The sequence below is a fragment of the Coccinella septempunctata genome, chromosome 8 (genome assembly GCF_907165205.1).
Source record: "Coccinella septempunctata chromosome 8, icCocSept1.1, whole genome shotgun sequence".
NCBI classification, from domain to species: domain Eukaryota; kingdom Metazoa; phylum Arthropoda; class Insecta; order Coleoptera; family Coccinellidae; genus Coccinella; species Coccinella septempunctata.
The window spans coordinates 25,307,160-25,428,710 of record NC_058196.1 but is presented as its reverse complement, the minus strand read 5'-3'; the positions used below and the strand labels follow the sequence as shown (position 1 = coordinate 25,428,710).

The 121,551-nt window shown below is 35.8% G+C and overlaps 12 protein-coding genes and 1 non-coding gene across 17 annotated transcripts; 10 read left to right on the top strand and 3 right to left on the bottom strand.

Annotated features, from left to right (window-relative positions):
- Positions 1–29,457: 29,457 nt before the first annotated feature.
- Positions 29,458–33,028, top strand: LOC123319268 (facilitated trehalose transporter Tret1-like). The gene is made up of 2 exons (XM_044906139.1): positions 29,458–29,627; positions 31,259–33,028. Exons 1-2 carry the CDS (start codon positions 29,591–29,593, stop codon positions 32,563–32,565), a joined length of 1,344 nt encoding a protein of 447 aa, XP_044762074.1. The 5' UTR covers positions 29,458–29,590; the 3' UTR covers positions 32,566–33,028.
- A 2,264-nt stretch (positions 33,029–35,292) lies between these two features.
- LOC123318910 (facilitated trehalose transporter Tret1-like) lies at positions 35,293–36,596 on the top strand. The gene has a single exon (XM_044905689.1). It carries the CDS (start codon positions 35,303–35,305, stop codon positions 36,587–36,589), a length of 1,287 nt encoding a protein of 428 aa, XP_044761624.1. The 5' UTR covers positions 35,293–35,302; the 3' UTR covers positions 36,590–36,596.
- Positions 36,597–39,622: 3,026 nt separating this feature from the next.
- Positions 39,623–52,625, top strand: LOC123318382. The gene is made up of 4 exons (XM_044904991.1): positions 39,623–39,776; positions 42,795–44,093; positions 46,891–47,682; positions 51,104–52,625. Exons 1-4 carry the CDS (start codon positions 39,740–39,742, stop codon positions 52,408–52,410), a joined length of 3,435 nt encoding a protein of 1,144 aa, XP_044760926.1. The 5' UTR covers positions 39,623–39,739; the 3' UTR covers positions 52,411–52,625.
- Positions 45,671–48,820, top strand: LOC123318883 (facilitated trehalose transporter Tret1-like). The gene is made up of 2 exons (XM_044905653.1): positions 45,671–45,776; positions 46,891–48,820. The coding sequence occupies exons 1-2, from the start codon at positions 45,740–45,742 to the stop codon at positions 48,195–48,197; spliced, it is 1,344 nt and encodes a 447-aa protein (XP_044761588.1). The 5' UTR covers positions 45,671–45,739; the 3' UTR covers positions 48,198–48,820.
- Positions 52,626–53,609: 984 nt separating the features above from the next.
- LOC123318738 (facilitated trehalose transporter Tret1-like) lies at positions 53,610–56,413 on the top strand. The gene is made up of 2 exons (XM_044905467.1): positions 53,610–53,707; positions 54,618–56,413. The coding sequence occupies exons 1-2, from the start codon at positions 53,671–53,673 to the stop codon at positions 55,931–55,933; spliced, it is 1,353 nt and encodes a 450-aa protein (XP_044761402.1). The 5' UTR covers positions 53,610–53,670; the 3' UTR covers positions 55,934–56,413.
- Positions 56,414–56,999: 586 nt separating this feature from the next.
- Positions 57,000–58,693, top strand: LOC123319081. Of its 3 annotated transcripts, none has more exons than XM_044905929.1 (5): positions 57,000–57,194; positions 57,247–57,519; positions 57,760–57,879; positions 58,119–58,228; positions 58,485–58,693. In XM_044905929.1, the coding sequence occupies exons 1-5, from the start codon at positions 57,170–57,172 to the stop codon at positions 58,629–58,631; spliced, it is 675 nt and encodes a 224-aa protein (XP_044761864.1). In that variant the 5' UTR covers positions 57,000–57,169; the 3' UTR covers positions 58,632–58,693. The 3 variants fall into 3 exon arrangements, with proteins under 3 accessions (XP_044761864.1, XP_044761862.1, XP_044761865.1); XM_044905927.1 differs by having other exon boundaries at positions 57,006–57,194; positions 57,247–57,546; XM_044905930.1 differs by lacking the exon at positions 57,000–57,194 and having other exon boundaries at positions 57,247–57,348; positions 57,410–57,546.
- Positions 58,694–60,020: 1,327 nt separating this feature from the next.
- LOC123319184 (2-oxoisovalerate dehydrogenase subunit beta, mitochondrial) lies at positions 60,021–66,632 on the bottom strand. The gene is made up of 7 exons (XM_044906047.1): positions 66,429–66,632; positions 61,529–61,809; positions 61,313–61,468; positions 60,853–61,024; positions 60,651–60,796; positions 60,386–60,472; positions 60,021–60,179 (listed from the first exon to the last, which is right to left on the bottom strand). The coding sequence occupies exons 1-7, from the start codon at positions 66,556–66,558 to the stop codon at positions 60,039–60,041; spliced, it is 1,113 nt and encodes a 370-aa protein (XP_044761982.1). The 5' UTR covers positions 66,559–66,632; the 3' UTR covers positions 60,021–60,038.
- Positions 66,633–68,846: 2,214 nt separating this feature from the next.
- On the bottom strand, positions 68,847–93,286 carry LOC123318381 (centrosomal protein of 290 kDa). The gene is made up of 27 exons (XM_044904990.1): positions 92,914–93,286; positions 92,588–92,673; positions 92,021–92,203; positions 91,822–91,957; positions 91,620–91,756; positions 91,043–91,423; positions 90,800–90,984; positions 90,523–90,748; positions 90,214–90,439; positions 89,990–90,155; positions 89,772–89,931; positions 89,121–89,713; positions 89,016–89,031; positions 88,286–88,741; positions 87,932–88,233; positions 85,766–86,057; positions 84,900–85,454; positions 84,671–84,843; positions 84,400–84,609; positions 82,429–82,627; positions 82,190–82,365; positions 80,165–80,449; positions 79,833–80,103; positions 72,012–72,178; positions 70,053–70,257; positions 69,717–69,992; positions 68,847–68,997 (listed from the first exon to the last, which is right to left on the bottom strand). The coding sequence occupies exons 1-27, from the start codon at positions 93,221–93,223 to the stop codon at positions 68,923–68,925; spliced, it is 6,447 nt and encodes a 2,148-aa protein (XP_044760925.1). The 5' UTR covers positions 93,224–93,286; the 3' UTR covers positions 68,847–68,922.
- LOC123318924 (probable cytochrome P450 6a14) lies at positions 73,899–79,597 on the top strand. Of its 2 annotated transcripts, none has more exons than XM_044905710.1 (5): positions 73,899–74,266; positions 75,715–76,234; positions 76,486–77,082; positions 77,719–77,973; positions 79,339–79,597. In XM_044905710.1, exons 1-5 carry the CDS (start codon positions 74,240–74,242, stop codon positions 79,503–79,505), a joined length of 1,566 nt encoding a protein of 521 aa, XP_044761645.1. In that variant the 5' UTR covers positions 73,899–74,239; the 3' UTR covers positions 79,506–79,597. The 2 variants fall into 2 exon arrangements, with proteins under 2 accessions (XP_044761645.1, XP_044761644.1); XM_044905709.1 differs by having other exon boundaries at positions 73,902–74,266; positions 75,715–76,240.
- On the top strand, positions 86,665–86,783 carry LOC123319644. Its single transcript, XR_006538597.1, has one exon. It is a non-coding gene; the product is annotated as a U4atac minor spliceosomal RNA (small nuclear RNA).
- Positions 93,287–94,005: 719 nt separating the features above from the next.
- LOC123318884 lies at positions 94,006–103,128 on the bottom strand. 2 transcript variants are annotated; one of them, XM_044905654.1, is made up of 4 exons: positions 102,976–103,128; positions 99,904–100,236; positions 96,801–96,970; positions 94,006–94,965 (listed from the first exon to the last, which is right to left on the bottom strand). In XM_044905654.1, the coding sequence occupies exons 2-4, from the start codon at positions 99,975–99,977 to the stop codon at positions 94,421–94,423; spliced, it is 789 nt and encodes a 262-aa protein (XP_044761589.1). In that variant the 5' UTR covers positions 99,978–100,236; positions 102,976–103,128; the 3' UTR covers positions 94,006–94,420. The 2 variants fall into 2 exon arrangements, with proteins under 2 accessions (XP_044761589.1, XP_044761590.1); XM_044905655.1 differs by lacking the exons at positions 99,904–100,236; positions 102,976–103,128 and adding an exon at positions 98,291–98,500.
- Positions 103,129–103,713: 585 nt separating this feature from the next.
- LOC123318603 (F-box only protein 28) lies at positions 103,714–109,493 on the top strand. Its single transcript, XM_044905266.1, has 6 exons — positions 103,714–103,947; positions 105,341–105,644; positions 105,800–106,244; positions 106,347–106,585; positions 106,645–106,912; positions 106,971–109,493. The coding sequence occupies exons 2-6, from the start codon at positions 105,369–105,371 to the stop codon at positions 107,285–107,287; spliced, it is 1,545 nt and encodes a 514-aa protein (XP_044761201.1). The 5' UTR covers positions 103,714–103,947; positions 105,341–105,368; the 3' UTR covers positions 107,288–109,493.
- A 409-nt stretch (positions 109,494–109,902) lies between these two features.
- LOC123318604 (max-like protein X) lies at positions 109,903–111,016 on the top strand. Its single transcript, XM_044905267.1, has 5 exons — positions 109,903–110,059; positions 110,125–110,216; positions 110,280–110,438; positions 110,493–110,713; positions 110,771–111,016. The coding sequence occupies exons 2-5, from the start codon at positions 110,132–110,134 to the stop codon at positions 110,957–110,959; spliced, it is 654 nt and encodes a 217-aa protein (XP_044761202.1). The 5' UTR covers positions 109,903–110,059; positions 110,125–110,131; the 3' UTR covers positions 110,960–111,016.
- Positions 111,017–121,551: the final 10,535 nt, after the last annotated feature.

The window sequence follows — 121,551 nt, the reverse complement described above, 5'->3', positions numbered from 1 at the left end:
TACATTTATTCACTCTACTTGAGAACGTATTTATGGAGAAGATTATGTCATTCGATTGGATCGACTCACTCTTCAGTAGCCTCTTTGCAATAAGTGGACTTCCTGATCGTCAACCTAGTTGGTTTTACTTGGGAATGCTCTTAAATGATGCAGCTAGACTCTACAAATGCAAATCTATCAGAAGCATTTACATAAATGGACTAGATCTAGATCCTTCTCGAGGAGTTGTCGAGAGTAATAGCTTGAAGTTCTGTTTTCTCAAAGAATGTTGTTGAATAATCGTAACCCAGTCTTTTGAACTCGTGGAAGTTATATTTTTCACTTCGGAACCTAACGATTTATATACAGTGCTTTCTGAAACTGACAGTTCTTCCTAAAACTGCTCTGACACTTCGATATTGTTTTAAAGAAGGCGCTTTTTTTACAACAAAATCAGCAATAATGAATTTATTCGTTACTTTTCGGAAGCACTGTAATGTAATTTCCCTGTGAAGGTAAGATATTTCCTTTAAACTCTGCAATGGATTTCTCTGAAGCACACTTACTTTCAGTTGCATTTCAATTTACTGTTTTCTTTTTTATTTTATTCTATTTTATTTTATTTTATTTATGTATTTTATTTTTTCATTTCACTGTTCATTTTATTTTATTTACTCTTTTTAATATATTTATCTGATTCTTTTTATGTTTGGATTAGAAAAAGTGTTAAGTATTCTTTCCCCATCAAAGTCATAACCTGAAAATGTATTTCAAAAATTACGAAAAGTTCCACCAAGCTCACTCTCGGCTTCTGAAACAATATCACTGAAAAATGATTCCAATCAACATTGAGATTGTTTATTGCGACATTGTTACTCTTCCATCTTCCTCGTTGATGGCGAAGATGAAATGCATAAATCTTCGTTGGCTATGTTTCGTAATTTAATGTCTTTCACGCGTCGTTCTTTCAGCGCCTGCTGCACGATTAATTCAATTGTGAGCCTCACGTTCACCAGGATGAATAGGGGATTTGGCAGATCAAACATTCATTTTCCGTTACAGAACCATAATTTATCCTTCAGCATGAGCCTTCTACGTGAATCAATCAATATTGCTCACAAGGCGTTATAACCATATTCATTCTATACTGGAGCTTCTTGAAAATGTGACAAGAGAGATAGATCTACGCAACAAAAAGTAAATGGAGGATGTAGTTTTCAGCCAAATTCAACTGAGCAATAAGAAGGAACCAATAGAAACGGTCTCCTTTGAAGTATACAGGGTGAGTCTTTGACTCGTTCAAATAATTTAACAGTAAATTCTTGAGGTCAAAAGAAGCACTTTTTTTCTTTACCATTTTTTCCGAATCGGCTCGGTTTGAAAGATACAGGCTGTTGAAAAATCATAAAAAATGTTATTTTTAGTTTTATCTCATGAACGGTTTTATCGAATGAGATGAATTTGGGAATATAGTTTTTCATTTATTTGATGAATCTTTTTCGAACACAAGATGTCACCCACGTCTTCCAGTTTTCTCATTATGACCATTAGGTACCATAAAAATACCAAAAATTCATAAAAACCAACTCTTGAAACTAAGTTGGACGTTATCTAATGAATATTTGAACGTTTTGTAAAATAAAAGTATTCTTTATATTTTCTCGTATAATGCGCCGTTTTCGAGCAGTTTGATGTTCAAAAATAAAAAATATCTGGGAAATTTGAAAAATTGGGTACTTTAGCTGAATACAACTCTGTTTTAAAGATCCACAGATGTGAAGTGTCACAGATTTAGCTAGTTATTCTGAAGGTAATCTTGTTTTTCCAGGGGTGTCATAGCTATATCTTTTCATCAGGGCCAAATCGGGAAAATGGTATAGGAAAAAAGTGTTTATTTCCACCTCAAGAATCTACTGTTGAAATATTTGTACGAGTCAAAGACTCACCCTGTATATTCCAATAAAAGTTTCAATTTTTCTAAAAATCGCATTTTTCCGTTCCTTTAATAGGACCAACTGAGGAAGGCTAAGAAAAAAGGTTTTATGTTGGCTATCTAATGGTGAGTTTATACAGCCAATCAAAATCTAGGGATGTTATTGAAACACCCTCTAAATCCATAACCTTCTCACTTGATCATTCAAAGTCAAAATTCAATTTATCCTATAATTATGAATTTAAGCAATTTTCTTTATTTCGATGAGGATTTAATGCTAACGTTTTCTGTCAAAAAGGTTATCATTCCGCAAAAGCATACTTATGGGCTGACCAGATACATTCGTTATAAAAATTGCTGAGTTCTATCGTTTTTCTATAATTATTCAACATTGATAACTATTCAATCCTTCGTCTATCTTATAAAAACGGATTCTACGAAAATATCGAATTTAATGATGATTTTTTTCTGGGAATCATGATGAATACGGAATAATAGAAAAGCTGAAGCAATTTCTGAATCCATCTATTTCATGGAGTTTGTTTTTCTTATTCAATCAACTTGTTCATTATTATCGAAATTTTTTTTGTCATGTTTATATTTTCCGTATTATACTTTCTTTGTTAGGCCAGATGAAGATTATTTTACAGGGCAAACAAATATCCTCAGTTATTTTTCAAAATTCGCATTAAAAATAGAGGATTTATGTATCCTCTTTCTGTTATGAATTCCTGAATTATTGATGATTTTACCGAAAAACGAAAGAAGAGCCATAAACGAACAAAAAGATGATTATAATTATAGTATCGATAGATTCGAATCAGAATTAAACCCATACCTATGCAACGTTGATTCTGTAAAAAGTGAAAGGATCAAACACGTCCTTTTCTCGGTTTGCAGAACTGTCGGTATGTTGGGTCAGTTATTCTATACGGTTTCAGCAATAGTTATTAAAAAAATGATTTATTGATCGGTATTATTCAATACTGTAAGGTTTTCTTCATGTATTTCGAACTGAATAGTTGGATGGAAGGACAAACTTATAATCTGAATGAGTGATCCATTAGAAAGTACGTTTATAAATAGCTTTTATACGGATTAACAGTGTCAACGGAGGATTTGAAGGTGATTATCTTTGAAAATTTCGAAGACGATCGTCATTATCGATATCGAAAGTGGTCGTACACTTATGATCCAAGGATTCTTTTGACTTGAAACGTTTGGATTATTATTATGACCCTTTTTTCACGAAATTAAGCAGCTGGCACAGAAAAAAACTGCCTGATTTTGATAAGTTATGTTTTATCCCCAGAAATGCAAAATAACAATAAACAGTGTGCCACTTTACATGAAGGGTGTATAGGTAACACAAGAGGATATTTTGAAAAATTCTGAGACTTCTATAGAACCAAACAAAATGTCAATGTCAAAATATTTTATTACTCAACATATTCTCCTCTTAATTGTATACATTTATTACAGCGAACCTGCAACGTCTCTAGACCGTTCAAAAAAAATTTTTCCTCTTGCTCTGCAAACCAGACCTCTACAGCTTTTATTACCTCCTTGTTGAAAGAAAATTTACGACCTTTTAAACTTTTTTTCAGTTGAGGAAAGAGATGATAGTCGGATGGAGGCAAATCTAGTGAATAAAGGGGGGGAGGTTCTAGTAATGCAAACCCCAAATCACGAATTTTTTGCATGGCAACATGAGATTTGTGTGCAGGGGCGTTGTCCTGCAAAAACAAAACATCTTTGGATAGCTGTCCGCGTCTTTTCTCTTTAATTTTTTCCTGTAGAGTGATCAGTAATGTCTAATAGTAATCTCCGGTTATTGTTCTATCCTTATCTAAAAAATCAATCATGATTACCACATGGCAATCCCAAAAAACTGAAGCGAGAACTTTTCCAGCAGATTTTTGGACACGAAACTTCTTAGGTCTTGGAGAACCAGAGTGTCGCCATTCCGTCGATTGTTGCTTTGTTTCTGAATCGTAGAAATGTACCCAAGTCTCATCCATAGTAACAATTGGGTTTAAGAAGTCTACATCGTTTTCAAATCGAGCACAGATCGAACGCGATGCTTCTACCCTTGCACGCTTTTGGTCAACATTCAAACATTTGTTGATCCATTTTGCAGAAATTTTTCTCATGTCATCGGTCATCATCTTCAATGGGAAATTTACCTCTTTTGAAGATTGCAATCCAATTTTTCACGGTCGCATACGAAGGACATTGATCACCAAGGGTATTGAGCATATCTTCGTAAATCTGCTTACCTCTTAACCCTTTTAAATACAGGTACTTGATGATGGCTCAATACTCCAATTTTTCGATTTTCACAATTTCTATGGACATCTTCTTTCTTTTAATTTATTGCGTAACTCTGGTTTACTTTTTTGACCTCAAACTTCACACTAACAATTAAAATGAGTAACGCAATATTTTTTTTAGCATGGAACTGCTCTAGGCTAACTAGATATCAAATATCCTCGTGTATGCCCTTATTCCCTAAACGGGCAAACTTAAAATAAAGATATTTATACATACAAAGAGAATGTAAATTGATTTCCGGTAAAATTTCCTTCAATTATATGTACAATGGAATAAATCCTTACTGAGAGTGAATCTACTTTGCCGTTGCTTTCTATTATAAACAAATGTTTCATATCAAATCCGTAATTGTTCCATTGCTTCCATTGGATATCTTAGATAATCTTCACTGTAACGGATTCCTTTCACTGTTATAAACCATTCCTGATCAGGAAGTGAAACTCTTCATCGCGCCTGTTCTTAAAAATTTAAAGGAGGAAGCTGGACTAGGCGGTGATTGTTATTGAGCCTTGAGAGGGTATTGATTCCTATTTCCTCGAAAAGATCGAAACATATTCGTAAACGAACTGATCAAACTACTTTCATTCGACTTATCAACTATCGCGTTCATACTGTCAGTTCAAGATGTGATTTTTTCTATTCTATTTGTGTTAAGGCATCTAATTTGTACGCATTTCTTCTCCTGTTGAAATTGTGGATGATTACTCATAAACTGTCGGTTCAGAGGACTTTAGGAGGCCCAATCGAGGTAAGGTGGACCAAATTTTTACACTGCGACAGCTGTAATAGAAGGCCCGTGAACAACAATTAAGGATCTACACAGCCTATATCTATTTAAGCAAGGCCTTCGACTCGGTGAATCGGTGAGCGCTATGGAAAATCATGGGACGCCTTGGAGTACCCGAAAAATTCTTGGTGTGTAAAAGCCTCCATACCAACAACACCGCTAGAATACAGCATAATGGCTCTACAACCGACCATTTCTTAACGAACTCTGGAATAAAACAAGGCTGCAGGTGTTAGCGCCTTTACTCTTCAATATTTTCGCCATAGCTGTCTCGATAATTGCTGACATGAGTATGCCTGTAAGGGGTGTTGGAATGAGATTCAGATTTGATGGAGGCTTGTTTAACCTGAAGCGCCTCAGAGCAAAAACAAGTACAAAGTTTAATACTTCAATATGTAGACGACTGCGCACTTATCGCTAGCAGCTCAGAGGATCTACAGATAATGTTTGCTTAAGGCCTTAGACTCAATAATCACAAAACCAAAATCCTGGTAAGTCCGCCAGAAAGCCTTCAATCAGATATCAGCTTGGCGGATGAAGCTCTAGATCAGGAGCAGTTCAAATACTTGGGAAGCTTCATGAACACTAGGGCTAACCTGAACACGGAAATGCACAACCGTATCAATGCGGGCATTCTGGAAGCTAAAGGACAGAGTGTTTCAAAATCACGACCTCAATCTGAACACCCAGACAGCTGTTTACAAAGCAGTCGTCCTCCCAACGCTTCTTTACGGAAGCGAAAGCTTGACGCCCTACAGGCGACATATTAAACAGCTTGAACAAACGCAAGAACGTAATCTAAGACAAACAATGCATATCAGATGGTTCCACAAAATTTCAAATGCGAAATTCTCTTTCAGTACTAAATCCCGAAATTTAAAGAGCCCAGCCAACTTCAGAAGCTGGTAGTCTTGATTGTTGGCCACCAGTTTGATTCTTCACACCCCTTACTTTTTCCAGCAGCAATAATTTTTCCCCAATTTCATTTATGGCTCCTAAGAAATTTCTAAGATCAAGAACTGTTTCAATTGAATTTTTTGTAGTGAATTTTAACAATTTCAATACGTTGTTGGAGGAAACACAAAATGACAGCTCCCAACATGACAGCTGACAAAACAGTGAATGGGAGCTTCTAATGGGAAAACCCGTTACTTCGGAATTTGAGAAAATCGCATACTCATTTGGTACACAGTTCCTATACCGTTTTGTTGCTCCTTTTTACTTTCAGAACTCATATTACGTTGTAATGTAACAAAAGAAGGTCGAAAGGAAGGTCGGCGTCGATGGAAAGGTGGATAATAAGAATTACATATGCGTATCCATCGGCCTAGTGCATAGAATCGGGCATATTTTCACACTTGCCATTATCCGAGTTTACGAAACTAGTGCAATTAATAAAAGTATTTCTTTGTTTTTACTGTTATTTAATGGGTAGCCGTTAATGTTACGTCCACAGCTAGGTAATTGAAATATTTAATGTTGAGATATAAGTATGGTATTTCATTGCTATTTTAATTGATGTTCAGCAGTAAACTTTAGAAAATGACGACGATGAGTTGAAATTTCATGTAGATGAGGGGGTTGAGAGACTTGAAACTGAGTGGAAATAATTACACGCTAGAGACAAAATGTGGTCCCAACTACCACAATTTAAATTTCATTTGGGATTTGATGACATTGATTTTGCTACATAGATAAAGGTCGAGAAAATAAAAGCTTTTCGAGAAAGCTTCTCTGAAAGAGCGCTTTCACAGATCCATAGAACTTTTGCAGTGATGTAGTCTGACAATGGTCAAAATCAGAGGGTAGTACACTTAGTACGCAGAGGTCGCAGTGAAAATGTCTGCTTGAAGTCGTAACTATTTCCTTAGTGTGAGAACAAAAATATAATATAATTTCAGATATTAATGTGTATACAACGACCACCGTAAGACCATACTTTGTTCAAGTTCCAAAGGGCCGCTTCTGCATGAAGATTAAAATCTCATTACCTATCCTGTTCACTACATCAGTATGAAGTCGTGGAAAATCAGGTTATAAGCAGGCAGACGTTGATTAAACCATAATTAGTGATCTCTGGTTGCTTTATCATCATCCCTGAAGTTGATGAATGATCATGTTCCAGGCTGCTCGGCTTGTGTTTTCCATGTAATGGTTTACCCACCAAATCGATTCGAATATTCGCTCGTGACATGCAAGGGTCACGTTATAATGAATTCCTTGTTAACCCCATCGTTATCGGTGTTTCTACCCAATAGGACCACCAGTCCACAAACAAACCCTAAATTCTGTGTGAAAATGCGGTTTTCTAGTATACAAAAAGGATATATATTTCGTGGAAATAATTCAATGTCAACGAAACTTAGTAATATACAGGGTTGGCCATGAGTCTTGAATGGAATTACTTATATTTCTCCAACCAATAACCAAAAAAAAAACATAACTGTTATTCAGTTACCAGTTTCAAATTCTTTAGTTGAAACGTATCTCGTTCAAAGATATAATCCTTGCGGAAGATTACTGAAGATACTGGTAACTGAATAGCAGTTACCAGTTTCAAACTAGCTGAAACGTACCTCGTATATTCCTCGAAGAAAATCACTTCAGATACTGATATGAGCATTGAGCTTAAAATCATGTGTTTCGTTCTTATAGCAGCATCTTCAGGTGCGTGAAGTTCAACCTAGATAACATTGAGTCAGCGAAAGGCGTTTAGTGTTTTATGAAACTCGTCGGAGCAGAACTCTAAAAGTGGAGTTCTTCCTCGTTCATTTTCATCTCCCAGAAGGGTATTACAATTTAATCACTACGCGAATAAAACTTTTCTCCGTGAAACACCGACTTAGGAAGGATGAAACGGTTGCTAGAAATCTCCGAAGCGCAATGAAGTAATTCTGGATCTCTCCTTCAGCGGGAATTTTCATCACGTCGACCTATATTTCAGAGACAATCCATATTTCACACTCTAGTAACCGCCAACGTTTCTATCGACAAAAACGTCCATGGGGTAATGAAACTTAAGTAGGGCGCCAGGGACGTAAAATGTTCCCTCTGTCTACATAACTGGCAACTTGTTGCTAGCTTAAAGATCCACCTATCTCTCTTGTGTTATAAGTTGAACGAGGAAATGAAATTTTTCACATTTTTACTGGATGTTCTTCTGACTGGGGTAGAAATGCGGGATAACATTCATGAGTTGAAGTTGGTGTTGAGGATCTTCAGTCAAATGAAACAAGGAATTCTTTCGATAAAAGTTCACATTGTCTTTATTCATCCTGTATTGGGTTTCCACATCATTATGTGTGCTTAGAAAAGAAATAACAGTATGAGTTGTGCAACAAGGCAATACGTGGAATTTTTGCTGTAGAATTGAAGAAACATCCTTTGCCACCTGATGAGGTTACTATAATAACGAAACACGTGACTGGATTATTTTCATCAACGAATCCACTCGCTCATACCGACACTATAACAATTTTATATCACAACTAAATCTGCATCAACTCTGCTTCCACTGCTTAATTACAGAATTCTCGATGTTCCTCATAAATGGGTGCAGCAACCCCGAGTTCTGTGTCGCCTAGCTCTGCGCGTTTCAAGCATAATGAGTATGCTGTATTAAATTGAATCGACGCCATTAAGTTGAACCCTTAGATAAAAAGGTGAGCAGTTGAGGTAATAGAGTCAGATGCAAGTAGGAAATTATGTCTGAGTATAAGGATGTCGTCGCAAAGTCTTATTAGTTTCTAAAGTTGGAGATTCCATCTTCATCCCAACACAAATATAAATCTAAGAAGTGCCTGTTTTATTAATACAAATGAATATACGGATATGCGAAGTCGAGAGAAAAAGTGTGATTTTGTCTAGCAAATAATAAGAAAAAACTTGAATGAAATGAGAAACAACATAAAGTGAAGTATCACTTCATTCACATTCAAACCACGTACCTAATTCACTCGTAAAATCTAGCAGATTTCGTAAAGAGTTAATTTGACAACAGCAAATGATAGTTATTGTCACGGGCACTTAAGTTTCTATCGAAGTCTGTATGTCCAAAATAGATTCAATCGCTCTCTATCTAGTATTGGTATCATAGTGTCGAACAGCCAGAGGAAAAGAGTTTGCGGACAAAAAGTGAATGCGGACGAAAAGTGTATGAGGACGAAAAGTACTGGCCTTCGTAAATGGTCGATTGTTCGTTCAGAAATTGGTACGTAAAATAACATTTTTGTCTAGGTAGACGAAAAAAATATTATTCATGCATCATGATACAGTTTCATCAGTGGACAAAAAGTGATGGAGCTAAAATTTACCAAAAATTATCGCTCAAGGATGGTAAAGAACGTCAGGAAGTTGACGAAGATTTGTAACATCTCGTATCAGATTTCCTGGGTCATTTTTTTAGATCCTGAAACATGGGGAACTTTGATGCAATGGAATTCCGCAACACTTTTTTAATATTCGATGCGAAACTATTACTTTAGGAGGAAAGCTGCAGAATTCATATTTCGAATGTATTTCCGAAACATTTTTTGTTCCATTCTATAGAACTCTCTTCCAGTGCGGATTCAGCAGCGTTCGCTGCAAGCCCATTGTCTTCATTTCCGTGCATTCCTTCTACGTCGAACTCAAAGTGGCGGTCGGAAGTCCTGGATCAATACTCCCTCCTAGATTAACATCACTCGTGACTTCACTACGTAGATGCGTAGCTCCACTTGTTGAGTAGAGAAACCGTATTGTACTAATACCATACCAATTCCTCATTTTCAGCGATTTTTATTCCTATTTTACTTCGTCTTCTCCTGTTTTTCGTCCTTTTCACTTCATGTGTTTCCTATTCTTTCCTCTTGTTCCCTTAATCCTTTTCCACCTGATTGTCTTTCCATAGTCAATGTCCTATCCCTGTCGCCAAAGATGAAATATTCGTGATGAACCAGATAAATTTGAATATTTATCAAAAACCGATCAATCTGCTCCATACTATGACAAAAGAATATATAAGCAGTTACGCATTCGTTTGCGTTCAGCTTCACTGTAAATCTATAGATTAATTGGGTTTCAGCGAAGCTGCCACCATTAGATAATGGAACCAAAATTAATTGTTTACTATTTCGAGGGAGATTCAGTAGCTAGACAACAAATCAATAGCTCCTATTTAAATTATGTTGATCCAATCCAGTGTTCAGTTTACATTTCTGGGACAAACAATCACAAATTGATGCCGAAAATTTCGAGGGAAAATATGGTTGGAGAATAGTCACCATTATTAATATTTTTCATATTGAGGGTCTTCTCATCTCAAGATTTGAATATAGAAATTATTGGAGGAGACTGATTCATGGTTCTTCTTTTACACTCCCTTTTATGTTCATTTTATGAATGGCCTAACAACGATTACAGAACTATATTTATAAAATATCAATGTCGCTATAAACGTTCTGGCAACGTTCACACAACGCCTATAAACCCAAAAAGGGCGCATTCTTGTGCATTTTGTTCTTGAATTTGTTTTATTATGGCTTCCAAAGCTTTCACCGGATAATTGTGTTAACGTTTACAAACTAATTATAAAACATTGCCTTTGCAACAATTATAAAACAGTTTCGAGGAAAACAGTTATAGGACGAAATATTATTTTATCGGACGCTTTTGTATTCGGGTTAGGATTTCGTGAAAATTTTTGATTTTGGAATTTGAACAATCAGTAGAAAATAGCATTACGAATCAAGCTGAAAAAATGGTTCAATAATATCGTATTCTTTCTAGAATATTCCGCAATTTCCACAAATCATCCCGAGACACGTAATTCGTTGTTTAATCATCCGATGATTCAACCTATTAGTCATTCTATCGCGTGGTGTAAGTTGCGGTCCAGTGTTTGTAGCGATCAGACGATTTTATGTTCGTGATTTCGTGGAAGTTTTGGATTTTCGAATTTGAACACTCTGTAGAAAATAGTATTAGGTATCAATTTAAACAAATTGTTCAACGATATCGTATTTTTTCTGAAATATACCGAAATTTCCACAAATCATCCCGAGATACGTCATTCGTCGTTTCGTCATCCGTTTATATAACTTATTAGTCATTCTATTGCGTGATTTAAGTTGCGGTCCATTGTTCGTAGCGATCGGACGCTTTTATATTCGTGTTAAGATTTCGTTGAAATTTTGGATTTTTGAATTTGAACACTCTGTAGAAAATAGTATTAGGTATCAATTTAAAAAAATTGTTAAACAATATCGTATTTTTTCTAGAATATACCGAAATTCCCACAAATCTACCCGAGATACGTCATTCGTCGATTCGTCATCTGATTATACAGGGTGTTTCCAAATTAGACGTGAATCTTGGAGGAGGTGTGAGTATCACTTATTTGCTGTCCTATTTTTCGATCGAATAAATGGTGTAGTCTTCCACCATTCCGAAGTTGTGAGTTTTGAACTCCAACTCGGGACGCAATTCGGTTCGGGAAAATTAATCGGTAAATACGCGAATTCGGGAAACGAGACTAACAATAGAAACATGTTAAAGGGTGGGCTTGATGCACTGTTGCATCATCGATCGAAAAACTGGTGTAGTATTCCACAATCGAAAGATAATCATTCCGAAATTTGGGGAAGTTGAGAGTTTTGAACTCCAACTCGGTTAACGGGAAAATTAATCGGTTAATACGCGAATTCGGGAATCGAGACAGAAAATAGAAACATGTTGAAGGGTGGGCTTGATGCATTGTTGCATCATCGATCGAAAAACTGGTGTAGTATTCCACCATCGATCGATAATCATTCCGAAATTTGGGTAAGTTGTGAGTTTTGAACTCCAACTCGGGACGCAATTCGGTTCGGGAAAATTAATCGGTAAATACACGAATTCGGGAAACGAGACTAACAATAGAAACATGTTAAAGGGTGGGCTTGATGCATTGTTGCATCATCGATCGAAAAACTGGTGTAGTATTCCACCATCGAACGATAATCATTCCGAAATTTGGGGAAGTTGAGAGTTTTGAACTCCAACTCGGTTAACGGGAAAATTAATCGGTTAATACGCGAATTCGGGAAACGAGTCAGACAATAGAAAGACGTCAGAGGGTGGGCTTGATGTATTGTTGCATCACCGATCGAATAAATGGTGTAGTCTTCCACCATTCTGAAATGTGGGGAAGTTGTGAGTTTTGAACTCCAATTCGGTTAACGGTTCGGTTCGGGAAAATTAATCGGTTAATACGCGAATTCGGGAAAGGAGTCAGACAATAGAAAGATGTCATAGGGTGGACTTGATGCATCGTTGCATCATCGATAGAATAAAAGTTTGATGTAGTCTTCCACCATCAATCGATAAACATTCCGAAATGTGAAAAAGTTGTGAGTTTTGAACTCCAACTCGGTTAACGATTTGGTTCGGGAAAATTAATCGGTTAATACACGAATTCGGGAAACGAGACTTACAATAGAAACATGTTAAAGGGTGGGCTTGATGCATTGTTGCATCATCGATCGAAAAACTGGTGTAGTATTTCACCATCGAACGATAATCATTCCGAAATTTGGGGAAGTTGTGAGTTTTGAACTCCAACTCGGGACGCAATTCGGTTCGGGAAAATTAATCGGTAAATACGCAAATTCGGGAAACGAGACAAACAATAGTAACATGTTGAAGGATGGGCTTGATGCATTATTGCAGCATCGATCGAAAAACTGGTGTAGTATTCCACCATCGAACGATAATCATTCCGAAATTTGGGGAAGTTGTGAGTTTTGAAATCCAACTCGGGACGCAATTCGGTTCGGGAAATTTAATCGGTAAATACGCGAATTCGGGAAACGAGACAAGCAATAAAAACATGTTAAAGGGTGGGCTTGATGCATTGTTGCATCATCGATCGAAAAACTGGTGTAGTCCACCATCGAACGATAATCATTCCGAAATTTGGGGAAGTTGAGAGTTTTGAACTCCAACTCGGTTAACGGGAAAATTAATCGGTTAATACGCGAATTCGGGAAACGAGTCAGACAATAGAAAGACGTCAGAGGGTGGGCTTGATGTATTGTTGCATCACCGATCGAATAAATGGTGTAGTCTTCCACCATTCTGAAATGTGGGGAAGTTGTGAGTTTTGAACTCCAATTCGGTTAACGGTTCGGTTCGGGAAAATTAATCGGTTAATACGCGAATTCGGGAAAGGAGTCAGACAATAGAAAGATGTCATAGGGTGGACTTGATGCATCGTTGCATCATCGATAGAATAAAAGTTTGATGTAGTCTTCCACCATCAATCGATAAACATTCCGAAATGTGAAAAAGTTGTGAGTTTTGAACTCCAACTCGGTTAACGATTTGGTTCGGGAAAATTAATCGGTTAATACACGAATTCGGGAAACGAGACTTACAATAGAAACATGTTAAAGGGTGGGCTTGATGCATTGTTGCATCATCGATCGAAAAACTGGTGTAGTATTTCACCATCGAACGATAATCATTCCGAAATTTGGGGAAGTTGTGAGTTTTGAACTCCAACTCGGGACGCAATTCGGTTCGGGAAAATTAATCGGTAAATACGCAAATTCGGGAAACGAGACAAACAATAGTAACATGTTGAAGGATGGGCTTGATGCATTATTGCAGCATCGATCGAAAAACTGGTGTAGTATTCCACCATCGAACGATAATCATTCCGAAATTTGGGGAAGTTGTGAGTTTTGAAATCCAACTCGGGACGCAATTCGGTTCGGGAAATTTAATCGGTAAATACGCGAATTCGGGAAACGAGACAAGCAATAAAAACATGTTAAAGGGTGGGCTTGATGCATTGTTGCATCATCGATCGAAAAACTGGTGTAGTCCACCATCGAACGATAATCATTCCGAAATTTGGGGAAGTTGAGAGTTTTGAACTCCAACTCGGTTAACGGGAAAATTAATCGGTTAATACGCGAATTCGGGAAACGAGTCAGACAATAGAAAGACGTCAGAGGGTGGGCTTGATGTATTGTTGCATCACCGATCGAATAAATGGTGTAGTCTTCCACCATTCTGAAATGTGGGGAAGTTGTGAGTTTTGAACTCCAACTCGGTTAACGGTTCGGTTCGGGAAAATTAATCGGTTAATACGCGAATTCGGGAAAGGAGTCAGACAATAGAAAGATGTCATAGGGTGGACTTGATGCATCGTTGCATCATCGATAGAATAAAAGTTTGATGTAGTCTTCCACCATCAATCGATAAACATTCCGAAATGTGAAAAAGTTGTGAGTTTTGAACTCCAACTCGGTTAAAGATTTGGTTCGGGAAAATTAATCGGTTAATACGCGAATTCGGGAAACGAGTCAGACAATAGAAAGATGTCAAAGGGTGGGCTTGTTGTATTGTTGCATCACCGATCGAATAAATGGTGTAGTCTTCCACCATTCCGAAATGTGGGGAAGTTGTGAGTTTTGAACTCCAACTCGGGTAATGATTCGGTTCGGGAAAATTAATCGGTTAATACGCGAATTCGGGAAACGAGTCAGACAATAGAAAGATGTCAAAGGGTGGGCTTGATGTATTGTTGGATCATCGATCGAATAAATGGTGTAGTCTTCCACCATTCCGAAATGTGGGGAAGTTGTGAGTTTTGAACTCCAACTCGGTTAACGATTCGGTTCGGGAAAATTAATCGGTTAATACGCGAATTCGGGAAACGAGTCAGACAACAGAAAGATGTCAAAGGGTGGGCTTGATGTATTGTTGCATCATCGATCGATTAAATGGTGTAGGCTTCCACCATTCCGAAATGTGGGGAAGTTGTGAGTTTTGAACTCCAACTCGGGTAATGATTCGGTTCGGGAAAATTAATCTGTTAATACGCGACAATAGAAACATGTCAAAGGGTGGGCTTGATGTATCGATCTCGGCGGTTATTCGATATCATAGAAGAGAATGGTGCTTTAAGAAGTACCTTCAAGTTTATTCCTTATTTCTTGGTTCTTATAGAAAGGTAAACTCCTGGAAACTCTTGTATGAGCGATTAAGAATGATGCATTCATGCAATTCTTTCCAAGCAGTAAATCCTAAAGCTGCATCCATACTATGCCTTTGTGTACCGAGCGATCTTGCCAATCAGCTCACAAAGGCATAATGTGGATGCAGCGTAAGAACCATGAAAATGAAGGTTTTATACAGCATTCCTAGAAACTCGGGCCAATGTAATGGAAGAAACAGAGATTCGCCAGACTGACAGATGGTGAATCCCGTTACTTCCAAATTTTCGGCCACAGTTCTAGAGAATTCCTCATAAACCCATCATTACTCTTACGAGTCACGAGTACCAGTATGAGGATGTCGGTTAGACCCACCACCTACTGATATTAGGTTCAGTGGATTGCCTGTCATTCCACACCTATTGAAAGTGGGCTCAGTGGGCTGTCATCCGGGGCTAGGTATATATGTATTAAAAGGAATTTTTGCATGCAATGCTTCCGAATAACAGTCTGGTGTAGTTTTCCACCATCGATCGATAAACATCCCGAAATGTGGGAAAGTTGTGAGTTTTGAACTCCCACTGGGTTAACTTTTCGGTTCGGGAAAATTAATCGGTTAATACGCGAATTCGGAGAACGCGACAGAAAATAGAAACATGTCATAGGGTGGGCTTGATGCATCGTTCATCAAGGATAGAATAAAAGATATGTGTAGTCTTCCACCATCAATCGATAAACATTCCGAAATTTGAAAAAGTTGTGAGTTTTGAACTCCAACTCGGTTAACGATTCGGTTCGGGAAAATTAATCGGTTAATACGCGAATTCGGGAAACGAGGCAGACAATAGAAACATGTCATAGGGTGGGCTTGATGCATCGTTGCATCATAGATAGAATAAAAGTTTGGTGTAGTCTTCCACCATCAATCGATAAACATTCCAAAATGTGAAAAAGTTGTGAGTTTTAAACTCCAACTCGGTTAACGATTCGGTTCGGGAAAATTAATCGGTTAATACGTCAAAGGGTGGGCCGCGCAACTCCGCCTCTGGTAATTCTGATGCGAGTAGCATTAATTTCCAGTGCCGGTCCCAAGCCCGGATAAAGGAGGAGGGTGCGGCTACGAAATTTAAAATTTCAGATACGAACGAAGAACGAATCTAGGATGGACCTGTCGTTTGGGATGTAAAAACGCCACTCGCTGAGACAATACACGATAGAGGTGAGTGAACAAGGAGTAAAACTCAATACATATGTGGAAATAAATTGAGTATTATGATTGTGTAGATATTTTAGTAAAGGTGCATTTTGGTAATGTAAATAAGTTAGTTAATTTTTTTTTGGTATAGCAGGGGGAAAATCTGCAAGTCAGACGAACCACCCTCTCCTGAGGGGGAACAAGTGTGAGGTTTCTCACTGTTCTGAGCTCGAGACCCACTAAAAACCCTTAACTGCTTCTTGAATGTTGTTTCCGGGCATTTGCCTATAAACCGTTCATCTCTTAGTCGGTGTTCTTGGCTTAACACTTTATTGAGTTTTCCAATAAGTTTCTGTTGTTATTTTAACTCTTTTTAATTGATCTCTTGGTCTCCTTCGGTAAATTCGCATTCTCTTTTTGTCTTCCTCTGGGTCGTAGTCCACTAGTCTCCTGAGTTCTTGATTCGGATGGTTTTTCGCTGTTTCGAATAATTTCTCTGTGTTCTGTGTAGGTTTTGTTACTGTCAGACCATATTCATTAATATACGAATATTTCCTGAATTTGTATGGCCATTTTATAGGTATATTCACCTTGTATAGGCTTTTACGTTATATTAAGATCATTATAAATGCTTTTGTATCGTTACAAGAATATATATATAAATATTATACATATATTGTTTTTATTATGACAGTGTTCATGATAATTATATAATAATTTTTTAAAGGTTACGTCCGAGTGCAATATTCTTAGACAGCAATAATATCGAAAATAAGACATTAATAAATGAATTTTATAAATGTTTCACATAGCGCTAATAAAACCGTTTTATAGATATTCGTTGAGAAACAAAGTAGTATAAGATAACGAGATAATAACATCTATTATATTATCAAACAATTTTGTTCGGTGATCTAAAATGTCGTATAAAATTGTTGCGTGAACGTTTATAAAACAATATTATTATTAATACTATTATTATAAAATAAAATAGCACAAACAGTTAGAAATTATAAAATATCCTTGCTAGTTGGGTTGTTATTGCCATAATTGTTTGATGTTTAACTAAGTACGAAGTAGCTTTACTTTTCTTAATTATTGGGATTCAGATTTACACATTGCATAGAAGAGAACGTTAGCCATGACAATACCTTTTGTCAGTGAATAACCCTGTTGAAGATGCAGTCCTCTATAATTATCTGTATAAGATGTAGAACAGTAGAACATGGAAAAAAATTCATATTTTAAGTGAAACAAAATAATTATGTGCTGTCCTGATAAACAAGAATGACACTTGTTGGAATGGTTTATTAGAGTTGAACTGAATATCAAGGTCTGTGTGCCTTGATGATTCCCTTATGATCTGTTGTTTTCTATCATTCATCATGGTACATTAAAAAAAATATGAAATAGCAAGCGTTAACCTTGAGTGCGGAGGTTTACAAGAATCACGAATTAGCACAGTCTACAAAAATTTCCGAAACAAATGTGAAGAAACAAAGAGAGGAAGAAAATTATTGGCTGGTTGACAAACAAGTTTTTCGAATATATTGTAATTTCTGTCATCCAGACGAGGTATTGTCAGCATATGTGTTTGTTCGCCGATTGAGTGGAAATGGAAAAATACTCTGAAATTAATGGAAAAGAAACAAGTTTTGTCATTGCATTTACTCGGTATCTGATTGAAGTCGCCTTATAATTATTAGTTGTATGATGGCGGAGAATGTTGGCCAAAGTAATCTCCAAAATATAAATTTCATTTTTTGAATATATAGTTATAGTTTCATTGATGTCGGTCTCCGATAATCATTCATATTAAAGATATATTTTTTTATGTTGAATCCCCAAATGGCAACCGAGCCTCCTTTCATAATGAAAGTAGTCCTGAGTTTGTTTTAGCTGGCGAATAAATCAGGATAACCTTGAAAATTATCTGGTCCCCTTTTATAGCCTGAAATTTTCATTAAATCTTGGAAGATATTTATGATCCTCAAAGTTTATCTCAAATTTCACTATTCGTTTATGTGTGCTTCGATTGAAACAAAGTTCTATCACAAATTCTTGAATGAGCTAGGAATTTTCATTAAAAAAAAGTACACCTCAAGTTAATCTGGAGTTGCTAGTAAAATTCCATCCAAAATGATGATATTGAACAAAAACCTCGAATATCATTTAGCATATCTCTCATAAAACGTCAGATTTGACTGTTAGAAACTATGTATTTCTGTAAATATTATTCGGTGAAAGAACATTGTCCAAATTTACATACTTAATTGGCACAGTACGCTGTGTTTGCTCTTCAAACTCATTCCAACATAGTGACCACAAACGCGGGACACTGTCGCGAATGGTGGAAAGAAACCCTTTCATTTGCAACCTGTTTGCTCTGAATTTATTGCTATACCTTCGTTTATGTCTCCCTGCAGAACCAGTTCATGAACTTCATTATAATATTTTTATGTGTGAAGTCGTTTTGTCGGGATAGTGATATAATTCACGTAATGTTTAAAACCCTCTATATCATGCGGAGATAATAATAATTAACAGAAATAACCGGATACAATGAAACCATTGTATGTTCTTAAGGGAATGATAATAATTGGTACTTGAAATTTTGATTTATATTCTATTTACACAATACTCACAGGTTAAAAACAAGATTTATATGAATAATGCTACCGATGACTTCATTCATATTTATATAAAAGTATTTTAGTAAGTCGATTGTTCGAAACCACAATAATGTGTTCATATTTCCGCATAGAAGGAATCTGTTATTTTCAGAAATGTCAATTATGTCAAGAAATTTTGCCTTGGATGATTGATCATTCAATTTGATTGATCAATTGAATTTCTCATGCATATCATTCGTTAGATGATATCGCTTCTAACGAAATCTCATTTTATTCTATTTCATTAACATTGTTTTATTTTATTTCATGTCATGTTATTTCATTCTATGTTCTTACATCTTATTCTACTTCATTCTATTTCAATTCCATTTTTTGCAATTTGTTTCATTTCATTCAATTCCATTTACCTAATTTAATTTTTTTACAACAATGCATGCAGAGCAATTTTGCTCGAGAGTGAATTGACAGGTCCATAGTAAGTTCGAGATAACTTGATCATGGCTTTTCTCTAACAGTGCTATTTCAGCCTTGAAATCTATGTATATTTAACGATCATATATATGTTTCATCGGCACGTTAAATGAAGAATATGGTTCATCAAATAAAATAATTACACTTCTTTATTTCTCTTTCCATTTTATTAATCTAGAACGGAAAATACAGCGAATTTGTCCAATTTAAATAGGAATGTGATAAACAAGATAAATCATGATTTTGCACTTCAATTAAATTAATTGATCCCCCTTATTAGAGTATATATTCTTCACAAATCTGAATCAGTTGTGTATGGAGACCTTTAACAGGCGGGCAGATATTTTCACTTTCACCGCAACTGGTCCGCAATTCTACAGGTTGATCCTACCAGCCTTGACATTTCGCTCTGCCAACGACAATCTCCTTGTATAAGGGCCGCAAAATCCGGGTAATATTGAACGATGAAACAATGCGTTTTCATTTATACAAAAATTGTTCACCACTCCTTTCATATTGGTCCGGACAACATATTTGTAGATTCATTCGAATTGTTGTAATTATGTATGGACATATGGAAAAGTATTGGCGAGGAGAAAACCTGTCCATCTTTCTATAAAACAATACTACTGCATCCTCGATGAACTGCACTATTCTGTGTACCAATTCCAATGCCTTTCTTTCTATTTTGAAAATTTCTATTTAATCCACACAGAAATTCCCCTATTCCAACAATATCCTAAAATCTGCAATGGCCTCGTCTAATCATTCTATCTCTCTGTCCCACTGTCTCTGGTTCTTAATGAAAATCAATTAGAATCAGAAGCCTCCTACAGAAACTTTCAAATATCCATATCCGATACACAACCTATTCCGAATGCATATCCAGATCCAATTTAGTTGTAGATACGTGGGGTTATTACTGAATACAGCTGGTAATTTTTTTCAATCCCACGATAATCATTAAATTTGTATATTATTTGAAATGCTCTATACGACAGTTTTTTTTTCATGAGAAGGAAATGAATGTATTATAGTTTTTATATATCATTCTATTGAATTATTATTATCTTCTATTTCTTTTAATATCTTTATACCTCAAGGCATGTTTCCACATTCATTTTCTTTGCTGACAGAAAACTGGATACTTTCCCATTAGAAATAAAAGCCAAATCTTAAGTTTGGGTCTTTCCTAAAATACATAATGATAGTAGGTAACCGAGGGTTCAAAAAGGTCAAAATTGGTACAAAAATTAGCAATGCAACGACATATTTCAAATACGTCCTTCCCTCCCTATCACTTTTTTCCAAGTGTATAGACATGACAAATTGATTCTCGGAATATCCATCCTCTTACACGCTCAACTGAAATCAATGAATAATTTTTGGAACCTCGTATAAGTCCGTATAGCATTGGGAAGGATAGACCTATCAATCATATTCATTCATTGCAAAGTTTCCAGTTTATAAAGTATCGAACTCAACACGTGGTCACCTTAAATATAGTAGAATCGAAATATCATCTGCAAGGCTCAGAAGAATCAATAGAATTTCGATAACTGGTTATTTGAATGCAGATATGGGTCGAACATTTTCTACATTTAGGTACTTATGAAGGAACCTAGCAAAAATTCCAGTTAAATATCTAAAACTGTGTTGAATCATTATGTTTTGTTTCATATTTTTTTCTTTATTCTTCATCGCATTATATTTTCCCTCATTTTCTGAACTCCTGTCGCATTCAAGAACCTCATGATTATGGATAACAAATGAATTTCAGTGAGTGCTTAGTTGAGAGCGACGGAGCACAAAATGAGTTCACACACTAATAAACTGAAATTGATCACGCAACGATCAAGTCGCTTTGATGAAAGACAAAACCTAACCGCCCATTTTCATAATTCAATTGTTGTGAAAATACGAAAATTGTCATAATAAGCCGATAGAGTGCATAATTAATAACTTGTGACCTTATCTCACCTTAATTAATCGTTAAAACTACTACGGCATTTACATTTCCATCGCATGTTCGAAGAAATCCTGCAATAATGTGCATGGAAAATTGGTCACATAAGAATTAGCCGCATTTTCGATGGTAGGATCTGATTGATTCATTTCTTATACCTGCAGTGCACCGGCTTATCTAATTTTTATCATTTCATTTGTTCTAAATTGATTATCAAAGAAGATGCCTTTATAAATCGTTCACTATATTACAGTGATTTTTTCGATTGGACATTTACTGCAAGTATATCTCTTCCTAATTCAAACTGAAAAGTTTTGATTTGAAGAATCAATAAATAAAACGACTCAATACCAATGCAAAATGGAAATTAAAAAATAATCTAAATTAATTCAGAAACATAACTTCCACTCATATAAAAATCAGCAAATTTTACGATCTAAATCGAGCTAGCTAGTTTAGACAACGAAAAGTCCTCTCCATTATCAGAGCAACAAAAATGTAACCCCCATAAAATCGGGACAACTCTTTATTTGATGTCAATAGTCGCTATGGTGTTTAAGTAAACACTAGCGCCACCTGACAATAAACAGGGATCCAACCTAATTATCCTTCTCGACGCTTTTGATAGCAGTGTTCATACATGTGCTATCATCCTGCACTCGGGAGTGAGTGTATAGTATATACAGAGTGAGTTTTTGACTAGTACAAATACTTCAACAGTAGGCTCTTGAGGTCAAAATAAACACTTTTTTCTCACACCATTTTTTTCTATTCGGCCCTAATAAAAAGATAAAGCCATTATAAGTTTTCATAATGAGCTTTACCACTACATGAAAAACAACTTCAGAATAACTATCCAAATCTGTGACACCCAATTTTTCAAATTTCACAGATACTTTTGAATTTTTAAACAACAAATTACATCCAAAACCACATAAGAGTTTTTAGACCAACCTCTGCATAAATCTGAAGTATGTTGGAAAAAGCAGACTTTCTGCATGTTCCGACAACACCACAGAGAAAGATGATTATAGATTTCGTGCGATAGTTGATATCCTTGACAAGGACGCCTATTGCGAGCGGAGACCAGTCAACCGACCACTCGACACGGGCGACTTGATCAGAACCAAAGAACCAACAAGCATATCCATTCAGCGTTTATTCAATTTCTATTCCTCTAAACTTTTCAGAACGGACATTCCACACTGTTGCGACATCTTCTGGCAGCAAGTGGCTGCGATAGCTGCGATATAATCATACCAGATATGTACTCTGCTGCAATTTTGTTGGTATTATAATGAAATCATACCCGCTGTAAAATTGTTATATTGCATGTTAAGCTGAGCCAGATATCGATGTTCACTTGTCTAGATGCAAGACCGGCGATTCCATTTATTGCAAATGCGTTTCTGGGTTTCGCAAACGCTGTGTTGAATCCAGGCAATAAATCACATTCTTCGTCAGAGTAGATTGGTATTCATGACCTCCATGAATATACAACTTCATATATTCGAATTCCTGCGGAATATCAATGTGTGTTTTGGAGTCGCTTATTAACGAAGGAAAATTCACTTCCCAAACTTGCCTATGCATTGAAATTTCTATACAATGTTAGCTGTGAAATATATAAACTAGGACTAGAGGCTCAAAAACTTTTGCCTACTCCACTCTTCCACACTGTATGATTCAAAATAGTTGTTGATTTATTCTTCAGAAATATTTATTTAGTTTCAATAACTATGAGAAAATTCAAAATGTACGCTGTAATTTCTTGTCTTCGTAAATTCAATATTGCGAGATCTCAGAAGTATCTAGACCTCAGCAAGAATATGCTACTCCTCCTCACAGAATATTGACGCCTCAGGAAGCATGTAATGAGAACGACAAGTGCTTATTCTGTAGGGAGTAGGAGGAAACCTCCAACCAACCCAAAAGATGCTTTGCACAAAGAAATTGTAGAAGTCAGGAAGTACCAAGTAACCTACTTGAAGCCATCCCAGAAACTGGAGCTCATTGGAACTCTTTAAGTGGAGAAAGAGCTTCAGAATATGTGACTGTGACAATTCTGATGGGTCACAGTAAACCATAGAGTCGCAGAGCAACTAATCCTCCCTCAAATCTACATCTGCATCTACAAGTACTTCAGTCCTTAGTTTGTCCTACCCCCACTCCTAGACAACGGAGTGATCGACTAGCTTGGTGCAGAGAATGGCTGAGTTGCAGCTGCAACCTCGAAACTGCAATGGAATAACATTCAGTGCGATTCTGTTTGCTCATAACAATATTGCTATCACAGCAAGATCCGAAATATTCTGTATTCTGATCGACGAATCTGTGGCAATATGATCTGTCAATTTTGCTATAACCTTGTTATTGATATTGCCAACTTAGCAACCTCAAAATAGGAGTTGCTGAGCTTAACAACAAGTTAGGAACAAAATACGTAATACCATAGCAATATTGTTATATATTAGGAAGATAGCAATATGACTATAACGACAAGATTCATAGCAATACGCAAACAGAATAGGCCCGATTGTCTTTAGTTATGAATCGTGATATAGTGTCACTGTCATGCTGGCAATGAGTACTTCTTATATCTGGACTAAAAAAGCTTTTATTGTTTAGGTTAGGTTAGGTTAATTGGTTAGGATAAAAGGATTACATGCATCACAAAGAAGATGTGAAAGATATCATCTTCGAAACGATTCAAACATAAAAACTGATGAGATGTAAGGTATCACTGGTTTCAACCAGCCAATAATAATGCAGAACTGAAATCTGGATGAATGGCAATTCAATGTGGAAGAGAAAATCATTTATCCGATAGCTGATGATACCTAATTCTACACTTTCAAAAACATATCCATTGGAACCTTCATCAGCATGATGTAATATTACTGAATTATGCAAATCCGTTGAAGAAATGCAGAGGCGATAGTATTTTAATTTTGGCGAAAAATCTTCGATCTTATCTGGTACCCCATGGCAATTTCAATCATTCTGATATCTTATTAAAGGCAATCATGCTTCAATTAATGATCTCATCTTCTAAGGCATTCGGGTTGCATCTTCGGTTTGCTTTATGTACAATGTCAGGTTACATCACTTGAACGGACAATCTCCATGCAGGTGCGGACTTTAATTATTCTTCATAGTGAAGAACTATCCTTCCATAAACGTTACAAGCACCAAACACCCTTCACAAAGCTTCAACGCAATTGGTTTTTTCATAAGTAAGTATAGGAAATGTGAATAGACTGGTACATGAAATTGAAGCCATTTGTTTTCACACTTTGGAAGTTAACACATGAAATTCTGTGTACACTCAAATTTTAGTTCATCAATTCACATATCACACTACGATAGTTTCTTGGATTCAATTTATTTTACAGCTCAAATTTCAATTACATAAATCAAAAAACGAGAGGAATATCCACATAAGGAATGAGTGAAGAGTAACTCAAAAAAATTCATATATTAAGCATTTACTATTTCGTGAAAACTTGTGAATCTTGCATGTATAATCTAAAGACCAAGACAGCTGTTTACAAAGCAGTGGTCCTCCCAACGCTTCTTTACGGAAGCGAAAGCTGGACACCCTACAGGCGACATATTAAACAGCTTGAACAAACGCAACAACGTCATCCAAGACAGATAATGCACATCAGATGGTTCCACAAAGTTTCGAATGCAGAAGTCTTGCAACGCGCGAGTTGTACAACAATTGAGACTCAAGTAACGAGGTCCCGACTCAGATGGAGCGGCCACATTCTGAGGATGCAAGACACAAGACTCCCCAAAATAGCTCTATGTGGCGAATTCACTGAGGGAGCCCGGATCTGGTTGGTGACTATCCATGCCCGGAATGTGATAGGATCTGTAGGTCACGGTTGGGTCTCTACAGTCACAGGAGAGCACACAGCCGCAATCAGCCCTGAGAAATTATAAGTCTGTTCACACATTTATTTTTCTTTTTTTCTTTTTCTTTTTTTTTTCTTTTTTTCTTTTTCCTTTTTTTCTTTTTTTTTTCTTATCCTTTTTTTTCCTTTTTTGGTCTTTCTGTAGATTCATTCTCGGCAACGGGATACAGCAATGAATTGAAGATCGTTTTTCACCAAAAGCTTCCAAGATAAGTTTGAAGAAGAATGTGGCACCTCCTAAAATATCCTTCATTCACTGTTTATTTCATATGAAGCTCAATTCACACTTCTGTACAAAGTTCTCGAGAAATTGATAATGTTCTTCCATGGGCGTCTGACACTGAGATCGTATAGAAATTAATACAGAAAATGTCGTGTTATTACTAGATCCAATCCTGTGTTCATCTATTCGACAGCTAACGTAATTATTGCGTTCACATTTCGAAACAACCAACTTTTTCGATTTTTGAATTCATTTCAAGACGTATTTAGCGCTATAAAATCCGAACAGATACTGACACATTCGAATATGATCAATGGCTTCGTTAATCTAAATGTCAATTCAGAAGGAAAACGTCCTCTTACTTTTCGAATTCCCCACAGACAATCATGAAAACGTAAAATGTTATAATAGCGAAGTAATGAGGAATTTCAATGAAACGATGCGATATTTTACGGAGTATTCGAGATATTTCGGAGTGCAAAAGAACGTTATATTGTCAGAAAATTGCCTATTGGCCTTCAGTTCAAGTATGGATTTTAGATTTATAGAAGCTAATGAACGTTACTCAGGTACTTTTACCCTTGTGAGTTGGGACATTTAGAATTACTATCTGTGGGTACTTTCAACTTCTCAATCACTCATTCCAGTGCTTCCTTTCATTTAGTTGTAGACTGGGGACCATATATCACCAGATCACAAAAATTTGATCGAATGGGAAAACAAATTATTCACATAAAAAATGAATATACATATAAGTCGAATAATAAGTCACATTGAGTATCAATAATTAATGGAATAAGAAATCACTCACAACATATTAACTACCATTTTACAATTCTAAATAAGAAAGTCATAGTCTTCATTCTCTCTGATTTCACATGAAAACGAACGCGTCCTACCTCTCTTCATATGTTGTCCGAGATATGCGTACTAAATTAGGAGAATATGGGCAAAAGTTATCAACTTACTGTTTGATATAGTCTTGTCTTCGTTTGGGGTTCAACCTGGAGAGAGAATTTAGTTAAATCTCGTTACCAACTAGATGGCGCTCGAGTAATTGATAATACTCACAAGCTCCTACTAGTATTTAATTAGGGTCCGTCCATTCTAACCGTTTTCCATCTGAGTGGGAGTTACCTTGCTTTGATGACGTCAAATATGACCGAAACCATACTCTTTTTTGATGGCACGTGGTATCCTTCTCAATTATTTTTCAACATAAAATTCAGGTGTTCAAATCCAGTTGTTAAGACCAAACATTGTGTCACACAGACAGGCAAGAATAGAACTTTAAGATAAATCACTAATCCTTAGTTATTTCACAAATATTCTGTTAAAACTATCTACTGTGAAAAGTAGGTACTCAAGTGAAAGTATTCACATGAAAAATAAGTTGAACGATCCATTGAGAACTGCAATTAAAATAAAAAAAAAGTATCTAGTAAAATTTCTGTTTTACATAGCGCCTGGATGTCAGTCATCGATAAAACGAAAGAAAAACCAATGGAATTGAAGAGGATGGGCCAATTTACGCCGACTTCCTTACTGAAGGTTGCCTTGAAAACATAATGCATAAGAAATGGATCAATAAATCCTCTTTTTTTAATGAGAATCATTGAAAAAAAAAAAAAAAGGTAATAACAAAAAATAATAAATTTCTGGCTTCCTTTCTTTTCGCCCTTTCATACCCCTATGAATGTTATGAAATTATTCCAATTTTCGCAAAAAATAACGAATATATGTATTCTTCGGAGAGTAAGATTTTCCTAGTGTGCTGTTCGAGAGAACCACCTACATATATTGGTATCAAATAAGAAAACCAATCAACCCGTATCAAATTCCGGTCATGGAAATCAACGCTCCTGTAACAATCCACCTGCAACAGTATACGGAATGCAAATCAGCCACGATATCATAAAATTATCGATTGCTCTGAATTTACATACCGAAAGGAATCGTTAGAACGAAAACAACGTTTGAAAAAACTTCAAATCAAGGACTTTGGAAGGAGTGGTCTTCCGTTGCAGAAATGTTCCTATTTTATATGCATATAGCGTATCGAAAAAGGGACCTTGTTTGGCGCAGTATCCAGACTGATCAGTCCATTTTTCATTTATGAAATTTGACACAAGCAGTATTCATCATATTCTTTATTAACATATAAGTTGGATCTGCAGGAATTAGGAGTTGTGTCTAAATGACAGGGGTTTGAATCTAGATAGGTTTCTGCACACATGAGTCAAAAAGCCTTGGCGTTTCGAAGTGTAAAGACCAAATGAAGAATAGGACTAATAAAAGTCATCTCAAGTGACATTATAGTTGTATAGTTAAATGGGCGCCTTTGAACTTGCCCCTCGTGGACACGGGGATGAGAAGATTCATTTAATCCGGTTTTATTTAGAATTTATCCAAATTTAAAGCTTGTGCACCCTGAAATTTCCAAGACATGCACCGCCACTGAAGGAAATCAACGGTTTTCTGTTATTCAGGCTTCGTCAAATCAGGGAGTGCGTTTTTTGGGTAAGTTTCATAAGGACAAAAATGTTGAACCCTATTGGTAGGTATTCTTTCGAAAACTATATTTGTCTTATAACTACCTATATGTTATAATTTTGAGATACTTTAAAGGAAACACAACGAATGGAAGGGAAAAGGAGAGTCCTTGGGAAGTAGATCGAATAGCCAAACTACTGTGTACCATTTCATCCATCTTATGCCAGATATGCAACTCAAAATACACAAAACGTAATTGAAAGTAAGGGACTCGATAATAATAATCATTGAGAATAGCACAGAGTGCGAAGAATTTATGATTTTATCGTTGTAAATAAAATCAGATTATAGTTTTCAAGTATGTCACTTATAACATAACATTTATATTTTGAATATTCAAAAAGGAATACCTATCTTTATATCTGGATAAAGAGTAATCCGTTATCGGAAAATCCAATATGACTATTTAACTTAAGGAAATTGAAAAAAAGTCATGAATTTTTTTGATAAAATTTTGAGCTACGTTGGAAAATTGCTTGCGAAACAGAATTTTGAAATCAGAAAAATATTTTTATTCTTCTGGTTTTATAAAGATAGCGAAAAATAACAGTCTCGTGAAAAATTCTAAAAATAATAGAAAGACATTGAAAAAGTATCAGTAGGAATAGGTACATAAAAACCCATAGACGTATTCCATACCATCGAATTCCTGAAGAAGAAATTACCTCAATATCCAGAATCGGACAATGTTACAGAAAACAGAAATGTATATTAGTCAACCGTAATGAAAAAAGGGTAAGATCATAAGGTCAATTGTAAGAGCAACATCCAAATACCTATCTATTGTGAAATATTATGTGAGTGAGTGATTTTCAAAAAAAATCCGCAGCAATAACAAAAATCTCGAAGATTACCTACGTATGAAATTGACACTTACTTATCTGAAACCGATGATAAGATTTTGAAAGGTAAAAATCTGAGTGCGATTTTTTATGCCTGTTCCTATGTCTGGAAATCTGAAAGCTACAAAACTTGGGTTCAATGTTGAGGGCTCGTATATTTTTTATATGTAGATACAACAGACAGAAATAATTTGTTTTTTGAAGCCCGCTCAGATATTAGAGTGGAAAGGTGACCCCTTTACCAAACTATAACTCTAAAAAAATTCAATCGCCAATGTCACTGCGCCAAGAATTTCACCGAAATTTGATGAAAAACCGACGAAAAGCAATTATATGGTTATGTTTTATGGACACTGACAAAGTGAATAGCATATTTTCTTCAATTGAGAAACAGTTGAATTAACAAAAGAAGGCGCAGTGACATCTAATCGTCCTTTGACTTAAATTTAAAAAAAAAATCAAGCCTCCACTTGAAAAATTACTAGGTGTTACTTCCTCTTGAATTCTCAGTGTGGTTGTATAAGCAACAGAAATTCTATTTGTCAAGACATGAGCTGCCCCTTGCTCAGATTTTTCTTAATAGCTGCCGATAAAACGAGTTATCTACGATAAAGGATAAACTTTTGGACAAGCTGATGGCAAATAATACTGGATAGTTGCAAGCGATTGTTCACTTATCTCAATTGTTGATTGATTTTGGCGATATTCGTGGACTTAGTTGAGGAATAGTATAAATAAATGGTTGGTTACATTTTCTCATAATTGGTCAGTTAAGCTTCTAGAAACAAAATGGGTGCTCTGTACATGTACATTTCCATATTCACAGGTGAGTATATTTGCAAAAAATAATTAATACTGAAAATAAGTAACTTCAAGAAATGAATGCCAAAGAGGGTTTGATATTACCTTGAAAAATAATTATGTTTATATAGAAAAATATCCATGTAGGTACCTGCTACATGATCATTTATATTTCACGAAATTTTCCTCTAGTCTCATTCAAGCATTCAATGAATCAATAAGCCCAAGCTTTCTGCAGAGTAACGCAAAGAATTCATTTTCTCGTTATATGCAATTTGTAGAAAAATGCTCGAAGGGGTAAATTTTTATTGAGTCATGCAACTTTTTTTTATAATTGAGGATGTTTTCCATACAACTTCCCTGATATTCTGTGGCAAAATTGGCCTTTTGTGACTTTTAGTTCCTATACCTATGTACGATGTCTTCGTAATTTGTATAGAAACTAAATGTCAGAAACTGGATCTTCTAGTAAGTTTGGAAATTAATAAATGTAGTAATTCAAGCTCTTCGAGCTTTTTCTTACAATATAATAAATATGGGGAGTCCGGAAGAGTTGAACCCCTTTTCATTCTGAAGCCACTTGAGTTGTATTTGTAAATGGTAGCAATTTTTTTCCGTGAAGATATCATGCCTAAATAGGTAACTTTAGATAATAGTAAAGTGATGGTGAGATGAACATTTTGAGTAGAGCAATTCTTTTGTTAGGAACCGAAAATTGGTTCACGTCTCCCTGACCAATTCGAGAGTTGAACAGGGGGCGAGAGAGACTTGACTATAAGTTTGTGTATCAGGAAAAACATTGAAAGAAAAAAATTTCAAATGACCAACGATTGTCTATGTCAAGGTTTTCATCATCAGATGCATCAGCATATGAAACACATATTTTCTATTTCAGAGTCACTCTCACTTATTTCCGAGATGTTTTTTCTTTCTTTAAACCTTTGTATATTTTTTTATACTTTTTTATATTATTTAATTTTTTTTTGAAGCAAACTATTATCTAAGCTCAGTGCGGGAAACTTGGACCACTGATTATGTCTCCTGACCATAGCATGGGTCAAATCTCCCGCATTCCCTTTTAGTTTATTCAACAGATGATTTCTTGAAATTTTCACAACTATTATTGAAAAGGCACATTGTTTGTAAAACAATATTAATCAATGAAAGCAATAAAACTGAATATCACCAAGCACCTATTGAACTTTTAAGACAGTGTAACAAACAAAAATTATTCAATTTCTTACTTCCTAACAACAAAATCACGTTCAACCTTCTCACTCCCGAACTGTTCTGATGGCGGCCAAAATGGAGCCACCACTAGTTGTGCCTTGTCACGAGTATGTCGCAAGCTATTTACGATACCGGTAGCGCGAAATTTGAATTGAAATATTTGAGGTGGTTCAAGTCTCCTACCTGAGCAAGTCTCCCGCACTCCAGCTACACAGGAAACGAAATTTGTGCATTACTTTTTGGTCACTCTGTATAAAGATTCCTTGGTGACTTGTTAAGTACAGAGATTTTCACAAAGAGTTCTGCCAATCACTTAAACTTTGCGATTGATGGCCTCCAGTCGCAAGACAAAAATTTTTTTTCGTTATTACCTCCTATTCGCAGTTCACCCAGTGTAGCCTTAATATATATTCATTTCTTTTACAGCTCAGTTGAGCTTCATGGTCGCCTCCTTCGCTGTGACTTGGTCTTCCCCAATGCTTGTAAAACTGAATGGAACTGACGACAATCCCTTGGGTTACGTGATATCAAAGACAGAAAACAGCTTCTTGGCTTCCACCAATATACTTGGGGCAGTGATTGGTTCCGTTGGTTTCGGCCTTCTGGATCACACGTTTGGAAGAAAGACCCTACTGCTTGTACTTGGTTTACCATCCCTTATATTTTACTCAGTGATGGCGTGGTGCAAGGTGATGTGGTTGCTCATGGTCAGTAGATTCGTGATCGGACTGAGTTTAGGGGGAATTTTCACCATCTTACCCATGTACTGTGGAGAAGTAGCAGATGCGAAGAATCGTGGAATTCTTAGTGCGTCTATGACAGTGTTCGTTAATATTGGTATGCTTGTTCCGTATGCAGTAGGACCCTTCATACCATATTTCTGGTTCCATATAGTTTTGGCAACGATCTCTGGGATCTACATAGTTTTATTTTACTTTTTTGCTCCAGAGAGTCCTTATCACCTCATCAAGACTGACGAAGATGCTGCAAGGAATGTATTGCTAAAGCTTAGAAATAAAGAGGACGTCCCACAGATTATAGAAGAAATGAGGCTAAGTTTAAAACAAACAACAGACGTTTCCATAATGGAAATACTCAGAAGTAGGGGACTGAGAAAAACCTTGATTATTGGTCTTGGTGGCTTCACATTCTCTCAACTCACAGGAACAGTTATAGTTGCTACATATAGCCAGACAATCTTCGAGGAGTCCGGAACTGGTATTTCATCAGATATCTGTCCAATCCTTGTTGCAGTCGCACAATTGATAATGACAGTCTTTGTATCGGCAATAGTAGACAGATACCCTAGAAAATTCTTATTAACCCTTTCGCATCTCTTAGTTTCATTAGTGCAAATACCATTTGGTGCATACTTCTTCCTGAAAAAACACGATTACGATGTCGACAGCATAAACTGGTTACCACTGGTATGCTTAATAGTCTACGTTTGTGTGTATAACATTGGGGTGGGACCAATCCTTATGACTTTCCTTGGAGAATTATTCCCACCCAAAGTAAAGGGACTAGCCATCGCTTGTATGACAAGCTATAATTGGACTGGTTCATTCTTGTTGACAACCTTCTTCAACACCTTGAATGATGCAATTGGTATAGGAATCCTCTTCTGGATATTTTCAGTTTCTGGATTCCTCGCTACAATATTCATCAAATTCTTCATGATAGAAACGAAAGGAAAAACTTTGGAAGAAATTCAGGAGGAAATAAATACGTAATTGAAGATGAATCTCAAGCATTTGATGCAGTACTATGAGGAGCAGTGATACCGTCAGAGATATGAATTCTCTGGGCGCCCAACATGGGTTTGATTCATAACTGAAGAAAATTGGAACTAGGCAATGAGTGCTAAAATATGTGAAAGTGTACTACGATTCGGAAAATGTGTGGATTGTGAAGGTTTTTGAGAATTTCGCATGAAAGATTAAACTGTATATTATTTGGAACGATTAAGAATATATCTAGCTTATTTTTTATCTTAATTATAATTAATAGGTATAAAAATCCCGAAAAGTGTTTGAATTTTGACTTCTCTCCATATATTTTAAGGTCAATGATATACAAACAATTCAGGAGTTTTTCAAGTTTATACCTAAAACTTCCTTTTTTGTATAGGGTAGTACTTGATGAATCATGTGAAATGAGAATGATAATTATGGAAATAAATGATATTAAAATTGATAAGTTAATTTTCATTTCAAATAACGCAATTTTTCAAAGAATGTTCTTATAATTGAAGAGTAATTAAGGTCTATTTGTGCCCACCATCAGATCTGTTCCCATAACTGCGCTCTCTACAGCTCTCTACAGGACTTCAAGGAGGCTAGGTCCTCATTCCTTCTATAATTTTCTAGTCCAAGGCATTTCTACGCAGGCTTGCAATGGCGGGGCATTCTGTAACCAGATGCGCAGGATCTCACCAGTCAGTTTCTGATAAGCCCATCATATATTATGCTCTTTAAGGTTTCTTCCTTCTCTATAAACTCTTTCTTGTAGGTGCATTTCCCTTCACCATAGAAAGGCTCTGGGCCAGTTAATAAAAGTTTGTCATGCAATCAAAACGTTTTGTGACAAAAAGGGAAGGAAAGGATCATTTATTGAAGATGATTTGGTCGTCGATCAGCTGGTAGATATTCTTGGCATTGGATACCTTTTACTTTTTCAACAACTTCATTATTAGGGGTTGAAAATAACAAACATGGAAACCTTAGGGTGTCTCTTTCTATATTGCATATTATATTCCGAGAAGTTATGATTTATTCGTAGTTCCTTACATATTACATAGTTGCTTCAAGTCGCCATACCCGTCAACACCTTCTGCTGTATCTTGGCCAAAGTCCATCTCATTATTTACAGACACTTCTAGAGTGCGCTGATACGGAAATATGTGCAATTTCTGTGTAAATTTCTAAATTGCAGACCTATCAGAAGTATCTTGAAGTACATAGGTGATCAATTAGTCTCTAATATCTGTGATAAGTGCTTTTTCATCAAAGGACAATAGGCACTTGCGAATTGCAATTCCTAATAATCTATATATAAGAGCTCGATTATGAATGAATATTTTGGAAGAAATGATCAATTATTGAAAGTATTGACATTAGTGCACGATAGTTTTTGAAGATGGCTGCTCTATATATGTTCAATTCAGTGTTTATAGGTCAGTATAACGCAAGAACAATTAATTTTACTGAGCAATATCTTTTCTGTTCCAATTCTCCTCCGAGCTTTTTCTTCCATTAAACTAATTGCAAGGGTTCAAAATTGAAGAGCCAATAATAAATGGATTTGGATTTCTGTAGCATAAACTATTAAAATTTCAAGAATTGTTTCATGTTGATTCCAAAAGTTCTTTGATGGAATATTTTTATTTGTTCAAATATCAATAAATGTAGGGAATGGTATGCAGGGTGTCTGTAAAAAAATGAGAAGGACTTAGGGAAATGATTCCTCGATGAAAATAAGGGGGGTAGTTCCTATAAATTTTTTTCGAAATCGACCTCCCTTCCAAGATACAGCCTTTGGAAGACGATGACTAGTTGACAGTTTTTAAATTTTTTTTATGGGTTCTAAAAAACACTGTGTCATAGAACTACACATTATATGAAACACTGAGTAGATGTCACTCACACAATTTTTTTAGATTTCATAACTTTATTATAACAGTTGAAAATAACAACCTCTTATGATTTTCCTTCAAAAATTGTTTTCGTGGGATTTTCGAAAAATAAAATTCTCTTATGGTTTCTCATTAAATTCTGCAGAAAAAAGTCTATTGCAAAATTTCCATACAGTCGATACTTTTCTCAGAATAAATAAAAACTTACAAGCAATGTCTATGAGGCAGAGAGTTGATGCATGTATTTTAGCGGGATGTAGTCATTCTGTGGAACGAATACGATGAAACGATGAAATGGAATGAACAGTGATCAGAATTGCTAGTAAGTTTTTATTCATTCCGAGATGATCGATTGTATGGAAATTTTGAAAGATTTTTTTTTCTCCAGAATTGAATGGGAAACCATAAGAGAATTTTATTTTTCGAAAATCTATCCCACGAAAATAATTCTTGAAGGAAAATCATATGAGGTTGTTATTTTTAACCACTACACTAATAAAGTTATTAGATCTAAAATAATTGTGTGAGTAACATCTATTAGTGCTTCATATTATGTATAAGTATTATGTTTTTAGAACCCGTAAAAAAAAAAATAAGAACTGTCAACTGGTCATCGCTTTCCAAAGACTGATATCTTGGAAGGGAGGTCGATTACGAAAAAAATTTATAGGAACTACCCCTGCTCATTTTCATCGAGGAATCATCTCCCTAAGTCCTTCGTATTCGTTTACGGACATCCTGTATATAGAATAAATGATTGAAAAATTTTCTTCATGTTCCCCGCAAAGAGTTTCGTACTAGTAAAATTCCTATCCTTTTCAGCTCAATTGAGTTTCATGATTGCATCAACTTCCGTCACATGGTCATCCCCAATTCTGGTGAAACTCAATGGAACAGATGATAATCCCTTGGGTTACATTATATCTAAAACAGAAAATAGCTTCCTGGCTTCGATAAATATACTTGGAGCAATAATTGGTTCCATTATCTTTGGACTCCTAGGCACGAAGTATGGCAGAAAGAGCTTGCTGCTATTTCTTGGTTTACCGTCCCTGATATTTTATCTAGTTATGGCATGGTCAGAAGTTATGTGGTTGCTCCTAGTCAGCAGATTCATAATCGGACTGAGCTTGGGAGGAATTTTCACCATCTTACCCATATACTGCGGTGAAATTTCAGAAGCAAAGAATCGTGGAATTCTTAGTGCATCTATGACAGTATTCGTGAATATTGGAATGCTTATCCCTTATGCACTAGGACCTTTCATGCCATATTTCTGGTTCCACATAGTCCTAGCAGCCATAAGTGCCATCTACATCCTGCTATTCTATTTTGTAGCTCCAGAAAGCCCCTATCACCTCATCAAGACTGACGAAGATGCCGCAAGGGATGTAATGATGAAGATCAGGAATAAAGATGATGTCCCATATCTTTTGAAGGAAATGAAGGACAATTTGAAACATAATAACTCCAACACAGATTCATTCAGAAGTAAGGCATTCAGAAGAACTCTCATTATAGGATTTGGTGGCTTCACTTTCCAGCAGCTGACAGGAACAGTCATAGTTGCTACTTATAGCCAGACAATCTTCGAGGATGCCGGAAGTAGTATTCCACCAGAACTTGGCCCCATTCTTGTTGCTGTTGCACAGTTGATAATGACAATATTCGTATCAGCTATAACAGACAGATACCCCAGGAAATATCTACTAACGCTATCCCATCTGCTGGTTTCCTTGGTACAAATACCATTCGGTGCCTACTTCTATATGAAACAGCATGATTGTGACGTCAGCAATATTGGATGGTTACCATTGGCATGCTTGATGGTTTACGTTTGCGTGTATAATATCGGAGTGGGGCCTGTACTTATAACTTTCCTAGGAGAGCTGTTTCCGCCGAAGGTGAAAGCACTGGCCATTTCCTCTATGGTGACTTATAATTGGACTGGTGCGTTCCTGTTAACAACCCTGTTCAACACCTTGAAAGACTCAGTTGGAATAGGAGTCCTCTTCTGGATTTTCTCCGCTTCTGGTTTCATCTCAGTAATTTTCATCAATTCATTCATGATTGAAACCAAGGGAAAGACTCTGGAGCAAATACAGATCGAATTAAACTCTTGAAAACGAATTGTAATTTATTTCTATCGAAAAGAGATACATACACTGTGAATCTTTCAGTTTACGCAGATATCGAGGAAAACGTGAAATTCATTGTACAGGGTGATTTAGCGAACTTTAAAGAACTGTCCAAATTTATGTGATACTGTCCTGCAAATCGAATGATTGCAGTTTTCTGGAACCTCATGGAAGCTATGTTCATTCCAAATTTTGGATAAATCACTCTTATACCAGGATATATTGAAAAATTCTCAGCCTACTATAGAACCAAAAAAAATTTCAATATCAAAATATTTTATTACTCAACATATTCTCCTCTCAATTGGATACATTTATCACAGCGAACCTGCTACGTCTCTAGACCTTTAAAAAAAATGTTTCTTTTGCTCTGCAAACCAGACCTCCACAGCTTTCATTACCTCCTCGTTGGAAGAAAATTTACTTTTACTTTAGATGAGGAAGCAGATGAAAGTCGGATAGAGCCAAATCTGGTAAATAAGGGAGGTGTTCTAGTAATTCGAACTTTAAATCACGAATTTTTTGCATCGCAACATGAGATTTGTGTGCAAGGGCGTTGTCCTGCAAAAACAGAACACCTTTGGATAGCTTTCTGCGTCTTTTCTCTTTAGTTTTTTTCCCGTAGAGTGGTCAGTAATGTCCAGTAGTGACCTCCGGTTATTATTCTACCCTTATCCAAAAAATCAATCATGATTACTCTATGGCAATCCCAAAAAAACTGAAGCAAGAACTTTTCCGGCAGATTTTTGGACACGAAAATTCTAAGGTCTTGGTGAACCAGAGTATCGCCATTCTATCGATTGTTGCTTTGTTTCTGGATCGTAGAAATGTACCCAAGTCTCGTCCATAATAACAATTCGGTTTAAGACGTCCACATCGTTTTCAAATCGAGTACAGATCGAACGCGATGCTTCTACCCTAGCACGCTTTTGGTCAACGTTCAAACATCCATTTTGCAGCAATTCAGTGCTTCAAATATCCGTTTTAGCCCAATTCGACGGTCAGATAAAATCATGTCATGAACTGCATCGATATTTTCGGGGACTGACACTGAAATTGGCCTTCCCGATCGGTCATCATCTTCAATGGAAAATTTATCTCTTTTGAGGCTTGCAGTCCAATTTTTCACGGTCGTATACGAAGAACATTGATCACCAAGGGTATTAAGCATATCTTCGTAAATCTGCTTACCTCTTAACCCTTTTGAATACAGGTATTGGATGATGGCTCGATACTCCAATTCTTCGATTTTCACAATTTCGGTGGACATATTCTTTCTTTCAATTTAATGCGTAACTCTGTTTTCCTTTTTTACCTCCAACTCCACACTGACACTTCTAATGAGTTATTATTCGTTGCTATGGTAACGCATTATCATTTTATGCATGGTCTAGGCTAACTAGATATTAATACATCCTCGTATACTACATATATATGGGTTAGGCGTTCTCTATCTCACATTAAAATATTTCCAACCTTATCCAGGACACCCTGTATATGGCTTTCTTGGGTCATATAATATTTTCTCGGCTCTTGTAAGCATTACACATTACATCAACTAAGGAATGCAGCACTCTATGCCTCATGAAGTAATAGCAAAATCTGACCAAGTATTGACTAAATTACAGGTTGGATTATTTATACTCATCACCTGGGTAAAATAACTATGATCAACAAATCAACTCTCTTGCTTGCAATTTCTGCGTCAGGGCTGCTTAGCCTTTTTGTTGCGCAACGTCTCGCAACGTTGCAAGCAGTTGTTGCAAGCAGTGCAACGAAGAGCCTGCAACATTTCGAAGCAAAATGTTGCATTTGGTCGGTTCCAACGTTCGACAGAGCACGTAATTACGAATTTTGATGCAAAACAAATGCGGAGCGAGCAATATCTCGCAACATCTCGCAATGTCTATAGCAACAAGATAATAATAATAATAATAATAGTGCCTTTATTTGAATGTTAAAAAAAATACATCCTTTCACAGAACAAGGGCGAAGTCTAGCATAAGCTACTCAACTTAACCCTTCCAAATACAAACAAAAAAAAAAAAAAAAAACAATTAATTTTTCTAATAAAGTACATGAAATAAAACATTTTTAACAGCTTTGTTCGGTCAACAACCGTCCCCTTAATGCCGACCTCAGCGAACTCACGGAGGTCAACTCATACATATGAGCATGCTCATTGTAGAGCTTCACAGCGTTGAACGTAAAAGAGCGCTGAAACGTGGCTGAACGAAAACTAGGCAACATAAGCCTCTGTCCATGCCTGATCGCGACCTCATGAACATCCCCTCTGAAAACAAGTTTCTCTCGCAAATATGGTGGAATGGATGTCTGTAATATGCGATGTACCGCGATAGCCATCTGCAACTTGAAGATATTCTCGACCCTGAGCCACTTAAGTCTATTTATCGCCTGACTCACCCCCCTGTCATACTTCCTCAAACCGAAAATGAATCTGCAGCATGAATTTTGAACCCGTTGCAATCTAGATTTTGCCACGGCATCAAGACAAGGATAAAAAAGAATCAGACCATATTTCAATATAGACAACACCAGGGCTTCACAAAGGTATTTACGCGAGGATATGTCAAGGAAATGTCTTTGTCTATACAAATATCTCAAAGCAAGGAATGATCTCTTCAGTATCAGTGATATATGTTCTCTGAATCTCAGCTGGCAATCAAATACAATTCCAAGATTTTTGCAGGAACTGGAGGAGGGAACCGATTCACCTCCCATCCGGATACTGCAACCGTTGCATTCTCAGCCTTATTTTTCAATACGAAAGGGAAGAACCTCCGAAATTAGGATTTAGAAATAACGAGTTAATGCTGAAATTTATATTTTCTTCGCGTTTATTTCGAAAATTTTCTATAAATAAACCAATCTCTTGTACCTACCTATAAATTTTTCTTGCTTGATTTCCCGATAAAACCAGTTATCTACGATAAAGGATAACCAATTCAACAAGCTCGTAGAAATTATGTACTCCTGTATAGCCGCATATATACATTTTTACTTATCTCGATTGTTGATTAATTTCGGAGATATTCATACACAGAGTTGAGGAATGGTATATAAATAGTTAAGTTCATTTTGTCGCCATTGGTCAGTTAAGCTTCACTAAACAAAATGGGTGTTCTGTATATGTACATTTCGGTATTCATAGGTGAGTTTTCAATGAGAAATAATTAATATACTGAAAATAAGCAACCCTAGCCGCATGTTTATATGCAAGAATCAAGAGAGAGTTATTATTTAGAAATAAGAATTAAATATCAGTATAGAAAATATCCTCTTTTCTCTATTTTCAGAAACTTTTCTCTCGTTTTATGTATGGATGTGTTCTTAACTGATCATCGAGTTATATTTTGATTTTTCATCCATACAGTTTCGAGAACAGGTTTTCCATGAAGAAATTCGTGAATATTTTTTAAAAATATCCATAGTATAAAAAAACAGATTAAAATCGAATAAAGTTGAATTTTTCTAAAAGCTACTACAGTGGCCTGTGTTGGCTTTTTTTCATATGTTTGAAGAACAAATTGTACGATAGTGACTTTTTCCAAAATTGAATTCATTTCCAAATCAAAATACTATCTGCTTTTATTCTCTGGGAGGCACCAATTTTCAGTGAAAATTTTGAAAAAGTTCATTATCGGGTAAAGCAATCGACCAAAGAATTGTATTACATCAAAAATCTTTTAAAATTACAAGAATTGTTGAAAATGGCCGCCTCTAGCTAGGATATAAGTGGTCAAATAGACGTCTCGAAAATATTGAGGAATTTATTTGGAAGAGATATAACGATCTGTACCTTGGAATTAAAGGCCAACAGGCCATTTTCGAGCCCAAATAACTCTTAGACCAATTTTCTGAATCTGTTGGCAAAACACCCTGTATATATTATTGTTTCCACAACTATTGTACATAACATAGCTTTTGGTTCAAGAGAAAAATAGTACGAGTATTTTATATTAAAGAGTTCTTATTTGCCAGAAATATAAAATGTCAATAATAATTAATGACCCAAAATTAGATACGTCTGTCCATTGACACAGAGAAATAGACTGAGCATTCTCTTTCCATCCGTACATGAAATACGGTCTGAAAAAGTGACAGGGATAAACTGAACATCAGGCCAATGAGTTGTCTTTTTCTAGAATTCTGATTGGTCACGTCACAACCTGCAGATCTACACAAAAGAGAGGTATTGGACTGGCGATAATTTCTCTCTTTCTATGAAATAGCGAATTTCATGCTAGTACTGCTCAGTCCATTTCTCTATGTCTATGTATTCTATATATTCCTTGTCCACTCAGTGTACTACACACCGATTAATGCATCATAATTTTTTTCTTTTTCCCGTGCTACCGGATGAGATCACATCAGCTATTACCAACTTAAAAAATAGTTGTGGCACCGGCCCTGACATTATTTCAACGAAAATACTTAAATCCATTGCTCCTTACATAGCTGAGCATATGGCTTATCTAATTAACGAATCGGTCTCCTTAGGACACTTTCCTTCTGTCTTAAAATTAGCAAGGGTTACACCCATTCATAAAAAGGATGATATTACTGATATTGCAAACTACCGGCCCATCTCCATTCTAAGTCCGTTATCCAAGATATTCGAGAGGATTATATTCAATAGAATGTATGACTACTTGGTAAAGTTTTCTATACTGACAAGCAAGCAGCATGGTTTTAGAATCGGGAAGTCCACTCAGACTGCCTGCTGCGAATTTGTGGAGTCTATTTACAAGTGCTTGGACAATGGAACCCACGTTGCTGGGATATTCTTCGATATTTCCCGTGCTTTCGATTGTCTCCAGCATCAATTCATAATTGATAAAATGTACCAAATGGGTTTTAGGGGTGTGTTCCTTGATTGGATAAGGTCCTACCTGTCGAAACGTAGGATTTTTGTACGAATAGATGATTGCGAGTCACAGGAATATGTCACTGATCTTGGCGTCCCTCAGGGCTCAGTCCTGGGACCGCTTCTTTTTTTACTATTCATAAATGATTTACCAGAATATATTGTTGCTTATATATTGATCTTATTCGCGGATGATATTTCCGTTGCAGTTAAGGCTTGCAGTGCTGACGAGCTTCGTGAAATCTGCGAGTACATTGTTCAAGCATTCACGAATTGGTGTCGTAAAAATACACTCATTCCCAACATGGCTAAGACTGAAATTATCAGATTCCAAATTCGCCATAATGAAGTACCACTCACCTTAAACTATCAAGGAGAGGAATTACAGTCTACAGACTGTGTTAAATTTCTGGGACTATTTCTTGATTGTAATTTGAGATGGGAACATCACATAGACCATCTTTGTAAAAAACTTAATAAGTCCTATTATGCAATATCCCGACTCAAGAACACTTTTCAGACAGATGCCCTGCTTCGAATCTACTATGGTATGGTTTATAGTCATCTTTGCTATAATGTGGTTTTGTGGGGGTCGTCAACGGTCAGCGGTCGTGTGTTTATCACCCAGAAAAAAATCCTTCGAATGATTTTTAAATTGAAACCTCAAGAATCCTGTAAGCCGATTTTCAAACAGTACAAGATTTTGACTTTGCCATCTATTTTCATTTTGAATACTTTGATTTATATCCGACAAAGTATCCACCTTTTGAACAGGTGTACTGATTTTCATGCATATAATACCAGAAATGATGATGTACTATGCATTCCAATGCACAGAACCACAAAGTTCACTTCATCACCAATGTTCATTGGCACCAAGCTCTATAATCACTTAAATAAAAAATTTAAGAGTATGACTGACAAGCAATTTAAAAGTCAGATTAAATTACTTTTGATCAACAAGTGCTATTATAGTGTTGAAGAATTTTTGGAAGATAAGTTATGTTAAGATCAAAAATTTCTTTTTCTTTTGTTTTTGTTCTGTACTATGTTAATTTTTTTTCAGAAATTGTCTTGACGTGTCTTATACATTTTTATTAATGTCTGGAAGGATCAATAAATCTATTCTATTCTATTCTATTCTATGAAGTAGGTACCAACTCTTAGAAATAAATTGCTATCGATGGTCAAATAACTTTGAGAAATTTTGGAAAGCTTTGGTTAACTACATAACCACCACCACCAGTTACTACATACCTACCTATTATTGATATATATTGATCTCTTTCATTTTTTTCACAGCTCAGTTGAGCATCATGATTGCCTCCTACGCTGTGACTTGGTCTTCCCCAATGCTTGTAAAACTGAATGGAACAGACGACAATCCCTTGGGTTACGTAATATCAAAGACAGAAAACAGCCTGTTGGCTTCCATCAATATCCTTGGAGCAATAACTGGTGCCCTCGTGTTTGGCCTGCTAGATACCAAGTTTGGAAGAAAAACCCTGCTGATTGTACTTGGTTTACCACCCCTCATATTTTACCTAGTGATGGCGTGGTGCAAAGTGATGTGGTTACTTATGTTCAGTAGATTCGTTATAGGGATGGGTTTAGGCGGGGTAGTCACCATCATACCCATGTACTGTGGTGAAATTGCAGACGCCAATAACCGTGGAATTCTTAGTGCGGCTATGACAGTGTTTGTGAATATCGGCATGCTCATTCCCTATTCAGTGGGACCCTTCATTCCGTATTTCTGGTTCCATATAGTTCTGGCAGCGATCCCTGCCATCTACATAGTAGTATTTTACATTTTTGCTCCAGAGAGCCCTTATCACCTCATCAAGACTGACGAAGATGCAGCAAGGGACGTATTGCTTAGGATTCGGGATAGAGACAGCGTCCCACAACTGTTGGAAGAGATGAAGGAAAGTTTGAAGCAAACAACAGACGCATCGTTCATGGACATACTCAGAAGCAAAGGGCTAAGAAAATCGTTTATCATGGCCTTAGGAGGCTTCACGTTCATGGAACTGACAGGAACTGTTATAGTTGCTACTTACAGCCAAACAATCTTCAAGGAAGCCGACAGTGGGATTTCCTCAGACCTCTGTCCAATTATCGTCGCTGTCGCACAATTGATAATGACAATATTTGTATCAGCCATAACAGATAGGTACCCTAGGAAATTTTTACTGGCACTTTCGCATTTCTTAGTTTCTTTAATCCAAATACCGTTTGGTGCGTACTTCTTCTTGAAAAAACACGATTACGACGTCGAAAGCTATAATTGGCTACCACTAGTATGCTTAATAATCTACGTTTGCGTGTACAACATCGGAGTGGGACCAATCCTGATGACTTTCCTGGGAGAATTATTCCCACCCAAAGTAAAGGGACTAGCGGTTTCTTGCATGATAAGCTACAAATGGATATTTTCATTTTTGTTGACAACCTTCTTCAACACCCTGAACGATGCAATCGGTATAGGAATGCTATTCTGGATATTTTCAGTTTGTGGATTTCTCGCCACGTTGTTCATCAAATTCTTCATGATAGAGACGAAAGGAAAAACTCTGGAAGAAATTCAGAAGGAAATTAATAATTGAAAAAGAATCTCGAAATGTTGACTTAGCGTAAGGACTTTTATACCATAAGTGTGTTGAAAAAATTGTAACTAAGGAATAAATGCAATAAAATTTAGTACTGAAACTTGTGGAATTTCATGAAAAAGTTAATTTGTAGAAGCGACCTTTTCTAGGTCGATTTGTGATAGTGCCATATGATGAATAATTAGAGCTAATAATATCAACCTCGATTCAACTAGAATAAAAAAGATTTAATAAAATAACTAACGATAATAATTAATCAACCAATATTGTTTCGGATATGTTATAAACTTCGTGAAGCACTGTAAATAATGGTGACAAAATCAGAAGACTGAAAATGTTTGCGATTTCCCTTAAAATACACGAAAAACGTGAGAATTCAAATACAATATTATAAGTTCAAAGTGTGGATGAAATCAACAAGGACTAAAAAAATCATCCTCAGCAACGAAAGGTCTCTCTGTTTCTAGTACAAAAATTTAGGTTTGCCAATAAAAACACTCACTACTTCCCAATGGGGAATTCTCCTCAATTTGGGTTATCACAGCATATACAAGTTTAAACTGAATTATTATGAGTTTCATTCATGAATTTTTTGAATGCACCGCGGGAACTATTCAAAATCATTCTTCAAATATGAGGTTTCAAATTCAAAATTTAAATCGCTTCTTTTCTAGTTTACTATTTGGTAACAGCGCCTACCAGAAAATAAACAGAACAATGGTTTGTTTATAAAATATCAGCTGTTGATTTACAGCCATCATAAGGCGCGTCCCTGGCGAGCCTCAACAGCAACCGGCCATAAAAATCCCATAAAATTTTACGACCTTCCTCGTTCGTCGCAGACTTCATAGACAGCCATCTTTGTATATCTCATCAAGATAGTTTATTTTTTGTCCTTTATTATCAACGCATATTTCAGTCGATTTTGCCAACTTGTGCAATAGAAACGAAACGCTTTAAATTTTAAATACCCATTTTTATTTTTCATTTTTAAGTACTTAAAATGATTTCACAAAAAATACAACATTTTCGTCAGAAGGAGCATTCCCTATTATACATGAAAAGTAGTTTATTCCAAATGAAAATTTGCCAATTCTAGCATCTTTCTACAAAATAGTGAATACTGAAAATATGGATTTTGTGCCTCAATTTTCACTCACTGTGAAAGGCCGCAGTGTACCACATCTCCTAATAATCAATAATAATCTTTCTTAATTTCTCTACCTGATATTTACTAGTAGCTAAACTGAATTTCAGAACCGATTTCGATAAAAGTAGCGAAAAAGTAAATTCAAATGTAGTTTATATGTAGCAATGTGTTCATCGAATAAAGGTCCAGTTGAATTTCTCATTATCCTTCTAAATAACCGCCAAACTAGGTTATATCAGGACTTCGTTTGAATTGAAATTAAAATCAAAGGCATTCCAAAGTAGATATTAGATCAATCAGATTATCTATGACAATTGATTACCCTAAAAATTCACTTATTGCCAGTGGACAGCTGCATCCAATTTTTTCTTTCTAATCTCGATTGCTTGATTACGAGTTCAGATACTTACAAAAAAAAGATTACATGATTTTATTCGTTAATTCTGTTCACATCGAAGCATTGGTCAACTCGCTTCTCCAACAAAATGGGTGCTCAATATATGTATATTTCAGTGTTCATAGGTAAGTTTAGTTCACGAGAATTAACCGTTTCAACGAAAATTTTCAGTAATTCTGATTTTTTTTCCTTTATTTTCACTAACCTAATTATGTTGAAGAATAAATTTGGTTATTATTCATTTTGACTCATTTAACCGTGTTCATAGAGTCGAGGCATTGTCTGATCAATAAATAAAATTCAACATTCCATTATTTAGACATTTTTCATTTTGAAATAAAAAACAATCATTATTTAAAGAAGGCTTCCAAAAATTGTGGGTTTTCATCCTTTTGTTGAAATATTGTTCAATCATGTTCTATCATTCGCTTCATAGTTTTTTTTTCCTTCATCGTTTGAATATAAGAATTCTGCCCTGCTAAAACAGCAAGTTGTATCTGCTTGAACGAAGTTCAGGAATTGAGTAATTTGTGGATATGATATGTCATCTGCGTATCTTCTCCATTGCTCTTTTTTTCGGTGTATATTTGGAATTCATTATTCTAAAAAATACGACTCAAAGACATTGCCTACTTGTTGGATCATGCCTTCAAATACCAAAATCTAGTTCAACCTGCGAAACGATTTTTTCCGCAGATACGACTTAGTGTCTTAGCAGGGCAAAATTTTGCAATTTTTCTGACCTAACATTCAATGTTCAGAACTAGGTGAAAACATGACACTCACACCAAAGATTTATAGATAATATCTATATCTATAATCTTTGACTCACACTACTTAAACTTAAAATTAGTTGATTCATTTAAATGGAGCCAAACAATGACGTTCTTAGAATTCAAGGCAATTTAAAAATCGGTTTTTTAAACCCTATACAAATTTACATCAACAAGAAGCATGAGACACTCAAATGTATATTTGATTTGTGCATAGTGTAGGTAGTTGAATAGCTAAACATTCCTTCTTCAGTCAAGTCTGCCAAGTGTTTCGATGGCTTGGAGTAATCCAGTATCTTCAATTTTAATGACATCATATACTGATATTTCTGACCAATAATATAACAGTGTGGTTTGGACGTCACATTACATCTACACCTAGTGGAAACATATTAATGGAGATTTTCTTGATAATGGAATACAGTTGATCCGCCTATGTTTGTTGATACACATTTATCTTTTTCAGCGGAGTTGATCTTTCTGATTGCCAGCACTTCTGCGACATGGTCCTCACCAATGCTCGTGAAACTGAATGGAACAGATGATAACCCCTTGGGTTACGTGATATCAAAAACGGAAAACAGCCTTCTGGCTTCACTTAACATAATCGGGTCATTGATTGGTTCCATTATTTTTGGAATGTTAGGCCAAAAGTTTGGAAGGAAATCGCTCCTGACATTTCTTGGGCTTCCCTTACTGGTTTTTTGCTTGGTGATGGCATGGTGTAAAGTCTATTGGTTACTCTTGTCCTGCAGATTCATTATAGGAATTGCTTGTGGAGGTGTTTTCACAATACTACCAATGTACTGTGGAGAAATTGCAGACGCGAACAATCGTGGAATTCTTGGTGCATCTTTGACAGTTTTTATGAACGTCGGTATGTTGATTCCCTATTGTCTGGGTCCCTTCATTCCATATTTCTGGTTCCACATCATCCTAGCTGTTCTTCCCGCCATTTACATGGTTTTATTTTACGTTTTTGCCCCTGAAAGTCCCTATCACCTCATCAAGACAGACGAAGATGCTGCACGGAAAGTATTGCTGAAGATTCGAAGTAAAGAGAAAGTCCCACAAATTATAGAAGAAATGAAACTGAGTATGAAACAAACAACAGACGTTTCCATCATGGACATACTCAGGAGTAGGGGTTTGCGAAAAGCATTCATTATGGGGCTTGGTGGATTCACATTCCAGCAGCTAACAGGGACCATCATAGTTGCTACTTACACCCAGACAATCTTTGAGGAAGCTGGAAGTGGTATTTCATCAGATCTCTGTCCAATCATCGTTGCTATCGCCCAATTGATAATGACAATTTTTGTTTCCGCAATATCGGATAGGTACCCTAGGAAATTTCTACTGTCACTTTCCCATTTTCTGGTCGCCTTGGTGCAAATACCATTTGGGGCATATTTCTTCTTGAAGAAACACGATTACGACGTTGAAAGCGTAAGTTGGTTACCACTGGTATGCTTAATCATTTACGTTTGCGTGTATAACATCGGAGTAGGTCCCGTTCTTGTAACTTTTCTTGGAGAATTATTCCCTCCCAGAGTAAAAGGAGTAGCAATCTCGTGTATGTTGAGCGTCAACTGGATCGGTTCATTCTTCCTAACCTCCTACTTTAACACCATGAATGACGCTCTTGGTATCGGAGTTCTTTTCTGGCTGTTTTCATTGTGTAGTTTCTTAGCAGTGATTTTCATTAAGTTCTTCATGATCGAAACGAAAGGAAAAACTTTGGAAGAAATCCAAAAAGAACTGAATGACTAAGTAGTATAGACTTTGAAATTGGTTCTATGAACTTTTGATTTAATTTAATAATTTCGAAATAAGTGTAGATTGACGAAAAAATAATGTCGTGAATGAGAAATTGTTGCAAATATGTGAAGATTTCAATAGATCTGAAAAATGTTATTGTCCAACTGATGTTCTACAAATGAATAACTATTCCTGCTGAAAATTAATTATAAAATTATTCACAGATTTCCTTTTTCAATGTACAATCTGGTAATTATCAACTTCGATCTTTGGCTAAGATTTGGTACCAAACAAAACTATTCCAAGACACACTCTGTGATTTTTATGTCTTATTTTTTCTCAAGATTCAAACTTCTAGAGGGGCTTCTGTTCCCCCTCTACTCCTTCTGACGACGCAAATGGTAATTAACATTTCCATATGATTTTATGAACAATTTATATTTACAAATTGATTATTGTGCATTGAAGGATTTTATTTCTTCATAACAGTCGCTTTGCTGGCAGTTACATAATAATATGTATCTTATTCTTCAGATGATCATATAAAATAGTTCTGATTCACAATTCCTATTATAAACTCTCTCAATTGTTAAGCATGGTTAAGAAATATTTTATTAAATTTTGTCGAAAGTTGATTCATTTTTTTTTCCTAATTATCTACTGGTTCTCAATATCATAATTTCCATAAATTTTTATTGATGAATGAATTTCATGAAAAGGAATAAGAGGTCAAGATGTTGCAAAGATCAGGAATATGTTCGAAAGATATTTGATCTACCATCCTTAGTACCAATCAAAGCTGTACCAATAAAATTAGAGTTAGTATTTCGATTATCGAAAGATGTGTCCAAAATTAAAATAACCTTGCTTTATATTTTCCTTAGGAATTGTTGGATTTACGGGTTAATTCAAACATCAGAAGATTTAAGATATTTATTCACTCTCAAAGGTCTCTAAAAACTATATATTCTTTGATGTTTATGAAATATATACCCTGAGCAGCTTTTGTTCAAAATCTGAGCGAGATAGGTCAGATCAGCAGTTCATCGAGCCATCGTTATCTCCAGTAGGCCCACAGAAGATATTCTTCTTCTCTAGATGTTGACCTTTTCAATATAAACAATGGTGTATTTTGGGTTTTCTCTATATCTGCAACGTTCCAGCAATAACATTAAAAGTACAACAGATAGTTGGAAATGTTGAAGGTAGGTTGGACCTATTGTTGTTGAGGTAGGTAGTCATTGAGTGTTTCATCAACCTCTTTTTTCACAGCAATGAAATGCTTGAACTTATTGAAATCGAATTTTCAGTTTTTTCATTCATTTTAAGGTCAATGAATTCAAACTTTAGTAGTGATTGATGTTTTTGAAGGGCTATCGAAAATTTACCTTTGTCGTAGGGTGTATTTATGGTTGAATTATTTGAATTAAAAATCATGTAATTGATACAATCTTCATCGCATGAATCAAATGTTCAATTTGAATTTAAAAAAATGATACTGATCAGGGAAAAGCAGAGACTGAAAATTGTTGCGATCCCCCTTAAAATACCTGAAAAACATGAGAATTCAAATACAATAAGTCCAAAGTGTTGGTGAAATCGTCAAGGACTAAAAAATTATCCTCAGCAACGAAAAGTCTATCTGTTTCTAGTAAAAAAATTTAGGTTTGCCATCAAAAACACTCACTACCCCCAAAATGATGCATGATCAAGTCTTCAATTATAAATGAAAAAAAGTTTATTCAAAATAAAAATTCAGCAGTTCGAGCATTTTCTATAGAATAGTGGATCTTGAAAATATGAATTTTGTGTATTATTTTTTACTCACTGTGTATATTCTGAACTTCTGCAGACATTATGGAAGGCCGCACTGTACCACATCTCCTAATAATAATCTTCCTAAATTACTTCAATATTGTAACCTAGTAGCTAAACTAAATTTCAGAACCGACTTCGATAAAAGAAGCGAAAAAGTAAATTCAAATGTAGTCTATATGACTGCATATTCGTCATTGATTACAAAGCAATTTGATCATCGCATAAAGGTCCAGTTGAATTTCACCTTATCCTTCAATATCATCAAAATAAACCAAAAAACGATCATATCAGGAGTTCGTGAGAAATAAAATTGAAATCAAAGTCATTCTGAAGTGGATATTAGATCAGTCAGGTTATCTATAACAATTGATTACCCCAAAAATTTACTAATTGGCAGTGGACAGCTACATTCAAATTTTTTCTCTAATCTCAATTGCTTGATTATGAAACTAACGAAAAAAAAAAGATTACATGACATTAGTCGTTGATTCTGTTCGCATCAACACATTGGTCAATTAGCTCCTCTGTCAAAATGGGTGCTCAATATATGTATATTTCAGTGTTTATAGGTAAGTTCAGTGCAAGAAAATTAACCGTTGCATGGGATCAAATTACCTTGACATCCTTTCAAAAATATGGGGGGTTATTTTCAAGGATTCTTAAATTTCTTCTCGTTTTTTAACTCACCTAATTCTGATAAAGAATTAATTTAATGATTATTTATTTATTTCAAAACTGTATCTTGATCTTTTCATCCTCCAAGTTTACAATAAAAAAATTGTTCTTGCAAGATAAGAACAGAAAAACACCCAAAAACTCTTAAATTATATTTGGCGACGTTTCGCAGAATAGTTATGCTTAGTTTCATTGTCGATGCTTCGGTATTTGAACCATGCTGTTTTCAAGACTCTAATTTATAGAGGCCTGATGAAGTAAATGGGAATGTGCGAAACGTCGCCAAATATAATTTAGAGTGTTTGGGTATTTTCCTGTCCTAATCGCGCAAGAAAAATTCTTTGATTATTTACTTCAACTCACTAAAACAAGTGTCATATTGATGACAGATTTCACGTTTGTTGATTCACGTTTATCTATTTCAGCCCAGTTGATCTTTTTGATCGCCAACACTTCTACAACATGGCCCTCCCCAATGCTCGTGAAACTGAATGGCACAGATGATAATCCCTTGGGTTACGTGATATCAAAAACAGAAAACAGCTTTCTGGCCTCCATTAACATAGTCGGTGCGTTGATAGGTTCCATTAGCTTTGGGATGTTAGGCCAAAAGTTTGGCAGGAAATCGCTCCTGACATTTCTTGGGCTACCCTTCCTGGTTTTCTACTTGGTGATGGCATGGTGTAAAGTCTATTGGTTACTCTTGACCAGCAGATTCCTGATAGGAATTGCTTGTGGTGGGGTTATGACGATCCTACCGATGTACTGTGGGGAAGTTGCAGACGCGAATAACCGTGGAATTCTCGGTGCAGCTTTAACAGTTTTTATGAACATCGGAATGTTGATTCCCTATTCCTTGGGTCCCTACATTCCGTATTTCTGGTTTCACATCATCCTAGCTGTTCTTCCCGCCATTTTCATAGTTTTATTTTACGTTTTGGCCCCTGAAAGTCCCTATTACCTCCTCAAGACTGACGAAAATGCTGCTAGGAATGTTATGATGAAGATCAGGAGTAAAGACAGAGTTCCAGATCTTCTAGAAGAGATGAAACAAGGTATGAAACAAACAACAGACGCTTCCATCATGGACATACTCAGAAGCAAGGGTTTACGAAAAGCATTCATTATGGGGCTTGGTGGTTTCACATTCCAGCAGCTAACAGGGACCATCATAGTTGCTACTTACACCCAGACAATCTTCGTGGAAGCTGGAAGTGATATTTCATCAGATGTCTGTTCTATCATTGTTGCTGTCGCACAATTGATAGTGACAATTTTAGTAACCGGAATATCGGATAGATACCCTAGGAAATTTCTACTGTCACTTTCCTATTTCCTGGTCGCCTTGGTGCAAATACCATTTGGGGCATATTTCTTCTTGAAAAAACACGATTACGACGTTGAAAGCATAAGTTGGTTACCACTAGTATGCTTAATTCTCTACGTTTGCGTGTATAACATCGGAGTAGGACCTGTTCTTGTTACTTTTCTTGGAGAATTATTCCCACCCAAAATAAAAGGAGTAGCAATCTCGTGTATGTTGAGCGTCAACTGGATCGGTTCATTTCTCCTAACGACCTACTTCAACACCTTGAATGACGCTCTTGGTCTCGGACTTCTTTTCTGGATGTTTTCATTGTGTAGTTTCTTAGCAGTGATTTTCATCAAGTTCTTCATGATCGAAACGAAAGGAAAAACTTTGGAAGAAATCCAAAAGGAACTGAATGACTAGTTAGTATAGAATTTTAAATTGGTTCTATGAACTTTCTATATCTGACAATTAAAATTCATTTAATAATTTGACAATAAGTGTAGATTGACGAAAAAATAATGTCGTGGATGAAAAATAGTTGCAAATTGTGAAAATTTGTATAGATCTGAAAAATGCTGCAAAATGTTATTATCTAGCCAATGTTCTACAAATGAATAAAACTACTTCTATCATTATTCAGTTCATTATAATTATACAAACACTTGTTAAAAATTAATTAGGTATAAAATTATTCAAAAATATCTTTCTTCACACCACCTGTGATTAATGTTTAAATGTTTTCATTGAATATTTTTTCTTTAGAACGGTCACTTTGCTGACAGTTACATATTGTAACAGTTGTGTTTCAAATGATTATATAAATGGTTTCGATTTTTAATTCTTATTATAAATTCTCTAAACTGTTATGCGTGGTTAAGAAATATTTTATTAAATTTTGTCGAAAGTTAATTGGTTTTCTTATCTGTATCTGCTGATTCTCAATAACACAATTTTCATTAATTTTTCCTTGATGAATAAATTTCATGAGAAAATGAGAAGAAATAAGAAGGTGAAGATGCTTAAAAAATCAGGAATATTTTTGAAAGATATTGGATCTAACATCCTTAGTTTCAATCAAAGATGTACCAATAAATTTAGAATTATTAATTCGATCACTTTACCGAAAGGCTTAGTGCAGAATAGTGCTTAGTAATTACACTTGAGCACTTAAGTGCTCAGCCAGTAAACCATAGATCATTAAATATATTGATGGGTTAGACCATCTGATGAAAAATTAATTGACAGAATAAATTACGTCCGGGAAACCTTCTGAATGAAGAGGGGTCGTTAGTTTTCGAAAAATAAATTATATATTGTGATTTACATAAGGGACAACATAGTAGTACTTTCTGATAAAACAAAATTTCATTTCGATAAATCATCCTTTTTTTGAATAACATGAAATGACGTCGAAGAATTATTGAGAAAACAGAGTACCTACTTCAATCTCAAACGACTCAAACTCAAACCAAAAATAAAATCAAAAATGCAAATCAATCAAATTCGGAAATTTCTTACAAATCATCCACTCAGGTGTTGGAAACATCCAATGATAACAATAGAATGCAATCCGATCCGCAATCGTGATTATTTCTGATCGATTTTGATAAGATAATAGAGCATGATTTTTGGATTTCCAAAAAACTTGACAAGGGCACATCTTCGTAGTTAGTCGGCAAAATGGGTGCTCAGTATTTATATACTTCAATTTTTTTAGGTGAGTCCACAACATTACAATTTAGTAACTGATGATTATTTTATCAGTTCTTTAACTATCCTCCAATTTTGAAGAATCCAACGAAAATAAAAAAACCAAAAATATACACTCATGTGAAAAAGCCTATCAAACTGATTCCAAGAAAGATTTTCTCCATCTATTATTTTCAAACTACGACCTCATGACTTTCAGCAATTATAAACCTAATTTTCTTATCATTTTGCTCGAATTTAAACAATGAGACAAATTTCTCAGAAAAAAAACGAGTGTCAATAATGTTCTATAAATAACTGCACCTTTTTCAATCAATATTCAGAAAGTATAAGATAAATTTCAGAATGATAATAATAAATTGAAATTCATATAATATAAAATGTTTCAATAAGTGAATTAAATCAGAAATGCTAGCATGTACCTATATTTCAGAAACCTTGAGTTGTTTTTCAGGAAGTCTCAAGAAATCAACAACAACCCTTATTACATCTATTCTCTATGAAACCCGAACCTGAATCAAAAATCCAACTATAAAGTGTTGGAGGACAATGACTGTAAATTTTGAGAGTAAAACTAAAATTATCTACTAGAATGAATGCAATTATTTCAGTTATACTTTGAGATTATTTACCAGGCAAAAGATAACAAAATCTGTAAATCAAACAAAGTTTGTTAACACAGGGTACAACTAATACTTAATCTATTTAATTTCGCATAATACATTTTTGAACCTTTTTCAAACGTATGGTATTCTTCTTGTTTTGTTTCGAGTTTTCGATTGGTTAACATCGCAAACATTTTTGGCACTATTCACCTAGATAAACGTGATACAAATTTCCGATCCAAGTCAAAAATTACGCAAATTTGAATTCTCGATCCCATCTTTGGACCTCATGTGATTCCGTTTGTTTTTCAGCTGCTTTTGGAGCCTTCGTGTCAGCCACTGTCATGGGTTGGTCATCCCCAATGCTGGAACGGTTGAAGAAACTCGACGATAACCCTCTGGGAAGAGTCATAACCAGAGGTGAGAACAGCTGGCTCGCCTCTCTCTCCATCCTCGGCTCCTGCATTGGGTGCATCGTGGTTGGGATGTTCACGTCTAAATTAGGCAGAAAAACCCTTTTAGTTCTGAATGGAATCATTGTTTTCACATTTTTCTTAGTAATGGTTTGGGCAGAGTCCGTATGGCTCCTTTATGTCTGTAGGCTGATGACTGGGTTTGGAGTTGGAGGAATATTCAGCGTGCTGCCCATGTATTTTGGAGAAATGGCCGAAGCGAAGAACAGAGGAATGATCAGCACCTCCATGGTGGTCTTTCTGAATGGTGGAATGCTTTTTTCTTTTGCAGCTGGACCTTACTTCACCTACTTTTCCTTCCATATAACTTTAGCAGCCTTAGCTGGAATTTTTACCCTGATGTTTTTCATTTTTGCACCAGAGAGTCCATATTATCTTATCAGAACGGACAGATCAAAAGCAAAAAGCGTCTTGAAGAAGCTGAGGGGAGAAGAAAAACTAGACGAAACCCTTGATAAGATGGAAGAATCCCTTAGAAACCATTCCGAGGTTTCCTTTATGGAAGTCTTCAAGAGTAGAGCATCTGTGAAAACTCTCATCATCGGAATAGGTGGTTTCACTTTCACACAGTTTACTGGATCGAGTATATTCATGTCTTACAGTGAGACAATTTTGAAGGAAGCTGGAGGTGCTATACCACCAGAAGAAGGACCCATAATAATAAACGTTATACAGTTCGTGACTTCCCTTGTAGTCACCATTTTTGCTGATAAATTCCCTAGAAAATACCTACTTGCTGTATCTCATGCGGGCATAGCATTATCTCAGATACCTTTAGGAACCTACTTCCATCTGAAATTTAACGACTACGATTTGAGCAGCGTATCATGGCTTCCCCTGATTTGTATGATAGCCTTCTCAGTGTTGTTCAGTGTTGGTGTTGGACCAGTCTTGATGACTTTCATGGGAGAGATATTTCCCCCTAAAATAAAGAGTGTGGTTGTTTCCTGGTTGATTGCCTACAATTTGGGCAGTTCTTTCCTCATAACACTCCTATACAACAGTTTAGAAGATGCTATAGGTATCGACTACTTGTTATGGATTTCCGCAGTTTTTGGTTTCGCAGCTGTGATATTCGTTTGGTTATGTATGATTGAAACTAAGGGAAAAACCCTTCAGGAGATACAAGATGAACTGAATGCCCGATACAACTGAATTTTTTCGACCAAGAGAACTCACATATAGCTACTAAATGGTATTACATAAAGTGTGCAAATGCCCCAGACTCAGTAGAAGCTTTATAAGCTCCATCAAGTGAAATTTTTTTCTTAACTTCAGTATAAGAGTAAAAACGTAAAGAATTGATTATTCTCATTTGAGAACAATGAATGTTTGTCTTGAAGGTGAACTTCACACACCTGAAGAATAAAAACGAGAAAAATACTCATCCTAGTGAAAATCATGTAAACCATGTAATATATATAGTTTCCACTTATACTCCGTAGGAGTAGATGTAGATGTTATGCATTATAAAGCAGGTTTCCTGAAGTGATTGCCATTTCTTCTCAGTACTAAAAAATCTCACAATTTACCAGAAATGCATTATATTTTTTTAACGATTTGTATATTTTTCCATTTCTAGCTATAACAAACCCTGATGGTAGTTCAATAATAATAAATGTATGATTATTTTTATTTTGTTATGGTGTTGAATGGAGTAAATAAATTTATTGAATCTACAGAATAACGTATTCCAGATTCTATATACTATTTTTCGAAAATGTAATAAAGCCGTAGTTTTTCATGGCCTGAATAACTTTGGATATAGATTGTTGAGTAAATGAAAACAATGATCTATCTAATGAACTATCCACTTAGTTGATTGTGTTCAGCAATTATAAGTTATACTTCATGATACTTGATCTGAAAATCATATAGTTTAAAACCTGTTTCAGTAAGTATATATATGTTAATATTTATATGAATGGCTAATGATTCCATCACTGTCTTCTTGTTTCATTCTTTATTACTTATATATCAACTAAATACTTTAACTTGATAGTTGATATTTAAAAACATGATGAATGAACTGAAGAATAGACAAGATTTCAATTTTTCCCTTCTCTTTTCAAAAATAGTAGTCGTATTCAAACTTCAAACGTTCCTTCTTTTCAAAAAAAAAGTTGATTTGATGAACGAAATAGCTTTGGCATTCTGTGTGAAATTTTTTCAAGAACATCCAGTTTCATCCACTTTAGTATGAAACATGAAGAAAAATTCACGAAAAAAATAAGCCTATAGTTCAATCCCTGCAGATCTGAATGGTTGATGTGGTTAATCCTGAATCAATTTCTCATCATTGACAACAGTTGTCTATCTTCAGGTGCCAAAACCAACTCGTCATCTGTCAATACAACGTTTTTTTCATTAGGTCACGTTGGGATCCATTAGATGTACTTCACCTTGAAATACATAAGTATAAAAACATTTATCATCCGGACACTCTTATGACCCTGATGCCATTTTAGATTACCATGAATTCAGGCAGCAACCTGAATTGGATTTGATGCCACCTTCCACTATCCAGATTGGAAAGCAAAAGTCGGAAGAAATTAAGAGACTTAGTGGAGGTAAAGTGACTAAGAGTAAGAGTACGTCATTGTCGGCAAGTAAACCTAGTTTCACCACCAGCACTACAATGGAGATGTTCAGCGAACTGTCCGTTGCATCAGCTTTTGTTGAGAATAAGGAAGTGTTGATAAATTCTGACTGTTACTTGGGATCAATCCTGGATTATATTTGTGAGGTCACAGGTTTGCCTAGGTTTAGTGAGTATTTATAGGTGTATGGCTATTTTTAATTAAGGTATATTTTTTAAATCTCACTTAGAACAGTGAGAATGTTCGATTAATATGTAATGGTTCCAGAAACAACCAACTTTGCTTAATTCCTGTTATAGTGCGACGATATACCATAATAAAAATATTAACATAGTCTGAAGAAAAAAATTTCACAATGCTTCAATGAGTTTAATTTTGCAGTGAGTTTCCTTATGTGTACAATCTCAACTGATCTGATGAACATTAATGATTATGCTCTAAGTGCTCCAGGCTCCGAATTTTTCATTCCAAAAGAGACTTACTACATTGTGTTCAAAGAATGTGAGTACCTTTATTCTTTATTTACTTTTTATTAATAATGAAAAAGCTTACCTGTAATCTTATATTCTTCAACGAAACTGAATGTTTGCAACGAACAAATATTTCTTTCAAGCATACCTGTGAAATGCCTACTGTGTTATTTTTTATCGCCTTACTTGTTTGCATTCATCCGATCCAATCTTCAGCTCACTTTGAAGCCTAGTATAAATTTCCTCTTGAGAATCTGCGAATTCTTTCAGATGACTCTAATGGTAACGAAGTTTTTTATCCGCTGTTAAACAAGAGCAGCGACGCATACACGTTCTTGATGTCAAAATTCAGGAAAGAATCGGCAGAGCATCAAGCACAGGTGAGAATCTCGAAGACTATAAAAGGGAGATAGTATTTTACCACATAACTCAAACGAGTGCATGTTTGAACACGTGTTAGTTTGCGCATGTCGGTGTCGGTATGTATCAGAATACAGGGCACAGGTACCTCAGGAAACGCACAATGAGCAATTTATGTGGGTAGGCAAGACGACGCAGCCTGTTTGAAGTCATCCCTGATACTGCAGTTTTTACAATGCTAATCAGAATCCATATTTCCATTTTTTTATCCTCCAGGTGCGACAGAATGGAATAAACACTACATCAAGCCCCAAACTGAAATCTAAAGAAACTTTAAAGTCGAAGAGTCGGAACAAAAGTGGTACGTCACAGAAGGAAGGCAAAGCTTCACGCACATTGCCTCCCATTAAACAGAAAAATTGAAAGGATGAAGGATTTCAAGCATTCCTTGTATCGATATCGAACAATCCAAGAAAATAAAACGATAAAGGAGAAATATTACTTTTTTCTGTTTTAGTAAAAGAATCAAAACTAGAAAAACGAAGAATATGAAGATAATAAAAGTTATATAAAAATTGATTCAAGACAACAACATAGAGTTTCAAAAAAAAATTATTCTTTTTTTTCATGTTCCGAATAAATTGACATGAAAAATAGGGATCAATGTTCGAGATTTCAGAATGCACACGATTTTCTGATGGAAATGCAAGTATCAAAAGTATTTAATGTATTCCAACTGATTTGGGCCAGTGTGCATGTTCATCTCTCTGTATATTCAAAGAAGACGTGAGCATCAATTGAATCAAATTGACATTCACGTCAGAATTCCAGTGATTTGCAAATCGAAAAAAGTATAAAAACCCTGAAATGATTTGTCCGACTTGTTTTTTCTTCCCTATTATCATCTTCATTTTTCGAAGACTCGTGCATCAAATTCTGCCAAAAATATGGGGAAACCTACTGCTGGATTCATTCAGAATTCTATCGAATACGTTACAGATTTCAAACAAGGTAAAATGTGCATCGAGTCCATCGATTACAGGCGTCGTCCAGCCTGCGTCTTTACAAGAAAAAAGCTGTTGCAACTCAGTTTGCGCTGAAGAAATACTGAGGAAGGAACGATGAAGAAAAGGCAACCAAATTAATGTAAAATCCTTCATTCAAAAATGCTAAGTGTACCCAATGTTCAGGATTTCAGGAAATTGATATTGAATTTTTCTCTTCGGCTTTCTCCAAATGCAGTTATTGTATCTTCTTTCTAAATAGGACTTATCAGAAGTATCAGAAGTATCTCTACAAAAAGTAGAGACCACTGTTCACTTGGACACTCCCAGATCTAACGATTTACTTTAGATTTCTTGATTATCACAATTACCATGTGATAATTAATATTTAGTCAAATGTGTATGCCTTAAAAATATTTTCTACATCCATACATGAAGAAAGATTCATTCAACCTAGATTCTCATGATGTTATTTTTATAATCTTTGTATGTATTCGTGCAGTTTCGTTCTCAAATTGCAAGAATTTTTCTATTATCATTTTTTTCCAGTTCTTCAAAACCATGGAAATAGTAGGTAAAGATATTATCTTTGCAATTTTTTCACTGTCAATATCGGAATCATCTTAAGAAGAGTTAGTTCATTCAGTCTTTCACATTTCATCTTGCGAAATGTTGTCGATTGTTTTATTTGCTACAGATAAATCTACTCGAAAACAGGTGTTATTGACACCTACAGTATAAGACGTCTAAGGCGATATGCCTTCTCAGTATTCTGAGGGACGAATTGAGGATACATTAAAAGACCAGATTAGAGATTCAAATATTTTTAATAGTTCATTATTTTCTCTATAGCATCTAAACATCTCCATTTGTTTGGTAGGTAAAACGGCTCAAAAATGTGTGGAAAAGGAGTATCAAAACCTGTAACTCGAGTTACTGGCGCTTCGAGGTGCAAGAAACATTCCTCCTGAAAAAAAGTCAAGTTTTTACTCTTATGAGTCAGGGGAAAAAATTTTGATCTTCATAATTTTTAGTGTTTTATTTTTTAGGCAAATTGTTGTATTTGGAGTCATTTCATTTGATATATTTCATTTTCCAGTTTGAATTCTTTCTGTCAACGAAAGAAATCTTCTTATCCTTAAAAAAGTCCACAAAATATCAATTTTTTTTTACCTGTATAGATGAGCAAAGTTCAGCCCCAAATCCACAAGTCTGAGGAGCTTCGTGGGATACAATGACTCTTCTAGTTTTTCTGGCAGACTGAAATATCATACAAGCAACAAATCATCGATTTGAAATAATTAAATCAAAAACATTGAAAACAATTGAAATGTATCAGATTTCATCCATAAATTCCAATATGTTCTTTACGAACAAAATCTCAAGTTGGTGAATCTAGTTTCTCAAATTGCTTCAGCTACGCTCTGTACCAACGTACCTTGTAAACAGTTTCAGTGTCCCATGGCAAAATAGAAACAAGATCAATAACTTCACAAGAGACATCGAATCTCTCCTTTGCCAGTTTCGCAACCTCTAACAGCACGTGGACTTGAGTACCCCAACCTATCAAAGTAACATCTTTTCCTGGAAAAAATTAAAAGTAGATGATGGTGAGGATTTCCAAAATCGGGCATACATACCGTCAGTTAACACATCGGCTTTTCCTAATGGTAATTCGTAATCTTCCACTGGAACCTGCTCTACAGCCGCTCTGTAAAGAATTTTAGGCTCGAAGAATATGCAGGGGTTGGGATCTCTGATACAGCTCAGTAGAAGGCCTTTAGCTTTTATGGCACTTCGTGGTATGACAACCTTGAGAGAATATAGTCATGATATTTCTAAGACTTGAGTCTTAAGATACAGGATGGTCCAAAGAAATCCTGACAACTCGATTTTCCGAGTTATTCTCTCTAAAATCAGAAATTGACAGGTCTGAGCGATTTTCCACATTTTCATTTTAAAGCCGGAAAATTGAGGTGTTAAGTTTTCTTCGGACCTCACTGTATAAGATTCGCTATGAATTTGAAAAGCCCAAAAAACGGAATTTTGTAATGGGAGGAAATTTCATTCAAAGAAACCAAATGACATTTTCGAAATCACCTTCAATCCAGGTGTATGTGCGAAATAAGATTCGGGACTTTGTGAATGGTAGAGAGCGCCATGTCCAACAGCCATTGCAGGTGACCTTATGGTCAATTTCCCACAATCGAATTGTCCCCCACTACGATACCTCATTTTGGCAGCCTCATTAACTATCTAGAAAAAATTTTATTGCAAACCATCAGTTTATCATTAAAATACACAGGGAGTTATCACCTGATCGAAGGCAGGGAAGATGTAATCAGCGAATTGCATCTCAGCTATAGCTGTGGACCCCATATTGGCTACTCCTATGGCAAATCCAGCAATGCCCTGCTCGCTTAATGGCGTGTTGAAAACTCTCTCTTTACCATACTTATCCCTGAGTCCGACAGTGCAGCGGAAGACTCCTCCAAAACCCACATCCTCTCCGAAGACCATGGCGGTTTTATCAGTTCTCAAAGTTATGTCTAAGGCGTTGTTTATTGCTTGAAACATGTTCAGTTTTTCTGTTTTACCTATCAAAAGAAAGTTATCAAGTAGTGAAAGTTTATTCTGATAATTACTGTTTGCACTCACGAATATCAAGCTTAACCTTAAGACTCACTTATTTCTCTGATTTCTATTGCAATTTGCAGTAGAAATCACAGATGAGCAAGCTAACTCGAATTCATTGTTGCAAATTTGAAAGTCATTTGTAAATGAGAGCACCCTTAATACTTCCCTTGTTAACCTATGAAAAAAGGTTATTCAGAATCGAATAACGTTTCGAGGAAAATCAATTACCCAATCACACGTCTAGACATTCTTATAATTAGTAATTTTCTCCCAACTCAAATGTCCAACACATACTCAATGGCTCAAAACTTTTTCAATTCAAATAATTGAATACACACAATTTTTTTCCACTTGGGAGTACACAACGTATTAAAGAGCAGCTATGAAGCGTAAATGTATCTCGTGTTCCTTATTTTATAAATAAGTATAACATCAAAAGTATAGATATAAAGTGATAGATAAATAACAGCTACACGCTTCTATGTCGACCCCAAACACAGACAGTACACTAGCACATTAACCCTTAATAACCTGAGTTATGATCACTATTCTAATTGAATAAATATTCTTTATAGAGTGTACAAGACAAAAACAACTCAATTTCTGTTTGAAAATTGTATAGTTTTTGTTTGAGAAAAATGGTGTTTCATATATGTAACGCTAATAGCTACAGTTACGGAGAAATAAAATAGATTTGCCAGTGAAATTTGCGTTACATATGTGTAACACTAGGTTATTATGGGTTAAATATGGCTCATGCAAGTAGGTATTTGTTCCATATTAGATCTATCGCTGGTACATTCGAGTGATACATAATGAGTATGAAAAGTAACGCACAAAATTCAATAATCGATATTCACTGTTTTGTAGACAAATGCTCGAAGAGTTAAATTTTCATTTCAAAATGAGCAGCTTTTCCTTTATAATTGAGGAGATTATTATACACCATCTGGTGAATTTGGAATTTAGTGTTCAGAGAAGATTCATCTCATCAATGAAAAACGACATTCCGAAAGTCATTCCATCGTTTGTGAAATATAACTCAAAATGAATTGGTAAATTTATCGTTTAACGCCCCCTCGGATTTTTGCATTAAAATTTTTTTTTAGTGGAAAATATGTGTTTTAGTATGATTCTTAGTAGTTTTCAATAATGGCAAATGAGTATTTTTGGAGTTTTTTTTAACGGGATCGGGGAGTGAATAGGGGTGCTGGGTGGGTAAGAAGGTTGAAATAATCGTTAGTGAAATATCAATTCTTAACTGATTACAGTCAAAAAAATATGAAAAAAATTTTGAAGGTCAATTACCTCAATATTTCAAGGCCGTGACCTTGAAAAAATTGGAATTTTCGAACAAATATAAGAAAAATTTAAATTTTTCTCAATAATTACCAAGAATTTGTGAGGTTATGAAATCGATGTCCTTGAATCTAGTTTGACCTTGGCGGAAATTGAATTTACTAATATGTGACCTTTGCGAAAAATTAAAAAAAAATTTAATTATGAAATGAAGAAATATTATGAGCATGATTCCTTTAATTCGGTATCGTATCTTAAAAGGAAATGAGAGGAAACAATAAAAAAAAATATTGATGTCAATATGAATTCATTGTGAATTTGAGAATAAAAGACCCTGAAGCCAGGACTGGAAACAGGTGCGACACGAGTTGGAAGTGTAAGTAGGCGCACAGTGTTGCCGATGTTGACATCATTTTCCTAGTCTGTTCGACGTTAAAATAATCTACCTTATATCTAAAAATCGGTAAAAGTTTAGATTAGTGCCCACCTCCGATTTTGTCGTCGATTTTTTCTTAGATAAAGCATTGTATGAAAAATCGATTGGTACATGTCTCAACTTTAGGAGACTTGTAGTTTGTGAGATATGATTTTTTGAAGTTCCTATGAAAATGGCGAAAATTCGGTATAAATCAGTCAAATCATTTTCCCTGTTTAGCGCTTAAATAACTAAGTCTAATCGTTTATGCGTTTAATTAATATCTTAAAATGGTATTTTCTTGTACAAATATGATTTTTCACTGTCCCAAACTAAACTAACCTAACCTAACCCCAAAACCATTATTTATATTTTTATCGAAAATTGAAAAATTCCTCACATTTTTCGGAATAAACTAACTGAAAAAGTTAACTCATCGAGTTCTCTTAAAGCTAACATTCGAATTTAATGAAATTGATGAAAAAATTGAAGACAAAAAGCCAAGGTGGACGCTAAAGTAAACAGGAGCAAGCATGAAGAAATTATTGCATTTACCTTATGCCAGGGGATGCTCTGGAGAGTACGGACTTGCGGCCGCCTTCCAGAACATGTGCTCTTGCCTGAATCCAGCCTTGGGAACATTTCGACGAACTTCTACCCAGAGTCTCTCAATCACAATAAAAACACAATCACCACAAATTTTCACAACAAGACATCAATTTTCAAACCGTAACATCCGTAAAACACTTACATTGCGATAAAATTCGGAGCGGAGTAGATTCGTTTGTTCTCGTTCGTTTGTTCCGACGCTTGCTCTGTATGCTCGAGCTAATGAAACAACGATGCGGACGAAAACGAAAGTTTTTAAGCTGCGCATGTCATAGATGGACAGAATACAAATGTTGCCACATCGGTCCGTTATATTGATTGATTGTATCAATCAATATATTGATTGTATCAATCAATATAGGTTTAACAAAAATCGATATTAGCAGGGATTGAGGTTTGGTAATAATAGTTATGATTAATGTTATTGACTGATCTAGCCTAACATAACCATAACCTAACCACGCAGGACCTCAGAACTAATGGAGAACATCCAACTGGCCGTTCCTATATGCATCGATACGGCTCTCTCTAGTAGGTAGATCCATCATTTCCAGTGGATCTGCCTTCTCGCGTAGTTAGGGCCTTCGGCCCTCAGAACTAAGGGAGAACATCCCCCTGGCCGTTCCTATACGCATCGATACGTTTCTATCTAGTAAGTAGATTCATTATTTCCAGTGGTTCCGCCTTCTAGCATAGTCTATATACTACAAGGAATTGGAATTGGAACATAAAATTGTTAAAAATAGGAGATAGTAAAACGTTCTAAATTAGCCCGAAGGCCTCCGAGGAAAGGAGGGCAAAGCCCAAGTTCCCGAGTCCATGGAACGCCCTTTGCATAAAGCATGCCAAAAGCATACCTTTATGCATGCAGATCGAAGCCTGGGAAGTCGCCTAAAATAATTCGGGCCTATTACAGAATTTTCATAAGTTTGGCAACGCTCGCCATTTACGCATATTGTCGTTCATGATCGTTGGCCGAATGCAATTTCAACTCGTAAGATCATTCGGATATTTTCGGTGTTTGTCGCGATGGATGGACGTCAAATATCAGGTACGTATTCAAGAGAAATATTATGAAATTGTGACTTTTATTTTCCCGTTTTCTCCGAAACTACTGATTTGCCAGTGCCCAAATTTTAACTGTGGCGTCACAACATCATGTAGAATCACCATGCAAAATATTTTGAAAATCGGTGAGGGGGCGATAAACTATAAAGGAAGCTTCTGCTGAAATATATGTACCTATACAAGTCAAAGAATCAGTTTGGTCTGGTTACGGAGAAAACATTGTAGAAATAAAACAAATTTCCAGGGATATAATCAATTTGACAATCATTTTATATATCTTGCAATCTGTCAAGGTTCTATTCACATGTCCACTAAAGAAAAATACAATATTTATGAAAGTACGTATAAATCATCATTTTTCCCAAAAATTCGAACTGATAATAAAAAATATTACATCCATCCCCAATACGCAAACCCCATCATCCAAGACTGCAAACAATACTTGGTGACAACCTTCACCAAGGATCCACTGGAAGAAAACCCGAACTGTTTCAGAGAAAAACTTCTGAAGAAAGTCGACAAAAAAATTTCAGACAAGTACCTGGAGAAACCCCTCGATGAAAGTATTTACTATCTCGAGTACCTAAAAAAATGGAAGACGCAAACAGCTATCGACTTCGCCCTTTCGTTGCCACACGAAGACATGACTTCAGTGGAACTTTTACGTTATTTGTTCAGACTTCCAGACAACAACAAAATTTCCCTCAGCACCTCCAGTTCACATTACAAAAATCCAACGGTTTACGCCCCCTTGGCTTACCACAACAAAGTTATTCCCTTGAAAACTAACCCCACTGTGGATCTGACGATCCCCAACCTATATAGAAAAATGGAGGCTTCAGAATACACCGACAAAATTTGCAAAGAGGCCGAGTACTTTCTGAACCATCAGCTGAGGAAACAGAGGAAAATGGAAGAACTGCACAATATCTGATTGCTCATCTATTAAATGACCATGTTTCGAAAGAAATGTTTATTTACTACTAATATTTAAATATATGTATTGTGTTAATTATATAAAATTATCAACTAATTCGTATTTTGAAAAATTTTCTGCATAGAAAACTGTTTCACCATTCAATTCATGAAACGACTCCAACTAATCGATACGCCACTGACTACTATGCTTGCGCTATCACTGATAAGCCCTGAATCAAGTAGAAAATGTCTATGGTTCAAAGTACTCACCTTGTATCGGAAGATTAGCATCCGGAGTATACACAAAATGGCTATTTCTCTTAGCAACATTATTCAGTAATCCAATGGGGCTTTTAGAGCACAAACTGCATATACGGTTGACTGTCTTATTGAGAGCCATCTTTTTGTTACAAAACGCGAAATATAACTAGAATCCTCAACGTTTCCATACACGTCAGTCGTTATCTGGTCATGTTAGGTATTAACATCAGTTCTACATGGTGTGTTTCGAAAATTTTCACCTCTTTTGGTATGCGTTCGAAGATTTTCGCTCTACTTTTTGGAATTGAAGAATATTCCTGTCAAACCTTCGAAATCGTTCGTCAAAACCACAGAATATTTGCACAAGGTCTTCAGGAAATAATAGGCATTCCCATTCAAATTAAGGGTAAATTTTCTGTAAATATTTTGACAATATGGAACAAAAGTCCATGTAAATATTTAGGATACAAATTAAACAATATTGTTTAAAATTTTCATGCAATTTCTGATCTTGCAAAATCCAATTCTTCCTTCACCATCTATGTTATTTTTACTCATCTTCCTGTTTCTCCCCCGTACATAGATAAAACGCTGATACTAAAACAAACAACAATTAAGTAATTCAACCTTTGGAGACCCTCATTTCCATTTGTATCCACTCGTTTTGCATGTCGTTGTTCGTTTAGGAATAATTGTAGTCAGTTTTCCACGCTGCTCCATTCCCGGCCGTACCTGTTGAATAAGTTCTGTGCATTTTGCTCGCTATTGAAACAAAGTTTAATGAAAACGCGGCCGGGAACAAAGCCAAACAAACCTCGAACTGTAAACGCTATTCGTGAAGCTTACGCTTGCAATGAGTAGTGAAATTTCGCTCCCTTTCATGTTGAGATCAATGAATTTTTTCTATCGAAAAATAACGAGAGCTATTTCGAAAATAACATTCGTTTTACCATCAAACCATCCGATACACGGGTGTTTTGAACTCAACTGAAAACTGAATTACCTATTCAATGGTTACCATCAGTTCTTTCAAACATTGTACACCCTATATAAATCTCATTCCTTTCCCGACTCATTTCCAATAGGGAATACTCCTTCTGACGAAAATGATGTATTTTTTATTAAATATCTTAGAAACATCACATTTTGAAATAACCATTTCAACCGTTTCCCAAAAAAAATTATTTTAAGCACTTAAAAATGAAAAATAAAAATGGGTATTTAAAGTTTAAAGCGTTTTGTGAGAATTGTCCAAGCTGGCAACATCGACTGAATTATGCCTTGATAATAAAGGACAACAAATGCATTATCTTGATGAGATAGATACAGATGTCTGTCTATATATGAAGTCTGCGACGAATGAGGAAGGTCGTAAAATTTCATGGGATTTTTATGGCCGGTTGCAGTTGAAGCTCGCCAGTAAGTACGCGCCTGTAGATCAAAAGCTGTTATCTTATAAACAAGCTGATCGGACATTGTTCTTTTCATTGTCTTGTATGCGCTGCTGCCAAATCGTAAACTCCGCACAAAGCGATTTAAATTTTAAAACCCCTTATTTGAAGGATAATTTTGAATAGTTTACGCGGTGAATTTGAAAAAATCATGAATGAAACTCATATTTATTCAGTTTAAACTTGAATATGCAGTGATAACCCAAATTGAGGAGAATTCCCAATTCCAATAGTACGCTTTTCCGATGGAATTTTGTTGGAGCCCTATTGTTTTGAATGCGGGGAACCATCTGCTTAAGAGGAGTTATACCACGGGACTTTCTCACCATCCGTATTAGATGTAAGAGTAGAAAGACTACCAGAATGTGGGGTGTTGCCAGAACACTCGAACGATCAGTAGTACTGTATTAGTTGCTAATATAACAATATTTTCCACTTTCGTCTAAAAGATGGAAGCACTTTAAGAACGTCTTTTTTCAATTTCAGCAGGTTTTGAATTGTAGCCAATGACGAGACTTTTCGAAAAAAAATTTTATGTAGAAATTCATTGAAAAAATCATGTCACCTCGGAAAGTTAATAACATGAATCCACATTTATTTTTCAATGAAAAAAATTTTCAAATTTCTTTTTCTTCATGGAAACCCCATATCAATTAGTGGTCTCTGACGTGAGATATACCTTTTCGCTTCTTGAACTGACCACTGAAACGGTGTAGACCGCTCTTAATCATCCCATTTATAAATTTCAGGATAGTTTTAGCAGTTTCCGAATCTGTTTCGAATGGGGTTGTGAATTTTAGGTCAATTTGACATTTAGAACTTATTATCTCACATTTTTTGTGCATTTGTTTCTTTTTAGAAACATTTTCACATAAACTTCCCCCTACGTATTTAGAGGTGGTTTTTGTTGCTTGTGTATACGTAATTGTTGAATCAAATTTCAAGGATGGAAGCAATTATGAAGAAATGAAAATTATTACTTTTTCCACTTTAATTCCTAAAATATTAAAACAGCTTACAAAAATAAAAATCACGACAATTAGGCGACGAATTCAACCATGGCTAGTGGAAGGTTTGGATAGAAGGCTGTGACTTCTTGGATGTAACTGCATTTTCAAATCTGAGATCTGCAAATAAAGAGAGATATTGGCCACAATCAATGGCAAATTCCTCAAAATATCGAATCATGACATCGATAGATGTCACAGAAAAAATGTATACGATACGATCATGAAATCGATAAAGATAACACTCTTATCGATGATTTAGTGCAATTCACGTGAGTGGTCACTGGATTTTGTCACTTTGACTGAACAAAAGTGGACCATCAATATGAGTGTATTATTCAATACATATTTTTATTAAATTTTTTTGGTTAATAGGAAAATGATATACACCTTTTGATATCATAGTTTCAAACTGCCTAAATTATTTCAATGAGTTGAATCTTATTTTCTAATTATTTGATGTTTGTTGAATTTTTTTTTCAAAGGAGGGATAAGAATTCAACATGTGGTACTCATGTGTTACCTGATATACCCTTCAACAATAGTCATAAAAAAATTAGGGACAGACTATATAACATAAATACCAAACTCTACTATTTTTACTACTCCAATTCTCTTCCACGGTAGGTGTAGACCGATGAGAGTACCCAAGAAATGAAAAAAATTTATTCAGCAACTAACTGCTTCAAATCGAAATTTATTTTTACGTAATTTTACGTCTCCATTAATTAGCTTCAGACGTACTCTGTATGCATATTAAATTATAGATAGGAGACAAAGTTGATCTTGTTAGCGCCAGGGTTGTTGGTAAATAATCTATACAAAATATAAAATCCTACCTCTTTCAAGAGATTCTTCTCTTTGGCAGCAGCGGTATGCAGCAAGGTCTTCACTTTATCCAACAGCTGAGATTTCTGATCGAGCTGACCTCTCACCCTATTCAATTCAGACGACAGAGCCAAGAAGTCTTCCGTATTGTCCTTACGATCTTCATAGGTTCTCAATTTGGTATTCACTGCGTTCAGTTCAGATTGCAGATCCGATATCTTTCGAACACATTCGTTATACTGTTCCTTCAAACAGTTGTAATCCTTACGTAGTTTTTCACCAGACGCCTGCGGAGGCTAAAATTGTTTCTTATCGAAATTGTTTCACCGTACATAGCCCTAACTTACATTTCTATCTAGTAAGGGTCGTTTACCGGCCGAGAGTCGTTTATTTTCTGTTTGTAATTTTTCCACCACCCTCTTGAGAACTAGCACTGTTCGTTCAAGTTCACTTACTCTACGAGATTCTTGAGTGGGTTGGGCTGGTTGGGAGCTTCCTGGAGTGTTACAAGTGGCCTGATTGATCCTCTCTTTCTTCAGAACCTCAATGTAACTGAGAGATATTTCATCATCAATATAACTAAATAACACCAGGAATCTGAACGACAGTTTATGTAAAATGGATAATATAACAACGATACAACTTCTTTATCTATAGAATTCTAATTTTTATCATTTTTAAGCTTTCTAACGCATTATCCTGATATGAATGGAAGTGAGTTGATACTCTTTGATTATTATGTAATAACGAAAAGTCGCGTCCACACTATGCCGAACGACATCATTCGACCTATACGGGGCGACACATTCGGTTCGCTACGTTCGATTCGACACGGCGTCCAGACTGGTTTTGCAGTGTAGACGTCTCGAATGATGAAGAACGGTTCGACTCAGGTGTTTTCGAGCACTGAATGTGTAGGAGTTGGATTTTGGAGAACAAAATGAATGATTATCCTTTTTTGGCAGCAGGTATTGCAGTAATAATCGCAATTGCAGGTTGTCAGCGACGCCCATGTCCTCGTAGATTTTGGGCGAGACCCATGTAGTATCAAGAAATGTCGAGAGAAATAGTTTTTCTTCGTTTTATTTATTTATTTATTTATACAGAATTACATCCAACAGACCGAGACCCAATTACAGGTGTATACAATAATGCAAAAAAATTACAAATAATACATCAACGATGATGAAGCAGACAAAAAATAAGGAAGTCTTAGAAACAAAACAAAACAAAAATTACCAACGCGTGGTTCCAGGATTTCCTGAAATGGAGATAAAGAAAGAAAAAATGTCAACATTCCTTAGATTAATGAAGAATGATCACGCCTAAACGGGGAGGCAATGAATAAAATAATAAGGATAAATTCAGATGCATACCACCCGACGATATGAATATCGACAAGTGTTACGATCTGAATTGAAGTAGCCAATTTGCCATTGTCCTTAGATTGTTATAACATTGTTGTTAGTGGACAGAAGAAGTGATGTTAGGAATTAGGTACCTCAATATGAAATGTTGTGTGTGATCTAGAAGCTAAACGAGGAACACTGAATTGCAGTGACGACAGCAGAGCATTGATTATACCTGAATCGTGTACGATTTTATAATCATTTCACGGACCTTTCTAAGCGAAGCGAACTCAAACTCATTCAAAAGGAATTCTTAACTGTGGTTTCTATCTGGATAAAAACCACAGTTAATGGTGAATATGGGGATCATGGAGGAACATGGAGGATCTTCTCCTTGATGAAGTCAACGAGCTCAACTTAGGAACGGCTCACAATGGTGTTAGCAAACCCTCCAAATAAAGATTTTTTTTTCAAATAGGTGTTCTGGACATTGCAGATCACTCTCAAATATCCACGGATGAGAGTTATCGAACGATTTTGTTGAATTTCGAACAGATTTTGACTATAAAAAATTATTTCAGGGCGATGTTGTACTTGGTAGTTTATTAATTCATTGGGATTTAGACCACTAATTCTTCAAAGATCGTCTTCATCAAGGTGTCGACTGATCTGAATCCCATCCGACACGTCCACACTATGAATTTTGACTTCATTCGATTCGACTTTCTTTGAGCGGGACCGCGCTGATTCGGGTTGGAAGCGACATGATTCGATTCGACTTTTGGATGATTCGATTCGATTCGACACACGTCCAGACTCTTTCGACTTTTCCGCTCGACTCAGGTCGAATGATGTCGTTCGGCATAGTGTGGACGCGACTAAAGACGTATATGTATATATAAGTATACCTATTTGAAGCATCTAGGAAATAACAGGAGTTCTATATCGTCTACTCACTTTTCTAGGTGCTGGATTTGCTCCTTGAACCTGGAAAAATCTTTCTGAGACTTTTCCAAATCCATCTTCAGTTCGATATTTTGCGCCTCAAAGAAGAGATTCGACTTTTGGAGATTCGAAATCGTACTTTGCATCCTTTCGAACTCTGCTCGAATTTCTGGTGTTCCCTATAAAAATACGGAATATTCATAATGAATTTCCGGACTGAAAGCGACTAGAAGTATACACACACACAAAATATGGTCCTCATGAGCGTGGAACCGCTTAACCGTATTAATAGAAGTACTGCATATTCTCGAGGGGTGGAAGAGCAAGAGTTACATCGCACAAGATCGGCTAATACGTGTTTAATTTAATGCACGACGATATCCCTCCTTCTCAGCATCCCAAATTAATAAGCTGGGATAGTTTCTGCTCAAACAATCCTGAATAGAATACATAGCTTCGATTTGCCGGCAAGAAGATCCGCCAGGTACGATTGAGTAGGGAGCGGCAGCGTGTAAGATATCCAAACATAAGAACTGGAACACGAATATATGGGGCGCCCGCCTGTTCACCGATACAGATTTCGTCTGTATGAGTCGTAAGCTGCATTCACAATCAATTCGCGGGCCGAAGTGCACTTCGGCACGAAATTTACCATTCGCAATAATCTTGGAACGAAATACTCAAATGAATCAAAAATGTAACTGATCAAAACATAAGCATCAGCATCATCTATAGCCGGCACGAAATTCCTTGCCGAAGTGATAGTTTGCAACTTGCAAGAAATTTTGTCTTGAATTTCATTGTGAAAGGTAACGGAGAACGCCATCTGCTAAGCTTCCGTGCCGAAGTGCACTTCGGCCCGTGAATTGATTGTGAATGTAGCTTTACGGGCGAATGTTGGTGTGAACATGTCTGGTCTGCAATGTCACATCAATTACTCCGCTCATTTGACCCACCGCTGACATTACAACTGTTTGGCAATGGATAATTAGCAAAACATTCCTCACACTTTGATCGATAACCTTTTTGATACAATGCGGGAGTACCACGAAAAGCTAGAAGAGTCTCCACACGATATTAAACCTATATTTCAAGGTTTTTGTTGTAGCAGGAACCATTCTTAAGCCTGCAGATTCGAGCAGGTTGATTTTTTCATCTACATTTCGTTAGTTTCTCAACTTTATTGTCGCTGTGAAACAGTTTTGCTTACAGTTGTTATTTCAGGTTATTGTATGTAGACATCTATACCTACAAATCGATTTTTTATTTCCCTTCATGCAGGGTATCCCAAAAGTCAACCGCTATACGTTAACCATGAATTCGAAATAAAAAACCCTGTATTCCTCAAAACCAAAACGGTTTAACAGGGTACTAAAGCTTGATTGAAACACCAAATAATTTTTAATTCAAGTTTCAACACGAATACAACGGTCATATCTACAAAATGGCTCTAAATTTCTCCATTTCTTCTGAGGCGATCTTCAGATCCACCAATTTTAGAGTTAACTAACCAACTAATGCTTCGTTCTGTTTTGCCAACAAAAGGACAGATGGTCTTACTGAACAAAAAATTGCTTTTAGGACAAAATGTAACACTTTTTCAATCGGTTTTTTTATGAACTTCGACACCCTGCAAGTTCGAAATGGAGTATTTTAAGGCTATATTTGATCAAGAAGAATAGGCCTATTTTTCGATTCTGAATTCATTGTCAACATATGGCGGTTAACTTTCGGATCACCCTTTATATGTATTATTAGAAATCTACTTTTTTTTTGGGCAGTGTATTTTTTATGGATGCAGATAGTTTTCCTCAGCATATTTTCCATTGATATAAGGATAAATTGATTCATAATTCACGCTTCGCAATCTCAAAGGAAACTATGTGCGATGAGATGAAACATTTAACATAAAACGTCAAAGAACAATAGGGAAAATACGTTTCTCGTTCCTCATTTTCTCCTCATTACGATTCTGACATTCGCATAATATGCCTTATGCAGAAGCCAATTATGCGACGTCGGTAGATGCGAGAAAGCTGTCCGCTTGCTCGACCGAGAGCATTTTTAGCGGACGCCCGGAGCACAACTCCGGTGAAGTTGAAAGTTCGCGAGATATGGGGAAACGCCAGTAGCGGGAAACTAGACGACGTTTTGACCGAACCTGGCCAGATAGGCGCGTCGTTCGCACCGTTCGTGCCGTTTGAATGGCATCCCTTTGAATCGGAGAGTTCGTGTTCTTTATGGAGTTCAGTGAAACGATGGAAAACGTGAGTATCACGGAAAAACGATTCGAGCATTCGGAAGTTCAATCGAGACTGGTGGAATAACACTATTCGTCATCATAAAGGGTGGAAGCAAACAATCAAAGAGGAACCTCTTTGCAAACAATAGTCAATCATCAAAGTATATTACTAGTGCAGTTTTTTTTCAATTTCGTAGCCTGAAGAAGGAATCATCCGAAAGTTCGAAACGTCGCCTAGAAAGCTAATGAAGTGATCATGTAAATTATGGCCTGTTTTACCGATTTTCATTCTTCGTAGTTGTTATTCATAGTTTTGGTAATAAATCCACCAAATCTCAAAAAGCTACTGGTTCATCAATCATTTAGGCAAAAGGGGCTTGTCTTGGTTGTAATCTTTTTATAATAACAACGAAAGGCGAAAGTTGAGGGATTTGAAAACGTGGAAAGGATTCTTCTGATCTTAGTAGTTATCGACCCATTAGTTTATTCAGTGTACCTTTCGAAATTTCAAAGAGGCTAGTTCTTAAGGATTGAATCGCTTTCCAAAGTTTTCAAGGGGGTTTCAGGAAAAATTGAAATTGTTTTTATCGGATTCTTTCTCACCTCACAACTTTCATTGAAGCAGATTTAAATGTTAAATCAAAAACACGAACAGCATTTGTGGATTTATCTGCAGCATATGACACAGTATGGAAGGATGGTTTGATTTTCAAACTTTATATACATCTGGAGTGTGGAAAGATGGTTCATTTACTAGAAAAGATGCTGTTAGATGGAAGGTTTCGTGTTTTTGTTGATGATAATAGTAGTAATTTTAAAACTTTGAATAACGGTCTTCCACAAGGATCAGTTTTAGTACCTCTTCTTTTCAAATTATGTCTGTGTGATATCCCTATACTACTTCTTCTGAGAAATTTATATACGCTGATGATATTGCCCTCGCATTCCGTCATTCTGATTTTAGTTGTATAGAGAATAATCTGTCCACAGATTGAGAAATTTTGAGGAGTTACTTTGTCGAGTGGCGTTTGCGTCCTTAGCATCTGGCTGAAACTGAGGTTTCGTGTTTCCATTTGAATAATTATCAAAAATATGGAAAATTGAGCGCAGTTTTTGGTAATTCTTTTTTGGAATATACTTCAATCCAAAATATCTAGGAAATTAGCTGGATTCCTTGAATAATTTCAAAGCGCATTTGGAAAATTTGCGTCTGAAGTTGAAAACTGGGAATCATATCCTGCATAATGTAGTACTTCATGGGGGTTACGTAGAAATACACGTCCAACGTCACATCAGATCAATTTGAACGCTTCCGCGCCAACTCCTATGTTAGATTATTAAATCATGCGCACTATGACGTGAGCCCACATCACGACAGAGTAATCTGTGGGCACCTTTAGTATCCAAACCAATAAAATATTGGTCAAGATAGAAGCCTACGAAGTATAACTGAAGTTTTTTTTCCCCTTTCAGCACTCGTACATTTCCGAAGCGTTGAATCATATAGCTTCAAATCCATCCATCGTTCTTCTCTCAACATGCTTCCTCCTCATCTACTTGTACTTCAGAATGGCTCACACCTACTGGGAATCCAGAGGAGTGCCACAGGACAACCCGTCTTTTCCTTTCGGAGACATGGCTAGCGTTATCTTCCGTCGTCAGAACTTGGCGAGCAAACTGAAGCAGGTATACGACCGAGCCCGAGCTCAAGGTCACAAATACGTAGGACTCTACTTCTTCAGCAGGAAGGCAATTTTGCTGGTCGATCCCGTGCTCATAAGAGCCTTCTTAGCCCATTTTCATAATAGAGGATTGTACTACGACGAAAAAAACGATCCACTCAGTGCGCATCTGTTCTCGCTGTATGGACCGAAGTGGAAGAGACTGAGGACCAAATTGGCGCCTGCGTATTCGCCGAAGCAACTGAGGGGCATGTTCGGAGTCATGTTGGACTGTGGTTTGAAGCTGAGGGATATTCTTGGGGAAAACGCTGGTAAAGGTAACTATCCCTTTTTATTCTCGTCGGATATAACTTTGCATTAATATTTCGTTCACCCCTTTATAATTATATCTTGACTAGCGTGTTATACTATCATATAAATGTGATATACCAATGCTAATAATAAATTATGGCTCATAAGTCAGACAATGCCACAATACAGACTCATAGATTATGCGCACTTCCCTTAGTAGTCATGGACAAATGTTTTTTTTTCACATCTTAGTAACAAGAAGTCTTTTCAGGTCAACCACTGGAAATCAGAGAAACCATCGGCAGATACACCATGGACGTTATAGGCTCATGCGCCTACGGCCTAGAATGCAACACGATGCTGAACCCCGACGCAGAGTTTCGTCTCATGGGCAAAAGAGCCTTCACCCAAACGGTCGGCGACCTCCTACGTATAATAATCATCAGATCCTTCCCGAAGCTGGCGGGAATCCTGCGTATAGGAATCTTCTCGTCTAACGTCACATCCTTCTTCAGGAGGGTGGTCAGAGAAACGATCACGTACAGGGTGGAGAACAAAGTACGCCGAGACGATTTCCTGCAGATCCTCATCCAGCTCATGGACAACGTCGACCTGGACGTGCCATCTGGTGCGACGGCAGGAAGCGCGTTAACCATGGACGAGGCCGCTGCGCAGGCGTTCATATTCTTTCTCGCTGGCTTCGAAACCACCTCCACCACGACCAGTTTCGCCATTTTCGAGATGGCGATGAACGACGAGATCCAGGAGAAGGCAAGGTCGGAAGTAAAGAGGGTCTTCGAGAAGCATGGGGGAGTATGGAGTTACGACGCAGTTCAGGAATTGACCTATCTGGATATGGTTCTTCAAGGTGAGAAATTTCCTGTAGCACTGAATGAATAATTCGGAAGTTGTAAGTGCCTCAATCTGTCAGCCAACTGTTGCACAATGAGGGCCACCAAAAATGCTAAAAGAAAGACGAACACTTCTTCTCACTCACTCTTTGTCTTTCCTAATCTGCGAAACAATGTTTAACAATCACCCTCCTGGGAGGGATGGAGTCCCTCAGAATCAAACGTCCCTGGCATCGATTTGCGTCATTTGTGATTGTTAGATGTTATCATATGCCCATTATCTTTTTGATTTATCTTCTAGGAATCGTGGACAAGTACTCAGCACAAAAATTTGCAAAGAAATACTATTCATTTGTACTACAGATATTTGTGTTCCTCCACACGTATTGCAATAGACTTGCGCATACTCGAAAAATGCCTTTAAATCCTCGCTGTCAGGCATGCGCCATAGCCCATAACTTGGCAATAAATCCATCCCAACTGTGTTAAGCTTATCGTTGTGGCTCATAAAGGTCCTCTTGTTTGGACAGAATTCGATTCAATTGAAGCAAATTGCTCCAGTCCACAAACAGCCTCAGGAAACGGGAAGCTTGCTGCCATGAAGCCGGTGAAGTAATCCATCGGCAAAATCATTCACCTTATTCCTATTGCAGAGACCTTACGGAAGTATCCAGCAGCCCCGGTCTTCATCAGGAAATGCACCGAGAACTATTACATACCCGACAGTAACGTATTGATAGAAGAAGGTGTGGACATCCTGGTGCCATGCTTTGCCTTGCACAGGGACCCGGAGTATTTTCCAAATCCGGACCGCTTCGATCCCGACAGATTTGCCGAGCAGGAAAACCGACCCAAGATTTGGGATTACGCGTATATTCCTTTCGGGGATGGACCAAGGATATGCATAGGTGAGTTGAGAGAGGTTTAGGCATGGGGGCCATTGATACCCCCTCCCTCCACCTTTGATATTTACTTCTAGAAGAGGTTGCTCTTTTAGAATATGTATCGCATTTAGATCTACGATAATTTTCCTGGTAGATACGCGTGTCGAAAGTTGACCTCATTTAAAAAATCGTCAGGACCGAAAGCTTGCACCTAGATGAATGAAATTCCCTGATTTATTACTGGAAGAGTTGCTCTTTAAGAATATGTATCACATTTCCATCTACGGTTACTTTTATGGAAAGATCAAAAACTCGAAAGCTCGCCTTCGAAAAATCCTGAAAAAGCTGGGTTCAGTTAAAAATTCGTCAAGACCGAACGGTTGCACCTGGATGGATGAAATTCTCAGATTTATCACAAAAAGATTTGCTCTTTCAGAATATGTATCACATTTATATCTGCGGTTACTTTTATTGAGAGATAAAAGTCTCGAAAGCTGACCTTCGAAAAATCATGAAAAAGCTGGGTTCAGTTAAAAATTCGTCAAGACCGAACGGTTGCGCCGAGATGGATGAAATTTTCAGATTCATCACTAAAAGAGTTGCTCCTTCAGAATATGTGTCACATTTCCGTCTACGGTTACTTTTATTGAGAGATAAACGACTTGAAAGCTGACCATCGAAAAATCCTGAAAAAGCTGGGTTCAGTTAAAAATTCGTCAAGACCGAACGGTTGCGCCGAGATGGATGAAATTTTCAGATTCATCACTAAAAGAGTTGCTCCTTCAGAATATGTATCACATTTATATCTGAGGTTACTTTTATTGGGAGATAAACGACTCGAAAGCTGACCTTCGCAAAATCCTGAAAAAGCTGGGTTCAGTTAAAGATTCGTCAAGACCGAACGGTTGCGCCGAGATGGATGAAATTTTCAGATTCATCACTAAAAGAGTTGCTCCTTCAGAATATGTGTCACATTTCCGTCTACGGTTACTTTTATTGAGAGATAAACGACTCGAAAGCTGACCATCGAAAAATCCTGAAAAAGCTGGGTTCAGTTAAAAATTCGTCAAGACCGAACAGTTGCGCCGAGATGGATGAAATTTTCAGATTTACCACTAAAAGAGTTGCTCCTTCAGAATATGTATCACATTTCCATCTACGGATACTTTTATTGAGAGATAAACGACTCGAAAGCTAACCTTCGAAAAATCATGGAAAAGCTAGGTTCAGTTAAAAATTCGTCAAGACCGAACGGTTGCACCTAGATGGATGAAATTCTCAGATTTATCACAAGAAGAGTTGCTCTTTCAGAATATGTATCACATTTATGTCTGCGGTTACTATTATTGAGAGATGAACGACTCGAAAAATTCTTTTTTTCTGTTGCAGGTATGCGCTTCGCCATGCTCCAAATGAAGATTACCTTATCCATTCTACTTCAAAACTATGTCTTCCATATAAACTCCAAAACAAACCTACCTATCGTCATGGAAAAGAAAGGCATCCTGTTATCACCAATAGGAGGTATATGGATGAACCTTGAAAGTGTTCAATAACTAGTCCAGAAGATAAATTTTAAGCTTTAATCTAAAGAACCAAATAATTTTTTATGAATTTGATGAAAGAATAAAAAATCGAAATATTTCCTGTTTTGATTCTTGAAGGCACACATAATACGAATTATGAAGAAGAGAAGTTGATGAAGCTGAATAGAAATAGAAAACAAAATAGGATAAGAAATACTTTGAAATAACAATAATCAGTATAATCTGAAACAAAAACTCATATAATCCATAAAAATTTGAAAGAAAATATGAATAAACCAAAGTAAATCTAAAATTTCAAACAAAAAATCGTGAACTAAAATAAAAAATTTCACTAACCTTCCCGGATAATTCCATGATTGCCAGCCTTCTCTCTTGAGCTTCGAGCTTCTCTTGCATCATAGCGGCCCCCAAACCGCCAGCGTGCCTCTGTTGCATCTCTAGCTTGGCCTTCAACTCTTCGATTTCCGCCAACAGCTTGGCGTTCTCCAATGCCAAGGTCTCGTTCTGCTGAGAGTTCTCGAATCCATAAATGTTCACGTTAGCCTTCAAGGCTTTCACTCTGTTCTCCAAACTGTGCTTCTCCCTTTCTAGTCTCTCGATCAAGGATCTGAAAATGGCCAACCACTGTCACAACCCGCCTCATAGAAGTAAATTAAATGTAAATTCACCTGTAACTATTGCACGTCTGCTGCATTTTCTCGTATTCCCCATCTCTCTCTTTCAATTTCGATTTCAGCTTGTCGATCGTCTGCTGGCTCTGCTTCTGCCTCTTCCAACGGTCGAAATCCTCGGCCGCCTTCACCCTGTGGGTTTCGTTGATGGCGACCTGGGAGGCCAGCTCCTCCTTCAGCCTCGCCACTTCTTCCTCCAGAGTGGCGACCTTCTTCTGAAGCTGCTCCTTGATGTTCTTGTCGCTCTTCTCGCTTCTGGCGGAAGAAGGGGTCCTTTTCGTTCTATGGGACAAGTGCACTGATAAAAATGGTTGGGCGTTCAACATCTCGATATTCGAAGCCATAATTATGAGGCTTGTTCCACACCATATTAAAACATAAGCAGATGGAGAACATTATATACCAAGAACAAAAAACTGTCTATTACAGTAGAGCCTGTAAATTGGGCAAACAGAGTCAATGTCCAAGACCCGTTTGCACCAAACGCACTTAGTGTTAAGTGTCCCTTAAAATGAACTCTTAACTAAAATTACGTTGCACCAACTGTTAAGTGACCTTTAAAAGTCTAAAGCTAACCTTAAATTTAAGTGCTCCTGTAATGACCACTTAAATATTTGAGGGCGGGATTCTAACCTAGAATGATTTGTTGAACTGGCTGCAGAACTTCCCATTTTTTATGGATTTTGAAAATTGAATGAATTCATTATTGAATAACAAGCCTTTTCTTTTGCCTTTAATGTTATGCCATCAGTTTTTCAATTTTGTTTCAAAAATCATACTATAGTTAGCAACAAACTCTTTTCTTCTGTTGAGAATTTGAGTGCCCTTTGTAGATTACCACCACTAGCTTGGCAATCATTCATCGTATTCGTACTAGAAAGGACAATAAGGACATATTCTTCACGTTTCTCTTCAACATTAATAAAACAAGTTCACACAAGACCTTACAAAGAAAGTGTTGTACTTATATAAACTTAGGTACCCTTTATTTGACAATCCTTATCATTATCAATAATAATACTAATTCAACAACAAAAAGTTGTTACTCTTTGATAATAATATAATAATTTACTTGAAATTGCCTGACAGGACAATTAAGTTAGGTTACTGAAATGACAACGATCATCGGCAACCGGCCAACCAATGGAATAGCTTTATTGCACTAGGATGAAGTTGCACCAAAATAAAAATCAGAAATATCAATAGATATAAAAACTTAAGGGCCCCTTACTTAGCACTCTGTTAAGCCACAGTCGTGCAACTGGGACTGAAATTAAGCGTCCATTAACTTTAAACGACACTTAGTTAAGTACTCGTTTCAAGGGGTATTGGTGCAAACGGGCCTAAGTTGCCGTTCCCTTATGGCCGTCTTCTAATGACGGACGAAAAGTGTCTGCGGACGAAAAGTAATTGCCTTCAGAAATAGTCGTTTTTTCGTTCGGATGTTAGTAATGTAAAATGGACTACTGCTGAAAACAGTAAACTAAACTGCAGAGCCTTCGCAAAGCTTCTTACCATGATGAAAAATAAGGAATAAAACTCTTTATATGTACGATACATAACTTAGCAGAACATGAAACGCAAAGTTACTGCTGAGTAGATAAGATTTTCATAAACGGTAGAAAGTGGTGTTCTAAAAATCTAATTTTATCACTACCGATATATTTTGGGAATCTTGAAGTAATTTAAGATCTCACTTCGAAAAAAAAATTGGTGAAATAAAAAAGAGAAGAGGTGAAACGGATATTGGGCAAAAATTTTAAACAATATAACAATGGTGTTCGAAGTGTATTGTAGTTTGGACCTACCTCCCATCAGATCAAAACTCAACACATCGCTTCCGTCCATATCTGCTATGTTTACAACACTGATGAACTGTGTGATCGACCGCAACACGCTTATTTGAAAAGATTTACCGGATAACTATCGTTGATGGCGACGAGATGATAAGATAAGTTCCACGGTTAAAAATAGATTCCATAGGGCACAGTTTTCCGCGTTCCAAACCAAAAAAAGTCTTACTTGAGCAGTTGCCCCCGCAGATCCCTGACTTCCTCTCTGGCGTTCCTCTCCTTCTGCAGCAGCGTATCGAACTTCCTCTTGAGGATCTCGTTTTCCTTAGACAACTGCCCGTGCAACTTTTCGAATTCCCACAGTTTGTTGTAGGCGTCGTTCTCCGATTCCAGCTGAAGTTCTTCCTGAGATGCAAACGGTGTAAGCTTAGCGAGATTACTGTTAATTAGAATATCTCGAGTACGTACCCTCAGCTGCCGTACCAATACCGTCAGTTCGTTTATCTTCTCGTCTTTTGATTTCAGCACGTTCTGGAGATCGGGTTGCACTTGGAGTATCTCGTTCTTGTGCTTGTTGATCAGCTCTTTGAGGCTGAGCACTTCTTCGCGCCATTTTTCGGAGTCGTTCTTGTATATGTCGAGTTCTTCACGATGCTGCTCTTCCAAACTGAAAGTTTCCAAAGTAAAAGCAATAGAACAGTTTCGTTCATTCAATAACTTGCGATGTTTTCATCGTCAATTAATCAGCCATGGATAATAATTGACAGTTCAAACTAACATATGTACATAATTGCAATTAAATGCGTATTCAAAATTGTTTGAACTCGCAATTACACATAATTGCCAGTTAAAACTAAAAATTATAACTGACACATGAAAGTTAGAACTATACATATTTATGTATAATTCTTATGAATACAATTAGCAAAAATTGTGTTATATTGTCAGTTTGGAACTGGAAAATAATACGTAACTGCCAGTTCAAACTGAAAATTATTCATAATTGCAAATATGCATAATTGACTTTTCAAATTATGTATAATTGTCAAATAATTATACATAAGTAATTGCAATTATGCATAGTTGCCTTTTCAATTTATATATGATTGTCAAATAATTATACATAAGTAATTGCATAATTGCCTGTTCAAATTATGAATTGTCAGTTTGAAATTGCAGTTATCCCAATTATGAATTATTTTCAGTTTCAACAAAAAATTAAGCATAATGGCCAGTTCAAACTAACAATTAGGCATAATGGACAGTTCGAAAAAACAATTCTTAAAATTTGAACTGGCAGTTACATATTTATAAAATAACTGCCAGTTATTTATAAAATAAGTGCCAGTTCAAATTGTCAGTTTGAACTGTCAGTTATGTACAGTAGAATCCGATTATTATGACGCCGGCTATATTGACCAATCGCTTATTATGACGCAATTGCAGTGTTAAGTTTGGTTTCATTCAAAACTCCTTACAACAGGGTTCGGATTTAATGACTTCGCTTATAATGACATGTCGCTTACAATGACATGATTTCAGATACAACAACATTATTTGTAGAAAATTTATCCGGTTATAGTGACATCTCGATCGTTTTCTCAAGCCACCCCACCCCTTTTCATGCGACGAGGTTTGATACGATACGAGATATATCAGATTTTTTTGTAAAAACGAAAAAGTTCTTCATATTTAGCTGATAATTTTAAATTTTTTCAATAAAGGGAACATATAATTTGTCGTTTTTCTCTCAAATTGAATCCATAAAAAATATCATCAATTTTGCTTTTTGTGACTTCCGGTTATTATGACGTGTTTTTCATTTCCCCTCAATGTCATTATAAGCGGATTCTACTGTATATTGTCAGTTCAAACCCCAAATTATGAGTAATTTTCAGTTCGAACTGGCAATTATGGATGTATAATTGTCAGTTTGAGATGAACCACTATCAAAATCCATACGATCTGTGGTCACGTGAACTTTATTTCAAAGTTTATCTGAGATGAGAATCCCACCACACGAAAATAAGCTTCATCCATTCTTGTATCAACTAACTGGGTATATACATAATTAACAATTCAAACTGCCAATTGTACATAAATAATTGCAATTATGAATTATAGCCAGCTCAAACTGGCAGTTACGTATAACTGCAATTATACATAATTGCAATTACGTATAACTGCAATTATACATAATCGCAGTTATGTATAACTGCAATTATACATAATTGCAATTAGGTGTGTATAATTGCCAGTGTACATGTGTTAGTTCTGTCCGCTAAGCACTTGATCAAAGATTTCTTTGCCAAAAATTCCGATTAGCTGCCCAAAGTCCTGCCAAACAATATTTAAGAGGGCTGTGAGCAGGCATGAGTGGCATGACCCACTGGAGAACGTAGAAATTTAGCAGATGAGAATGTCCATTCGAATAATCACCTCTCCCTCAGCTCTTCGATCCCCTTCAGCCTGTCGTTGGCCAAGGACCGCCACCTCACCGCCTCCTGTCTGCTCGTTACCAACTGGGACTCCAACGTCGTCACTTGCGTGTGCAACTCCTCCGCGTGTTTTTCCAAGGCGTGTACCTGTTTGATGTACTGCTCCACTGCAATCTTGCTGCGCGCCAATTCTTCGTTCTTCTCCTCGAACCTACGTAAAAAAAAATAAGGTTAATCCCATCGCGAAGACCGTTAATATAGCACTGACTCACTCTGAACGCTTCTGTTTCTCTTCGGCAAGAGAATTCTTTAACGTCCTGAGCTCCTCCTGCATCCTCGCAGCTGCTAAGCTGTGGTTGTCCCTGTCTTCCTTCAATAACGACTGGTAATGGAGTATAGACTCGTCTTTAAGCACTATCGCTTCTTGCAAAGCCTTAATAGATGCCTGAAAGATTAGGGAAAGACTTCAAAGTCGATTGTCACTATTCTTGAGTTACTAACCTTGAGAGACATAACATCTTCGTTCGTCACTTCCGCACCAGAGGAACCGTCACCACCAGGACCAACCGGTGGCCTCTGCATCACGTCTTCCTTCTTGGAATGTTGAAGATCGAGGATGTGCTTCTCGTAAAAACTTATCTGCGCCTGCTTGTCGCCTATCTGGGTCCTGAACAAACTAACGGTCATCTCGCACTCGTTCAGTTTCATCTTCAGCTGCTGCATAACGTCCTCTTTGGCGGTCAGCTCGTTCTTGGTGTTGAGCAGTTCCATCTTCAGGTTTTCCAAGCGTTTCATGTCGTCGTCGTCTTCGTCAGTTACCGTGTGTTCGGTCTGGACGTCCTGGCTCTTGGTGAGCTTCACCAGTTTGTCGGCAGTTTCCGGTTCTGGTTTGGGCTGTATAAACGCCGGTATAACCTTCGCGGGTTCCGTTCCTTTGAGGGACAAGAAGAGATCTTCCTCCAGTTTGGCGATCTGGGAGTTTTGGATCTCGATCCTTTCGTTGCACTGTTGCAGTTGGAGGTCTTTGAATTCGGCTTGACGTCTATAGCGGATCAACTGTAAGATGGAAAGTCATTTACAAGAAGAAAGGATAAAGGAAGGAAGGAAAGATATTCGGATCAAATGAATAGCCTTAGGTTTGATTATTTTCATAATTTTTTCTGGATGGGAATCAAATTGTTGTAAAGGCTTGCATATTGCCAGGACGAACTTTCGTGTTATACTGAAGACAACTGGGTAGTAGTGACATTCCTATCGTTCCAAATATGGACGCCACAAAACCTATTACACAGAGAGGATGAAAATTACAGCACAAACCTCATATCTTCGGTAATATAACAACTATTGAGCAGATATCGAAAACTCACTTCGAGTTCAATGTGCTTCTTCTCCTGTAACCAATTGAGCAGCTTCTGCACCTCCTCCTCGTCCTCCCCTAAGACAGCTCTGGCGTCCATGTAGTGTCTGAGCTCGACCTCTGTCTGTTCCTTCAATGTTAAACTTTCGTTTTCGACGTTTTGTGCCTTGTATAAGCTCAGGAAAGATGCATGGTTATTCTCCAGGGTCAGTCTTATGTTCTCGATAAATCTCTGTTCGGACGTAAGGGGAATACATCCGTAATATTGGAGTTTCTGATTTTCGAGAAGATCCTGGATGATCCTGAAATACGCGCGAATTTTTGAATGCAGGGTGATGTCATAAATTGAAGTTTATAATCGAATATTATTCCTTCATTTTATAATTTGTTCTTGCATACATGTTTCAAGTTATTTAAGGAACATAAACTATGTCGTATTTCAATGAAATAATTTTGTCCGAAATTTCATTGAAATCTTAGAAGAATTTCACTTGCTGAATGTATTTTAAAATTTTTAAAGCTGATTTTGAATATCAATTTATTTATTGGAATAATAAATGAGCATATTCAATTTAAATTTTTTTTATTGTGTATAAATAATACAACCCTTATTAAATATTTATGTAATAATAAAACGGGTAACTGATCAAGCTGAAGTATTTTAGACCATAAGCATTGAAAAATATTCAATGTTATAAGTTATAATAAGACATAAAGCATTCATTTCCAATCGATTTACGATTTGTGGAATGGGAGGCGCCATCTTTGGCCGCAAGTTCGAAGCGAGCTTCGAAATCTACCTGCGCTCTGAAATATATTGATATTTGGCTCTGAGATGTCACACCATGCTATATAGTGCTTCGAAAACGTATGGCAATGGATAGATAAGCACCAAACACACAGGTAACTGTAATCCTTGTCTAGGGGAGCTGAGAACGTCCGTGATCGTTAAGTGAGACTTCTTTTGCTGAAACCCTAAATTATTGCCCGCATCCGTTACAACTTGAACGAATGCAATTTTTGAAGAGCCTCTTTACTTAACAAGGGGCTTACAATTAAAGTTGAAGTAATGCTTGTCCGTGTGAAATGAGAGAGAGAGAGAGAGAGAGATTTACCAATTAATTTAAAGGAAAGAAAAATACAAAATTATAAACACTTGATTAATCTATGGAGTTAGAGTATAGCAAATGATGTTTTCTGTTATTATGTCATCAAATGAAATGTTGATAATGTGTCAACATGAAATAATAATTATTATCGCTGAGAATATAAATGGTGAATTCACTAAATCCGAATGAAACTAAGAAGTTTTTCGGTTTAGAGTACATGTTAATTTGTCGAAAATTCAATACTACCAATAAGTATTAAACTCGATGTGATACCTTGCAAGAATTTTTCAGATTGGAAAACCTACTACTTAGTTCCACCTAAGGATAATGATCCAAATTCCAAATATTGATTGAAGGGTTATTTGGAAGGAGTCATTTTTCTTGAACTGTTTCCCTCCCAATATTCGAAAATAAGAATATTTATAAAAATTTTTTTTAGTGCAGACTACAAAATTTTGCATCCTCCATTCGCATTTCTTTATAAAAAATTTCATTTATATTCCTTGTGTTTCAGATATTGGGGACAAAACCCATAAAAAGTTCAAGAAGAACAACTACATATATCTCCTGACAAAATCGATCAAAAATCATGACTACATTATTTTCTCAAAAATTAGTCTAAGTGATCTTCTTTATCTTTTTCATAACTTTGAACTAAGCGACTCTAAATTATGTTGCGGCCAGTTTCGTAATAAAATTTTTAGGTCTCTTTCATTTTAAAGCCTCCTAAGTCTTACCAAAAATGGAACTGCCGTTGAATTTTTGTGTGAAGCCAGTTCTTTCTGTGGCTCAATCTCAATACCATTCAGTATTCTATTCAAGAGTGAGTGAGTTTATAAGGCCAATTGAGTAAAATAAGAATTTAAATGAACCAAAGAAAAAAGAATCTCTCATCTTGTTTCAATTCAATTTTTATTCAACTTCAACTCAAGCTAATCTCAAGGAAAAGCAAACTTCTTCATCTTCATCACGCATTATCACTATCATATGAGTGTCCCGAAATAAATTCGAGACATAACAAACCCTCGCATCAACCTCTTTTTAACGTCATACCCAAAACAACTTACCTGTTCTTCTTTTGAAGATACTTCTCCTTCAACTCGAACTTCTCTTTCTCCTCGTCTAGCGTCCTCAACGAATCCAGCCACTCCTCGTGACACTGCTCCAGTTGTACGGACAGGATGTCGCATTTGTTCCTCAATTCGTTCTCCCTGATCCTCGTTTGCGTTAAGTCGGAGCTTATCCTGGCTATAACAGCCTTCTCGTCCGATGTTGCCGAAAGATCTACCATCTGGTGCTTGAGAGCGAGGAGTTCTTCTTCTTTGGACGAAGTCCAAAGCTTTGTCGTCTGTCTGTTTGCTTCTGAAACCTGATCAAAGGTGAAACCCGTCGAGACTTAACAAAAAGATGACCATACTCACGTTTTTCTCTTCCTGCAACTTTCCAACCATCTCCACCAATTCGTTCACCCTTTCCAACGCTTTCTGGTACTCCTCCTGCGAGCCTCTGTAGAGCTCCGCGTCCACGTAACAGCACAGCTTGTCTTCCGCCTCCTTCAGCTGACCCTGCAGCTCGAGATTCTTGTGCATGATGTCCTTGGTGTGGGTCTCGTACTCCCTAAAACGCTCCTCCGACTTGTTCAGCTGTTCCTTAACCAGCTCGTACAGGTTGTTGATGTGGTTGGCCCTTTGCCTCTCCCCGATCACGTTCACCTCGCACTCGGACAGTTTTTTGGACAGGCTCTGAATGTTCTCGTCGACGGACGATGAAGAGTCGGCCTCCTTCAGTTTGCTGAGGCACTCGTTCAGTTTGTTCTTGTATTCCCGTTTTTCTTCTTCGGTCATTTGTTTGGATCTGCAGAGAGTTTCCGAGCGGTTCTTAAAGGATATCAAATTTTATAGCATGCCAAAATATTAAAATGTGACTCCAGGAAATTCGTAGACTAAAGCATTCAGACTGTATAGCAATGTTCCTGTGAGGTAATAAATACACATCATTACGGAGCTATAAATCTGATAGGTTTTGTAAAAAACTTTGCCGATTTTAGGATGGATCAAATGGCTCAATGATTGTTGAGGCAAGAGGCATCCAACAGGCAAAGAAAGAGTCAATTCCAACGATTTTTTTAATCTCCTTCGTCCCGCTAGTTACCCCCACACTGGAGAAACTGAAATACATTCTTAATATAAAAGATTACAGCCTGCTCAATGCTGTCTTCCTGACGACTTTGCTAGAGATTATTCAAATAAAACTCACTTCTGAATCATCTCCATCTCCGCCTGATGATTCTCGGTCAGCCTCTTGTAATCTCCCGTCAATTCCCTATACTTCACCGTCAAATTCTCCAGTTCCTTCCTGATCTTCTGATGGTCCTCCAGGCTCACCGTGCTCTCCAGCCTGCTCTCCATCGACCTGACGCGGTTCCTTAGGGTCTTTTCGTTTCTGCTGAACTCGGACAGCCTCTTCGAGAACTCAGTTTCGGCCGCCAAAAGATTCCTCCGCAAACCGTCGACCTTGTCCTCCAACTTCGCGCACTCTGTCTCCAAGAAGTCTCTCTTGAGGTTAGCCTGGACGTTCTGCCCGGTCAACTCCGCCAGTTTCTTGACCGTTTCTTCGACCTCGGCGTCCTCCATGAAGACCTTCAGCTGTTCTTCCAGCGTTTTAACCTGACGCTCCAGCTCCGAGTTCTTGGTTTCCAGCCGGGATATGCTCTGCTCCGACGTTTTCTTCTCTTCGAGAGACTGCTGGTAGAGGTCTTCTAGCTGTTTCTCCAGAGCAGCGAAGTCCTTGTTGAAGTCGCTCATCTTATTGGCGATTTCCTCGCAAACTTTGGCGTCTGTTGAGGATTGCTGTTGGAATAAGTTACTGGTATATTCAGGGAGAGTTGGCAACCTAGTTTTTCATTACCTCAAGAAGTTGGTCAACGTTCTCGTTCAAACTTTCCAGAGTCCTCATATCTCTGAGTGCGGTAGATTGAGCCAGATGTCGTGGGCTTGACACAGAAGATCTCTTGCTTAGAAGGATGAGATTCTCCTGTCTCTCGTTCCTCAATTCTTCCAGTTCATTCCTTAAAAGAAAAAAATGTTGAGATATATTTATTCTCGACGAAACCAATTATAAATCACCTGCATATACGAAGTTGTTCTCTGAGTTCTTTGTTGATCCCTTCCACATTATGGACCTCAGCCTGGAGCCTCATGGCAGGGTGGTACCAACCGGATATATGTTTGACGTCCAGAGCCCTTAAAAGTTTCTCGAAGGTCTCCGATTTTATCTCCTTCAGGGAATTTTCTGCGAAATCCAAACGTAATATAGAGGGGGAAATGAAGAGATCGCAGCCAGTTCTCACCTTTCTTGGCGTTGAGAGTGTTTAAAATCTCGTGCATGCCTTTTCGAAGCGCCTCATTCTCCTCGCATAAGGCTTTTATTTGTTCATCTATCATTTTTTCTTCTCTCGTTCTTTTTTCGTTATCGTTTTTTATTTCTCCTAAACTCAGGGAAAGATCGATATCCATTGTTTTATCCTGTTCATCCAGAGAATGAGTAGCGCCAGAGTCTTTCATAATAGATTCGTCCTTAGAACAGAAAAGAAAATATGGAGAGGTCATTGAAAACCCGAAATAACCAAGAGGAAAAGTGAAGTCTTAGGAAATTCTACCTGTTTAATTTTCACAGCCCTTCCTGTACCATCTTCAGATATTTCTTCCCGGAGCATACCATTGATGCGACTCAAATTCTTCACCTCCGTACGAAGGTTTATGTTCTCCTCTTCGAACTGTAAAACTTTCTTCTTCAGCCTCAGCAGCTCCTTCTTGTACTGTTTGTGTTTACTCTGATAGTTGGGCACGTTCAGGGTTTCTTCCTCTGATAGTCCCAGCTTTTCCCTGGAGAAGACTGCGTCAAAAATTTCACGCAAAATTATCGTCAGAACTCACCTCAAGAACGCATTTTCCTTCGCCATCTGATCGCAGGCGTCCTGTAGTTTGTTCGCATTTTTGACCAAACTCGTTATTTGTTTTTCGTTCATTCTGTTCAAAGCTCTCATATCCTGGAGCTGTCTCAATAATTGCGCTTCGTCTAGGCGATCCGACCCTGCCAAGTTGGCGATTATGTTCTGGAGCTTCTCGAAGGAAAAAAAATACTGTAGATGAGGTGAAGGCCCCGTTAGACTATCATACCTCCAAGTCCTTTTCCTCCGCGATCTTCTCGGCATACTCCACTTCCTCCTGCAATTTCTGCCCTCTTTCGTGCGTAGCTTTCAACTGCTTCTTCAGTTCTCTCCTTACGGCGTTCAATTCTGAAATAATCTTGTTCTTCTCTTCTTTCTCCCCCTTCAGGTCTTCGATGAGGCGAGTGCTCACCTCCATCTCCTTCACTGCATCCTCCAGCTTGCTCTGGAGTTCCATGAGTTGGGAATCTCTTTCTGTTAGAAGCTTTTGCAGAGCCGCTAGATGAGGTTGGTCGTGTTTCGGTGACGATGTGGAAGATGAGGGCCTGCTGACTTGAGAGGTCCTGGATCTCAAGTCCCTTATCTCGTTATCCTTTTCCAACAGCACTTTCTGGACGTATCAAAATAAGTTATTCATATCTAAGTGAAGTTACTGTCTCACGTGCAAGTATTTCGAAAACAAGGCATTTTTCATGAGAACTTTTATACACGAATTTAAATTAACGATGCAGATAGGTACTGATTACTGGCCCAAGTGGAGTAAGTAGTTCTCTATTTTTCATACAGGACGAGAAGGATTATTTTACCTGCCATTCTTCTATACGTTTGTTTATTTCCTCTGTAAACTCCATAAGATGTTCTTCCATTTTAGCCTTTTGGTCATTCAATTCCTGTATCTCTTCCTGAAGCAGTTCGTTGTCGATGTTCACTTTCTTGATCGTATCTACGAATTAACATAACGAACTATGTGTCTGTAAGGACTGCTAGGACAATTGATATTTTCCTTACCTCTCGCATCTTTCACTTGAATATCCAAAGCGGACAGCCTTTCTGTTTGCCCTTGGATCTCCAAAGTAGCAGAGGCAAGTTCATCTCGGACAACAGCCAACTTTTCTCTCAGTACTATATTTTCTTTTTCCACTTCCTAAAAAACATATGCTTCATCATAAAAGTCTGAGCTTAAGAGCTCAACCAGCTACAAACCTACCTCGATATCGTGCAAAAGGTCGGACAACTGCTTGTTCTTGTTATGCACTGTTTCTACCAGCTCTCTGTGCTGATCCTTGACAGTTTCTGATAACTCGGATGATTCACTTCCATCCATTTTAGCTGCCAGCTCGTGTTCCAACTGACGCTTTTCTATTTCCAGTGATTTCACTGTCTTAGTGAGCTGGAAAAGACTTTTTGCAACAATTGTGCAATGTTGGGATACCAAAAATAAGCAAGACGAGAAAAAAAAATTGCATTGATGATAAATTATCCATAATGATAATGAATAAAGCAATAACGACTTTTGGTGGACGATGTTTGAATTATATGAATCGCATTTTGTTTTATTTTTTTGTCTTCTGAGTTCAGTTTCAATTTTTCCTTTTTCAATAGATCTGTATTATCGATATTTTTTATTCATTGATTTCGGGGTTTATAAAATACTCGGGATGAACTGAAACTGGCCTCCTGAACAAGTTGAAACTATTGTACATAACATATTGGCGATAGTCGAGAAAAAACCTTTATTAATATGAGTATCGTTATTAATTCAGCACTTACTTACCGCCTCTATCTCTTGAAGGCTTTTCTGATTCAACCTCTGCTGCTTTTTATATTTTGATTTCATTTCGTTGTACTTCTGTTCTAGATCTAGGAATGAAGATGAAAAATTATACTAATAAATGAAAACTTTTCATGCCTTTGCATATCCTCTTTGAAATATAATGTATGTATATTATTTTGATAATCTTTTTTTTGTATTTTTAGATGGGGCCTTATAAAATTAAATCAGTATTAAACTTTTTTTTGCGGAAATGATATAATTTTTCAATTGAATTCTGTTGGTAATTTCATAAAATAAGGGCAGCTGAGTATGGTCGAAAAACTCACTTTCTATCTCTATAGTGCTAGATTTTCTAGATCTAGCGCTTCGCAATTCAGCATCAGACTCGATTTTCCTAGCCTCCTCTTCGCCTTGTTTAATAGCAACTTCATCGAGCTCGTGCAGCAGAGTTTCTACCTGTTCCCCTTTGTACTTTAGGATTTCCTGGCTTATTTTTAACAGCACCTTGCTCTGTTCCAAATTAGGTTCCTCTTTGTCGCAATCAAACCACGTGATGGTATTGTACAGATCGTCCTTCTCCTCATCACTCAAATCTTCAGGACTTACAGACAGGATGTATTTCCAATCGAGACTCATTTCCGAATTTTTTGGAAACTTTTTCTTACTGATTCGAGAAGTGCCGATTTGGCATTCACGAGTTATGAGTAATGTCAGCACACGTTGCTTAGATTGGGAGTTGTTTGTTTACAATTGTTGCTAGGTGACAAAGTTTTAAGGATACAAACAGGTGTAAGTCCGCACAGGGCCGTAATAGTTTTATTGGGTGCTCCTAAACTGTTTGATCATAAAAATGTTGAAATTTTTCGAGTGCTTCAGTGCGAATTTTACGGAGAATTCTGAGAAACTGAAGACCTGATCAATCTCATTATTCAACGCTGTGTTCAGCATAGATTTGATTCTCAGCTAGTTATTTTCGAAAAGATCAATGAAGCAAATCGAAGAAATATACTTCTATGCAATTATCAGATTATTTTTCACATTTGTTTCATTTTGTATTTTTTGCCTACTGTGCCTACTAGCAGGGGCCATCAATTCTTAGACGTTTTTCATCAAGGTGAAGGTTGTTCTCTGAGGGGGTCTAATAAGACCGAAACTATGGTGAGCATCTACTTTTTCTTGATGGATTTGATACGACTTATATTTTGTCGCTTTTATTTAGCAATATACAGCAATTATTTGACTAAATCTCCAATTGCGTCAATGGAAAACAGTACTGAGATACCAACATACTGAATTTTTTTTGGTTCGAATTTTTGTGAATTTATCATGTCTCCTGGCATGAAGTCGACATAGTGGTCGGAGGAATTTGCCAGATATTTGCTTTTCTCAGGGGGTTGCTGGGATAATGAAACAATTAATCACATAAAATAAGATTATTTTTATTTATTAAATGATTTCGCACCTACACATCCTTAAATCTACTAATCAGATGATTACCAAAAAAAAAATAAATAAAAAGATCAGAAAAAAGTAGGTTACAATCAGAAAAGATGTTCATAACCTAAATACTGAGAGAAATCTGGGAAAAACTAATGTTAAGAAAACATATTTACAAAATTTCTAGAAATTGCATTCAACCAACTTATTAATCATTGCAAGGATAAAACACAAATCGAGATATTCATGAGTAGTCTTGAAAAAAGTTCTATAAACAAATATGATTCGTCATTGTTGAAAAATTTAACAAGTTACAAAATTGGTTCTTAACTTAACACATGGTGCTTTGTCGACATGATAACCAAAAATTGTGAACTGTGTTAAAAACGAATATCTTTACATAGAAGTTGGTGACCAGAAATTCATCTCCCTCAATTCAGATGGTTTTGGCACGAGTGTCGACTTCTTCTTCATCACAGGCTTTATGAATTCTTCCGGGTGAAGGCTCTTTGTATCCTCGCTTTCTTCTTCCGCGATCAGATCGCAAGACTGCGAGACGGTTTCCCTTTTAGCGAGCAAGTTCGACAGAATCCAGCTGCCCTGGTGTTTGGCGTCCGAATCGACGAAAGCACCCGTGAAATATTTGTTGTATTTCTTGCGTGCTTTCGGCGACTCCCTGGGCGAGCCCAGAGGAGAAGCAGGTAGAGATTTGCTTCCCCTTCGCATCATGGGGTCGAAACCTTGGGGCGGTTTGTCCGCGGGGTTCTGCCCTTCGGGTGCAACGTCGAACCCTCTCACAATCTTACCGGAGACCATCATGTTGGCCAAACTGATGATGGAGCTGCCGCATTTGGCGGCTTCTCCTTTGAAGCCGTCATCGACACCGCTGGATTTTGTTTTCGCCTGGATGGGGTACACTACACGTTGCGCTGTTGCGCAATCTGAAAAAAATTCAAAAAACTTTAATTTTGGATGTCTCACGTCATATGAGGAGACCTTATCGGCTGATTTTGATATGTACAACATCCACCATTGTTACAAGTAACTTCAATTTCAATTCAAGTAAAAAATCAATTAAAAACTGTTCGAAAATGACGGTTGATTAGTACTGTCTAAACTAATATTCAACTTATTGCATACTTTATTCTTTTTCAGTTTGGAAACTGTTAATTTCTACAGATAAATAAATTATACCAGTAGATTCGGCGGACTTGGGACAGTCCTGTAACTTGGAACAATTACCACCCTTGCAGATTTCTTTGTTTCTTACCATTTATGAGTGAAGAGGAAAACTTGATAAGATTGTGTAGCGTCTTTTCGGTTAGTTTAACAATTAATTCCTGTTGAGTTTGCCCTGACCAGAGCGTTTGAATTGACAGGAGAGTAAAAGCGCGTTTTTTATGGCCTTCATACTTTCTAGTGTCCTATACATGTGTTTCACTTTGTGCATGTTTTTTTTTTTCTGGATACGTGGGATATTGGGATATTAGATATGTCATGAAACAAGGTTGTTTACAAATTAAACGGCAACACGGATCTTATTCATTTATTTTATTGTTTCATAGGATGTCTTGGGACAATGCCGAATAGATACAAGCGGCGCATTGGCAGCAGGAAATATGCCGATTTTTCGCAGGATATTATTATTTACGTTATTTCCACAAAGGAATCACCAAAGAATGAAAGAATTCAAAGTTCCCCTGTTTTATTTAGTTTTTTTACATTTGAGTTGCAATATATTTACTTTCGCTGTAATAGGAGTTTATAATTTAATTTCCTTACCGAATTTCAACTATATAACCACAAATTCTAATTTTTCAAAACTATACACTGTCTTAAGTCACCTTATTCATTTGAGAGTTGAGAAATAAATGGATTTTAAACTGTGTGCCTAGCCTCCCAAATCGGTGGGCGACTTAGGACAAGGATAATTTATTTTTTTCAAAATTTATATCAGAATTCTGAAGCATGGTATATATCTTAATCAATAGTCTGAGTCATTTAGCATATTTGAACCTCTTTCTCACATGAAAATAGGTCACCGTTTTCGAAATATGACAAGTTGAATTTCAAAATCGTAACAAGTCACCCGAATCTACGGTACTAATGTATTATTAGACGTAATAAGAAGGACAAATGGTTTTTGAGGCAATAATAATTCCAATTTCCAACTCCGCCATAACACCTCATCAGGGTTCAATAACCATCGTTTGGGAACCTTCAATCTAAATGTTTCCTTGGATAAACGTAGATTTCGAGCGAACACAAAGCGACGTAGCTCTCGAAAAATTCCCAGCGCGCGCTCGGCATTCACCTGCTCCATTATAATTATCCCGTGACATTATACGGAGATCACTTCCCGCTAGTGACGTCGTGAAAGGTTCGTCTCATGTCCGCCTATCTTCGAATCTGCTTTCCCGACCTTGTACCCGTGCAAGAAAAATTAGAAGCCGAGATCCGAGTCTCTTTTCGAGGATTGCATCAGCCGATTTGCAAATTTTCATCTCCCTCTATTATTTCGTCATTGTGGGAGAGTTTTGCAACCTGACCGATAATATGTGTTATTATGAATTGCCGATATTCTTTGATATTGAACATCAAGAGAGCAGAACCTCTCTCATGGTTCAGATAGTTTTAAAAACATCGCGCAAAATTGGGCACACAATAAGGCCACTTTACAATAGACTGGTGATCAGTTGGTTGTTGTACACATCCTGTACAGCTAAACGACTTCTATCCTCCAACAATTTCCAATGAATTTCAAGTTTCAACTCACCGTTTCCATTGCTCAGGTACTTCTGACAGGGTAAGGTGTACTTAGACGCGTCCACTTTCTTGATGGTCGAGTTGTTGTTCTCTTTTGCCTCCTCTCTTGGATAACGATAATACAACAGGTAGCTGTCGTCTATTTCGGTTGGTGAGAAGGCGCTTTGTTCGAAATCGAACCTGCAAAGAAAGGAAAACTGTTGAAAAAATACTTCATTTTCAAAATTGTATCCAAGCCAAGGTGTATATTTTTAGGTCATGATTTTCTTTCGGCCTCCTTATTGGTTCATTGTTTCAATGACGGTATTAGGTACATACCCCTAAACTTTTCGCAACAATAAAATTGTACCTATCAAGGGTTTCAAAAGATCTAGAACACAAGTTATCATCGTTAACTCAATAAAAAATTCTATGAGAGCACTAAATCATTTTTAAACTCCAAATAAAAAATCGTGGAACCAGTTTAAGCCAATTTTTGGTAATCAAGCTGATGGCTGATTCGTGAAAAATTCTTACAGCAATATCAATAAACTCACATATCGCAATTCGTCAAACAGAACCAGGTTTAAAACTAGCGAATAATCCATCAACTGATCAGTCATTGATCAGAACGCAAAAATCGCATTGTCTAAGAGAAAGAAAGCGTGTCAATCAGTGGAACAAACCTTGAACGATGTGGAAAACTTTTCGTAACCACTGTTATATAAAAGAATTTGGCGAGAATCTGATTGCTATCAAGATGTAATGGAAACGTTCGTTTTAATGCTCTCAGATTCGAATATCCAAACAAAATTTTGTCGTAATGAAAGGAGAAACAATTGAGGGAGAACATCTCAAGCGATTTATCCCACTATCAATACGAATGGAAGTTTAAATTCAGATAATTCGAGCCCTTGAATTGAATGTACTCTGCAATACCTAACCGGAGGAGTATAAAATCTAGAAAATACATCAATCTCTATACTTGTACGATAAGTACCTCATAAAATTCACGTTTTTCGTTGGAACCAGTCTTTTGATAAGTGAAAAAGACATTTTATTTCAAATCAATTTCATGGCAAAAATGAAAAGTATAAACCATATTTCTTATCGTGGAATTGTGAAATCGAGTATGAAATATGAATCCAGGAATTTCTATTCACGACTGCTTTTATAAAAGTGTCTGGATTACCCTTGTAGCCATGCAAGTACTAAAGTTTCAAATCTGTAACATCTTTCTTCACTAACGTCCACTCAAAATGTTTTAGGGATTAGCCTTTTTCAATTATTGAAAATTTAACACAGCGAGTGAACCCAAAACACGGAATTTCCGAAGTGCCATATAATAATTGAATAAATGAGTAGTACATCGAATGACTTTGAATGCCTATTTGTATTTCATTAAGAGAAAAAAAGACATTTCTTCTCAACAGGAACAAATAAAAGATAATCAATTGCTCAAATACGTAGATAAGATCCGGAAAACTGTGGAAATGACTCCAAAAATACAACAATACTCACTTAACCGAAAGTTTTCCACTTTTCAACATTGGGAAATTCCTCGTACCCAACTTTCAAGACTGAGTCAACTGCGTATCTAACTGCGCTCAGAATATTATTCGATAAATGTATTTCGCAATCATCGGTAGGATCACTAAATGCTAATAAATATCACAGATGATGATAGCGCACTAAACAATTCGAGATGCATCTCAAAACGTTTCGAGTAATAAGAAATTCGAGTGAACCGAGATACGGATGAAAAAATTCCGGAATTATCGGGTTAAGTCAGATGATACGTCCAGAGTCGTGCCAGTTATATTTAAGAGGGCGAAAAAACGTTTAACTGCGTTATCAAATGATTTCTGTAACTTACCGGCTGGCAAAATTCTATCGACGGACTAGAAATTGAAATTAATATATTACACGCATTCAATTCTCCATTCCATATTGAGAAAAAATTAGTATCATCACGTTTAAGAATTTGTGAAAATAAATATAACAACTGTAGATAATATATAAAAGAAATGAAAAATTAGTAAATAAATTAGAGATTCATGAAAAAAAGAAAAACAAAAAAATCAGTAACAAACAGAAACAGATTCTCCCTCTTGATAAAAGTGATATATTTAAGAAAAATAATCCCCATCAATTTACATCAAGCTCTATGAAAAATTTAAACCGAAAGAACTTAATCAAAACTTTAACAGTTTGACATTTATTATATAACAAAAGTCTGGGAATATTATTTCTTCTCATGTAATTTTTTATATGAATTTATATTAACAATAAGACTCAAATTCACAAATAAAAAAAGGGTAACAAATATTGAAAATGTATTTGAAAGATCTCGTCGCAGAAAATAAAGAAATATCAAGAAATATATTTGCAGACATAGTTCTCCATTAATTTGAATGTTATTAATCTCAGTATTAATTTATCCATATAAAAATAAAAATTAATTTTCACTGCGACATTAATACCCCGAAAGTACCCAGTATGTTGTGTATTACTGGGAAATGGAAATAGGTTGTCTGTATTTCGATTGAGATGCATTTTATACAAATCTTCTGATTGTTTGTTTTGCCACACTTAAACATTCCATACTCTATTTCGACTCTATTCAAAATTGAATTATTTTTCCTTTTAAATTTGACATTTCTCTGTTTCATTTGCAATTCTTTGATATGAATAAACACTAACTAGATAACAATCTTCCAGTAGTATTATCATCCTCGATTTTTTTATTTGGAAGTTTAGAACTTGGAAGATTTCTCAATAATATTTCATAAATATTATCAATTCTTTTCAAGATAACATTTTTTTGCAATTACTAAAAAATTCCATTTAATATATTATATTTTGAAACAATGAAAATTCAATAATCAAAACTATATTAACGACACATTTTGAATGCTAGGGAGTTTTATTAAACTTCCTATGTTTTGGTTATAGTTATGATGAAACGATAGCCGTCAAAATTTAGGGGATGTTTATTTTTTCCTCCTCTATTCCACAAAATCAAATTGAAATTAAAATGATATGAAATTTTTCCTCGTTATTATTCTCAAATTGCTTTAGTGAAGTGAAATGAGTTTTATTTTTTCATAAAACATAAAGCTTCAAATACTTACTTGTTCATTTTATTCTTCATCCACTGTGGTATGGATACGGCAGCAGACAGTGATCTTCCCTCAGAAGCAGCCATGACCAAATCTATATTTTATCCCGTTCAAATAAAAAATGAGCCAGAAAAAGTATGCAATTCCTTCAGAACCGATCAGTTGAACATCTTTCGGAATAAATACTATATAAAAAACTGGTAATTATCGAATAGAAGACTGATTTTTATAGAGTAGAAAAAGGCGGCTTTGTTATGCTTGGTATATATTATGAACTATAGATATTAAGTAAGTATAAATTTGGTCGGGATACGCTTAAGAGTAAGCTTTGGCCATTTTACTGAGCTGAAAAAGAAAAATCACGGGTTAGAACGTTGCATTGGAAATTTGCCAAAACGAGAATAGGATTGAAAGCATAGACTAAACTTTTCTGGACACTTTTCCGACACGGTCATGGTTTTTCGACTGCCAAGAGTGACTCGTTGCATTGTCTAATAGAAACATTGTTAAATTTTCAATTTGATTGTTACTTGAAATATATTCTGTTAAAATTGAATAGGCAGAAAAAATTTGAAGGTGATCCTCTAAAAAAATAACATTTACAAAAAGTGGATGTAAAAAATTATAGAATGAAATCTAAATTCGATATTACAAAATGGCACCTGTACAGGGTGAGTTTTGATATTTCAACAGAAGGTTTCTTAGATCCTTTCATACGCTTTTTCCATTTTTTCGGCAAAATACCTGTTTTGTCGTACAGGAAAAAAAGAGTGTAATAAGAAAAAAATTTTTGAACAAAATGTCATCATTTACAGCATTCAAAAAACTCCATCCATGAATTTAGCTAATCAATACTAACCTATCATTACTATTCACATTACCACAAATTTGAACACGATAATATTACTTTTTTGTTAGCTGATCACAAAAGATCCATCCACAATTTTGAATACTAACTACTCTAACAGAGGTCCATAATCTTTCTGCATAAATATAGGCAGATATAATTATTTATCAGTTTTCCAAAATTGTACTTTGAAAATTTCTTCATTGCTAGTTGCAAAATTACAAAAATCAATTAATCTTAATAACGATATCTATTTGGTTTTCAAGATCATGCGAATAAAACGAAAATTCAATGATATCCCTTCCTGCTCACTCACTCACTCACTGTTAGTTTTATTTTTTCAACGACAGGTAATATTTTTGAAACTGCTCTCGAAAAATATTCAATCCCCTGATTAATCCTCTCCTATCTACATTGTCACTTATAAATGACAAAGAATGGCAATTATAGTAGTTGAAATCTTCTAGTATGTAGAAATGTTCTTGTGCTAAGTTCATCATTTTAAATCGCTCGGGATAGTTCATACCCATATGTATTTTGGGCTTGAATCTGTTTGTCATATTGTTGTCAAGTTTTTTCAGTTAGAAAATTATGACCTTTCAAGTTATTCAATTCCATTTAAGTCACAAGCTGCCATGATTTCAGATCACAGGGAGAATAATAAACCAAAAAATTTATTGAAAATAACGTGATCTACAATCGCTTCACGAATTATTGACATCTCAGGTGGCTTAGGAAAATAGGAATTATATATGTTGGCAATAGCCCTTTCAGTAAGATTTTGAGTTGCAAAATTCAGGTTGGTACTCGGAATAACACTGACCTATAGACCTATTACTGCTATTGCACATAAGTCCATGCACTAACCGGAGATATTTTGAATTTTGCTGTTTGTTTATGTTGTTGTATCATTCGAACAAATTGGGAAATAATTTGTTGCAATTTTGAATGCTTATCGATCAGTTTTTCTTGAGAAAAATACTTTTCTAGGTAATATTTTTACATTTTATTTGTATAACACCGCAGAAGTTTCCATTTGTAACCCTAGATTAACCTGAGTCTGGACATTCCATGCCTGTTTGGATGTCAATAATTCCTGAATCTCCCTGGCAACATCTAGTTTTCGCTCATCATAAAGGCCAATTTCTAGATTGTATATAAAATTTATGACCGCCCCTCGTAATCACAATACCAACACGAGCTAGTAGGAAAATATCAACGTACGACCTTGTCGCCCACAACGACTTGCTTTAGTTGCTATCACATAATCCAAATAAAAATAATAACAATTCTACTTCTCAGAAAAATCCTAATATACACTAGGTGACGTCTGTTCATTGGATATGTAACGGCGTTGTCAGTTTTATCATATCTCCGAACTTTAATCGAATTTCTTCAAGTGATGATAAATTTGGGTATTGCTAGAATTTTTCTATTTAGTTCAGAGATGCGGAAGTATATGGTGGAATTAGTTGAAATAAAAATGGGTCTTATCTATTCATTTTGAATGCACCTCATTTGAACACACATTCAAGTTTATTGCAAAATACATACGTACATAAATACTTTCATAATTTTATACATCAAAACAATTTTAGAGTATTGATATCTCACAATATTATCCTTGCACACTGTTTCTAGGTGAATTTTATATAAAATGTCAGTATAATTTGACCTGTACAAAGAGCCCATCTGAATCAATTGAGCAATTTGTTTATCCATTGGTTCAATTTTCAATTGTTTCTAAGCAGAACAATCTTCAATACAAACATTCTACTCAAGTGTTAGAAAAAAACTATGTAATCAGACGTGAAGGCACAAAAAATACCACCAGATAAAAACTGAATCTAAAAACTAAAAACTTCAGTGTGAATTGGAAATATTTTGATGGGTCTCAATTATTTCGATGAATCGGAGCATTCCATTCCTTCATACATGTGTTATCTGAAGTATTCCTTTTTTTTTGAGCATAACAATCACTCTTTAAATGCACATTTACATGAAACGTTGTTGTATGCCTCGATGTTGAAGGAACTCTAGGCAAACTTATTACATATTTAATGTTTCGAAATAACATCGACATCGAAAACATTAACAAAGGATCTTTTTCAATCGGTATTTAGGATCACATCTTGAGAACTCCAAATGTAATAATAGAATATTCAGGAAGGCCTTTGTTCCCATATTTTCCTTGAAAAATGTTTACAAAATTATAATTAATTAAAAAGAATACTCACCAAAATTTTTCTACTGAGATTGCTACAACTCATCTTGCACATTTTTGTAAAAAAATAATTAGTATGTACACTAACTTTCGGTGACGAACTGTCAAAACAAAAGTGAAGTATGCTCTTGTTTAATGAAGTTTTATTACATTACATCAACAAAATTTCTCACTGCGACTGCGCAGACATTACATAGAAACTTTACATTTTTTCTGTTATGTTATGTTTTCTGTTATATGACCTTCTACTTATAAATCTATTTTAGACTTTTGTTACTTAAAAAAATTCGAAAACAAGCTATAAAATATAAAAATGAATATCTCAACGAGTTTAATTGGGAATGCAATGAACAATTTTATGCATTCACGATACACGGAGTCTGTGAACTGTGGACTCGTTTAGTTTCCTAGGGGTGGGACTCTGATATCGATTAAACATATAATTGTATCAATTGAATGTTTTTTTAAATATGTAGTTTATTTTAAGAAACTAGGCTGCGAAAACTCTTCCTTGAAAGATCTCATTTTCTTATTGTGAGAAATAACTAACATGTATTTCTACTATGTACACATATATTTATGTATACATATCAGAACAGGACCCTAGTGGATCAAATAGTCAACAAAAAAGTTTTAATCAAAATAAACTAGTAGCTTCTTAAAAATATCCTGAGGCCATATGCCAGAATTTAAATTTCTGTAACGATTTATAGATGCGTCAACATATTTACCCGTTGCCCTCCCCCCCTCTTGCCTCTGCGTTTGCCCCACTGAGCAAAGTCAGGAACAGGAACAAATAATGTTTCAAAATCCTCTATTCTCCAGAATATTGATAAATGTTTAATTCCAAATTAAACAGTTCTATATTATTTTTATAGGAATTTCACTAAAAGTATTGATATTCTGGATAAATAGAAGTTTAAGTTTATACGATGGTTGCTAACTCAAAAGTTGTTTAGGAACAAGAAAAAAATCACTGTTCTAGGTAAGTAGAGATCATCCATTTTAGATTATTATATATTTTAATGACATACTGTTTTTATTGTTATATAAAAGATCCAGTGTGGATCATTCATAAACTTTCTCGATCTCTCCACGACTTTTATACCAAATTCATCATCTTGATTAATTTAAAAAAATTGGTAAAATACTCTTTCAAGTTCCGAGTGCTAATTGATTAGAAATTGTAGATTAATGAATTAATTTTTTTCTCTTATCAGAAGTTTCTGGATATTGATCAAGAAAACAATCCGGTTTTTTCAATTCCTTTATTCTATGATTAGAGCCTTGTTATAAGTATTTGAAATTATTTCCAGTTAATGAGTCTTGGAATGGCTCATCTTATTAATTTGTTTACTGTTCTAATAAATCTTTATATCACTTGGAGTTTTCTTTGTGTACATTTGATTCAATAAATAACTAAAATCTGCTGAAAAAGATCTGCTATATTTCTTATTATTATTATTGTAAAACGCTTTGGTATATTTGAATAATATGTATTAGATTTTCACATTCAAGGGTAGGAAGGGGAATGTTAAGATTTTAGTTCTTTAATCAAAGAAATACCAATATACACTTTTTCTGAGGCATCCTAAAACCATGTTATAAAGAATTTCACTTTGATTATTTGAATTTGTCTTTTAACTATTTTTCAATACTATGTAGAAAGTATACCATCTTTATTTCAAACTAGAATAACCTTCTCATATTGGTTATTTATTATTGATTATTTTTATGAAATCTAGAATGTAGAGATAGTCACATAATGCAGAGTTTACATATTTTAATCATGAATGAAACTAGGCCTCTTATCTTTTTTCTAATTTGAATCTTCAGTTGAACCTTCGATTAAATAGGTCATAAATTAGCAATTCAAAACTGCACACTTCCTTGTTCATTCCCAATTTCATTTTGAAGAAGAAATATCTAATGTTACATTTCAGTTCAGCTCCATATTTTATTTCGTTGGGAAGTGAACATAAGGTAATTTTTGTTTTGTTTTTCATTTAGAAATATATGTTGATGATAGGGTTTTTTGAAATGTTATTGAGATACTAAAAATAATAAATTAACTTGGTCGCTTGAATGGATAGCAATTTTTTTTTAGTTTGTTGATTCATTATCTTCTGATGCACTTTTGAAGTGAATGCGAAAGATTGCAGAACCACTTTACTTCTGGAAAGATTGTTTTATAACATGGAAATATAACAAAACATTTAATCCTGCAGAAAATATTTTTATTGTCGTTAAATTAAATTTAATATTGGTATAAGTAATAACTTGGTATGGTTAATAACTCTTAAGGGGGACTTATCATTTCGTTGCGCTCATTTTATATTCTCACTTACATTATTCCCTTACGATTTAATCCATTTCAGAAATCGTTGTGGAAAATAAACCAGAATAATGGTTTCTACAAGACAAATGACAACTGGTGGAGATGAGTCCACCAGTTTTGGTCCAGCAAGATACACAAGATCTGGAAGTGGAAGTGGAGATGAGTCTTCTGGTCCAAGCACCAGCAGATACACCAGAAATAGCAGTACCGCAGCGGTAGCAAGTTCTAGCGGGAGTCAGAGTAGGCCAGTAACTCACTCTCGTAACTTGTTAGATCTACCACAAGAGATATTGGAGAAGATTTTGAAGCATCTGAGCTTCAAAAATATTTGTCAAGTTAGATTGGTTAGTTTTAAAATGTGTTCTAAAATGTTATAACATAAATTATATATGTATTAAGCAAATAGCAGCTGCGTGTTTCGAATGTTCAACAATGAAAGATTTCATTTGAACTTCTCAAAAAAAATTGTCAAATTTTTGACAGATGACTTCTTCTTCAGGTATGCCGGAGATTCGATGCCGTCTGTGCCCACATCCTGAACTCTACCTTCCTGCGGTTACAAAATCAAACGTTGCAGCGATTTCAGGAGATCAAGAGCAAAATGCCAAGAAGAGAGTCTGCACGCAGGACTCATCACTTGGCATGCGAAAGCGACATTATCGAGACGCTTCACATGCGCCTCACGCTGATGCAGATGTCGTTTGGCAAGCACATTGAGAGAAAGCACTGCTGCTTTTTTCCGGGGGAGATCCTGGATGAAGTTTACCACATCCTTCACTACATCAAGGTCACTCCCAAGCTGCACAGGCCTTATAAAGTGACAGACGAGTTGTTTGACTTATCCACCATGGCCATGGAGTATTTCAAAGAGAAGATAGAACCGGATTTGCCAGAGATTGCTTATTTTGGCTCGGAGTTCTTCAACTTTTCCAGTAGTTTTCCAGGTAAATTACGAAGATAAGGTCGATTGGCGTCCCAAAAGTATGTAACAAATGAATCAAAAAGTGGGTAGATCCACCTTTGACCTGGATTCAAATGTTTTTTAGCTTCTAGTCCGCACCCGCTGGACGCTTCACCGATGGGACCAGAGCAGTCCAAGGATATCAGCCATAGTTCCCATGATGAACTAGATGTGGAGAGTGAAGTTAAGCCTCAAGCCAACATGGTGTTGAGAAAGAGAATCAGGATAATTAAGCAAGGCATGAAGAGATATAACAGCCAGTTGTCTCTTCTTCGCCAGGATCTTAAAGCCTGTAAGAGGAAAACCGCAGAGCAAGAGAAACAGGTATTCTATTTTCACCCACATGTTTCTCGCAAATTAGATGACCCAAGATTTCCCTCCAGATTAATGACCAACAAAAGCAACTGGCCGAACAGCAACAACAGACATTGGAATATGCAGCCCGACTGGATGAATATGACAAGAAAAACGAGGAGGTCTCAAGGAAATTCAGCACCTTGCTACAAGAGCTGAACAAGTGCAAGACGGAGTTGCAGTACTGGCGTTCTAAGTCTCCTGCAATACCTCCGTTTTGTACCGGTTGCGGTAATCCCATCACTTACCACCAGGAAGAATTGAAAGCCTTGGTAAACCAAGGGGTTGATCCACAGGGTGAGTGATAATTTAATTTATTAGTTTTCAATTTGGCCACTATTCTTGTCTGCTTTAGGTCTAGGTTTAGAGCCCTTATCCGATATGGCTGCCATGAAAGTGGAGGAATCATTTGAATGCAAATCCGAGATAGAACCGGAATTGGAAGAGATTCTAAAACCAGTGAAAACGAAGACAACAACAGACACCCCTCCACAATCAGACCAAACTTCGTCTACTGGCAATTTAGACAGTGCGCTCAGCTCCGGACCCAAAAGGATGAAAAGGAAACTTAATGATTCTGATGGATCCAACAACGCCCAAAGCGGTGTGAAGGGCAAGAAGACCATGAGAAGACGTTCGAAAGTACGTGGAAAAAGATTGTACAATTTGTAAGATTTTCATTGTAAGAATGGAAAGTTTGTTGGAGAATGCTGAAAATGTACTTCTCTTAAGATCGCTGAGATTTTTCAGATTGATGTACTTAACAGCTTCGAAGTATGATTGAGCCTATGTTGAAAATTGGAGGCAAACTCGATTGGTTTTATCTGCTGAATAATTTTGATTCGTTAATTTATTATTATCTTCGATCTCATTTGATTTAAAAATTTCCACGCGTTGAAATTCTCGTTCTTTCACAAAGAACTAAGAAATCATAGGATTACAAACTAATATCAATTTTAATTTATTGAAAAAAAAGCGCCTACTTAATCATAGAAATTATGATATTAATATAATTTATCTATTGGCAAATTAATTCTCAATTGCTTCAATATGGAAATTGTGTTCAGCTCTCTTTCGCGAGTTTTAGAAAATGATGAAAAACTCATTTTGATAGTCACATTTCATTTTTGACTCTTTCAAATATTTTTTCTTTTAGTAGTTTTTTAAGGGAAGGAAGAGGGTATCTTGATGGAAGAAAAATTGTTTACTGGTATCAAAAATATAAGTTCTAGTGGTAAAAAAACTACTTACCATGATATGCACCGTTTCATTGAACAAACCATCTTTATTCATAGGGATCCTATGGAATAAACATGATGCAAGAATGTATAGCTGTTTAAATCGTTTCATTAAATAAAGATTAAATTCTTAAATCCCATTCAAGCATAAATCTATGAAATAAAGATTCTTCAAGAATTTAATCTTTATTTAATGAAATGCATACAGCCATTTATCTTTGTTTAATGAAACGGTGAATACGTCGAGTATTAACAATAGAGTTACAGATTTTAACATCTTTCAACAAGAATAAATGAGCAAAAATATCATACAGAAATTTTTCGAAAAATTTGAGAAGATGACTTGTCGCAACTTTTCTGTCATAGTGACATTTTACAAAACTCTTCCCAATTCGCCTATGCCAGTTGCTTCAATATATGCACTGCAACGCAATAATTCAATTTGAATCGTCTCCAGATATACGATAATCAGAGTGAATGGTGGTATGAAAATACTAGGCAAATTGCTTAAAATCCCGATCAAAATTTCTTTCATTTATGGGAGATTATTAAAAATCAGATATTTCCATTCTTATTTCAAAAATCCAAACTATCGTTATTTTATAGTATAGGTTAACGATTTTCTGTTTGTTTGAGATTCATTTTCATGAACATAGGGTAATTTAACAACAACAAACGTATTGATATATTTAAAAACAATTTCCTTTAATTCGGAGGATTTGCAGAGTGCGTTTCCTGAGGCATTGTTATATTTGCTTTCTGAATGAATGAATCGTGTCTGATTCATAATCGAACTGTATATTTTTCAATTCATTGACTAATATTTAGTTGAGTCTGTAAAGGAGTACTGTAATATAAATTTTATTGGAAGATAAATGAACGAATTTATTAAATTTATCATTGTCAGGACTGGTGTGTTATAATGAATAATTTTGAGAAAAATTGAAAGTAATATGTAACATAATTATTGAAATTGCTAATATTATAAATTAATTTCAGTTTTGTGTTAGGTTCTCAAGTGTTTAAGATACTAGAAAGGACTGTTACAGTAAATTTATTTAAAGAAAAACTACACTGAAACTTCATTTGCATTGGATGTTTGCAATATTTATTTCTGTTTGGCAGAGTTGCTTATAATTATGTGCAATTTAATTTTTCTGATCGAGTGACAAATAATTGAGAACCAATTCACCTATTGTATATAGTTTTGCAATATTTTAGTAATTTATTTTTGCTGCACTTGAGCAGTTATTCTTAGTTCTATTGAAATTAAAAAAGGCGTTTTTTTTTATGTGGAGGTTTCTGCCGACATATTTTCTCAACTCAAGATCACAAAAGATATATCAAATATGACTATATCATTACTGTAGTAGTTAGCTTAATAAGTTTTGTTGCATAGCAAATATTGTTTGACTACAATTTCATAGCAGATAGACCTAATGAATTTTTGTATCAATGGTTTTTATGAAATTTTGTTCAATTTATTATAAGAGTGATCTCTTATATTTTCAGTTGGACTAGATGTGAACACGAATTAGATGATAAAAATTTGAAAAATTTATGAAAAAAATCTATTTTCTAAATTAATATGTGTATTATTGAATGTATCTGACTTAGGTACAATAAATAATTTGTGTGAATTCATTTTGTCTTAGCTTTGAATGTCCATGAATCCAAGTAAAAAAGTCTTCCAACAGACTTTCATAATTGCAAGTTTAACGCCACTAATTGAAAAAATTACTTTCAAAATTAAGGAGATAGAATTGGTTATGAAACTGTTACCTCTTCTGCCACAACCATCCTAAGTACTACCATTAAATTTCGCTAATACTACCTAAAGTAAACGGTATGATCAAATATTATATAGAGTTAACCAACTCTATAATCTTTGGATATGGTAATAATTGATGGAAAAACTTCTTCATTAATTGTTACTCTAAATGAAAATGTATTTTATGGTTTGACTTGTCGGTACATTTATCGCCTCCACGATAATAGTGCAATTGTGACACCCCTGCCTGAAACACAGAATTTCAAAACATATATTTCCACATGTCATGTCATGTTTGTTTTGATCTTCGAAAGCTGATAAACGTGTTATGAAAAATTGATCATTAAAGAAATGCCCTACTAGGATAACGTGAAAAATTATGTACACAAGTATTTCAGTTACTTCACACAGATAACAGTACAAAAATTGCAAATTGTAAGATAACATATGGAAAAGCACATAATTTGAAAATAGATTTAATCCTACCAAATGTTTTTCAGTAATAACATGCCCAAAGATAGAATTCCTCCTTTGCAACGATGTGGCAGTAGAGGATCTATGCAAAATGTGTACTCTTCTGCTAATAATTCGGGTAATTTTGGAGATTTCGATTCGCTTACTCTGTAATATTCCTGAATTATAACATGTATTTTAGATGAGGAAGAGGAAGTAGATTCGAAATGTTCCCTCAGTTATAAAGAGAGGAGACGAGAGGCGCATACCCAAGCTGAACAAAAACGAAGAGATGCCATTAAAAAGGGTTATGATACTTTGCAAGCCTTGGTGCCAACATGTCAACAAACAGATATTTCAGGTAATGATTTTACAATTGTCAACTCAACGATTATCAGGTTTTTATTTTTATCAGGTCATAAATTGAGTAAAGCAAGTGTTCTTCAAAAATCTATTGATTATATTCAATATCTACAACAGCAAAAGAAGAAACAAGAGGAAGAAAGAAATACTTTACGAAAAGAAGTGCTTGCTCTTAAAATAATGCAAACTAATTACGAACAGATTGTTAAGGCTCAACAGTCTCAACCTGGACAGGCTGAAATGAGAGTATCTGATGATGTAAAGTTTTCAGTGGTAAGGTTATTTAATGAGATGTTACTCTTCTACTTGATTCTTATTGTATCTAATTAGTTTCAGGCAATTATGGAGCAGCTCTTCATACCATTTAATAATATATCTGTAGTTAATTTTACAGAACTATCTGCTGGGGTTTTCAGTTGGTTGGAGGAGTACTGTAAACCTCAAACACTTAAAGAATCTATAATGCAAGCATTAAGGAGACATAGTAGTCAGTTTATGGGCTTATCAACAAATATATAAGATATACTTTATTATCAAGTTAAATAATTGTTTTGATTAATAAAATTTTATTCTGTTTGATCTGTTTTATTAACTTTTAAGAACTATTGTTCTTATATACAATTACTATATTTCAAAGATCAGGTTTACCTGAGGTTGGTGAAGATTATATAATCTTTCATTTCATCCAGAATCGCGATTGCTCAGTGTATCTTCAGTTGAAATAAACGTTGTATAGGTACATTTTCTATTTTATCAACACTCCATCTGTATTAATCTTAAAAAAATTCAGTTGCTGGAAACTGTTAAAATTTAATATCTCATTAAAATTTTAATCCTCCATTATTTCTTAAAAAAAAGGCAGTTTTAACTTTTAATGGGGCATTGAGTTTCAACGCGCTTTTTCGTAGCTAGCTATTCCCTAATGGCATCATAGATCCCGTTTTAGAGATCATGATCTCTAAAATGACATGAGATGAAAATAGTGAAGAGGTGGATTGGACGGTTTCAAGGGGTACTAATGAAGATGGCTTTCTTCAAATGTGCGGACGGCTTTGCGTTATTTTAACATAGTTCTATTGAAAAGTGATTTCGGATGTTCGAGATTGATTTAAATACTTACCTTATCAGCAGTTCTGGATGAATTCTCATCGAGTATTTCACTTTCATCAATATCAATGATGTAGGGAAAAATGAATTGAAAACAAATAAGTACAATTTAATAGGTTTTACATTATTTAAAAACTAATATTTATTTCTCTGTAGTAAGTTATTTACTTCATACTCTCTCCTAGAAGATATAAAACAGACATTATATTGTATAGTTTGGAATTGAAATAAGTATTGTGCATATAAAAATTTCATTCTGATTTCTGATATCTCCTTGTTATGATCTCATATAAGGCTTATGGTCTTAAAACTCGCTCTTTACAATACACTTGTTTCTGTCGGCTGACTGTGACCCATGTATCTCATAGAGATCGATTCCTTCCTGACGTTCTGTTTGGAGTCCGAGGATTTGTTCCGCGGGCAGTACATGTTCTTGAACACGAAGAAGTAACATATAAAAAGGGCAGTTAGAACTACGCTTCCAACAACAACGGTTAAAATTATTTCGAAGATCTCCATTATGGACAGATGCAACATGACTTCATTTGGAACTGGTCGAGTTCATCGCAGCCCTGCAAAGGAGAAAAAAACATTATAAAAAGTCGAAGAAAATTTTAGTCATATAGACAAATGTTGAATGAGGGATTTCTTGAACTTTCTAAGAAGAAATCAAAGGGAATAGGAGTCGCTCAGTTGCACTACACGTTATTCGTTGAGGAAAAATGTTAGGGAAATAGTGGGAGAGGAGGAGAAATATTTGTTCACTTTATTTCGCGCCTGATTTCGTTCATACATTTTTGTTCCACTCATTGATTTGCTACCTCTAGACAATTTTTGCCGAAACTGTATATGTAGGAGTTGATTAAACACGCGTTTGGAGTGAATTTCTTTATGTCAAGGAGGCGCAATATGATTTAAACTGAGCTATAGGCTTTGAAACAAACAATAAACATATTTACGAAAAAAAACCTGATATAACTTTTCATACCAATACATATATATTAATCTTGATGGGGAATTATCAATATCTATGTAAATACTGGTGAATATACTAACGAAAAACGTTGAAGACGGTTGAATATTATGAAAAGGACACTTTAACTGGAACATCATAAATTTATGTCCAGTATCTGAGCCGTCAAAACAGCCAAAATCCAATTATCTGTCGATCAAGAAGGAAAAACACGGTTTGATCCAGATTTTTCACGTCATACTGTCGCTTAAAGTGCTGTGCAACATCGGGGAGAAGCAAACAGCTTTCAGGCCCGTGAATGCCATTATCAGCGAAAATTGTGATAAAGCAAACGGGATAACCGCTTAGCCCGCTCACTCCCTCATCCAGGGAAATAGTGAAAAAATATCAATGTTTTCGTTATAAGCTATTTAATGACGGAAAGGAAGAATCTCACAAGGTTTATGGTGTTTAGACAAGGAAAGATAAAGTGATCATCTGATTGGACTTTAAAATAGGAAAAAATACATTTCCATTAAGGATTTTTGAATTTCAGAATTATCAGATTTCCATGCAACAATCGAGGAATCAGAAAGGAGAATCCTTGAACTCATTTCATGTGTAATTTCATAGCAGTGGGCGTAGAAAAAACTTCGTTAACAACATCGTTGAGGCTTTATCCCAAAAATAAGAGGAGGTCTAAAGGATCGACAACGTTCATGCTGCCGGTTTTCGGTTCACTTCGCCATCATACCAATTTGAAAGTATACGTAGTTACTATACTTCGCAAGAATTTGCCAGATAGAAATCTGAAAATGCGATTTTATACTTCTGTATGCAAGCCGAATATCCTCTACAAGATTCAATGAAAGCCGACCTAGATAGCCTTCAAAAGACTCGGAGAGAAACTTTCAACTCAGCTTCCCTATTATCAAATTTAGAACGGGAACTTTCTGAATATTGCCGTATATTTTCCGCCCCAGATGTCGCATGTCGTGTGCCAGCTTGAGCTGAATAATAATCCTGCTCATTATCATATTGTCTCTGGCCTAGCTCAATGTTGCCTCGATATTTAATTGGACAATTAATCACGTGTAGTTGATTTGTATTGCGGTTACCCCTTGCTTCGTGGATTCGGTGATGTCAATCATGATTTGTTGACGAATAGTGCCATCAACGGCATCAACTCGTCTACGATAAAAAGCAGCTCAATCAAAATTATTCAACTCCTGTTTTAACAGCAGCTGCGCAATGGGTAATTGTAGGGGTTTTTTTCATTTCAAATTGCAACTTCGCCAGGTGTTTGTATTGTTATAATGATACAAAGACTATTGAACTGAATTTTTTGGTTTGTTATGCTGCGTTTAGCCACTTAAAATCCTCCAAAAAGTAAATACTGACTCATAGCCCAACCATATGAATTATTCACACCTAAGTAAAGTAAATACTTTTCAGGATCATTAAATTGAATTATTTTGATCCCATATATTTCTTTTTAAACGCAGTGTATCTGTTGGAATACTGATCATTCCACCCCAAAAACCGTTTGAACAGTGAACAGATGATTGACAATTACAGGTGAACGGTGTTTATTGTTTGAAAGACAAAATGCTTCAGCCGAAGTGTTCGAATGATCCCGTGATAGTTGTATTGAAGAATGTGAGCTAGATCTAATTCATTATTACACTCTACCCGGCTACACATGGAATTGTATGCTGAAAATAATAGTAATTTAGAAAAAATTGACATGTTCTTAGAAAACCGCATTAAAGGAGGAATTAGGTTATAAAACAGCTCCACTGTAAAGGCAGAAGTTAAAAGTTAGACTTTAGATTGTACAAGACACACTCCTTTGTTCTTGAAATTGCAGTGTTTCTAAAAACAACATATAATTCTTCTCACAAGTGAATCGGGTGATTATAATCATTCGATTCACTGGTACAAGAGGGCTTCAAACTCTGGTAGACGATAAGCCTCTGACTGACTATACGAAAGATAATTCACAATGTGCTATATTTAAATAATAACATTCATTAACTATACAGTGAATAAATACTACTCCTGAGAACAATTATATTGTTTTTAGAAACACTACAATTTCAAGTGCAAGCAGTGTGTCTTGTACAATCTAAAGTATAACTTTTAACTTCTGACATTACAGTGGCGCTGGTTCTTAACCTTATACCTCCTCCAATGTCGTTTTCTATGAACATATGTCAATATTTTTCCTAAATTAATATTATTTTCAGCATACAATTCCAGGTGTAACCAGGTAGAGTGTAATAATGAATTGGATCTAGCTCATATTCTTCAATACAACCGTCACGCGATCGTTCGAACATTTCAGCTAAAGCACTTTGTCAATAGGTTTCTTGTCAAAACTAATAACCTTGCTACCAAGAAACCATTTCGAAATTTTAAAATCATGTTTGGGTCCATATGTTGGGTCGTTTACATCCTGTTTCTCTGAAGATCATATATAGATGAAACGATTTCTACTGTTGTGAATATTCATGAATAATTCAAGGATATTTCTGAATTAGTTGAATTTCTACTTTCTTGCTATACGGAAAGAAATCTGCTTATTCTTCATTTTCGACTAAAACCTTTGGTGGTAGGGATTTAGAATGCTTTAAGATGATGTGTAAGAACGATTCGATGATAGTTGTATTAAAGAATATTAGCTAGATCCAATTCATTAGTACACACTAGCTGGCTACACCTGGGATTGTATGTTGCAAATAATATTAATTTAGAAAATATTGGAGATATTGACATGTTTATAGAAAACGATATTAGAGCTGAACTCTCTGAAGCTTTTAGCTGAGCTCCTTGAAGCTGTGTTGAAGCTCTCAGCCTAGCTGCCTGAAGCTGTGTTGTCGCTATCTGAAGTTTCACTGCTTATGTTCTAATTTATCTAATTATTTGGTAATCGATTCTAAAAATTGAGGTTCAGGGAATAGAGTTCATGCTATAATCAATCAAGAAGATGTACCAAGATACATTGAAATTTTAGATGATAGCCAATTAAAGTCTTGCACAGATATTTGAGTACCATTTATAATAAAACTCCGGCGATCTAAATATGCATATATTATGCCATGTCAATTTTTCATTGCCCTAACTGAATTTAGAATCAAGTCAATATTAGATGATACAAATGTAGAAATACCTATACCTACTTGAAAAAATATTTGAAGGGGCTCTTCTGAATGAATGATATTATAATAATTAGAGGACTGTTTCGAATTTAACATGTTACAAATATCTAGATAACACGCCCCATATTCTATTTATTCCTGAAATTCCACTGAAGTTCGAATAATTAATTACTGCGGAATAATAATTTAAGCATTATTCATGTGCTATCAGATTATTCGGATGGAATTGTTTGAATCAATCAGATATTTAATTGGATTAGAAATTTCCATTACCCAAATAATACTCAATCAATCTAAAGAAAATATGAAAATTCAATATTATTATATTTTTATACTTTCATAATCAATTTCATATCTAATTCAGCAAATAAAATATTTCTCTAGTTTCTACTGTAGGTATACAATGAAATGATCCAGCTTTCATTAGAACCTTCCTCCTAATGGATTTCATGTAATGTTCACTTCCAAATATAAAAAAACAGTCCCATTAAATCACACGGTAAATTACGCTTCACCGAGTCGTTCTCCAGCGACTCGTTTTTTTTACCCTTTCGTGTTTTCTAGCGGAAAATGGCGCTCGTTTTCTCGTTTACGCCTCAGGAGTTATTCCTTCGATTTTTCCATTCTCAGTCGAAACGGCAGGAAGACAACTGCGATGAAAGGTCCGTCTGAGATCAAGAGGGACTACCTCGTGGGTCACGCAAATAAAACTTCATTTGTATTGACATATGCGAAATGTACACTCCTGAAATAACTGAATCAGTTAAAACTCATTTGCATGCGTGAAATATCTTGCCTTTAATATTCCAGAACACAATCGAGCCAGGAAACCACAACTCAAATTCCAGATTGTTGAGAAATCTGTCAACACTGCATTACCCCTGAAACGAATTTAATTATGACGAAATCGCAGATTGATAAATGGGAAAACACTCTGACTTAATTAGAGGACAAAACAAATTAATTGGGAGTTAGGTTTTAGCGTACCTATGGCATCTGGATTTTGTTGAATTAGTTGGAGTGAAATCCATCATAAAAGGCCTGCTTTTAATTCTCTGTTGGAATTGCTCCCTATTTGGAAAATAGAACATGATACCAGAAGCGAGTTTGGGTTTGCATCATCCTTCAATTTGTAGCTCTGATGAGAGAGATAGGTACAGATTCAATAATTGATGATAAAATAATTCAAACAAGAGTGGGAAGAAAGGGCATCACAAAAAAATTCATGTGAAATTCATGTGTTCATCTTTGCAAAACTGGGGAATAATTGAAACTCCAACTTGCGAAATTAAAAAAACAATCCTTTCCTGGCCTATTTCGTTCTCGATGTAATTACAAATTAAACTTTCTCGAAGCACAGGAGGAAATAAAAATAGTTTGCCCGTTCTCCCTCTTTTAACGAACTACTAAAAATAAATTTCAACCCGTAAAAATTTCGTTTCAGCTCTCTACCCTTAGCATTAACTCTGTTCCCTTGTCCCAAAAGTAACGTGATGTTTCCTAATCTTTTCTGATAACGAAACAAAGAGATATTATCGAATTTTTTTAAATTCTTTTCTTCATTCGCCCTTCGACACAAAATTTAATCATAAAAACTTCTAGTCTTGAACTCAGGAATTTCGCGCTGTTTCCTATGCTTTCATCTTTCAGTTTTAAAGTACCATCCGACTAAAATAATCTCAGCTTTCAGCATTAAGAGGGGTTTTAGTGGTCATTTCAGAAAGAGAAAATGAATATCTTACGTCAGAAATTTTTTTATTCATCAAACAGGAAAAAAAATTGAAAAATTTTTCCATTGAAAAACAAATATTCACTCATGTTATTAACTTTCCAAGGTGAAATTATCTCTTTTATGAATTTCTACCTGAAAATTTTTCTCGAAAAGTCTCGCCATTGGTTACAATTCGTATCCTGGTGAAATTGAAAAAAGACGTGCGTAACGAGGCTGAACTCCTGAAGTTTGCAAGATCAGAGTGAGTAACAGGCATCCAGGTACAAATTCCAATTTTTTTGTATAATAACGGCAATACCAAACTTTTATGACACCATTGGATAGGCCTCTTGATGCTGTGGATTATTTGGTCATCAGTGAGGTTTTATATCAACCCCTTTTTATTATAAACATGAAATGCAGCACCCTATAGCCATAAAAGTATATCTAAAAATTCTCGACATGTGAAAACATACACTTCACTTATTGATTCTCTACAAGGGGAATGTGCAACTAGCAAAAAGCAACCTTCAAAGCTGTTTATCTGGACTAATGAGATCAAATATTGACAATACTCGATTGGTTAGTTTCTGCTTACATTGCCTGAATGAATAAAACATGGAAATTAGCTTTGTTTGAAATTCTGCAAATAGGAAAAGCGTATCTTGTTATTTTCATCGATTGCCTGCATAGCGACAAAATTGTGGAATAATTCGAATAATATCCTTTGATGGGTAAGTAGTAGCAAGCAAACATACCAGAAATCATTCAATACCTACTCCACATTGCAGAATGGCTTTCGTGCTTGATCCAACGAGTATAATATAATATAGTGCAGATGTAAGCCTAAAGAAGAAGAAAATAATGAGGTCAATTCTTCTATTCAAGCTCCGCTCTCCTTCCATAATAATATCCTTTTTCCAACATAATTTCTTCCACGAAGGGAACAGTGGTTTGAATAAAATGATACCTTTGTTTTTGAGACGGAAGACCTTCAAATTTTCATTAGATAGACATCAATTAACTTCCGATGGGGGATCTATTCATTGTCAATCTTCTGAGTGATCTTGCTCAGAACTAACTTGATTAAATTTCGGTTTTCGAGGTTCTCCTTTTGCTGACATTTTGTAACAATAAATTACTAACACAGTTTCTTTTCAATGTCGATGGAATTCAACTGGAGACTGGAGTTTCCGAATCAGAATATATAACAGTAGATTTTAAACTAAGATACTGTTTTCATTTATCATCTACCTGAATTTTCATCTTCCTAATGGCTCCGATAGAGTTGTTCTGAAAGCGTTATACCTTCATCCAAAATACAAATTGTCCTGACTCTGATGAAACATGCTGTATTCGAACGTCAATTTTGGAAATTATCTAACCTAATGGGTCAATATTTCCATAGTCAGATAACCTAGGAATTCTCCCTATTATTCTGTTGTCAAGCTGAAATAATCAGGGTTATCTATATAACAGCTGGGAAACTCCAGATAATGGAATTACCCTAAATTGAAAGGGTCTTTAACATTTAATGAATAATTCGGATGATTAACTTCCCAAATGAAGGAAATATTCGAATGTGACTTCTCTAAATAGAGCAGGAAGCATTATCGTTTAGGTCCAGTCCATCCTTCATATTTGAGCATTGTTAAAGTTCAAATTCGTGCACGATTTTTCCTCCCTCAATAAATTCATAGAGAGAGATTATATCTTCACCATTCACTGTACAAGCACTACAAGCTCTAATACACACCCAAAGTAAGAACTGATTGAGAGTAGGTGGTCCGCAATTCATTCAGGTCATAACAACAATAATGAGGATCTAGATACATCTTAGGCATCAAATTTGTATGCATATTCTCCTAGGGCATTCATTAACCTGGGTGCCCAATTTGAATGAAATTAACAGTAGCCTGTAACTGAAGGCTCTTAAATTTCTGGCTGGGTAGACTGAAGTTAATTTAATCTGCCAAGGGTTGTTATTTCGTGGGTATAATCCTGTCATTCATTGTTAAATTAACGATGTGAAGGTTTCTTCGATGGATACCGTGATGCAGAAGAGAAATCCCGAATTTGACCTGGAAGTTGTTCATGGCAAGGTATAACTATACACATACACTATACACTATACACATATATATTGAAAAATTCTTAGCCTACTATAGAACCAAACAAAATTTCAATGTCCAAGTATTTTATTACTTGACATATTTTCCTCTTGATTGGATACATTTATTACAGTGAACCTGCAACGTTTCTAGACCTTTCAATAATAAAGTTGCTTCTTGCTGCCCAAATCAGACCTCCACAGCTTTCATTACCTCCTCGTTGGAAGAAAATTTACGGCCTTTTAAACTTTTTTTTCAGTTGAGGAAAGAGATGACAGTCGGATGGAGCCAAATCTGGTGAATAAGGGGGTTGTTCTAGTAATTCAAACCCTAAATCACGAATTTCTTGCATGGCAACATGAGATTTGTGTGCAGGGGCGTTGTCCTGCAAAAACAAAACACCTTTGGATAGCTTTCCGCGTCTTTTCTCTTCAATTTTTTCCCGCAGAGTGGCCAGTAATGTCGAATGATTGTTATTATTGAAATTGTTTCCCTGTTCTTTTCTTTCCACGCGACCATTTATTTCAGAGAGTTGTACCTTTTTGCAGTATTATCATTTTTCTTTTTCCTGTTTTTGTTTCTAATTCTTTGTTGCTTTATTATATTATATCCTATTTATTGTGAATGTCTAACAGCACTAACAAATATTATTATCTCCGTGAACTTGTTTAGGTTTAAAATGATTATTCCCACTTTTTATTTTTTATTGATTGAGCCCTTAAACAAGCAGATATTCACTCTGTGATGTAGGTAAGGACAAAATGTTGAATTAGTTTCTTTCAGCACGTAAATTAGCGTAGGAACGAGCTAAATGACAGTCTAATTAAACCTGAAAAGGGACGAGCAAATAAGAAGGAAGAGGCTTTAGAAAACGATTTCCATATATCTCCCATGAATAGGGCGCCCCAATTCCATTTTATCTCAGGCCGAGAGATTAGGAAATCCTCAATCACGGGTTCCACGAAGGGCACAAATATCGATTCTCAATTATTTTCTGAACAAATTCATCTGATGTCAATCTGATAAAATGGCAGTTGGAGTTGGATCGAGATGGCTCTGAGATATTTCTTAATTATCAGTGCGTCCTCTATTATTGCCTACTGCTTGATATGAACCAACTCCTACTTATTTATTAATTTCTTTGAATCTTTAGCAGCTCTTCGATGACTAGATAAAATAAAATAAATTCAATTTGAAAAAATAAGATGAAGCCAAGCTTTTAGTAAGAATAAAAAATCCACAATTAATAAGAAAAAATCAATAATTTCGATTCATATTTGAAGAACATCTTTTAGTTTAGGACAATGATTTACTTTTCAATAATAAGGCTTTCAAATCTTTATCAATATTTTTTTCATTTTAGGTATTTTTTGGATGAGAACAATTTTTTGTTTCGTTTGAATTTATTTTAGCCTTCTCAGCCAACGACAATTGACTACCAATGATAAAATTTGAGAAAACCATGCTTGAATTCAGATATAACATACCTGAATGAAAAAAACATAAATAAATGCTCAGACTTTATTATAGTGAAGTAATCCAGTTAGATTCAACTATGCTCAATCATTAAAAATCGACTCAATCTTTTATTATTTTTTTTCTTTTCTATTGAATGTTTAGCTAGGCTAAAAATATTTTCAATTTGAATTTATTTGAACCCCTCTATCTACTGACTAAAAAAGATATAACTTCATTTGTACGACCTTATAAAAACAGTTCTGTACAATTGACAACATTATCTATGATCTTATTATAATGATAATCTTAAATTTTTTACTCTTTTCAGTGAGATATTTCTTGAATGAAAGCTTAGTTTCTAATTATTTTTCATCATATTAATTTTATTTTGTTGTTTTTATGAATCCAAACTTTTTCAGCGTCGAAACTGTAGGAAAATCGGAAATCTCACAGAAGGTGAAAAATCGACTGCTGCTACCGCGCGAGTGAAAATGAAAAAGCCAGAAAGAATGGACTGTAACAATGAAACCTATCGCGATAAGAAACAGGAAGATGAATCATCCCCCATTCGTAAATTGAATGAACTTTTAGGGAGAATTCCAAGGAGCCCG

Bases quoted from the DNA above. Each gene is read 5' to 3' on its own strand.
- LOC123318603 (XM_044905266.1), top strand. From the start codon at position 105,369: ATGGTTTCTACAAGACAAATGACAACTGGTGGAGATGAGTCCACCAGT. The intron at 106,245-106,346 runs GTAAATTACGAA...AATGTTTTTTAG, and splicing joins CTTTTCCAGTAGTTTTCCAG to CTTCTAGTCCGCACCCGCTG. The intron at 106,913-106,970 runs GTGAGTGATAAT...TGTCTGCTTTAG, and splicing joins CCAAGGGGTTGATCCACAGG to GTCTAGGTTTAGAGCCCTTA.
- LOC123318924 (XM_044905709.1), top strand. From the start codon at position 74,240: ATGGAGTTCAGTGAAACGATGGAAAAC. The intron at 77,083-77,718 runs GTGAGAAATTTC...TTCCTATTGCAG, and splicing joins TCTGGATATGGTTCTTCAAG to AGACCTTACGGAAGTATCCA. The intron at 77,974-79,338 runs GTGAGTTGAGAG...TTTCTGTTGCAG, and splicing joins TGGACCAAGGATATGCATAG to GTATGCGCTTCGCCATGCTC.
- LOC123318382 (XM_044904991.1), top strand. From the start codon at position 39,740: ATGGGTGTTCTGTATATGTACATTTCGGTATTCATAG. The intron at 44,094-46,890 runs ATAATTGAAAAA...TATCTTTTTCAG, and splicing joins AGAAATTCAGAAGGAAATTA to CGGAGTTGATCTTTCTGATT. The intron at 47,683-51,103 runs GTATTTCATCAG...TATCTATTTCAG, and splicing joins CTTTGAGGAAGCTGGAAGTG to CCCAGTTGATCTTTTTGATC.
- LOC123318738 (XM_044905467.1), top strand. From the start codon at position 53,671: ATGGGTGCTCAGTATTTATATACTTCAATTTTTTTAG. The intron at 53,708-54,617 runs GTGAGTCCACAA...TTTGTTTTTCAG, and splicing joins ATATACTTCAATTTTTTTAG to CTGCTTTTGGAGCCTTCGTG.
- LOC123318604 (XM_044905267.1), top strand. From the start codon at position 110,132: ATGCCCAAAGATAGAATTCCTCCTTTGCAACGATGTGGCAGTAGAGGA. The intron at 110,217-110,279 runs GTAATTTTGGAG...CATGTATTTTAG, and splicing joins CTCTTCTGCTAATAATTCGG to ATGAGGAAGAGGAAGTAGAT. The intron at 110,439-110,492 runs GTAATGATTTTA...TATTTTTATCAG, and splicing joins TCAACAAACAGATATTTCAG to GTCATAAATTGAGTAAAGCA.
- LOC123318381 (XM_044904990.1), bottom strand. From the start codon at position 93,223: ATGAGTCTCGATTGGAAATACATCCTGTCTGTAAGTCCTGAAGATTTG. The intron at 90,749-90,799 runs GTGAGTTCTGAC...AGTCTTCTCCAG, and splicing joins AAGGAAAATGCGTTCTTGAG to GGAAAAGCTGGGACTATCAG. The intron at 82,628-84,399 runs GTGATTATTCGA...GGAAACTTTCAG, and splicing joins ATCGAAGAGCTGAGGGAGAG to TTTGGAAGAGCAGCATCGTG.
- LOC123319081 (XM_044905927.1), top strand. From the start codon at position 57,170: ATGTACTTCACCTTGAAATACATAA. The intron at 57,195-57,246 runs GTATAAAAACAT...ATGCCATTTTAG, and splicing joins CTTCACCTTGAAATACATAA to ATTACCATGAATTCAGGCAG. The intron at 58,229-58,484 runs GTGAGAATCTCG...TTTATCCTCCAG, and splicing joins CGGCAGAGCATCAAGCACAG to GTGCGACAGAATGGAATAAA.
- LOC123318883 (XM_044905653.1), top strand. From the start codon at position 45,740: ATGGGTGCTCAATATATGTATATTTCAGTGTTCATAG. The intron at 45,777-46,890 runs GTAAGTTTAGTT...TATCTTTTTCAG, and splicing joins GTATATTTCAGTGTTCATAG to CGGAGTTGATCTTTCTGATT.
- LOC123319184 (XM_044906047.1), bottom strand. From the start codon at position 66,558: ATGGCTCTCAATAAGACAGTCAACCGTATATGCAGTTTGTGCTCTAAA. The intron at 61,025-61,312 runs GTGATTTCGAAA...TATTCTCTCAAG, and splicing joins CACATACACCTGGATTGAAG to GTTGTCATACCACGAAGTGC. The intron at 60,797-60,852 runs GTATGTATGCCC...AATTTTTTCCAG, and splicing joins AGCCGATGTGTTAACTGACG to GAAAAGATGTTACTTTGATA.
- LOC123318910 (XM_044905689.1), top strand. From the start codon at position 35,303: ATGATTGCATCAACTTCCGTCACATGGTCATCCCCAATTCTGGTGAAA.
- LOC123319268 (XM_044906139.1), top strand. From the start codon at position 29,591: ATGGGTGCTCTGTACATGTACATTTCCATATTCACAG. The intron at 29,628-31,258 runs GTGAGTATATTT...TTTCTTTTACAG, and splicing joins GTACATTTCCATATTCACAG to CTCAGTTGAGCTTCATGGTC.
- LOC123318884 (XM_044905654.1), bottom strand. From the start codon at position 99,977: ATGGCTGCTTCTGAGGGAAGATCACTGTCTGCTGCCGTATCCATACCA. The intron at 96,971-99,903 runs GTAAGTATTTGA...CTTTCTTTGCAG, and splicing joins ATGAAGAATAAAATGAACAA to GTTCGATTTCGAACAAAGCG. The intron at 94,966-96,800 runs GTGAGTTGAAAC...AATTTTTTTCAG, and splicing joins GTACCTGAGCAATGGAAACG to ATTGCGCAACAGCGCAACGT.